The 121,881-nt window shown below is 38.7% G+C and overlaps 1 protein-coding gene across 10 annotated transcripts; it reads right to left on the bottom strand.

Annotated features, from left to right (window-relative positions):
• Positions 1-7,696: 7,696 nt before the first annotated feature.
• On the bottom strand, positions 7,697-98,251 carry OSBPL3 (oxysterol binding protein like 3). 10 transcript variants are annotated; one of them, XM_048950547.1, is made up of 25 exons: positions 97,993-98,251; positions 80,041-80,163; positions 59,035-59,218; positions 56,274-56,516; positions 45,973-46,092; positions 45,671-45,724; positions 45,353-45,466; positions 44,628-44,798; positions 40,940-41,066; positions 40,126-40,229; positions 39,892-39,984; positions 39,123-39,279; positions 36,861-36,991; positions 32,143-32,250; positions 29,230-29,364; positions 28,485-28,578; positions 26,103-26,353; positions 23,902-24,039; positions 21,176-21,239; positions 18,831-18,909; positions 17,463-17,607; positions 15,762-15,906; positions 15,034-15,160; positions 14,356-14,478; positions 7,697-12,934 (listed from the first exon to the last, which is right to left on the bottom strand). In XM_048950547.1, exons 4-25 carry the CDS (start codon positions 56,364-56,366, stop codon positions 12,838-12,840), a joined length of 2,670 nt encoding a protein of 889 aa, XP_048806504.1. In that variant the 5' UTR covers positions 56,367-56,516; positions 59,035-59,218; positions 80,041-80,163; positions 97,993-98,251; the 3' UTR covers positions 7,697-12,837. The 10 variants fall into 10 exon arrangements, with proteins under 10 accessions (XP_048806504.1, XP_048806502.1, XP_048806505.1 ...); XM_048950545.1 differs by lacking the exon at positions 59,035-59,218; XM_048950548.1 differs by lacking the exon at positions 59,035-59,218 and having other exon boundaries at positions 97,976-98,251.
• Between the last annotated feature and the right edge of the window lie 23,630 nt (positions 98,252-121,881).

The raw sequence follows: 121,881 nt of genomic DNA on the forward strand, positions 1-121,881 counted from the left end.
CACAGCCAAAACTCACAGCATATGGCTTTGTCCTGACTGACTGGGGAGCCAGCAGTGAGAACACAGTATGGGAAATGTAGGTGGTGAGTTTGTTCTGTGTTAAGATCTGTCATGTGCTGAATCTCTGGAGCTGAGACATGATGTGCATCAGTTTCATGTTGGAAGATTCTTTTGCATTGGCACGGTATTAGAAGATCTTCATGTAGAATGGACAGAAGGAGAAAAACAGGAAGTTTTGTTTGTGTGACAAACTGCCTTTGGCACTGCACAAGATTTGGCTATCTTATTTAAGTAGAGTGGGACAGGCAATTGACACACAAACTTCACAGCCTCAATTTAAAAAAGGAGTAATACACATCACCTGTGAGTAATTACCCATGTAGAATGGCTTAGATTGAAAAGATTTTGTTGTACTAAGGGACGTGGTTTAGTGGGATAGGTGAATGGTTGGACTGGGTCATCTTGGAGGTCTTTTCCAACCTTGGCGATTCTATGATGCTATGATATCATATAGTTTTTACCCCCCTGCTGTGGTGTCAGGTTTTCCACTCTCTAGATCAGGCTGCCAAAGGCCCCATCCAACCAGGCCTTGAATGCCTCCAGGGACAGTGCTGCCATAACCTATCTTAGCAACATCTTTTGATGCTGTTGCTCCTATACAGAATGCCACCAGATTGATCAGGCACATTCCATATTTTGGAAACTGTGCAGAAAATTGCCTGCCTTTGGTTAATGCACAACAATCTACTAATGCAATATGTTGCAGACCCAGAAAGGTTACGTGATTTAATTAGGGGATTGTCGTGCACTCTCTGACCAAGACAGAGGGGAGCTCCTCTTGATACAAGATGGGGAGAAGTAGTGCAAGAGTTAGTTAATTATGGGAGACTCATGGGATTTGCTAGCCAGGAGGAAACAAAATCTAGGATGGAGGCCAGAGGGAAATGGGAAGATGAAAATAATAATTCTGAATAGTTTTTTACGACCTCACCTCTAGGGGAAGCCAGCATGACCTCCTGATAATAAGAGAGAGAGAGACTATAAGTGGAAGGCATTTGTGAAAAAATTCCTTGGAAGGTTAATGGATGGTTTACTCTTTACCACACTAGAAAAACTGATAACTAGCTGGGGCAAGATAAAAGGGGATTATCTCCCCAAAATGCAGCTTAGTTTGAAAAGAAACAAACTAACAAACAAAAAAAGCAAACAGTAGTTGTGTGCTCTTACTATACTTCTGTGAAATTCCTGTCATTATATTAAGAAATCATTGAGCACCACCAGATGTCAGCATTGCAGAATGGTTATTTCTACCCAGTACAGAAGAGGTCTTTGTATCCTATGAATATTATATATTAGATTTTTTTTTCTATGATAGCATAATCTGTCATATATTTTCCAGTCATTAATATTAGGATAGAGTGTAAAACCAAAATTGTCCACAAAGGGGAATTTCCTAATGGTTATTTTTTGTCTTATATCTTCAAAATTTTTTAAAATGCTTTCATGAGGGCAGCATCAACAACTGTACTAATGGTATATAATGCCTCATAGCAGTCACAGTGTTGTTTCAGGCTGCAGGCAGCCCAGCTAGAGAGTGCTCACTTAAGTCAAGCCTGTACATCAGAATATCAGAAGTGGTTCAGAGCTCTCTGTTGCTGTATGCTAGGCTTTATTTAAACCCTCATGCTGGCTGCAGAAGGGTCTGCTGGCTTCAGTTCTGTGGAGGAAATGCAGAGAAGTAAGTGTGAAACTATTTTGGGCTTCCATTTAGGGAAGAAAAAAAAAAAAGGACAGCTGGTGAAGCAAATTCTTTTGAAGGTGTCCAGCAGCGTAAGCCAAATCACCATTGAAAGGGTGAAAGTCTTCCCCCCGTTTCCTGTCGCAAGAATACAAGATCTGAACAGATTTTTTGTTTCTTTGAAATCAACCAACCAGCCTCATTTATATCGTACGTTAAGATCCATTTCATTTTTTGTTGGGATGTTATACAGTCTTCATTGGTGCCAGTCGGTCCCGAGAAACATTTCCTGCTGCAAACAACAGCTTTCTCACTCTCCTGCTGGCACAGCTGTCACCAGCCCCTTGGCAAAGCACCAGCAGCCAGGGATAGGCTTCACAAACAGCAAGTTATTTAGGATCCTGCTTAATGGAGGTCAGTTTGCACAGTCAGTCGGAAGGGACTGTGTCAATCTGGAGTAGCCACAAAGCCATTTTGCTGCATTTCTCCACGTGTTTCTGTGAGCTGCTGCCCATGAAGCTCTTGAAGAAGGAAACAGGAAGGCACTAACGTTAAGCATTGGAGATTTTCCCCATGAGATGAGTTTGGCCACTGTTTAGAGGTGATCTGTTCTATTGTCAGGTTATCTCCATTGCTTTTGTGTATCAGAGTGAAGAAAAAAAAGGTGTCCAGTAATGGATCTTTTAGTCCCATGAAAGGAAACTGAGGAGTACCATGCTGACAGCTGCAGAAATGTGACAGACAGACATGTTCAGTGTAACTCAGTGTATCGCCCGTGCTGAAACTCAGGTCATGGTGTCAGTGTTGATGTGCATGGGAGATGGGAGACACGACACTGTTTACCCTCCTGTAGAGAATATCCTCTGGCAATAGGGCTCACCTTTCTTGCTGTAAAAGCTTTCTCGTCTCTGCCATGACTGTGTTTTAAAGCAGCTGTAACTTTAAACATCTTCCTATGAAGAATTTGTGATTATTTGATGATTTTCCCATGATTTTAAGAAAAATGGCAGAAAAGGTAGGCTATGATTGTTGTGGTTACCTGAAAAATCATCTAGTGACGTCTGTAACAATAATAGGGAAGGCAGTTTGCATGAAGATGCACAAAGTGGTTCTAACTTTAAAATGTAGATTAGATGACGGCCACAGAACGTTGCTTCTTTTACAGTAATGGTAAATGAAGATATAGGGATAGGTGATGTTTCTTGCGTGCCTCAAAATTCTTTTTCCATAATAGTTTATTATGAACCATCTGGCCTCATTAAGGTTTTATCAAAGACCATCTGGCCGTTGCATTGTTCAGACTGCTCAGCAGCAGAACTTGATTGTAAACTAACCAAATGAAATGACTACCAAATTTTTGCAAGAGCCCTAAACATTTATGCAGGTCCTACATACACACAGTACTTTTAAAAGCACATTATTTTACATTAATCCTAAGAAAGACATGAAAAAATCAAATCTGAAATGATTTTATCATTAATTAATTTTATAAATCTTAAAAATATTTCTGAGTTTCTTTTCTTTCCATTTTTTTTTAATCTGCTTTTTGAGCAGCTGGAACACAAGCTATACTGTCGAATGACTGTATTAAAGTAAGAAATACTAGGATTTCTTCTAAAAATGTTGCGCATAGAGGATAGATTTTGTCGAGCTTCAAAAAGATGAAGCTTTTTACCTTTGCACATTGATCTTTCAGAGCACAAGCACTCTCAGATCCAGCTGTGAGAGCAAATTATTCGGGCGGAATTTTCCACAGAACCCACAGAAGTTGGCAATTTCTCACGAGGCAGCAGGCTGGATGGTGTTTGTATCACCATGAACACTACTGGAGCACAGTCGCAGTCAAACCTTGCAAAATGTTCAGAAGCTAACATTAATATTTCATTGAATAACACCAGATGGATGTTTTCATCCATTGCAACATTTGTAGCTATAGCTTTATTATCATTTAAAGCAAATTTTGTGTCTTTTAGTTTTTGTGGCTCCTTTGTTGTATTTCCCAATTATTATGCAATTCCTTAACCTTCATTCTTATTATTTGTTAACTGTCAGCTCAGTCGCTCTTTCAGAACTGAATTATGACTAGCATTTCTTTTGCAGGGTGAATTGAAGAGAGTCTTTCCAGAAGAATAAAGTAAATGCGTTTTTTGTACCTACAGAGCTGAAAATGGAGAAATTGGTTTTGAGAGCTTTGAAGCAGGCCATGGCTCATATAAGAAGTGGATGTGCTGAGGAAATGACTGCAAATGGCAAAAAAAAACAGGGTTTTGAGGAGCTGTGAGGCTGTGTTGCCACAGTGGGTGAGATGGGGCTCCTGGGGTTTTTCAGGGTCGCTGCAGCAGGAGCTGCCAGTGGCCATCTTCATCATCTGCTGCAGGAAGGCACATGGCAAGGAGGGACTAAAGGTAGAAACAGACCCCACTTTATACAGCTGTGATCATTCAGACTGTGATAGGAACATGCTTAATTTCCCCAGTCTAATATGAAGCAGGGTGAGAAAAGCACACTTCATGTCAAAACAAGGAGTAAGAGCTGGCAAGCAGCTCAAAAATGCGTGGGCTGCTAAGTGTGGATATTTATGCTATTTGTTATATAACAATTACATTGTAGACCAGGTATTGGTTGCACTGCAAAAAAAAAAAAAAAAATCAGCTATGAAATAGTGTTGGTCTGTTCTCACGCTATTAAAAATACAATTTTCTGTGCTCTGTCACAGGAAAAACTGGTGTCCTTGCTCCTTGTACTGCCCTTGTTTGTCTGAATGACACACTGATTTGGGTGAGCAGCTTCTGAAAGGGCCGATGCAAGTGACCTTGGGTGGATGACTTTCTTATTTCCAGATCCACTTTCTTAGCAACTGGGAGACAAGGATGTGCTTCCCTTCTACAGAATTGGTTGTTGTCAGCTTGAGCCTTTTTTGGTTTTACTTGGTTTTTATGTGGCTGCAGTCCAGCTCCACCAGTACAAATATACTACAGTGTCAGCAATGCAACTTGAAAGAGAAGGAAGACCAACCTGAAAGGAAATGGTAATGCAAAAGGAAGCAATGAGCAACCAGCACTGTGAACACATGAACTGCATTCTTTCAGCAAGGACCTCGTGACTGCACACCTCAGTACCGAGAATCTTATTTCAACAATATATACTCTTTCCCCTCATCCCTTCTCCCATCGTTTCAAACAGAGTCGTTCCTGTTGGTATCTATATTGGAGCCAGTGTCAGAGAACAAAGCATTCATATGAGCAGTTTTCTGAAACTTTGTGACTAGATAAAATACAATGGAGCTCCTACCATGGCCTTTCATGCAATGTAGCACATCTTTTCCAATTTCTGATATCCACAGAAGGTAAGAATATAATATCCATGAGTTAAGGATAAGCTAGGCTTGCAATCTCTTAGTACCTAGAGAACTCAGACAGAAGAAATCAAGTTTGCCCTCACTGACCTATTGCAGGGCTCTGTTTTGGGCAAACTTCTCAGCCTAAGTTTTCCCACAAAAGGACTTAAGAATGTGGTGCACTATTTTTGAACTTTATAAGAAAACTGATTTTCTCATCCCAAATACCTGTTCAGCTATTATGTAACTGTTTTCACAAGATTGGATTCAGTGACCAAAATGCAAGCAGCAAACAACTAATATAAGTAGGATGATCTCTTGATTTCACTCCATCTTCAGTTTGACAGTGGCAGAGGTGACAATGAACAGTAAACAAAACAGTAAATCTTTCAGTTATTGGACTTGTTCTTATCCACTGATAAATCTACGTAATCTCCCTTGCTCTAGGCAGCAATCAGTGCATTTCAGACATACTCTTACAAAATCTCAGAAGGAAAAGATTTTTCAAGGCTTGTACTGCAATAACTCAAAGTGGTTTTACTGCAGCCTTTATCATTAGCGAGAAGCTTGTAATTTAGGAGTTATAGTTCATTAAATAAATTCTTCATAAAGAAAAGCAATGTTAAATATGCAAAACAAAACAAAAAACCCACATATTTTCCAATTCTGACATCTGATCTTGTTAAACAGAAACTGAACTATCTGCTCAAACAAAATCCTTAAAGAGAGATGGTACCCTAGTGGAGAAAGCCAAGTGATTCCCCAAGTCAGTGACATTACAAGCAGTAACTGCAGCTGATGTATTTGTATGTGACGTCTTAGCTTCCAGGAATTTATTGTTGTTCCAAGAGCCTAAAAACATATACATCAATGAATCCAAAGACTCAAGTTCTCAGTTAAATTAAGTCTCCACTATATCCCACTCAGTAGAGGAACTTTGATTTGTTTCAGATGAAGGTTTACACATAGCAATTATTTCCTTTGGAGCAGACTAAGCAAGGATAGAAATTCATAACTACACAGTAGAAGTTGGTATCTGGCTAGCTTTTAATATCCTTAAAAACCTGGACTGACCCTATGAGTTTCTATGTATCTTGCACTATAGGTGGGGAAAAGGGGCCGAGTTAAATATCAACAAATTGAGCATGGAAAGCAATGTATCCAAGAAATGTAATGGAGGCATTGTAAAAAAAGAAAGAAAGAAGCAGGCAATATGTGACAGTTACTGTGCAGAGCAAACTTTGCTCAGCTGTCATTGTTTTTCCTCACGCTATGGTGCTTTAAATCATTTTGCAGTAAGCACTGACTTTAAGTAGAGATTACTGTAAATGAACAGGCAGCTGAGGTGAGACACCAATTGGATGCAGGGCCTGCATAAGCCACGTTCACCTTACACTTGTATAGGGTAAAAAGCACACTCTGGGAAGCACTGATCAGAAAGAGGAAACTTGGCAACCATGAGGAATTCACCCATATCCATTTCTCTAAGAGAAATTTCTATTGCCTGAGGTCTTCATGATCCAGAGCATAAGTAATAGGGATTCCCTTGCCATCTTCCTCTCCTTTTTATAATTACGGGAAAAAAAACCCATCACTAATTCTGTAAAGTTGTTGTTTTTTGTTTTTTTTTTTCCCCATTGATTTGCTCTAAATGCCAGCTGTTTCAGGTACAATTAAAGCAGATTAGATCTCTCTGAAATTAATTGGCAATGAAGTGACTCCACTGATAACATGACTAAGTCCTAACCAGAAACTCGAAACACAATCAGAATGGATGGATTTCACAAAACAGAAGGTGATCGTTGCACTCTATGAAAGCTGCATTTCTTGTGGCTTTTCTCCTTTTTCTGCTTCATAACACAGCTGAGGATGTTTTGTGAGGTAACAGACTCATTGATCCAATTTTCCCAGCTCTTCCTGAAACATCCATTTTCCTCCTACCAAACTTTTTTTGCACTTTGAAACTGGAAAGCACTACAGAACTGCAATCTGGAATAAGAGCTTTGTCAAGTACCACGCTTACTTTATTTCCACCTTCTTCAAGACCCTAATCCATCTGTATTGCATCTTACACGCACATGGTGGGCCTGTCAGATGTCAGTGACTAGCAGAGTTGTACGAAACCACTATTCTCTGGGGAGAAAACATCACATTGATAGTTTCCTTCCAGCCATTTATTTTAAATAGTAAACAATATGTTTCCTTGTATTAAAAGTTGTTTTCTGGAGAATGTGCAGTTTGTGGTCTGCACTTTCATGCTAATACACAACATTTGTGTTGCACATCTGTCTACTCAAAACTGCTTACAACTTAGTGCTGTAATTGAATTTTTCCTGCTCCACTGTCTGGTATAACAGCCATGCAACTGTACCATGCATGCAGGTAACTGGCAAACAACTGGAAAACTACTGAAGATAACTACTAGACAGATTGTAAGAGCGATAAATAAGACTTCCAGCAGATGCAATTGCTTTTGTACTTGCCATTTTAGAAGGTATAAAAACCACAGCTAAAAAGCAGTAAAAAAAAAAATACAGCAGCTAGCCTGGGTTCAGCTGTCACTAACAGCCTCTGAAGAAAGATGCTTACAACTCCTGGCAAAAAGTGAGGGTGCTCTGTGGCCTTTTTCAAGTATGATTTATTAACATCCAACTAAATTGGTTACAGAGACAAAAATGTAAATGAAATTGTGCATCAAGGTGCTCCAACGTTATTACAAATTTTTGCGTTAAGTGAAGCAGAAAACAGGAACTATGATGACTACAGAACATTTTCTCAAAAATCTGAAAGCTGGTGGTCATCCTAACACAGAAGATAACTTTCTTCATCCCAAAATCATTAACGCTCTATCAAAACACACAACAAAGTCAGTATTTAGCAGCATTGCATCTGTAATACCTCATACATGTGGCATGTTTTTCCAGTACTGGAACAAGTAAAACACTCAACATAAATACAGTTCTCAAGAATACCAAATATTTTCACCATCACCCCAGACATGTGAAGGTGAAAGAGCTCAGAATTTCTAGTGGATCAATCTCCAAAGCTTTCCCATAAGTTGTAATACAGTTTTGTTTCATACAGCAGTAACACCTAATTGACGACTTGTATATATAAGAAAAAGAATCACTTAAAATATTTTTTTAACATACAGCAATATTTATGTGGGAACTTTCTCTTATTGCTTTCAAAAACTACAGCAAGAACAGCGTCAAAGAACCGAGCAGCACAATACTGTGTTTGGTGGTAAGTTACAGCATTTAGTAAGTTTTAATAGATAAGCCAGATAAGATTTGCAAATCCTTAACAACTCCAGCTGATGGACTGAGTTGCACCCACCAGCAGCTAGAAGATAGAAAAGATGAGTTTATTTATAGTATGCAGAATCCATGAATGAAAACATACCTAATCTAAAGAGCCTTCCATTTGAGCATCACTCCCTTGAATAGCACCTCCCACTCCAGCACATACAGGCTGTACTCAGTTATGTGAAGAAGATGGATTTCACCCTTCACTCTTATGTAGGTGTGGCAGTCCAGGTTTTGTATTCCTCTTCAGCATGCCCCCACTTCCTAGGAGTTACATACAAAATCTGAACAAAACAAAATTTTCAGCTCTGAAAAGTTGATCATCCAGAGACGTAATAGAACAGATTTACACAACAGCAGATGCAAGCACGTTAACTAGGAGTACGCTGAGCAGATGTAGCTGCACCGTTACCAGGCTGTGGTCTGACACCAGAGTGCCAGCCTGCGAAAGTCCTGTTTGCAGCCAAGGGAAAAGTACAGAAATAGGCCACAATGTTTATAGGAAAAAAAGTAACTGTTTTGTCATTTAAAAGCTTGTCAGAATGGGATGTTCTACTACTTTCCAGGATTTTCTTTTTAATAAAGAGAAAATAGGACATTGAATAAGGACCTTTAGATGTGAGGGACCTAAAAGCAGTGTCAACAGCTGAGGGAAATTGAAGGGCAGATATTTCATTTTTTAATTCAAGAACAGCCCTAGCCCCATAGCTGCCTCTGGTTGTATATTCCTTTGTGTTCCTTTCTGTCCAATGACCTCATCTCAACAGCCTGGAACTCTTGCAGGGACACTAACCAGTAAGCTGCCAAATAATAAGGTGACTGTGTCTGCAACCACCACCTCCCCCAAGAGCCAGCTTCAGATCCTTCAAAGGAGTACAAGTCATGCATAAATGTAGATTATCCAAGCTCTGTATGAAGAACCTAAGTACTTGACTGGATCTGTACTTCAAAAGCACCCAAAAAATAGATTAATACAGGCAAATAAACACAAAGCATATATCAGAGAGGAAAGATTAAAAAAGAATGCAATGATGAATGGCACACACTACATCCACTCAGTCTATGCAGCACTTTGTACTACCAAGAGTAGTGACCTAAACAAGTTAAACTGTTGTTTTTTAATACCAAACTTTGCACAAAATGTTCAAGCCTATAAATCTGGAAGTACAGCTGTGGGTTTCTGTCTCTCTAAACACTATTTCCCTATGACCTTTTCTCTCTTTGCTGTGCAATTTGAAAACTGAGTCAGTGTCGTAACACTTGAAGGCATGAGCTGTTCCATTACCTTGATGTAAATTTGTAGTAAGCTTTTTGCTCTGTGAAGGGGTGCACAGAGAAGGAGAGAGCTAGATGAGTAGTGCTCAAACTGTCCCCCCACAGTATCTTAAGCAATGCTTACAAAGTCATCAAGAAAGTGTTAAAACAGGAGGCAATGGTCCTCAGGAAATTTTAAGATTGATGCACTGAGCGGTACAGTTTGGGAATCACTGCTGTGCAGGAAAGAAAGCAGTCAGTCACCTAATACTTTATTTCTACCACTCAGGGTAGAAATGTCAGTTACTAAACACAACAGATCTCCTAGTGCATTGCTGAAAGAAAATGGAAGTTATCTGGGGAAAACCAAATTTCATATTTCACCAAGAATAACTATAGAGTATATTAAAGTTTGTGAATGATTAATATATTTTTGAACAGAAATACACAGAAATAACATCAAGACAATTTCTTTTCAATTCTTAATATATAGTTGACAGAAGCTCAGCAATTAAACCCAACTCTTTCATACAAACATAGGCAGGGACAACTATACTGCAGCTGGAAATATTGGCCAGAGGATCATTCACCATTGGTTACACCAGATAAAAGCCTAGCATAATCTTGGGTATTATTTTACTGAAGAAAATAGTGAAATTCTGATGTTTGCCTTCTTGATAAGGGAATTTTGCTAAGATTTTCTGTAAGGCACTTCCCAGTTCACTGCTCCTTGTCTTTAACTAAGTGTCTTTTAAACATTTCAGACTGTAAGATACAGGAAAACAATGCCAGTTGGGTTTCTCAAAAACTGTGACTCAAACATCAAAATGAGATGAGTTTTGTTTAACACCCACATACTTTAATGCATTACAGTTCGTTAACTTTGTCCCTAGCCCCTTTATTTGAATGCTATTAACTATTAGTTCATATGACAAAGTATGGGGAAATCCACTCCATTCACAGAAAATGCAAACCAGCAATCAGATCAGACAATAATCACAACAGCTGCCAAATATGACAATGAGAAGTTCAATGCATCCATCACAAATGTTACTCCTTTTCTCAAAAGCATTTTTACACTCCTTTCTCTTACCATCCTTTGTTGTTAAATGCATACAATTATTAGTTATAGATGGTAATTGCAAACAACAAGGATAATTACAAATATCCACTCACTTCTGTGTCAAGTTTTGATAATACAAGAATAAAACAAGAAAGATTCAAGTCATGAAGAGATCTTCACTTTCCTTGAAAAGCCAAACAGCTCCCAAAGGTTAAGATTCCCTTCTGAATAAAAGCCCAGATTTTGTTTTCATGCTGACTTGAAACATGCCTTGTTGCAAGCTGCTGGAGTGCTAGCTGAGTTTTTAAAAGACACATAAAGTATAAGAAAATATACTAACCTTTTTGGTGATAAATTACAGAAATGATAGTGAGCCCAGAGTTCCTGGGCAAAGTGACTAACAGTGAGAAAACATTTATCTGCCTGGTACACAGTGAAGCTTCAAGGTAGCAGAAAGCAAAACTTAAATATACATCTAAATTGATACCACAGATTTGGTTTAAAATGGAAGTTTTCATAGTATTTACTTCATGTTACAAGTATTATATTGATCAATTTTGATGGGTTTTCTTTAGAACTAAGCAGCACACAGTAAGCTGTAAGCTTTTCTAAGCTACTTGTCCTTCTAAGAATCACTCTTACCCATGCACTGTCTGTATGTTCCAGTCATAGTTCACGTTAACAATGTTTATCACAGACAGGGTTTATTTTTTTGAAATGGTATGTAAGAAAAGAGTGGTGGTGGACATTGATCTGCACCTGAAATCCGTGTTGATAACAGAGAGTCACAGATACACAGAACAGATTTGAAGAATCATGAGTCAGGCTTGAACTGCAGATAGGTTGGAATGCAAATTATTCTGTTAATGAACAAAGCATTGTGATTTCATGGAAAAGAAGATACTGCCCATTACTATAATCTTGACTCAAAGCAAGACTTCTGCTACATTTTTTTCCTGTTATATTTTAATCAGTGACTTAGTGCTTTCGCAAATCTATCCGAATGTATAAAATTATAGGAAAGAGATGCAACTGATTTAGTGCAAGACACTTGAACGTTTATCTGAATATAACAAACAAACAGAGGAAGATCAAAGATTCCATACATTTCTCCATAAGGCAGATGGTCATTTTTTAAATATAAGATCTTAAATATGTCATTTATTTCTTAAGAGGTAGAAAATATCAAAATACTAAGAAAAAATTTCCAGCTTAAAACAATCAGTTAGTTTGCTTACTTTTTAAAAAGTTTTACTGTTGCAGTTTTTAGGTTAATAAAAACAAACGAAGCTACGGAAGCACACGATTTCGTGCTCTGTATACATACTACTTCCTGCAGAAAGAGAGCTGCTTCATTTAGACAGTGCTCAAACATTATATACAAAAGATCTCCTCGTGCCCTGTTGGCAACTATAAATCTGAAGATTCTCAGTGGAAAATTTTGGCGATTCCTGATTTTCTAGAACTACTTTTAGCCAGGTACAGCTTATATTTATGACTTGATTCACTGATGTAACTGCAGAACTCCCCCTTCCAATAATGCTAGTAAGAAAGCTAATAGAAAGAAAAGCTTATTTAAATCTTTTCCACAAGCAGCAAAAGATTGTACTCAGATTTCAGCACCAGCTGATAATCTGTTTTAGCAATTTAGACCAGTCCATAGACAGCTGAATTACTCACTGAACTGTAGAAGCCTACTTACAGTTGGAGTCATAAGGCTTAACGCTCGTTTCTCAGCACAGCTAGGAGACGCTGATGCTACTGTCTTCAATGCAACTCGATAAGGCATAAGTTAACTCTTAACTGACATTACTACACATTGGGAAAGTAGTGTAAAAGCTCCTCTTTTCCCTCTACTTGTTCATTCAGTGCTATTTATTAAATATTTTACAAAAAGAAGTTAGGGTATTTGTACATTCAAACAATCATTGAAACAGAGTAGAGAAAACAAATGAATTATCAGATTCTAAATTAAGCACAGTTCTGAAGATATGCACACTTGCACACATACACACTCCACACACATATAATATATGTGTGTATATATATATACACATACAAAAGTATATATATATATATACTTTTTAAAAATCAGATCCAGGAATACAGCATGGAATATCTTCACTTGGCTCCTCTTTCACCAGAGGACAGGATTGTCCAGTTTGGAAAAACCCGGTTCTTTTCTAAGGTCCATGTAGGTTCCATTGCTCACCCAGGAGTCATCTTTGGATTTCCTATCAAAGATTAAACAGTTCTTTTTTAAACGTAAAGCTTATCTTTTCTATGTGTTTGGTGTGTGATGCAATGTAGCATGCACTACATACAGATACCTAATCCAGCCCATAAACCATTTGCAATGAAGCTCAGTACAACATTCAAACAAGGCGATATAGCTTGGTGAAGCTAATTGGTAGGTTTGGGTCTTGGGGAAATACAAAACACCCTTGTTTTGCTCTCCTGTGTCAGTCCTTAGCACTGAAAACTACGCTCCAGGTTTACTTCATGGTCTCAAATGCCATCAGGCAGCTTTGCATAAGCTTCTGTAAGAATATGGCTTTTTAAAACCTGAACTGTCATTGACTCTGTCCTGACTGAAATGGCATCTGAAAGTTTCCTTTTTCCTCTCTGAAGGTGGCTCACCACAGCTGTTACACAAGGAGAGACACAGCTCTCAACCAAGAAGCAAGGCTCATCATTCTATGTGCTGTAACCCTGGATGCTCCAATCTTTTTAATGTAGTGTGCAGCATTTTTGAAAAAAACAACAAATTAATCTATTAAGTAAACCAGAACTTGTGATTTATTGAAGGAATAAATCACTACTGAAAAGCAAAATGCCTAATTCACATCTACTCTAATACTTGCTCATATTTTTGCTATACAGTAATAATATTTTTTTATTCTGTTATTTAAACATATAGCACAAATCTCAGCTTTCAAATCCTCATCCTTATTTACATTCCTCATTGTGAATGTACAATAACATAGTACTAGACCTTGCTTCTCTTCTGTCTGTTTAGCCTCCTGGAAGGAAAGCGTGCCTCCATTTCATTAGCTCACCAGCTCTTCTGACAGGCAGAGGTCTAAGCCATTTTCTTTTTGCATCTATTGTAAACATTTCTGTGTTTCTCCAAGTCTTACTCCTCATTAGTACTGTGTCTATCTAGAAAAACAATTAGTATCCCAGATCTGTTAATTATGACACATTCGCCCATACAGCACTCATCTTGGGTCTAACTCTTTCACTGCATCCTGAACAGAGAAGCTGGAGGGCATAAGGCTGTGTTGTCACTAGCATTCATTCTTGTCTTTCAACAGCTGAAGTCCCCTATTAATTGATTTAGAACTGGAAGAAATAAAATGACCTCTAAATCACAATTCTCTTGCCATTAGATAGGGGAAATGTTCAAAACCAGCCCTGCTGCACAAGGCAGTCCCACTGAATTCAAGGTTCAGCAGAGCTAATTAAGCTAAAACCACCCACACTTCACCTTGCTTGAAAGAATCAAAGATGCTACATTCACTCCTCAGGCAAACCCAGACTGAGACCAAATACCAATTCCCTTTGGAGCAAAAATTTAAAACAAAAAAATCAGAACCAGATCGATAGTAAACATTTCAATAAATGATGTTATATACAAATTATTATATAATACCTGAAAAATCTAGGCTGATGCTCTAGATTGTTTTCTTCCAGCACCTTTCGTCGTTCTCTCTGTAGCTGCTCAATTCTCTGTTTTTGCATTTCAGCTGCTTCAATATTCCCTTCTTCTAGAAGCCTGTACCACCAGCAGTGATAAAAAACATAATTAGTGCTTCGGTCCATTATTTTTGTTAGGTCCTCTAGAACTCCAGAATCTAATATTTACAGAAGACAGCTTGGTGTTTAAAAGATAAACTGTATCTATAGACAATAATTACATTACCAAAAAGCACTTATGGAAAGGCAACTGACAACAAGCTTGAAATAATATTTGTATTAGATTCTTTTCCCTAGAAATTAGCAATGGTAGAATTCCTCCACAGAAAGAAGTTTCAAGAGTCTCAGGTTTCAGTTCTTCAAACACAATATGCTCAACAAAGAATCCCTGAAAAGCTGTAACATCTTTGTAAAGACAGTTATCTAGAAACTGGAGCATCCGAAACCAGTTCCAGAAAACACTGGTCTATAATGACTAGACATCTCTTGATTAGTGATTAAAATTCTGTTTCAGATACAGAATTAATGTAAAAATGGGAACGTTCTGCAGGTATCTAAACAAAGTAGCCTAAGCTTAGGGATAAAGTGAATGGACAGATTTTGAGGAAGATACTTAAGAGGAAAAACTTCTTACCTTTGGTCTGGTCTAAAGCGTGTGTCAGTGGATGGGAGCAATGACCTTGTTTGCAGGTCCAGTTCATTTAACTCCAATGCAAACTGAGTAAATCCATACCACTGTTCATAGTCTTTAGGCATTGGATCTACAACAGAAAAAAGAACATTTAGAATTCCAATTAAATGTTACTGTCTTCAGAAGGACAACACCAAACTCCCCTCAGTCTTTTTCAAAACCTCTGAATCATGGCCTCAATTTAGGGGGAATAAGTTGAGTCAAAGCATAACAGTGATGAAACACATTCTACAATCATAGTGATTTTTCAAACTTCAGTAGGTAAAACCCCACAAGGTTTTGCAGAAACTTCAGATATGGTTCTCATTATGGAACTGAGCTATGTGTACAATCTTCCAAAGTTTAATATACATGAAAACCACCATAGTTCACACAAAATAAAGTGGTTTTTTTGTTTGTTGTTTCTTCTTTGCTTTTAGAGTCCTCAATACTTTCTTCATAGCCAGATATGAAAAGGAGGGAGAATGAGGAAAATATGGGAAGCCATGGGATTAAGTTCCCAATATAATTTGAATGATTTATTTTTCTGGTCTAAATTTTAAATCCTTGAAAAAATTCTAATATTCTTTGCAATAAGAAGTTGAGGTCTACTAGGTAGATTAAAATAGATAGAAAATAGATATTCTCAAGCATATTCTAAGTTCTGTACGTTAGCCATTCTGGTCACTAACTTGCTCTCCATATGCAATTTGGAGATGAAGTTGTCCCACAGTACAGACTTTCATGCCACTTCCCAAAGAGTCGATGCACAACATTCCCAGTTTTATCCATGACGCTGCCTTCGATCTCATGTGCATTTGGATTCCAATACTTTGCCTAGAATCAAAAAGCACACAAGAGATCAAGTGAGAGTGATATTGCCATGCTGTATGGTATTTTTTCTGAATTGAAAACTATTCATTTAGGTGCACATTACAATATCATACATAAAGAACAACTGTTATTACAACTATAAATTAGCCTACTAAAATGGGCTGTTGAGAATTGTATCTATTCTTCCTTTGTTAGGGGCAGCACTAGGTGAAGCACAGCTGACCTTAAACATTGTCCAATGACACATAACACTGATTCCTGATTTGGTTACCTAAATCCTCCCCAGATTTGCAGAAAAGGAAGAGAAGGAACTGTTACAGTGACCTCCATTTTAGCCAGTTTATAATATCGAATATATAAACTTGCAGTCTCTCCATCTCCAAAATCTACTACAACTCTGAAAATACATTACTGTACTTTGAATAAAATACCTAAAAAGATTACTCTAATGCTTCTTAGAAAGCATACAGTATTCAGAAAAAAAAAAGTAAGAACAGGAAAATGATGATGCTCACTTTCTTTCTGCTGCTGAGTGCACCATGGTGCACGGGCATGCTGAAGTACTTACAGATAGACCATGCAGCCATGCAGATACAAGCTACGAAAAGCAGAGCCTTGCTCCAGCAAACAGATACAGAAAACTCAGGTTTAGGTAAGTTTCTTACAATGCTGAGCAAAACTGTTTCTCAGGTTAGAAATTCTGGCATTATTTTAGGCTTTCAATTAATTTTTCTTTTCTTGAAGAAGTTATCTACTGCCAAAAGTTAATTTCAATTTCAGTGATGAGGGCATTTCTTGAGGTAGTTATATATCAATGCTTTATCACAGAATCACAGAATTGTAGGGGTTGGAAGGGACCTCCAGAGATCATCGAGTCCAACCCCCCTGCCAAAGCAGGTTTCCTACAGCAGATCACACAGGTAGGCATCCAGGCAGGTCTTGAACATCTCCAGAGAAGATATATTATCTTTATCTATTTATCTTTATTATCTTTATCTTTATTTTATCTTTATTATCTTTATCTATTTATCTTTATTATATTGAGGAAAAAGCTTTGAACAATACAATCCCTCACTTAGGCTCCTCCAAGCACCTGCAGAGGGGCTAGAAAAATGCACTGCAAGTGTAAGCACTGTAAGCTTACACCCTGTGTAAGCACTGTTTCCATAGCTGCTGGATGAATGCAACATGGCACATACCAATGGATTAGTAGAAGATGTATGGTAAATCTCTTTCAGTGGACACCTTGTGTCTACTTCTCTTGTCAAACATAGACTAGGTTTTTGATCATATTTCTTCCTTTCCCTCCCTCTTAATTTTTTTTTCCTGCGTCTCATCTAGAATCACCTGTGAAGGGTGTGCTTTTCTTTCTTGCCTGGCTCCACCTAGTAAGCTGCAGTTCATTTATAGTTCACAATTCTCAAAGAATCACAGGTAATTTCAGAACTGTCTGAAAACACAGTTTGTAAGCAGTTGAACTGAGTTTCAGCAGACAGCATCCACCCCCTGCTGCGTTTGCTGGATAGGACACTGCCAAAATTACTGTTACTGAAAGTCACCTTTATGAAAGTCAATTTGCAGTAACAAGTGTCGTCATTAAGATTTTTGATGATGATCTCTCCATAGTGTTCAATCCATCTTTGCCCACTTAAGATGTTATGGATGCAAGATGTCACCTTGTTCCATGCAAAATGGTCTCTAAAACTGTAACAAAATAGATACACGAGAAGTCTTATGCCATATTTAAGCTAGCTTATAAACTTCTGAAAAAAATTCAAAGAGAACTCAAAAGAAAAAAAATATATCAAAAACAAATTTTTTAAATAAAGCCTTAATATTCTTGAATACCTGTTTATTATTAGTAAAGCCTATGGCAACAATTCAGGTATTTTTTTCCACAGGGATACAAACGACACATGAAAACCACACGTGAATCAGAAAATTTTCCAGTTCATCAGCCCTAATGGGGATAATGGGTGCTAATCCATAGGTTACTTTACCTCTGAACCTTCACTCATATTCTAAAGACCTTGGAATGCACAGCTTAGTCTAGCTACTACGAACAAGAGAACACAATATCTTTTATACACACTGCCTTTCGGATACTTTATTGGGTTGTTTTTCTTCTTTCTTAAATTTGGCAGAATAATTAAATTTGTAGACTCTTTGGAAAACAAATTTAATTAGAACAATACTTATCCTTAGACCTGTGTTTCTGTTACTATGCTGGATACAGGGTAGTTTTTGAGTGATTCTATTTGTGATCTATAGCAGACACTTTGACAAGCCAGCATAGGAGCACTGTAGATTTTTATTTTTAAAAATCAACCTAAACTGCAGTGGTTGTGAGTGCTTACTTCCTTGAATAATAAATACCAGGTATGCTACTGGTGCTATTTGTCACGATAATTATTTAAGCAGTGAGGAAAGCTGTCAGCCTCAGCTACAGACCTAGACCCCATAGTGGTAGGGTCTGTACAAATGTAGACACAAAAGAGCAACAACCTCCCAACCTCAAATTCATATTCAAGCAAAAAACAAAACAAAACAAAAAAAAACCAAACACCTGCAGCTTCCTTTACCACACAGCTTTTCCATGTAACTAAAAAATGCACTAAGCTTGAAATTGAACCTAAGTATGAAAATACAAACTTTGCTTTTTCACCAAAGCATATGAAATTGATGGCTTTTATCTCATCATTTATAACATTTGAAAGATGTAGAGCTTGATCTTTGAAAGATTTAGAGCTTCCATTTTGTTATTTTTTTTTCTCCCCTCTTTATTTTTAAACTAAATCTTAATCACCAATTCTTCCAAAGGTCTCATCTGCACAGTACAGGTTCTCATCTGCAAAAATGGAGCTTCAGTGCAGGTGAACCTCTATGTTGTCTGTGTGTGAACAGCAATGCGTGATCGCAGCACTTACGCTGGAAGAGTTACATGTGTTGTACCAATGGGAACAATTTCCATGGACTTTCCCCAGAATTTGTTTTTCCATCTTACATCTGAAAAAGGATGAGGGAAAAAGAAATAAAAAATAAAAGGCAGGTTTAGTCATCGGCATGCATGAATCTATAGACATCTTGGCTCTACTTTAAGAAACACAAAATAACGAAGTGTAACATAATAAGGAGTGTTCAAAATAATGCTACAAACAATTCAGTGTTTATTCAAAATATTACTGGTTAATTAAATAGAAAAGCACCAGAGTTTTAAGAGTCGTCTCTTAAAAACATTTTCAAAAGAGATGAATTTAAATAAGCTATAGGCAGTGTACATTTATCTGTAATGCTTCATTCACTAATGCTAGTGAATGAATGCAGACATTTTCAAAAACCAAAAAGAAAATTTCAAATACAAAAATATAACAACTACCAACATCCACAGGGCAGAAAATCAAGTAGGGATTTAGTCTGACTTCCCCTGGAAGTTCAATTGGCCTTTTAAAATCTGGTCTGAATCAGAAGAACTGCCCAAGTCTCACATCATTTCCTCCAAAAAAAGAAGATGATAAATCTCAATGAAAACTTATGAAAATATCTTGAGGAAGCTGTTAAATTAGCAATTCACTTCAAAGTGAAATAAACATGGACAGAGAAGCACAGCATAAGGGGTATGGAGTTAAATTAGGCTAGACAATCAGACAGTAACTTTCACAGTGACTTTAGTGCTTGCAAGGTGGTATCCTTGCTGTACTAGACACCAGCATCTCCAATTCTATTCACAGACTCATCTGACAATAAAGGAAAAAATCATCTCCAGTCTCAAAAAGATGCTAAGACGGAACGAAAACCAAACTACAGCTTCCAATGCAATTGTCCTTTGCAAACAGGTCCTACAAAAGTAGCGTTAGTTTCCTAAGTAAGGGAGAAGAGTTTCCGAAATAACTGTCCCTATGTTGAAACAGGAGCTAAGGTCACTCAGTATCTGGTGGAATGACAGCACTATTCTAGCAATGTAGCTGAGGGCTGTCTCCTTTCAGCAGAGGAGACGATATGATAAGTGGCAGATGTTTGCACAGACAGAACTTATCTTGTTGACAAGATACCTTTATGATTAACTTAATGTTGATCTTTCCACATAAGTTAATATAGCCCTGTAACAAGAGGCCACAGCATTTACAGATTACATTTACATTAGAAAAAAATCATTGTCTAGATCTCCAATAAGCTCAGCTAGACACATTTAGAAACACAACAAAAAACAAACAAAAACAAACCCTGCTGCACCCTGACTGAGTCTTCTGGGTCACTGGGACCAGACCTCAGTCTCTCTCTAATCGACCAGACTCTCAGTGCTTGTTTTAACAGAACAAATTTGTTCTCTAAGTGCATGTTACAATAGTTAAGTGACATTAGCTTTCCAAGATCTGTTAAAGAAATGTGTCTTCAGTTTTTGAGATAGGCTGTTATCTAGTCTTGTATATACAAGCAAATGGATACATTTTTGGTCATCTTTGCTTTTCAGCTAAGAACAGGATTCTTGCTCTGTATCTGTTTACAAAGCAAAGAGTTAGACTAATGACAAAGCTGCAATTTCTGTTCAATACAATTCCACCTGTAATAGCTCTAATCAAGTCAGCAAAGCCGATCCTAATAGAATTAAAGGCTATAATATGCTACACAGCGAATTGACAAAAGTCTGGGCAAAGGATTTTAACTGAGTTAAAAGGCATAGTAATGTCCTGTGTCCACTCCAAAAATATTGGATTGTTCAGGTACTGTAACTGGCTGACATCTTCACTAGACTTGTACAGCAAACAAAGCTCCATTGCACCATTTATTGGAAGACAATGTTAGTAGTGAAACAGCATGAAATTTTATGCACTATAATAATACTACAAGAGACAGACACGGTGAATGTGCTGTCCCTGCTGTTATACATATTTCTGGAAATTATTTTCAGAACAGAACTGCAAGATCTATCATGGCTCAGGATTCAATGCACAGTTTTCCAAGTTCTATTCTAGATTGTCTTCATAAATATCCTGAGGTACAACTCTCCTTTTGTAAACAAACCTCTCACCAAAAATAAACAAATGAACAAAAAACCCAAGAAAATTATTTAACAGATTTTGAATACATGCACATAGTTGTAATGGCAGAAGATCCAAGTAAAAAAAAAATACCTGTAAGCCAAGATTTTCTTATAGCCATTCTGTTATGATTTAAGCAGAAAAATTCATCTTTTCACTATTTCTGGATATTTCATGTTAAACATACAGTGCAATTATTATGAAGGCTGTGAAAGTAAATGATACTGAATATTTACCTTGCCAAAAAGCAAAATTCACAGATTCAGCATGGCATGCAGAAATAGGTGGATGGTGACTGACCTAATAGCAAGACATGAAAGAAAGAAAAAAAAAACAAAGATAAAAATGTTAACCCCTGAAGAGTAGTTTTGTTTTGTTCTACCCCTTTCTTTTCCCCTTTATTTTTCATTCATTTATTCATATAATTCGTTCATTTACAATTTGAACATTTACTTTCCTTTTGCAGTTGTTTCCTTAAGGGGGAGCCAGTGGGATTTGTAATGTACTGAGACCTAGGAAGCCTTGAAAGAAAAGGCAAGCACTGTTTAAAAGGCCTGTAAATTTGTTTGTTGAAAGAAATCTAACCACAGATTTTGTACATTGTCTCTAACGTAATATTTACACTTCATCTGAAAGCCTCATTCATATTTTAACAGAAGATGTGCTTTGAGAAGACAGCAAAAATGTAGAAATTACCAATCAAACAAACAAAAACCAAAAGGCCAAATGCTTCTATATAGTAGATCCTTACTAAACCCTGACTATGGGGTGGGACAGCAATCAGCATCACTGAAGGGGACAAATGCTAGAGAAATAAAACCATGAAATTCCATCTAGCAACTTTTAAGACTGCATAAGTGACACATCCAGTTTTTCTTGTGTGAAGCTCTAATCACACACACTCCATTTTATCAGCTTTGGGTAATAACAGCACATACATAACAATGCAAGGACTGAAACAACAAAGTGAGCATTGTAAGTAAATAAATAAATATGTTATGCATACTGTTCAAATAAAATAGTGAATAATAAAGTGACTGCACAAAGCAAAAGCTCTCTACATTCACCCTTCTGGGTGAACAAGACTAAAATCTGACCAGGACCAACGCCTTGATGTCTAACGACTACTGTTCTTTTGACAAAGACACCTTTATTTTCAAATCAAGTTGCTAATTCCAACTATGAATTTCATTTCTTAATCACCCATATGACTTGAATACAGTTTTACTTTCTTCTTTGTTTCATTTTGCAAATTTGTTATTTTATGCAGTTCTCCCTGACCAACCTTCACATGGTTAAAAAAGAAATAAAGTAGTACTGATTACTCTCAGCTACACCCTAATCCACTGAGAGCAACACTGTCTCTCTCTTACATACTGTGTTCAGATTAACCCCAGATGTCACTATAATTCCCAGGTTAAACTTGGCTCTCACTTAAACTGTGATAATTCCAGAGTAAGGTCATGGAGCTAAGTAGAGCTATTCTGAACATATCCTAACAATAGAACAGATCTCTATAATTTTATGCATTCTACTTTATTTCACACGTTACATGGTACCTGCACTAACAAGTTATCTAGAGTAAGCATCAAAATGCTTGCTCAAACAAGCAATAAATAAGAGCTCCTGATGCAAAAAGAAATATTTAATGCTTGCAAGTTGTATGAAATTTCTTTCCTCCTATACCACCCTCCCTTCCAAATATTCCTCCACCCCATAATAATACAGTAAAACTTTATCACTCATGTTACATACTGCACATATTTGAACAACAGTTATTAACAAAACAAGAATACTCATATTTTAAAAATCTCCTTTAGGAAAAGTAACCTTTGTAGTGATTTGTCTAATATTTAGGGGAAAATCTTCTCCTTTAATTCAAACTTACATTAAACTAAGTTCCAAACTTTATTATCTGCTTTGCTACTCCAATTTGACGTTACACTGGTGACTTAGAACTAAACACAATAAAGATTCAGACACATTGCTTGAACTTTAGACTTGATTCTTGCTTTGACTGTTCTGCTTTTTTTTCCTTATTTTTTCACTTGTCTGTGATACTTCCTAGACTAAGGAAAGATCACATAGTGCAGCTTCTTGTCCTCTGTAAAACATGATGTACAAAGTGCATCAAAAACACTTTTCATTTAATAATAGAAGTCTCTTATGAGGCTTTCACTGACCAAATTTCTAGGCTGCACAGCCTTGCCTACTTTAATTTTCTAACTTTTGTTGCAATGTCTAGACAGAATAAGACAGCTTTCAATCCTTCTTACATTCTGACAGGAACCAGATTCTTCAAATTCTACCTCATTTTAACTTACGTCTCAAGCTTAGCAATTTTGTTATCTGGACTGGTTCAAATATTATATATTTTTTACCCACGCTTAATAACCATACTACAGGAAGGCTATTTTCAGCAACACTCAGACCTTGATGTGCTGTATACATCCTTCAGCTACTAAGCCGTGGTACCAGATTTGACAGGCTTAGCCCACAAAGTATTTGGACAGGGAGGATAAATATTCATGGTGCATAGAAAATACCGGTGGTTGATCAACTCATGTGAATGAAATATTTGCTGTAAAAAAGACAATTTGTTATGAAAATTTTAAACGATTGCACACAAAAGAACATGACAAGAACATAAAGCCTTTTGTAGTGATCAGATTTCAGAATGAGAAACTTAAACAAGTTACCTAGTTACTGGAGTAACAGCCTGCCAAGCCTTTGCTTCTGACTGTCAGTGACTGATTGTCACATTCCATCCTAGCGTTAGCTGCCTTTCCTCAATAAACAAAGCCATTTCCTTCATTTATAATTCTAGAGCATCCCTTGAGTTTTGCTGGGCTAAGGTGATGCAGAGTAATGTATTTTGCTATAGCTCTGGGGGATACCAGCCATGCATTCAGAATTAAGTAGTCTATCAAATAGCAAAAGTAAATGTTGCAGCATACAGTACCTGTTCTGCAAAGAACTGGAAACCCTTATCTTCACGAATACATTCATAGGTTTCTCCAAGAACAGGATTAAATGGCTTGCTTCCAGCTCGGTAGTAACTGGATGCATACGCAGATACTGCAAACGCAGCTATATATACCTGGAAATAACACACAGAGAATTCTGATTACTTTATCACAATCATGCACTTTTTTTTTCAATAGATTCGGACTTAACAGAAAATATAAGCAAAGGCCTTATCCTGACATCACCTGTTTCTTTTTTCCATTATTTGCAGACTACAAATGTGTATGCCTCCTCCTGGGAGTTAAGCATTAGTTCATACATTATAGAGTTTTTCAGTTTTCAATGAATCATTCAAGAGACCAGTGATGGAGTTAATAGGATCAAACTTCACAAATTATTTGACTGAAAACAGTGTCTGAAAACAGTTTGAAACAATTCAGTTTCAGAAACAATTCAGAACACACAGAATTGAAAGCAGTAAACTTAAAAACCACTGACAGATTTTGTATTGTAATTGGCTTTTACAGTTATGGTCTGTTATTCTATGGATCTACTCGCTATCCTTTCCCTAAATATGGCACAGGAAACACTGTGAGAGTTTTCACAAAATTTGCTACGTTCAATGCAACTTGTACCATTTTTCTTCCTTTTCATTTCCTTTTCCACATTTTGTGAAAGAGTAGTGTGTTCCTTTCACAAGTTCAGAAACTGACTTAATAAATGAGCTATTCTGAAGCAAAATGTTGCAATTACTATACAACAGTTAACAATAATTTTACTTCAAGAGTTTTTCAGAGTCAAAGAATACTACATTCCAATTCAATTTCCAGATGCTTAGGTGTGGGAAGGAGTGAAGAGACTTATTTGCATTCCTATGCAAAGACCTACTGCTCATTTTCTTTTAACGCTTATTCTTAACAAAAACAAAAAAGAGTTCTATACTAAGAACAAATTAACAGCCACACTCTGCAGCAGAAATGCTAAGTCATGGCTCCAAGCAGTAATTGAGCACTTGGTAGGAAAGCAGAACCAACCCAAGGGAACTCAGGTGCAAGCAATGCACCTAAGTGACTGGAAGGATACACCCCTTCCCAGATCTTATTTAAAGGTTGGCAGTGGAGGTAAGGGTATCTTGCTAGAGACCCCTGCATAGTTGAGACCTTCTAAAGGTAAGTGTGGTTTTCCTTTATCTCTATGATGCTGACTATTGCATTTGAGTAAGCCCTCACCTGCTGCAACCTAGGACCTTGCTATTTTGCTGTCATTACTATGCTCTCCATTGTATTACACTCTCTAAATCCCAAGGACAGACACAAAGTTATGATCCTTGTAGAGTTGGAGCAAGTTATTTTTGAGCAGTATTTATAATGTAATTAATTACATTCATTAATAGTCTCATTTTAAAGTAAGAAATATTGATCAGAAGACTTAATTTAGTGTATGGTACAATCCATCTCTTCTATTTAAGAGAACGTAGTGAGCTTTAAAATCTTTTATTTATAGGCATACACATTAAGTAACTCTTGTGAATCTAGAAGCAAACAACTGAAATAAATTTTCTCTTGTTATCTATCAAATTCTCAATTCAGGATTCTATGGTAGTGGAAGATGACATCAATATAGTAATCAACATATATAAGCAGTGCCTAGTTTTGAGTTCCTGACCACTTTGTAGCATCTTCAGAATTACAAAAAATCAGCTGATAAAACAAATGGAGCTCGCTTAATTGACACAAAGCTATCACAGTAGGGTAGGGCTGGAAGACCCACTATCTGCCATGGAGAACTGCTTCCAGATTAGGCAACTTCACATTATAAAGATATATAGTATTGTAATTTCCATACTCATGAGAGAAGCATAATAGTTCACTCCTCTTTGCTCCAAGTTTTTCTTCTTGGAAAACTAGAAGAGGAAGGAGGAAGAAAAGATACAAACCAGATTTCAACTTGTACTTCACTTAACCTTCAGGATAAGGCACTTCAGGAGATACGCTTCCTTAACAAAGCAAAAGGAATTAGGCAGAATAAAAATTAGTGGGTACAGAAACAAACAGAGACATGTTGGAGCCTGCCTTTCTCAGCTGGATGGAAAGAAAAATGGAGTAGAATGCCTTCATGTATTTGACAGATTTTTTTTTTTAACATTGTACTCTCTTCTGGTTGTACTGATTATTATTAAGAATCTTAAGTGTTTACCATCCGTTCAAATGGGTTAGGTGTATGAGCTGCTTTATCTAGTAGCTCACTGTATTCCAGCTCCTCGCAGAGACGCTGAAGGGTGTTAAGTGGCTCATTCAATTCTACAGGCATGGCCACTTTGGAGAGATCCTTTCCTATGTTGTTTCTTAAGATATTCCATAGGCTGATGTTACTAGTATTGGGACATGGAGCTGGTAAACATGTTCTCCTTTTAGAATGACATCCAATTCCACTTTCAGAAATACAGTCTGAAAATAAATAAGCAGAACGAGTTAATATGTCATTTACTTACTTTTTATCCCTCTTACAAATATACATTAAGATGTAACTTTTTTTTTTGCCAAAACCACCTTTCACTCTCACATTTCATTCAAATAACTTCACCTGTGGTTTAAAGATAGCCTGCTACAAAGGGGTAAAGAATAAACATCACTTTAATATCTCTAAGTTAACTGAAGGTAGAAAAGCAGCGTGAAAAACTACCTCCTTTCTCTTAAAGGCTAGAAGAGAGACTCAGGCTTTCTGCTGAATTTGAATGAGTAAATATTATTGCTGTCTTAGTCGTAACAGAGATAGATTCCTATCTGTTTAAGTGACAAAAAACCTCCCTCCCTGACAGAGCTTCAATTAAGTTGCCACTTCTCAGAAGACAAGGAATAAATTACAGATCCAAGCACCAAAGTAACTCCTATCTATCTTTTTTTTTTTTTTTTTTTAATACTGCTTCCAAGGAAATCTACTGTGGCACAGATTTACATGAAGGCTTTCCTACTGTGCTTGCCATAGCACAGAGCATTTTAAAAATGTTAAACCACATTGACTTTTAGATACACCCATGCATTGCTTATTTAATTGCATATATTGCTTTCTACCTGCTTAACAGGTAGAAAAACTAAAGCAATTCTGGAACTTAGGGCTTGCTAATATTTAAAAAAAAGAAAAAAAAAAAAAAAGACTCAACCACAAGAATACCTGAGGTGGCCAGAGTTGTCAAAGCAGTCAGACCAGAATAAATAGTTGAAGGTGTGCAATGAAATTACATCTACTGAATTAAAATAGAGCTATGAGCTTCTGCAACAGGTACATTGCTTAGTTATATATCAGTTTTGATTCAGACGAATGAGATTTTTGTCAGATTGATGAGATTTCTCTCTACAGTGTAGTTTGCCCACTCCTAATGAAAAGAAATCCCCTCTGGTTTGCAAGACCTGTGGAAAAACAGCCACAACAACACTGAAGGAGACTAAGACACCTGACCTTCTGCTTGGATCAGTGACTTTTCAAGTCAGATTGGACCACTGCTATCATCTGGTCTGACTTTTGACAGTGCAGTGGTCAAAAGATTTTTATCAAAACCCCACAATTCATAACTCAGTGAAAGCCCGTGTAGGAAAAAAGGTATCCAGTTTGCAATGGGCGAGGTAGACTGACCAAGGCACAGAAAAAGGTACCAGAAGTACACAGAGGTGCTGCTCACACAGCATAGTTTCAGTGGTGGTGTCTTTGTTACAAGACGAATACTGCTACTTTCTTAGTTTTCTAAGATTCAGATTATGAGGAAAAGAAAACCAATCCTGTATTTCAAAACATCTTCATTTTTTAAACAACTACAGAACAGATCTCCAAACATGTTAACTACCCAAATATAAAGGGATCCACTCATCCTTGGAGATGATCAGGTTACACTTGCAAGTAAGAAACAACTGGTCAGTATTATTGAATGTAACACAGATGAAGCGGGAAGAAGATTGTGATTAGATGAAATGCTCTCAAAGCACAAAGCTAATTAGTTTATTATACCAATTCTTTTGCCTCTATTTTTTTTTTTTATTCTCTCTAATTAGCAAGACTGTTAAATAAGTGCACCCAGTAACAAGCCTGTCATAATTAAAACAGGCAGAGAAGAAACTTGTATGGTCAGGCATGAGGTGTGACAGTAAATAATTGACATGTTCTTTTAAACAATAAAATCTACTAAAAATGACAAATTTGAACATGGTTGTTATATTGAAGCAAATTCATTTCTAGAGAAAAATGAAATGAAAAAGCAACCAAAAGCAGCAAGCCTTGCTAGTTTGAAAAATCCTGTGGCTATGAAAGATCTGAAAAGGAGCTGAAATTGAGAGGACAAGCACATTGGTGTTTCTCTGCTGATACTGAACCACCATCCTGTTTAAACAATGGTGCCTTGGCCCTTTTAATCAGATTAATCAGAATGTGCTGCTCTAAAGCAGTCTGAGGTGATAAGAGGGGGAAAAGACCACACAAGCTGTCTATATCACAATCTGTAATATCAAATGTTTTCTAACAAAACACAAAAAAATACCTCAAACAAGAAACAAATTCCCAAAACATGATATCATAAGACCCTCAACTTACCTAAAGTTTGTCTTTCATTCTCTATGTCATTGCTTAGGTTATCTTCTGAGACATTGTCACTGATATCACTTACGTATGAATCATCATCTGATACCTATGTGCAGGATAAGATATGTTACTCACTAACATACCCATTAAAGTAATTCCACGTGCACACAAATTGTTACTTTTTGCTGCAATTAATATTTCTTGTAGATCTGAACTTTTTAAGCTGTATTTCAGTATCGGAGAAAAGTACTAAGTGGACCTCAGAATTAAATACTTTGGGAATTATTACCACCAGCGATAATTCAGTTTTTTATCTTAGTGAAAATGTGCTTTATCCTCTTGGTCTCAGAGCTAGAAGGGCTTTCACCACATCAAACACCAAGAATTTAGGGAGTCCTGGAGAAGTGAGCTATTAAGTTTTAGTATCTGTAGTCTTGGCCCCAAGGTATACCTACAGGGCAGATATATATTTCTATTTCTGTGATAGAATTTCTTTAGCTCTTGCACGATGACTCAAGGCAGATCATACAATATATGCAGTGTCTGCATATGAGCTACCTGTTTGCCATTTTCCTCAATGTGCATAGAAGACTTTTCCACAATAATTTTTTACATTCAACTGTAAAGAGATAACAAACACAAGCAGCATAATAACTTATTTTTGTCAAATCATCTGATGTGCAATTAGCACACTGAAAGACATGCTGAGTAGCAGATAATAACTAGATAAGAAAAGTTTCAACCTTAAAGCTCAGACCTCATTTTCTGAAGAACTAGCGGACAGTAGGACTTCCTGTGCATCAAAAAATTCTGTAAGAGAATCAGCAATAGACAGTCTGCTTTCATTGGAGATCTGGTGAACCAGACCTCTGTTTTCTTCTCTTGAATTCTCCTGTTTAAAAGAAATACAAAGTGTTGAGAGGAAGAATACTACAAATAGCATTCACGCATATAAATCCAGTCACATAAGTTAAAGGGTTGTAGAACACCTGGGAGAAGACTGCACATGCTCCTTTTCCAACTTAGTGAAAGGTAGCATGTTCTGAGGAGGGTATTTAAAACCAAATGAAAATAGACTAAAAAAGACAAAATCTACAATTCAGTAGACCAGTTCATACTGTGCCATGTACTATTTCCTCTGACCAAAAAAAAAATGTGAAAATGCATTGATATTTGAGAGGTTCAGCCAGATACATATGCAAGTATATCACTAAGAAATCCCCACAGAGGAGAAAGTTCCAACTTTTTTTACTACATGCTGGATTCTCATTCTTTGCTGATCTTAATAAACATACTAGTTTTCTCTTTTCCCTGGCCTCGCTTAATGCAAGTCTGGTCAAGCAGTAGCATACAAATTCAGAGGGGTGAAGTTATTTTCTATGCAACAGCAATGTTTTCCTGACTATCTCCACTTGGTTGTCTTCCTTGCTATGCTTCAGAAAGCTTCATATTCACACCCAAGAACTGTGTATCAACTCAAGCCAGCATATTATCAAAGCTGCATCAATGATATTGCTTTTGCTGCTGAAGTTCTGTTTGTACAAAATGTACAGATTTCATGACCTCCACCTGCAGAAACCCCAAGTTCTCTCTATAGGTAGTTGGTATAAGCAGAGTTGCCAAATGTAGTATAGCAAAGGTGGGACTACCAGTGAGTATTGGTAGTTCCCTCATAGCTGCATCCCTACTAAGGAATAAGGCTGGCTGGTCCAAATTAGCATATTAGCTGCTCTCAAGCTTCTTTCTGTACGTGATGCGTTCTTAACTTGTAACCATGGCTGCCTTTGCTATCATAATTTTGTAGGAATTGCAAAATTAAAAAATTTTTAGAGCTTTACTTTCAGAACTCACTTAATGAATTATCTGGGAAGTCTGTAATCAAACTGACAAATCTTTTGAGGCTTCTCTGTTGGTTTTACTACAATATAGAATGTTATTCACTGTGTGCTGATAATGGTGACATTGATAACAGTTTGGTTTGTTACTTACAGAAGATTTCTGCTTTTTTTTTTTTTTTTTTAATTGCATAATCCCAGTAAAGCCACAAGAAAGAAGTAACCTCAAAATTGACTCTTCTGGGGGAAGGCAGTTACATTGGCCTGCAAGTCAAAAAAAAAAACTTCCTATGTGCATGAGCAGTGCTATTGGGATTGTTTCCAACTCTATTTTGAATCTCAGAAGCAAAATGAGCAGAAGAGGCTCATAAAAGAACACTTTGTTTTTATATTTAATCACATGAGAGCTTCACTTTGTCTTTGTTCATGTTTCAATTGTGGCATGATGAACTGCACCATAAATGACTCAAAATATAAAGTAAATGTTTATTTTATGCAAAGGCTTGAAAAACTAGTTAATACCGCTTCAATTTCCACAGGCCTATCATAGCAGCAGATATATCATCTAGAGCCAAGCTTTGTGCAGTGACCTCACAGCAACAGTACTGTATTGCAGTCCTCAGACAATCTAATATGAAAATTTTCCAGTATAAATGATTTTTGTCTGTAAGTTCCAGAGGGATTTCATCAACAAATGCCCTAAAGGACATTTTAAAAGCTAATTTCGTCACTATATATGCAGTGCATACAGCATGGACTTGATGAGCTATAAGGTCTTTTCCAATCTAAGCAATTCTATGATTCTGTGTGTGAGAAATAACCCAATATCTTTTACAAGGTCTTCCACTAAACAGGATGATTGCTCTTGAAATTAAAAACCAATGTACTCATTCATTAATGCCTCTCTGTATAGCAGTGCTATTCAAAAACTTTATGGGATTAAAAACAAAAGACACTGAAATGATCAATTACCTTAAAAGAAAAGAGAGGCAAAATATGACTAAAATCTGTACTTCTAAAATGGAACTAAAATAGAAATGAACAGACTGAATGACTAAACTGCCTTTAAAAATGAAAGGAAATAGTATGTTATATAAAACCCAACACTACATCCATTCAAGTTCTAATGCAGGATTTATTATACAAGCACAGCAGAAGTTTCTGTATCAGTTAGCACGTAGGAAAATTCATCAGAAATAAGTTCTTGCTTCCCTTATTGGAATCTTAAACATCTAGGTCCTATGATCTATAAATACACCACATTCATATGCATTCTGAAGTGAGCCAAAAAACTGCCAGTACTTCAGTGAATCTCAAACTGGCTAACTGGATATGCAGAAGACTCCCTGTTCTCAAACACACACAACTAAATGGCTGAAGATCCCATACATTTCATTTCTTTGATTCTTTCATGAAAAGTCTATTAATGGCTCTGAACATTAAGTCAGTCACACCAGTAGTTAGTGTTCTGGGCTAACAGTATTCAGACAGGCATGAAAGTTAACAGGGGAATGCAAGGAGAGAGAACCACTGGCAGCAGGTGACAAGGCAGCTTTGTTCATGCTGAATGGGAAGTGGGCAGGAGGTAAGGGAGAATACCAGGAGCCAGTAGCAAAAGCAATGGTGGTATGCTCAGGAAAACTGCTCACAAGGGAAATCTTTGAAATTAAATATAACACAATGCATCAACAGAAATGATTCATAATCACAAAAGCGGACTCATTTTGCTAACACAATACACTGCAGGGAAAACATGAAGAACAGGACAAAATGTAACACCATCTAGATGTAGGAGCTTGAGGAAAAGATCACTGAAAGAGGAAATCCATACCCACCTTCACCAAATCTGGACTTGATTTTGCATTAGATGCTGAATCAAGGATCATAGATTCGGCATGTATTCTGCGTAACCGGTCTTTTAGATCTGTGTTTTGTGCTATTGCCTGGAATATTTAACAAAAATATTGGGGATATAAAGTTCTCTCAACTAATTTAACAGTGGTTTCATTGTGTAAAAAGAAAGGGAAGGAGTATTTTTAAATGCAGTATTAAACACATAATTGGTTACTGGTAGCAAATTATTTGTTATAAATGGTTAAAATCTTGTACCTTGTCTCTAAAATTATTTTTATTCAGTGTGAGGGAGAAGACAAGTGGAGAACAAGAGCCAGGGATGGCACTTTCAAGTTACTAGATTGTGCAAGGTGATATAATTAAGAATGAATGAATTTTGTGCATTTTTTTTTTAAGCTCCTTTCCCTCACCTCTATCTTGTCTCTAAATGTTCTCATTCTTGCCACACTGAAAAGTGACTTTTTTTCATCAAGCTGATATACTGTTCCCTTTGTCTTCCACTAACAGAGATGTAAGGCTTCAGACTAATTAGTAAGACAAAGCTATCTTCCACTTTTGTTGCTGCACCTCAACTGAAGTGCACTACTGCACTAGGCAAGAACAGAAAATATTCTGAATGAATATAAGACAACCACTGTACGTGACATTGTTTTCCCAGAGACAATTGCAGAAATGGCAGGGGGCAAGCTTCACTGGATGTAATGAGGCCCTAGGGGAGAAAGACTCCTCCAAACTATACAGAAAAACTATGAACAAACAACATACTTAAGAACCAACCAAACAAAAAAACCAACAACTTAGCTTTTTTTTTTTATTTTTGCTGAGAAAAACATGTATTTGTATTTACTACAGTTGTACTATGTATTTTTTAATATTCCGTACTATTTTATATTCTACTGCTTTATAATTATGTATAAGCATAATGAGCATTGTTTTAAATTTACTCCATTTAAAAAATAAGCCTCTACAGATATTGATAGTGAAACAGCTCTTTCTTTGCTTCATTTCAGAAACTGGGATGCTTACGCATAAAGAGGAATCCAATTCCTCAGTGTTACAATTACATGTAGCATTGTAAGACCAACTGTACTTATGGTAATATACTCTATGCTCCATGCACTTGCAAAAAAGTTACACAGAAGCAGTTACTGTCTCCCAGCTGTACAGAATAATTCAAACAACACACACTCTATGGACTAGCTAGCACTCCTCCAGCCACTGCCCCCACTGCAATCCTTTAGACAATACTACTTCTGAGATAGGTGGGTTTTCCCCCATACTCTGTTGGAACTACTGAAGGGGGAGAAGCTCTAGGAGCCTGTTTGTTGCTTGAGGATTAGCCTGAACCCAGAGTCTGACAAGACTTCACTCTGCTGGGGTGCTTGGATGGCCCTATGAGCTTATTTATTCCCTGAAACCAGGGATTTATTTTTTTGTGTATTTTTTTTTTTTCAGATGCTTCCCTGCTGCTTTGACTATGTCTGTAATTCCTGGATGTTTACTTGACCACTGAAAGGCATGCCTGGGGGACAGCTGTTATCTCCTCTTGGTGACTGTCAACCATGAAATCATAAAATGGCATGGGATTTTAAAGACTAGATGGTTTCAACCACTTTGTCACAGGAACTTTCCACTAGATCAGGCCACCCAGGGTCGCATCCAACCTTCAATGCATCCAGTGACTGAGCATTCACAGCTTCTCTAGGCGACCTGTTCTAGAGCCTTATTCATCCTCATGGTAGAGGATTTCTTCCTTATCTTACCTAAAATCTACCTTTTCATTTAAAACCATTACTCTTTTTATTATCAAGACATACCCCAGTAAAGAGTCTCTCCTCATCTCTTGTGGCCCTCCCTCTCAAGTATCAGAAGGCTGCAATAAGGTCTCCCCAGAGATTTAATCCCAGCTCAGTCAACCTTTCTTCCTAGAAGAGATGTTCCAGCCCCAGCCCTTTGATCATCCATAAGGATTTCAAGTTTGATTTAACCACACAGGGAAGCAAATATAGGAATAAGTAAACATAAAACAGTAATTTTTTTTTGTCTCATCTTCTTCAAGAGAACCAAGAAGCATACTTAAGTTTCTGGTGGGGCTACGTAGATTACTGTTTATCTCAACATGTTCTCCTTTAAAAACTGCTACAAAAGAGGCCTCTTCCACCTAACCATCTTCACATTTCTCCTGTCATACAGAAACACAGCAGTGAATCTTCTTGCTAAGATACATCTGAAATATGATCCACCACAGAATATGAATGGTTTGATGTAGAGCTGAAGGAAAGGGGTGACTTTGGATAGGAATCTGAGGATTTAGTGCTTCTTTATCCTGCAAAGTCTCAAATCTGTGCAAATCCTTAGATTGTTAGAAGTACCAAGAGCATGAGATGTATTTGGTCTCAGCTTTGTATCAAAGTAAAAGTGAGAATGAAGAAAAGATTTTCCTGTAACATTATTTTCCTAGGATTTGTTCTTTACATACCAAATCTCTTCTATGGCAGTCTGCTTTAAGCTGTATTCTAAATTAATTAGATTTTACTATTTTGAAATATTTCTTCTGGCAAAAGTAGACAGGATAATCTGTCCATTCCAAGTCATTCTCTACAGCTAGCAGAGTTGCAGAACTCTTTCTAACACTGAATCAAAAAACAGTTTACAATGTGTGTCCTGACAGCCTTTTAATGGGAACATTTAGGAAAAAAAACAACCTTCTGTAGCAGAAACTCTGATAGACACAAAAATTAAAAGAAACAATCCAGCCATTAGGATGGAACAAAACTGAACATTTACTGCCTACTTCTGCAATGTGAATCAATACAAGAGCATTGCAATTTATGCATTTACTTTGTCCAATTCTGATTCTGACAGTAGTTTTTGTTGGAAGTAGGAAAGACAGTAGGTCTGAAGTAATGGTGAATGGGAGAAGAAATGTTCTCTTGCTTTACATTTGTGTGGTCTAGCTTCAACATACTAGCATTTAGCACTCGTCTCTCAAGTGGACAATCTTACACCTTATACCCACATCAAACTAATACAATAAAGAATTTATATAGCCTTCCTGTATATCATGCTAAAATTACTTCCTTCTCTTGTGCTTTCTTCCGTTCACTTTTGTCTATTTGCTGTGTGGAGGTCAAGAATAGCATGTTGACAAGGGAAAAGCAAAGGCAGAGATGCTTATTCTGAAAAATGTGTTTTATGCACTTCAACTTTGTTTTGATTTCTTCCCCTGCCAGATCATTAAGCCTAACAGTTGATAGCTTTCAATCTGTATGAGTTTTGGTCCTTATTAACTGAATAAAAATTTTAATAAAAAACAAATACTGAAGTCATGATTACAAGACTCTCTTGAAAGGAACAGTCTTAGAGTTTATCGTATCTGTGTTTCCAGAACACTTCAAAGGAAGCTCATTCTTTTCTCCTACAGGATTGTCTGCTGTGCATGGTGAGAAAGTTTCTGTTGGCATCACAGCTTTACAGAGCTAAAGGCTAAGAACAGCTTTCACATAGATGTTACTTCTGCTGGAACTGCCAGAGTTCAGAAATCGCATCTGGATGGGTTACAGAAGGGTTATTAAATAACAAATAAGAACAAAGAGCACGATTTTTAAAAGACATAGGATGAACAGAATTTTATCACTTAAAAAAGAATCTAGGTTTAGCTGAGTGTTCACTCAGTTCACAAACCTTAGAACCGATTTTTTTAAATGTAAAATTTTAAGCAAATAACATTGGAAAAAGTGAAGACACCCAATTAGATGTCCCAAGTGGAACAGCTGAAAGCCAAAAACAAATGAGTGAATGTAGTTTTATGCAACAAGCTCCACTGTTCTCCAAATTCTATGAAGACATCACAACATCTACACATCCAGGGAAAGAAACATTTTAAAAACGCTATAACCACACACAACTTTTGTAATACAAAGCAAGCTCTTATATTGAACTAATTTTAAGATCTACACCACATTTAACCAAAGTCACTCCTGCCTCTGATTAGCAATTTGAAACACAGACTGAAATTTTAAGATCATGGTAATGATGGCCCTCATTGTTCTGAAATCAGGTTACTGTTGATGTATTGAAACTGTTTGAGACCAGTTCATGTTGAAAAAAGTGTACCAACCAAATCCAACCAACTTTTTAAAGAGCATAATCTTTTGTCATTTAGGATTTTGTTCTAACTAATCCATTGCTGCTTTCAGATGACTAACAGATGAAGGTGGAAGCCAATATAAACAAGCTGTACTTGAGTTTGTTTTTCAGTATTTTGGTGCAGAGCAGCAAAGCTCTGGTGCAATAGAAAGGACAGCCGAGTGCCTTCAGCTGCTCCTTTCTTTATTTTGTGCCAAGTTATAGCAAATGTTTGGTGCTGTTTAGGAAAAGCCACAGCATATCAGAATGGAATGATTGATCCAGACAAAGTAGACTCAGTTACAAAGCAACTCTCATACATAGCATCAAGTAACACAGATTTATTTAGGGGCACAGTGTGATCTATCAAGTCTTCATGATTTCACAGTACCTTTACCATTTAGGAAAGACAGTCTTTGTAAAATACCATGTATAATCATGATTCATTATTCTTCAATATTGTAAATTTTAGCACAGAGCAGACACTAACAAAATGGAAATTAACTACTATAAAATTTAAAAGTAATAACTGATGATAATGAAGCTTGCTGAACTTCAGCATATCACTTACAGACGTTAAGGCATTCTTCAAGCCAACTATTTGTGCAGATGGAGATGATGATGCCTCATGCTCTAGCATCTGCTTCAGCTTTTCCCTCTCTGTAGATATGCTGCTGAAAGCTGACTTCAAGGTGAAGTACACTAGAACCATTTTGTAAAAAAAATGAGGTTAAAAGCAGCTACACATAACACAGCAGTTACGTCAAATTTCAACGAAACATCATTTATGGCGATAGAAACAAGAATCTAGTTTGAGAGATCCAGGATATTATATTATTCAATATTATCAGATTTTATTTTTTTTAACCAGGAGAAATGTTTATGGTAAGTGCTAACACGATGACTATATTAGCCACAGTCAAAACTGCTTTGATTAATTTGTGACAGATGGCAACAAAGCTAACTAACCACGTCTGCTCTTCATTTGCTTTTGTTTCCCAATTAGCTTGAATCTTCAGATGGTCATGATTCTACTCCACATTCCTTTATGAATTCCAGTGGGGGAGGGGAGAGAAGGAGAAAAATAAATCAATCAAGAAGGCAGCTATAACACATACAGTGTCACAGCTATAGAGTTAGTATTTTCACCACAAGTTAACAGTGGTGATTCATTTTGGGTACAACGATATTTCAGCTTGTTAGATGATTTATTGACTCAACAGCTGAGATCCTGAACGCAATGATGCTCCCACTTCTTTCTGAGTCCTTTTCACTAGCCCGAAACAGGCAAATTAGATAATAGATCACACAAGGTTTTTTTGAGACATCTTTTACATAGCCACGAGGAATAAAAATTTAATCTGGTAATGTTTATGTAGTATCTCAACATTCATCATTCTGCAGAACTAGCAGATTTTTGAGGGACTGTTCAAGTCTTACAATAAAATCACAAGAATAGGAAATGCAAAAAATTTATCAGGGAATTTACCAGTGAAATGGAGATTAAAAAAAAACACAAAAAAACCCTGAGTGTAGATGCATGGGAAGAGTAAAGAACAAGGCATGTTTTATATCTCCCAGATTTAATCTGAATAATTATTACCTTATTGAGTATTTCACGTAAGATAACTTAATCTTAAAAAGAAAATAATCCTTAAGTGTATTTCATCATCAGAAACCATTATCAAAACTAATTTTCACAGTTTAATCTATGTGAAGAAATCTAACAACTTCCTTGGGGGTGAAGAGGAAGATGTGTCCATTACAATCTATTTTACATTAGCCTTTCACATGTAGGAGACATGACCAGAACCCTCAGTGACCTTACATCTCATTTAATAGCTGGTATACTAACATAAATTTTCAAGAACTTTTATAGAATAAAGTACTAACGATACATTTCAGCTGTATCAAATGTTAAAGTTCTCTTTTTTTCCAGAAAGGTGGTGGTATAAAGTAGCTTTTGCATTCTTAATAAAATGTATCGTATTAAATAGCATGTAGTCCTTTGTCCCCTTAGTGCATAGTTCAGTCTAACCAAAACTTGTGACACAGACATTTTAGTTAACATCATCTTGAACAGGAAAATTCAAGTGCTCCTGTAGATAGCAACTTTTCCAGCTGTGCTCCCACCCTCTTTTCTAGTTTCAGAAAACATGCATCAGTTTTGATTACAATTTACTTTATAAAGTTTACTGCTGAGATAGATATCTTCTTTCCATAACAGAATCAAGATACATCAGCACCAGAGGGCAAAAACAATGAAAGAATGCATACTGGTAACATCAAACAACTCATCTTATACAAAAAGGAGCAACACCTATCCTTCCAAAAGTCTTTCAGACATAAATGCACTTAAACAATAAAAATGTTTCTGGTCTGAGGGTGACAGGGCTAAGTATTTCTATGAAGAATGACTTAAAGAGACAAAACATTTACAGTCAAGCTGCCCCTCCTGCAGCTTCACATGATTTTACTCTTATGTATTCACTAAAAATAGGTTACTACCATAGCAACCTTTCCATCACCAGCAAATGGTGAACTCTCAAATACTGTGAGCCAACGTTAGTATACAAACATACTTGTGCTCATCTACACTTGGGCAACAAACAGAATCTTGATCTAACATATTAAACAAAGGGAGGCCCTTCATAAAAAATAAAAACGGGACAAGTCATTTTGTTCAAAAGACTCAAGACATCAACATTCACAGTTCCACAAGGGAATTAAAGGGAGGGCGTTTTGTGCTTTTTCTAAATATTAAAAAGGACCTGTTTTCAGAAATCACATTAAATTGAGATGATATAAAATATGAAAAACAGACTTTATTCACCTTTATGTGCAATATGAAATAAGTCCTCCTGCATTTTAGTAAATTCTGATGATGTTTCAGAGCCATCAGAGTAGTTTTTCTCTTCTACAAAATCTATTGTAGATAAGTTAGGATTGGAAGCATGCAGTCTCATAGGGGCAGAAAATACTGAAGGCACCTGTAAGGATAACAGTAAATTTGTGATCGTCTCTGTCTTGTTTTTTAGACAAACTGTAAAGAATTTTTTTTTTAATTGTTCATATCTGGGACACCAAGGCTAACTGAACGTTAGCAAAAGGCTTGGAATAGATGAAAATACTGACAAAATTTTGCCCAAGATTTCACAGTTGGAGATTTGACAAAACTCCAAGAAAGAAGTCCATTGAGAGTTGTAACATATGCAATAGTATTTTTTTTTTCCCTCTGCTTATAAGTATCTAATAACAAGCACACTGGATGTAAATACAAGAAAAACTGCCTGGAGAATTTGCAAAAATAGGTACTGCTAAAAAGAGAAAATATACCAGATACAACTCCCATGCCTCCAGTTGGAGACAAACTAGAAAAAATGAGTGAAAACCAGGTTTATCTCCTGAACAAATTAGTATAGATCCTACTGCAGATTTTAACAAGGACATGTCAGTGTTTTGTACATTATACCACTGCATAAAATGAGTCAGAGTCAAACCGTACTTCAAAAGGATCCTTATTTCCTAAACTGGTTATGCCAAGAAATTATCAATAAGTAAGAATTGAAGAAAAGATGGGCTACTGAAAGGATTGAAGTCACCTGTAATGTTCCCTTAGCCTCTTTCCCAACAACTCTAGATCGCCACCTCCTATGTGTTCTCTTTTCCTTCTTTGGGCTTTCAAAAGGTCCAACCTTTTAATAACAAGCAAGACAAAATATGGATTGTCATAAAAGTAGCAAAGTTAAGAGTAAATAATTTGATCATTTAGAATTTGGGATTGCTTTTTGGAATAGCAAGGGAAAAGAGGTTTTTTTGGTTTTTAAACAACAAACCTGCATAGCATTTATAGCAGGCGCTGAATAGGTCCTGTGAAGGACATCCATGCTCTGTAACAGCTGGTTCATTTCCAGTAAATATGCATGACAAGTGGAGAGATCTGTTTTGAACAGAAGAATATTTTCAGTTGCTCTGAAGTAACAAATATAATGAAAGTTTTTTGTTTATAGGCTAGCTTTATTTTCATTGTTGCTGGCTTAAGTTATTATTTGACAAAAAAACAGAGTATTAGACAACTGGGTAAAACAGCTTGCATCCTTCTGTCTTCATAATATTAAAATGCCTCTATAGAGCCTGTATTGTGACATATGGTGTTTTGTCATAGTTGGTTGTAAAAATACAAGATAAAATGAGTTACTGCCATATAGGACTAGTCACCCAAACTAGTGACCGTGGAGATGGTAAAAATGCCATAGACTTTGAGACTGAACAGTTCATGCAGAGCTAGAGATGAAACACCTCCTAGTAGGTAAAAAACATGCATCATGCAGACGCTTTTACCAACATACAAGAGATCGTTATTATTTCAGGAAAGCATGAGCAGAAGGTGATTTGGAACCCAGTTTAAGACACTTCAAGTTTTACCAACAAGTGTAACGGTCGTAAAAGAAAATACATTGGAATACATAGGTTCCTTTAAGAGATCCTCCAAACTGGTACCCTCTTCATTCACTAGCTCTCTTGAAAACAAGCAAGTAGGCAGGAAATCAACAACTACCTGTAATGACTACTTATGCTACTGTAGTGTCATTGTCAAGGATTAGTAAAGGAAATATCAGTTTATTTTCTTCTTCCTTCAAATATCATTACCTCTTGAACATTTTTCCATGTCTTCAGAAGACTGCAGCCAAGATGGAATCCTGGACTCATTACTCGAAAAGGAGAATGACAAGTTACCACCAGCTGACAGCGAGTTTTGTTTGGTCAAGCTTCCTGCCTGTTACAGAGAAAAACAAGAAAATAAACAAGTAATGTTATAAACTCATAAGGACAGATTTTGACAAGCCACAATTGAGGTCCACAATCAGTGACAAGGACTGAAGGCATCAACAGCACGGCAGTAAAAAAGTATACAAACTGGATTATGCATTATAGTCATCGAGTGCACTGTTAGGACATAACATACAAAAGCAGATACAAAAGGCATAATAAAATTTTGCTGAAAACTGAAGTTTGAAGAAAGGTAGAACTCTGCATCAATTAAATCAATTTAATACATTTAAAGTGCCACATGAGGCACAGAACCAAAACAGCACATTCTCTTCCTTTCATATGATTCCTGAAGAAGCCCAAAGGTAACTGAGATGTAACATGCATATAGTTGTTTAGAGCTTAGAGTTGTTTTTCAATGAAGAAAGCATGATCCTAGATGCTTTCTAAAAATTTTACTCTAGGTCATATGACTTCAGTATGGATTTAGCTTGATAGACCTTAATGCATGTATGACCTCCATCTTACTTTGGTAAAGACTATCACTTTGCAGTGTCTCAGTAATCCTTTTCAAACTTTCAGGAGTGCTCACTATCACATGCTACAAGAAATGCTGAAAGTGATGAGTAAGAGTTAATTGAGCAGCACAGTGAAATAGTTCCCAGTGGAAAGAAATTTCCACCCAATACTGGTTATACCAGTGCACAGTGGCTTATAAAGCTGCTTTCTTTCTAATGTAACAACAAATAGTACCCATACAAACGTGTAACTATTTTTTAGACTTTATTAAATCTTTTGCCTTTTACTAATATATGTATCAGGAAGTTGCACAAAGCAATTAATACTTTGTCAATATTTTCTTTAAAATTTCACCTTATCTGCCATTACATGGCCACTTCACTGATGATAAGAAGAGCTAAGTTCTTTGGCTCTTCTCTAAAACACAGATTTTACAAAACGTGCCCATCTTTTACCAAGACTTAGGAGTACTTGTTTTAAAATTATTCATATGAAACATCATCTCTCTCTCATTCTATTGCTGTTCTCATAGTTAGCCTTCTAAAGTTTATAATTCATGCTTCAGTTTGAGTTGCAAAGTACTGTGTCGGCGATGTCATTCATCAATTTATATATCATGTAATAGCAGGAAGAATTAATAAACATAATAGTTTTTAAATTAACCTATGCAGCTCAGCTGTTTTATTCCTACATAAAACAGTATGAGTTGCAGTCATCTACATACATAAACACAAATGATTCCAGTACCTTTCAAAGCTGAAGTGCACTGAACTTAAAGATAAGGAATGTGTTGACGCTGGGAGAAAAATCCCACGTTTATCTAATGCAAAATAACCAATTCTCTTCCAGAACATATATACGTGAAGGGCATAATTAAGAGCAAAGAAACAAGACGACATTGCTAAGAAACAGTCAAGAGAGAGTTTGTGAAGCTCCAGTTAGCATAATTTTGATTGTAATCAGTATGGTTGAACATTAGAATCCAAGAATTTCACATAAATATACATAGATACATACATTCATTCCCTAAGAGCTATTTAAAAAGTGTGAAAATTGACCAGGTGTCTCTAAAGGCAAACAGAATGCAATGCAAAGTTCACTAGTTATGTTTTTCCCAAAATATTTATCCACTGGATTGATATCAATGAACATTAGCCTAGGGCTGGTGTAAATTGGCAAACCTCCATTTAGCTTCAGCAGAGCTAAGGTGATTAACTTCAGCTTAAGAACTATCCCCTTCTATTTTTCACATGAAAATAAGCAGGGCTTCTTGGCAGTGCAAATCTGGATTAATAAATTAAAAGTGAATTAGAGTCTCTCACGCTAAAGAAGAAATAGTTAATAACCTGACAGCAAGCACAGATTTTACATATGCTGGTCACGTAGATCCTTTTTATATATTTTCTATTATTCTTTGAGAGCAAAGGCATAGCGATAAATAGACATTGTTATGTTCTATTTTTGCTCTCAACATCGTACTCCCCTTCTATCCAAGTTGTCTTCTAGGAGAAAAGAACTCGAGTGCCCCAGAAGGTTTTCCATTTCCTCGCAGACTGGCTGTCAGAGTCACAGAGGTGCTGGCTGCACAAAGCCACACACACTGCTCTTTGCTGAACACTGCTGTTACCAGAGGGCAAGTCTGCTCTTTCAGTTGCCATTCTGCACAGATCCCCTCCCTCTCAGCCAATAGCAATAAGCAGTTCTGGCACATGTTTGTGCTTGGTGAAAAAAAAAATAAATTGTCATTCAGCTACAGCATTGTCCTGCCACAGTAGCAAATATTCTCTCATATCGGGACCTTTTAGACAGACCCTAAGCTCCACACAGCTACAGTCAAACTTCAGAACGACATTGTTCCAAATGATACTATAGCTATTCAACCCCCATTGTAATGCAGCACAGAATTAGTCTTACGCAGCTATTATACTTTTATCAAGCCAGAGACACACACGTAGCTAAATAAGAGATGCTGTCTCATCTTTAACAGTCTTTCAGGGTCAGAAGGGGAAGTATAAACACTCCACATTTATTTCCTACATTTTTTTTTCTCCTGTTAGCAGCAGAAGATGCACTGTGCTGTGCATCTTTGAAGGCAAAAAAGATGTGTGAGAAAAAATACTGGATAAGTTGACAAAGCACTCCTAAACATCCACCTAAAATTTGACAGATGGAGACTCCTCAGTACACAATGATAAATGTGCTGCTGACTGCTCAGGGGGAGTTCCATCAAATCAGTAAAAAGAAAATCCTCAAACTACAGGTAGTGTGAAATGAACCTGCTCAGACTGTACAGCAATACAGCCAGGAAAAAGAATACCTTAGGCAGTAGGATAACAAAGAAGTGACTGCTGCATAAGATATATTTGTAGAGTTGACAGAAAACAGTTACAGTAAGTACAGCACAATATTGCTAAAAAAAATATTTTCTCAAAAGAGGTCTGGTTCTACACTACAGCAGAAGCATTTCTTTTGTGAACGTCAGCCAGTCAATATGCAAAGTGCTGGAGACAGACTGTGTTCAGGTGCTGAATAAAATCACTGCTTTGTGAGGCTACCTCACAAGATGTAAATAGTACTCTTAGGTTACAGCTGTTCAGTAATCCCTATCTACTAGTTAACCACAGTCAGATGTATTACTGTATAAGGGAGAGGTTTTATTAGCTAAAGCAAGAATGGAAATCTGAGAAGAGGAAATGTATATAGATATAACTGAGTGCTCTTCTGTGACTCACATTAACATTCACCAGCACGTATCAGACAAATAATAGTATACAGTCAAAAATCATGAGGATTCCAACTTAATATCCAGTTTTAAAAGTCATTGTGAAAATATAATTTACTTCATTAAAACACTGGGACAACATTAAAAACTTTACCAGCATCACAGAGAAAAGTACTTGCTGGAGTAAATTTATAGATAATAATATTTTGCTCTTTATAGACCACAAATTAAACCCATACAAATTTTCATTATGCTTTTTACTTCAAAACAAATCAGGCTAATTTAATCACTGATAAAAGCTCATTGTTTGTAAATCATCACTATTACCTTTCTACTTGGAGTCAAATCACACAGACCAGGGCCAGAATCCACAGTAGTAGATACTGGGAAGAAAAGATTATTGACGTCATGAGGAAACATGGAGATTTCATTCTGACGATACATCCTGTGATGACGAAGCTTTGCCACCCACTCATCAAACAGCTCCTGAGATTTCACCTATACAAAATTTCAGATGTTATAACACCCACATTCAAAATTGTTAGCAAAGAAACTAAGATATCTTGTACTCATCAGATAGCTAGCCTGGTTGATTTCTACTGGCAAAATACCAGGAAAGTTTTTCTAAAAGTTTTGCTCCTACTAGAAGATACTACGCATGAGCTTAAGCATAACAAAATTAGTCACTGGATAAAATAAAAACAAAAAAGAAACTCCAGTTATCAGAGCTATGATTGCAATGCAAAACCCACTGCTTAGCAATTTCTAGAGAGAAAAAAATGCAAACAAAATTTGTCACTTCTTAGCTGCAAGTTTTGAGGTTTCATCAAGGTTCAACTACCACCAAATGTAGTGGAGTACTGAGTCTGGAACAGCAAAGCTTCTCATGTTATGAAATGTAAAACTAGTCCATTGAGACTAAAAGTTAAGCTATAAGTGAAATTAATAGATCTCCTGCTGTTAAAAATAGACGTGATCTTCACCACACAGACTTCATGTTGTTATACTCCTACGGTACGGGGAGCAAATTTTGAACAATGTTAAAGACTTACCTTCAGATGATATATCTGCTCTTCCGTATCTAAGTCTATACATTTTGTTGATTTCTTTACAGACATGACAGAAAGTCCAACATCAATACAGCCATGAAGTTTCCCTCTCTCTATCTGCAGAAAATAGAAAAGAATACAATAACCCTAGAATACTTCAAGATGGACATTCCCTGCTTTGATCATCCTTCTTCTGCATTCAATCTGCTGTTAAGAGCTGCTGAAACTCTACTTCTCTTTACTAGCAATATGAAATTATTATTTCAGATAAAATAAAATACTGTTGTTACCTTATACTGGCTTTAAAGTATAATCACTTACATCAGCTTGGCATTTAGAATACTTCAAAATCCCTCTGTCCAAAAAGAAGTATCTCTGCAACAAAGAAGAGAATTAAAAGAAAAGTCACATGAACAGCCAAAAAAAAAAAAAAAAAAAAAACCAACCAAAGGAAACAAAACCAAAAAAATACCACTGAAACACGCCCGCACATTTATTCAGAGAACATCTTTCCTGTCCTTAGTTTTTTTTTTTGTTGTTTTTTTTTTCCCCCCAGTAACAACACATTCAGTATGCCACCATTTACATGGCACCAGGCTTTCATACAGATGTTCCTTTATTACCTTGTGCCAGCCCTTCAAAGGCCATTTTCTTTTTTTCAGCAAGCAGCCTTCCTGTTTCTGTGGTTCCTGGGTACAATTCATTGCTCCCCGGAGTCCTTCTACAATTTCCCAGCTGTCCTGCTTAAACAGAAAATACAAATCTAGATCTTGTTTCTTCCAACTAACAGAACTGCTAAGACAGATCCAAGATGAGTAAAAAGTCAAACTACAGGGTTTCCATCATTAATAACTTCCTCAGCACCTCATTACCTGGATATCTATAGTAATAAAGGTAAGAAACTGTAAATAATAACAACGCAATAGTAAAATAAACATGTGATGATAAAATAGAAAAGGCTTATTTAATAAATCATCTACTATCAACATTTTTCTATTACGTAAGAAATTAAAAGACTGAAAAATCCTGAATAAAAGTTACACTGTGAAGAAGCACACATAGCATCAATGACCTGGATGAAAGGATAGAGAGCACCCTCAGCAAGTTTGCCAATGATGCAAAGGCAGAAGTGGCTGACACACCAGAAAGCTGTGCTGTCATTCAGCAAGGCCTGGATGGGTTGGAGAGTTAGATGGAGAGGAGACTTATGAGGTTCAAAAAGGGCAAATATGGAGTCCTACACTGAGGACGAATAATTGCACGCATCAGTACAGGTTTAAAGGCTGATTTGCTAGAAAGGAGCTCTGTGGAGAAGAATCTGGGTGTTCTGATGGCACAGGTTGACCAAGAACCAGCAGCATGCTCCTGTGAGCAGTACAGTTGATACAACAAAAGGAAGAGAACCTCCAAAAGGATCTGAACAGGCTTGAAAAGTAGGTCCATGTGAACTTAACAGGTTTCACAAGGCCAAGAGAAAGGGTTGTGTTCAGGCCAGAGCTATCCCAGACACATACAGACCTGGAGAAGAATTCATTGAGAGGAATCCTGCAGAGAAAGACTTGGAGATTCTGGAACAAAAAGCTGGACATGACCCAGCAGTGTGCTCTTGTAGACAGGAAGACCAACTGTATTCTGTGCTGCATCAAAACGGTTAGGGTTAGTGGAGAGAGGGAATTGATTGTTCCAATCTGCTCTGCCCTTGCAAGGTCCTGTCTAGAGTACTGTGTGCAGGCCTAGGGTCCCCAGCACAGGAAATAAGGGGAGCTGCTGCAGTGGGTTCAGAGGAAGATAATAAAAGAGCCAGGCTGGGTGGGGCCCTGGACAGTCTGATTTAGTGGGTGGCAACCCTACCCACAGGCAGGGGGTTGGAAGTAGGTGACCTTTAAGGTTCCCTCCAACATAAGTCATCCTATGATTTACCTGTACATACCTATACACACAGCCTGGTCACAATTTACCATAAAAAGATTTCTGCTGTCACGTGTAGAAACAGCCTATACTAAAAAAGATGTATTTGCAGATTATGAAAAAGAAATAAAAGACTCTGAAGACTATAGCACATTTTTGTCTATACTAGATAGCACAAGGATCTGTATTTTCTTATGAACTGCAGCCTTCCTAGAAAAATAAAAAAGAAACAAAAAGCTAAGAACCTATTTATCTGAAATATTATGAGGAACATGGGGAGGAGAGCATAAGAAAAATATTCCCCCAGTTTAATCATGTACATCTCTAGTTAAAAGAGTCTCTTGCCATCAGCAAGTCTTGTATGAAATATTCTGCAACCACCCAGCAGAAAAGAGTATTTTTTACAATTCTTTTTTGTTGAACAACAGCTAATGACCACATAACACAAATTTCAAGATTTCTGATCAGAAACCTCATGAATGACTTATCACCAGCTATCATGGGATTTCACAGATCCATAATTAGTAAAAACTGTCAGAAAATTTCATGTGCTTGTATCATTGCTATATACATATGTACATGAAAAAGAGAAAAGCCGTAATCTGTAGAATTTAACAATACGAAAGAGCACTGTGAAACACTTAGGTGAAAACAGAATACTACACGAGTATTTGTAGTCATTTTCATTTAAGCTAAAATGAAGTATTCTCTTTTCCCCTTCCCAGATTTTACTGACTCAAAAACTTTAAAACAAAAATTAACAAAGGCATTAGATGTGCTCCCATCTCCAGGATCATTCAAATTCAGCCAAAAAAACAAACAAACAAAAAACAACAGAAGTTACATCAGGTTATGTATGCCTATTACCAGAGTAAAAAGACAAAATGGCAAATCATCTTCAAAAAGACATACATTAAACAGCTTAATCAACACAACCTCTTATTCCAAGATGTAACTGGCAGCACTCCACTATTTTGCTATTATCTTCCTTGCACTGCATTTTATGGAACAAACTACAAAGCTGGTCAGCTTCTCTGACTTGTGTTCACTCTGCCAATCCTACAGAAAAAAATGCAAGCATCAGAAATGGGGTTGACCAGCTCTCATCATTCAACACTCTACAGATCACATAGTTATTACAGAACCACAGAATCACCAAGGTTGGAAAAGACATCCAAGATCAACTGTTCACCTACCATCAATATCTCCCACTAAATGATGTCTCCCAGTACAACATATAAACACCTCTGGGGTTGGTGACTCTACCACCTCACTGGGCAGCTTGCTCCAGCATCTGACCACTCCTTCAGAGAAATAGCATTGCTAACAACCAATCCAAATCTCCCCAGCACAACTTGAGACCATTTCCTCTAGTCCTACCACTAGTTACACAGGAGAAGCAGCTGATTCCCATCTCATCACAACCTCCCTTTTGGTAGCTGTAGAGAGCAAGAAGATCTCCCCAAGCCCCCTCTTCTCCAGATCTGCCACCTGAAGGTAAGTCAAAACTGCAGTCACGCTAAATGAAGTTATTATAGCATGCATTTTATGCTTCTTTAATTCCTCCAATCTAGAATATTTTGACAGCTACTTAAATATCATGATTTCATGTCTACTATATATAGAAATATAAATTTCTATACAGAATTACTATTTTTCCTAGGAAAACAAGAAGTTATGCTCCATATTCTTTATTCATTTTTGTCTATTTGGGATTCACATAGGAGTCTGAATAATCATGGATTCTCCCCTGCTTAGGGATGAATTATTCTCATCAGGTTAGGGAAGAGAGAAGCTACTCAGACACAAGGAGTTAATGTGCTGAAGGCAGGCAGAAGGCTCCCTGGGTTGTTGCCAGCTTATCAGCTCATCATGAACCACAGCAGTGCACACTCTGCTGCAAGACACCAGGGTGAGCCTTTTGTGGGGTGAAGCCATCAGAGAATGAAGCGGAGCCAGCTTGTGCCCTTGTAGTGACAGTTAGCTGCAGCTTGCTAGCTGCAGCTTGACAGCTATAAGCTTCCACAATTAAGGTGGTTTTTTTTCTTTTTTGACAGAGCCTTTCAACCTCGAAAGCAAAAAAGAAATGATATTCCACCAACTCTTTTACCATAAATGGAAATGCTTGGCCACCAAATGCTTTCTACAGTGAGTTTGGAATTCTTTTTCTAGTTGAAGATTATTTAATTAACACTTTTATAATTACTAGCATTAGGAGTCTATGATGCCTGAGCAGCCTCTTAAAATATCAAGTACAGTGTAATGCTACAATTTATATTAAGTCAGTAACTACTGTACTTAATGCTACTCGCTATCCACAGGTGGATAAAATCACCCCTCCTTGGGAAATATGTTCTGTAAATGAACCAATAAAAAACTAATACTGACATGAGACTTTTCAAACTGGGGACTTGAAAAGAGGTAAACATCAAAAAGTAATGAAACTTGATGGAACAAGTGAAAGATGATTCTAATTAAGAACTAATAGGAACATTTTGAACATTAAGAATAACGTCATGTTCATGGCTGGTTTTTTCCTTCTTGAAATTAGCCATAAGAGTTTAAAAATTGTATTACACGATTACCAAGCAAGTTATTTCCATTGCCTTATTCAAAATATATTACACTGCAGTATACAAACAATTTTTTCCATTGAAAACCAACTTGATAGCAGTCAAGGCTAGCAAGCAGTATGACCTTTTCAGTATTCTTATTGTTCTGCCTAATGAATCACATTTCTTGAACTTTGAATCCAGTTCTCAAAGTCTTTGCTTAAGATTAAACACAGCATATTGTTAACAGAGCAGTCTACTTGTAGGAGACAAGAACAAATTTGAGCACAGTCAAAAAAGCAAGAATCCAGATTCACTTTTTTAATAGGGATAAATTTGGGAAAAAAAGAGACTGCTGAAATTAGATCCATTCTACATTGGGCATATGAGGTAAAGACAAAGAAAGCAGCTGAGAAATAGTAGAGCTGTAGTACTCCCACCTGGAATACACGCTGTGTCAATAGTTTGGGTAAAACTTTTAAATATAGAGCATATTCCTGGCTTGTATTTCAAATAAGGTTTACTTTGGGCAGCTTCTGCAATCCAGGCATAAGAGGTTTCCCCTGTTCCTGAACAAAATCCGCATTTCTCACTGTTTCTACTAGTCAGCAAGCTGGTCAAAAAGCGCCTTTACAATGAAAAAGTGTGAAAACAGAAAGAAAAGCAGAAGTAGGAGCACCCTTTGACTAGGACCAACAGCTGGCCAAATCTCAGGTGATGGCAAGGCTCCTACTCACATTTCTGTTAATCTGCGAACCTCACAATTCAATTGCAAACTTTACATTAAAAGTTCATAAAATGAACTGGATATAGGTTCAGAACTTTTAAAAGCACAGGACTATTTAATCAACTTTATTAACCAAGGAAATGCAATGAATATTTCAGAGAACAGCTTGGAAAACCACTGGATAACTACTAGACTCAACACCGCAATAACAGCAAGCATTTGGTTCTGTTGGCACCTTCTGGCTAGAACCTTTCCCATCTGAGCCTCTAACTCCCACAGTTTCCAAAACATTGCACTGTGACCTTTTTTTTTTTTTTTTTTTTAAAAGATCTGTTCAGATTTTAAATGCTACCAGGATTTTCATCAGTATTTAATTCTTCAAGATATCTGACACTGCATTTAATGAGTAAAAAGCATCAGCTGCTGCAGAAGCAAAAAACCCCAAACAACTGCTTACTCTAAAATGAAGACAAATTAATCAAACTGGTTGGTTAATTATCTGTTCTCATCTGTCTGAAATATCTGAGGAGCAAATTGGAAATACAGGATTTCCTGAAAGGTACTGGAAGCATTCAGATTATGGTTTATTTTATTGATTCTTATCACAAATAGAGAACTGGAAAAGATACCCCAAAACCATCATGCTAAATTGAGGGCAAATACCCACAAAACGTTACTGCTTTGCAACACCCACCTCCTCCTGAAATGAAAAAACAAAAACAAAACAACAGCTGAATTGCATTAACAATGCCCAGTTCCAGACTAGTAATGTTTAAAGATTACAACCCTACCAAAGATTCTGCATTATTATGGACCAGTATGTGCACAAAATGATCAACTCTGCATTTGCCGCCTGAGGCAGACACTTCACTCAAGGTTGTGGGAGGAAGCTGTATTGTTACATATCACAGGTTCAAAGATGCTCATTTTAGATCAGCAGAGGAATTCACACTATAGTTGAAGGGTTCCTATGGATAAGGAAAAAATACACGCATGCACTTCAGTCTCTAGAGATAAGTCTGCTATTAAGTAACTGCAGTCATTTTCTATATTTAATAAAAACCTTCTTGTTTTCTGCAATATTGCATACATACAGCTCCTCAAGGTGAATTATTTCAGGAGAAAGAATGAAGTAACAAATTTGAACGGCTCTCAGACTGATGCTTGCACTTACTGCTTCCCAAATGAAAGAGATGACAGTGCCAGACTCTCTTCCAGTATAAAATGCAGTCAGTTGTACCGAATATTTTAAAGTGCCAAAAATAGAAGCTTGCTTTGTGGAGGATAAGGGCTGGCATCAGCTGCAACTAAAGCATTTGTTACGGTTCATAAAATTGGCAGAAATTATTCAATTTTCTTTTTTAGAACATGGAGTATTTTTAAGCAGCTCTCCTCTCATAAGGCTTTTCCCTACTGTATTTATTTAAAAAGTTCATTAGCATATTAGACTTAGAAATTATTATCACAACATATCTTTTTTTGCATGTAGGTCAGTTCAAATGTAATGACCAATACCAGTTTTCCTTGTTCACAAAACAGTCTGAGCTGCAACTTTGTAGAAGACAGGCCCTCCTGTGACTGACAGAGAAAGGCAGAGAGATAGGACGTGGCAGCAGCCTCTAACCTATTACGAGGCTTCAAGGTGAGGTGCACAGAGTGGAACAGCGTTAACTGTTAGCATCTTCAGTTCACGCTGCAAATGCATTGCATCTGACAGAAAAGGGACACCAAGCAAAAGGCAGGAGCAGGCCTCTCAAAGTCCTGCAGGTCTGTTTCAATCAACACACTGCAGCCACAGTATCACAGGTCTCCATTTATGCTCCACAATGCTGACGCATGTCGCTCTGTGAGGAGCAACAACTACATTTTAGCAACCACTGGGACCCCAGGGACAGCCTTACACATCCGTGGTTTCACATCCCAATCTCACATTGCTTACTGCTCGATGCCAGTGTACTTTCAATGGGCTTTAGGACTAGGGGAAGCTTAGATCCCACTACTATGGCAAAAAAAAAAAAACAAACAAAAAGGAGCCCTCCTGATTTTTCCAGGGTTCACTTTCACTTAACTAGATTAAAAGAACTACCATGTCCACGTCAAATCAGCAGCACAGAAAAAAGCACCCAGGCAGATCTGTCATTAACTTGCAAGTAATGAGCCTAGCTTTGACGGTGCTTGAAAGGAACACAGAGGTTTAACAAAGCCTTCCATCAAACTAGTAGATAAAGGAAAGAAAATGAAAATCAACTATTCACTCCACATTCCACAGAGCACATGGCAAAATTACTTAAACTTTCAAAACACTGTTAATACAGGAGTTAACAGTATCATACTGATCTTCTAATAGGGCTTTGGAAAAAAACAAACTAACAAACAAAGCCTATATGTTGTACATGTGATGCTTTCTATATTTCATACAGCAGATGCTTTAGAAGTTCTATAGAACTTCAGATTGCTGCTGTTTTCTACACAGTACACCTCTGCTTCTATTTAAACTAACATGCAGAGGAGAAGCACAAGTAACTCTAGTTGGCAAACTTATTCATCCCAGTCTTGTTAGGCACCTGGTTGACAACACCTACTAGGAGGTGGTTATTATGGACAGTTGACAAAGCTCCAACTTGTACTAGTACAAGAAGCTGAGAAGAAAAAGGAGCAATTAATGATAAAAACAATAGTATTCAATGAAACGTGACAAGAACTCCTCTGCGAGAAAGGAGAGAAGAGACTGAAAACAACTGAACTCTACATTGTCATGGAAAGATTCTGGCAATTCTGTGTTATTATATTACAAGCTACACTAGTAAAGAGAAGGTCCCTTTAAGAAGGTGCAGGTCTTAATAAATTGCAAGACTAGAGACTCTCTCAAAGCACTAGTGAGTCCAGGCTAGTAAGTACTGCAGTAGATTGACTTTGTTAGACCTAAAGGACCATCTTTCTGCACACAGCAGAGATTAACATTCATCAAAATTTTCACTGAAACCTTCTATCAAAGCAAATTATAATTAACAAATGAATTTTAAAATCATACGGGAAAAAAGACCCACATAAGTTATTTTCAAGTAAACATCCAGAGTGCGTACTGCACAGGTTATTTAAATCTTTGCTTTCCTCAGCAAAGCAGTTTGTTCTGTAAGCTGCATGACTACTTCAATGTTAAAAAAAAAAAAAAGTCACATGAAAAATATAAAAAAACATCAGGCAATAAAATAAAGAACAACAGTACACTGCTACACACATAAGCCTGTACAGAGAAACACAAGGGGAGATAACCAGGACTAAATTACCCAAAAAAGGATGATAGCCACAATCCAGTTAAAGAAAGAAAGGTTTGCTTACCCATCCCAAGGATCAGGGCTCACTGAATTCTCCACCAGGAGGGATCTCCTGGAAGAGATCCCTGCCTTATGGCAACCAGCCCTTACATGAGGCTTAAGGAGGGGTGGAGCCAGGTTCCAGGCCTTCTGGTTGCACAGATGAACTGCTTTCACCTGTGCTCCCAGGGCTGGCTGTGTCCTTTCACCAGGTGCTCAATCACTGTTTCAGGCTGTGATTTAACAATTCCCATACAACACTGACAATCCTGAAAAAAACTGTAATGTAGATTTGTTTGTTTGTTTTAGCATTGTAGACTATTTTAAGACCTCATGATCACTTCAGCAGATGCAAACAAAGCTATAGGATGAGGTTGGAAGTTATTATATTTAATAAGAAAAGGGGTAGATAAGTATTAAAGACTTCCATACAAAGAAGTCTTTATTAAAAAACAGAAATCATAAAGACACTAAAAATTTCATGTTATTTCTAAAAACAAATATTTCTAAATTTTCAGGGTATATATGAAAAGCAAGCAAGCAAAAATTTTAGCCTTGCTTAGCTATTATTTCTCAGCATACAAGTCCCATGAGCTGCCCCAACTCATGCAAGCTGGCTTATCATTAACACTTCCTGAAAACATAGACAAGTCATTGGACTCGTTTAGGTTGCCTAGATGCAAAAGAATCCAGTTACTTACTTGGTACTGCAGTGACTGACCATAAAAATTGTAATACTGAAACTTTAATCAAAGTGGAGATATTTATCACCATGCCTGGTATGAAGAAAGATGAACTGTACTGCCTTCAAAATAGACTGGGAAACAACCTACTTTACACCTTCATTCAGCTTGACCTGATAGGTGCATGAAGCAACTTAGCCATCTGCCTGACAAGGAGCACAGATGCACCTGGAATACAAATAAAACAGTAAATTCTATCTGCCACACCTGTCAGGCATACCTTGCATTTTTGTACAGATGATGAAGGTTCAAAACACTGGGGACAGACAAGATGATAATAAACCTTACTGATTTATTCCTTTCCTCCAAAGGGTACAGGTGAGAACAAAATGGGTAAGAAATGGGATCCACCAACAATAGTATCAAAAGCCTCAGCTTTTCTACAGATTCTAACATGTTAAATGGCAGTAAGTGATTTTCTTGTATAAATTGCTCCTGCATAAGTACAGTGATTGTACTGGCTTTGTAATGCACCAAGGGATTTAGACACGCTCATATAAATCTTATTATTTAAATACTATGTGATAGCTCATGATTGACTGGAGCTGTTGGAACAGACAATACCAAATGTTTTAAATTATGCCTTTAAAGGTAATCTCATACTGAGGATATAAAAAATAATGTTGAAGGAAAAAGTGTCATGAAAGCAAGGATTTACTTGCTTAGTGTATGAGAAGAGCACAGCAATTCTCACAAGCACAGCACTTTAAAATGCAAGAATTGCAGACTGTAGGTGTAGGGTCAGAAGGCCCAGAAAAGCAGGTGCTCTTTCAACATGCAGCTGCATTCTCCAAAGCTGTAAGGGGATTTGGATGCTCAATTCCAATTAACATTTCAACCTGAAGCAGCTCCAAGAGCTCCACTATAGTAGCATCTGTACAAATAAAAGTTTATGTACATTGGGTGTATTGCTCATCATTTTGCAAGCATGGTTTGAGTGTATTTAAGCTTGATTTTCAGCAGTGCTACAGGTCAATAATTCTTGCCCACATGCAAAAGCTGCTGTCTTCAGCAGTCTCACTTATCGAGTACAAATGCTTACAATCAGCTTTTCACTATAAGGTTGAAAGAATAGCATAAATGATCACTTTTGCAGAAGACAATGTATGGCTTCATTTTTCATACAGAATCAGGCATCTAGATGCATTATGTTATACAAATATGTATTTTCTTAACTACGTTTCTACTACAACAACCAGCATACAGGCACTCACATGAACATTTTCAATGTCAAGTTTCAGAAAAATGCATTCTCCTTCATGCAAACCTTTCCCTGAAAACTTGAAATAAGCAGAGCTGTTACCCAGTATTCTACCACAGAAATGTTATCTTGCAGGGAGGACTTGGGATTTCAGGATCAAGCCTCCACAGCAGTAATATTTCATTACAAAGATTTGCTGTTAGCATTCCAGTTTGACAAGAGCCTGCTATTCAGGCAGGTTATATACGCTATTTTAAAAGTAATATTTGTAAAACAGGTTCAGTGCATTTCACTAAAAGCAAGATGCTACTATGGAACTTAAAAAAAAACCAACAAAACACTACACACAAAAAACAGAGAAACCAAAGAAGTGATCAAATAAAACAAGAAATAGGAAAACAGAATTTAAAAAATTCACCAATATTCAGAAGCAAAAGTAACAGCCAATCTTGTAAATGAGTTCAGTTTGCTTGCATTACCTGTCGACTTCCCTGCTTAGAGGAGCAGCTGCTAGTGCTTCTTGAAGGAGACAACATTTTCTGGGATACACCAAAGTTTTTTTCTTCACTCATGATTCAAGGTCATTTATTTCACATCAGCTCACTTAGAATGTCATTAAAAGGTAATTAAGCAAATGTATTGGAAGACTCCTGAGAGAAATGCAGAACACATCCTTTACCCAAATGCATTCCAGTAGCATGATCTGCATCCCATAGAAATTCCTAAAATGAAAAAGAAAAAAACAGAATGCCAAATTTATACAACACAATCTTTTACTGCCGTCCCATAGAACAAATCATGAAATCATAATATAGCCTTTGGTAATGCAAGCTGACAACATTACTGTACACTACTAGAAATTAACAGAAAAATTACTTCACAATAAATTTTCTATTATCTAACAGGACTAGCAAGAATTACTTAGTATTTATGCAGAAGACAAAGTGCAGCATCAAGCATCATTTTTAAGACTTAAATTCATAATCCAATGACAAAAAGAAGTCTAATAAAGACACAGAATACATCAAATATACAAAAAAAAGATCAAAACATTATTGAAATGAGGAGAAAGCATCTAATCAAATGTCTCACAAAAAGGATGTTAAGTAAATAAAAAAAACCAAACATTTTTCCAAGTTATTTGATAATTTAAACAAGTAAGCATGGCTTCAGATTGTAAAGAAAAACTAACATACAATGCAAGCAATACACAGAAGTAAAGAGGCTATGCAGAGCTGTTCATGACTACTCTTACCTGCAATCAAAAAGTTGTAGCTATTGTCACATCACCCACCTAACTCAGTGACTGGAAGAACAACCAGCAGTCTGTTTAACAACAGTGCTGTTTGCAGCATGTGCAAATAAAACCCAAGCCAGAAACTCCTAATAATGGATTTCCAGTGTGGGCAAGAGTTGTCATGGTAACAGCACTTTTTCAAAATGGAACAGAGGACATAACAAAAGGGTAATGCTTTACAAAACTTGGGGTGGCGGAGGAGCTTTATGAATTGTCTCTCACTTCAGATTTTATTGTCTTGGGCAAGGAATTCGCACAGGAGAAACAGTGCAAAACCATCACTGAGGAACGTAAGACACTTCCACAGGTAAAAAAAAACTAATTTCCAAAACAGGGAGGCATTACTTCACAACCCACCTGCTTGCTTGCACTGTGAGAAAAGCCCTGAACTAAGCTCACTGGTTGTTGAGTTATCCATTCTTTTTTTCTTGAAGGGTCACAAACTCCTATTCAGAGAGAAGCACTATTTGAAGACCTCTAGCAAAATATTTTGTTTTAAAAATTCTAGTTTGTCTTAAGAACAAACAAGCAAAAAAGCCCATGACAAACTGGTGCTGCATTTAAGACAGCAACAACACTATGTTGGAGTTAACCATGCTCCTAAGTGTTGTAGTCTGTGGTGTCCAACTTCTGAACAAAGACATTTTTCAGCCTACACTGCCTCTTCTGCAATACAGCTTGCTGTCACAGTTCAGCCAAGTTACTCTCTTTTTAGCTGGTCTCTCAGCATTTATTTTATCTATTTAGAAATACTCAATTACCCCTAGAGTAGATCTATGCAAAGTAACAAACCATAGAATCATAAAGGTTGGAAAAGACCAGTATGATCATTTAGTCTAACTGTCAACCCACTCAACCATGCCCACTAACCATGTACCTTAGTGCCACATCTGCATGGTTCCTGAACACCTCCAGTGACAGTGACTTCACCTCCTCCCTGGGCAGCCTGTGCCACTGCAGCACTGCTTTTTCTGAGAAGAAATTTTTTCTATATCTAAACTGAACCCTCCCCCACCAGTACAACTTAAGGTCATTACCTCTCATCCTATCTCTGCTACCTGTGAGAAGAGGCTGACACCCACCTCACCACAACCTCCTTTCAGGTCTGCTATACTGCTATATGGTCTCCCCTGAGCCTTCCCTTCTCCAGACTTGAAGTGTGACCTCTAGTACTGTAGAAATAATCTCCAATTTCCAAAAATCAAGTGAGAAAGCAAGCTCTGCTAAGGCTGTTTCACAAAGCCAGTGATCACGATGCAAGAACCTAAAAGAAACAGAACAGCGCAGTGATGTGATAACAAGACCTGATTTAGGCCTTGCACACAAGTTTTGTACTGAAATTACTGCTGAGATTAGAAGCTTGTGCCTTGGAGAAGGTATGGACTTTTCCCATCTGAAAGATAAATTTCTGTGTGACATTTCACCAAGGACTAACTCTCCTAAAAGTTTTAAGCCATTGAGAAAACATAAAGCAGAACTTTATTAATTAGTTTCAAAGTGCATTTAGTAAAACAGTTTAATGGAATATCTCTATTTATGAGCAGAGATCAAACACTCATGATAGGAACGTAAAAAAGCTTTCTGTAAACTCATAGTTCAAATATCCCCTCAAAATTGCCACACAGCAAGAGTTTAACTAGTGTTCACTACTCATCCAGATGCTAACATGGTCCTCTTCACTGTTCCATGTCTAAAATGACTAAGGTAATCAATATAGCACCTGTTATTCATTGTTCACTACATGACATTTTGGCAGAGATTGGCACAGTTGATGAAAAACAGGCTCTAAATCGTAGCAAAACGCACTTCTTGTCATCAGTACCTCATGAGCATATGCCCAGATAAACTAGATTACAAGATCCCCTTTGTCCATCTGAACACACCAAAGTGGTTGTTACACCCTCAAAGCTGAAGATAATGGAAAAATAAAATGGAGGTCTCACCAGTGTTAATACAAAAACATAATCAGAAGAATCACAGAATCACAGAATTGTAGGGGATGGATGGGACCTCTAGAGATCATCTAGTTCAATTCCCCTGCCAAAGCAGGCTTCCTAGACCAGGTTGCACAGGTAGGTATCCAGGTGGGTTTAGAATATTTCTATAATCATTTATTTTCTGTAGAATCTAAAAAAAAAAAAAGAAAAAAGCGTGGCTACATTTGCATTTCAGAACAGATTGGAAGAACGCTTATTCTGCAAACCTCCTCATCACCACCTCTGATCATATTTTGGGTTAAACTTAGGACAGTCTTAGAGTATGGACACCAGATTCCTTTTGGAGAAAGGACAGCAGATGTGCTCCAGGAATGCATCCAGTGATCACAGCACTTTGTCCATGGCACCAGACTCAAGCTCATCCTGACCAGTCCTATCTCAGTGCCAATGTGTGCCAACTCACCACAAATGACTCACTTGAAAAGGCCCACTTTTATTGCACTGCTCTGCTCACTAACATTGATATGGTCTAGACACAGACTTTGGGCACTCAGCCAAGCACTTCAGATCTCCTTTGGCAAAGTCATTTGTCTTTTTGTAATCAACAAGAGAGGGGCACGTTTCTAGAATTCAAATGAGTTGACTCAGTTGCCTAACCTGGGGTCCCTAGGCAAAGGGTGGGAGACAGGTAGGATAAATCTGACAGAGAATGCCCAAAGTATTTTGAGAGTCTACTTCCAAAATAGGGCTTTCCAATTTTCTTGTATTCCTTTAAATTAATTTACTACATGGACAAAGGCTTGTTTTTTGTTTTTTTTTTTTTGTTTTTTTTTACTGGCCCCAAAGACGGCAAGAATGATGTGTGCCATTTGTCCAAAGTCTTATTAATATTTTATTAATGTTTCACACTAATTTAAATTATTACCTCGAGAATTCCAAATCTGAACATGAAATTATATATAAGTACTGAACATGACCCCAATCCATCTGTCAAAACTGCTGTGTCCTCCAGCAACTGTTTTATGTTCCTTTTTGAAATTCCTTTCCAGCTCAGAAAGAAAAAAAGAAGACATGGCTGCCCTTCTACAATAACCAACTCAGTGCTTCCAGAAAGGTGTAAAAAAACTGATCCTGCATCCCAAATAGACTCTCATATTCTGGCTGCCAGTAGCAATGACTGAGCCTTTCTAGGATGACTCATATTTTACATTACCTGGAAAACTGAAGTCTACAAAGGTACATGAGCTATTAAGACTTTAAAGCAGGCATAACAATCAGGATTATGCAAACTAAGCTAAAATTGCAGCAGACTCTCATGGTTTGAGGTCATTACGATCCATTTACTTCAGGTTCACTGCTTTCTGCTCCTCCCCATGCCACAAAATGACATTGGAACTAATGATGCTTGTTCCCACCTATCCTCTGAAGCATATAGCACCAGCTACTTTGTTCTGTTCCAAAGAGACAAATCAGAAGTGCAAGGCTGAGGCAAATTCAAATACATTTAGGACAGGAATTTTCACAAGTGCTAAGTATTGGCCTAATTCTTCTCTACTGAGTCAACTGCAGCAAAAGTAGGCCAAGACTGCTCCAGCAAATGACCTCAGCAGGTGCACTTTAAAGAACTAACAAAAGAGAGAGTCAAATATTATTTATAGCTACTGTATCTTAAACCCATAAACAGCACTTTCCTGAACTTATTATCTGTTTCTAGGAGACTTATCGTTCAAAATCCATTAAGGCAAATGTAGACATATGTACAACAGAAAGACTTGAAAAATATAAATGTACTGTCCTATGCTGTCCTGACTTGCACTGGTTCAAAATGACTTCTCAGCATCATAACTCACTTCCAGCAATTCTCAAAGCAATACGCTTACAACAAAATCCCATGTCTCACAAAAGAAGAAAGGCAGAAATTTAGAAAATTCTGGAAGTCTGCAGTACTAAATCAGCATTATGCAATTATTTTTGTTATGGCGTCAGAAGAAAAAGACAGCTGTTTCAGAGCTGAATCAACATCAAAAGTACATCTCATACTATCACTGTAGACAATAGAGATTTTGTGGATGGAAGAACAAGAACAACAGAAAGTCTGATGAAAGTCATGTAGACACAGCAAGTGCAAGACAGCAATCTAAGTCAGAGCTGCAAGCAACACAGTGACTTCCATTGAATTAAAAAAGAATCCACACTGAAACCTTTGCTCTGTATCTATTATTAAATTATTAGGTTACATTCACTCATGTCCACTTGGATAAAGAAAGCAATAATCTTTTCAAGTAACGTTTTCATGGCTTTCTCTGTCATACTTCAAACTGTCAGCTTTAATCTATCCAACAATCCCATTTGGCTCAAAAACAAAAAGAAAGAATTATATATAGGCAAACAGATAAACCATGTGCAGCTACTGCAAATGTCTTTTTTAGGAAGGTAGTTGCTATTCCTGAATTACTGTAACATTCATACTGTTGAAAGGGAGAGCACACAAATATATATAGATATATTTAGATATATATATAAATATATATAAGGCTATCTCCTTCAGAGAGAGAAAACTTGCACATATAAAGTAGTTAGAAAGAAAGAAAGAAGTTATTAAAACTATCTTTGAAAGCAACAATTTGAACAACTGAAGTAAAGTAGCAGTAACAGGAAGCTTTTGAGACCCTCCCTCAGTTACATGCTGTCCTACACACCATACAAATCACAGCACTTGAGCAGACACTTTCATTGGCCACAGATATATACTATCTTCTGAGGTATTCTGTGATGCAAAGGAACAGTTAGCTCCATCTTGCTTACTTCCTTAAGGAGGCTACTGTAGTAAGTAATTAAATCATACTACCTCAATGGCCCAAGAGAGGAAAATTTAGTTCAAACAAAATCATCCTACTTGTGTAATCAGAAGAGACACAGGGTGGGAAAAGGAGAAAACCAGTCAAAGAACAAACATACTACATTTAACATTGGATTACTTTTCATGTATAATATTCATCACCTAGTGAAAGAACATCCTGCATGTTCCAAGCATAAAGAAAACAAATAAAAACAACAGCAACAAAATCATCAAAAAACCCCAAACTCAACCACCTGGAAACAATCCACTACCATGTATTCCAGGTAAGACACCAAGAAGAACATGCTTCAATGTCAGGTCTAGTCAGACTTTCCCAAAGCAAAGCAAGTATCTGCATTTTCAATAACTCTGGGGGCAAATAATTCAGTACCTGGTATTAGAAAGACCTTAAATTTAGAAATAGGTTAATATGCATCCTAAAATGTAAGTATAAGTAAAAATATCACCTTTCCATCATATCTACTGTTGAAATTGACTTTAATACTGCTTGTGACATAATTAATTTTAAACATCTAATCTTGACACTGTTGCCCCTCTCCCTAAGGAGATGTGAGAGATTGCATTTGTGTGAAACATACTGTGTATATATTCTAGACAGATATGATAAAAAAATCTCTGTGATGAGTTACGCAAAATATGTATTAGCAATGGCAGCATTATTATGTTAATTGGTTAGCTGCCATACCACCTTTTCAACCCAGCTTCTAATCACAGTCGAGAATGTGACTGCATTTGCAAATACAACTGACCTAGCTCACAGCCATGTCCTAAGTAATTAATTCCTTATCTTCCCCAGCCCCTTTTGAAGGGATTCTTGCCCAGAGCCAGGCTGGCAGCTCTGTGCTCCTTTGCACAGGTTGCCAGAAGGAATGGGGTTCCACGTGCCCCCTTCCAGCTCCACGTACAACTCACACACATGACCAAGATGCCACAAGCCTGGGGACCGCAGGAGCCACTTTGTAATGCTGGAACAGACAGGTCCACAGTCTTCCTGTCAGGAAAGTAAAAGCTACTGAGCTGTGATCAAACGCTATGCTGCGAGCACACACACTGCACAGAGCAGTGCTAATGAGCGCTGGGAGGGCTGTCAACCTCAAGTAATAGAGAAGCAGCGAGACTCTTCACGATGGAAATGCTATTCATGCAGAGAAGGTTTCAGGAACCCAAAGACAAAGGATGATGAGGGAATGGGAGTGAGAAAAAAGCTTTCTGTTTTCAGTAAGAAAAAGAGCAGGCATTCAATAACATTTCACAGTCTGTACTAAATCTTTGGAAAAGATCATCTGCTAATGGTCTCAGGGCTGCTATGAGAGGAAACGCTTACCATCAGAGCTTTGGCACAAGCACGGATGCCTCTCATTTTACTGTTATCTACTGTAGGTATTTAAAACTTTGCTTTGCTCACCGAAACAAAGATATTCCACTATTTCTCCAGGCTTATTCAAAAACAAAATACAAAACTCAACACTCATTGTTAATAAAATGTTACTGAAATACACACTGTTTTCTTAGATTCAGTTCTGATAGGCAGTGTTCTGGAAGTCAGAGCCTTCTTGTCAGCCTGCCAGCATGCAGTAACTCACTATCTTAAGACAATGCTGTCTCTACATCAGGAAGAATACATTACTTTTCTGTGAAATCACTGAAGGCATCCATATAATTCTGCACCAGACTGTCTCTTTATGACCTGATAAGCTACATAATGCTGTCAGATGCATAAATCTACCAAGGCTGACATCATGTAATGTGTTTCATTAAACCAGCTGACTTAGTTGGTTTAACTTTGGAAAAGCAAACTCCAGTCACCCGTGGTTTAAACCGTGGTAGAACAGCAATTAGGATTACTGGAAGAAGAGCTTTTGCAGCCCAAGAACTATTCTAACAGAGGCCTGAAGGAAGATGTCACATTGTATGTATGAACAACAAACACAACCCAGAGATCCTCTAATCTTATGCAGAAAGTTAGATGTTTTCCTTAATGAGCAGAAGAGACTAACATGCCTCCTCTGTTGTTTGATGTGGTGTTTAAATTTTCATACTTCAGCATCACATACTTTCTAAAAAAGCTTTTAGTATTTCTCCCTTGCAGATACCTGTTTATTTCCCATGATGCTGTCACACGTTTATAGTGTACATCACAATTCCTAAGTGAAAGAAATTGCAAGGGAAACAACACTTCATTTTGAGAACCCTTAGTGTTTTTCTTTTCTAAGTAGGCCTATTAGCTCAAAAATTTAATCTCATTAACTTTAATGACCATGGCAACAAGACTCAGTTCTTGTCCAGATAAAGACACGTTTGTATGCACACTTTACCAAGTGTAATGACTGTGGACTACAGAAAAGTCAGGTTTCCTGATCAACTTAGCATAATTTTACAAATTGCTGCAGAGAGAGCTAGAGCTTTCTTCTAAAGCCTGTGCAGAAATTAGGTCTTTACAGGCTGTCTTTCATATTAAGGTTGCTTGAAACATCAAAGATGTGTAGTATTTTGACAAAAGAACAGGCTTGGTAAGTGCATCAGTGTTCACCTTCTCTAACATTTTATGTTGAGGGCCGCTTTTCTACACCGTGCTTCTGAACACAGCAATTTGTGAACAAACTTTGACACTTTAGAGAAGTGTTGCAAGAAACAATTAACATTTAGAAGGTATACTGAGGATAATTAGTTCTACAAGTGCAAGGATTGATGCTGTTAATGCCAAGAAGGAAGAGCTCGTTAACTCTGACCTTTTGATGAAAAAAAAGAAAAAAAAAAGCCAGTATAAAGCATACACAGAAATGTGTTTCTTTTAAATGAAAATTAAATATATTAAGGCTTGGGATGGAGCTCTTCCAGGACAGACTGAACGATGCCTGTGACTGTCCTTTTGCTTGGAAACACGTCATGTACACATATGCAGATACAAGAACAGTGAGAAGCAGCTGCTGACTGAATCATTCTCTTGGAAGACATGTGTATCACTGTTTGTCTTAATATATGAGTCATTATTATACAGTTGGTCATTCATATACATGACCGTAACAAACACCTTGACGGTGGGAGCCAGGAAAGAGGCTCCACAGATCAGGTTTTCTGCAATACTATCCTTGTGGCATAGAATAAAGATGAACTGAAAGAGACCTAGAGGGAGATGTGAGATACATGATTACGTGCAGTGTTTTGTGCCCAAACAAAGAAAACCAGGGGAAAGAATCAATTGCAACAGCTGAGTCAGCAGGAAATGATGCAGGCAAGAGATGAAGGTCTCCAACTAGGCTAAAAGGCTACATCAAACTCAAGAAAGGGACCATAAAATTTCTCTTTTCCCTGGCTAAAACAATATAAGCCCCTGCCACCACTGCTACCTCATCCTCCAGTTCACTGCTGTTGAAGATAGACCTGAATCTTCCTAGGATTACTTTAAAAGCTCTAGTCAAACAGAGCTGGTAGGAGAACTTTTAAACTTGATAAAGAAGAAAGTGAACCCAAAGCTTTAGAAGCAGAAGCCATGCCAGGGAAGAATACAAGTTCATTTCAGCAAGTGCTTTCATGTCAGTACTTGCACAGAGCTACAACAGAACAAAATCTAAGAGCAAGTTAGGAGACTGATCAAAAAGAGAGGCTTCAATTAAAAAAAAGAAATTTGTGAATAATTTAATGTTATTACAGACAATCCAGCAGGAAGATCTATGGAGTTCTAATGCATCAAGCTTTTTTATACCGTTCAACTACAGCATAGTATCTCAATGTAGAATATGACATCCCTCGAGCAACAATGCTACCAGTTAATATACCTCTGCTGAGAACTTTCATAGCTCTCAACAGTAGCTCAGTGCTCCCCCTCTGATATTTTAAAGTTTAAATTCTTACACACTATGAAAAAGACCAAGTCAGCTTAAGATATTCTTGCCCCCAAACAATTTGTTACTATCCTTTTCTTGGAGATAAGCAACTTCCCCTTTAGAAAAAAAAAAAAATATTAGTTAACAAACAAATAAAATCATAGGAGCCTTCCATAATGAACATCAGTGTAGAGTCAATCGTCACAGTGGGTACTGCACATACTTTGCTCATTTGGCTGAAACACAGGCATGGTAATCAGCAGCCTGTAGGCAGCAATGAGAAACTGGAAGCAGTATCATTTTCAACTGATTCAGACAGATCTGGAAAAGACATTGTGCCCCTAATCTTACATTTAGATTCAGGCTGCTGCAACCTACTGCCATCCCATTTGAATTTAATTAAAAATGAAGGAAATTCCACGCACAAAAAAGTTTCAGCTACAATCCCATTCTCAAGCATTTTCAGAGGTGTAAAAGATTGGAGTTTTTAATTAGGATGCCTCAGCAACATGAAAGAATGAATAACTTACAAGGAATTTGATATGAGCTTAGTGAAAGGGTGCTACAGCTTAACAATCCACATTTATTACTTCTAATGACCATAGTCATTTTTTTCACTTCAGTTCCAGCCACTAACCAGGATACAGAGACAGCAAATGTGAAGATTTTTATAATGTAGACTAGTGTCATGGTTGCTTCACAGCATTTTTGATGTTGGTTATACTTGAACTATGGCTGAACAACTAGGATTTTAATTACAGACTATAAGGAAAAGCAATGAACAGAAGTGTTTACAAACAAGGCAGACTCCCCTTAAACCTCCTCAGTGTAGAAAGGTGCCACTGGCACTGTTCTTCACCTCCTATCTCTCCATATTCTCTTCCCAAACTCTAATCCTTTTTGTGTTTGCTACTAAAATGCTGGCAGTTGCTATTGGCTTTTCTAATCATCATGGCTTACAGCACAAAAATAAGTGAAACCTGTGCTTAATTATGAGTAGTGCAGCATAAAGTGCATCCTGACACTTAAGACATTTTCCATAAGTTTTTGTATAATGTACTTAATAAACATTTGAACATGACAATAAAGAAGCAATTTCCTAAAGGAAGGAGCTGAAATATATTTTTTAAATTATGTTTCAAGTAGTAAAATAGGTAGTATAAAGAACATATTAATATAATATTGAATGTTGTTTTCTTAACAGACAGCAGTCATGCCCACTTTATTCAGGCTGACCTATATATTTTTTGCTTACCTGTGCTCAATATTCATCTTCCACGGATTATTTTCTACACTTTTTTCAGCAAGCAACACTTTTAGGTTAAAACATCTGAGAAACCTCATCCAAGTACATTTTCTTTCTATTACAAAATAGAGACTGCATAAAAGAGGAAAACACTTTTACAAAATCTATGCCATAACATACTTTTGACAAAGTTGTATTTTCAATGGCTCTTGTAATTGAAAGTATATGAAGTTTTTGTTGTCTTGACCACAGAAAAACTCTGCTGAGTCTAAAGCATCTTCATAACTCACTTTTATTTCTAGAAGAATATCTATGCCCTATACACAGTAACACACAGGGTCAACACAACACTTAAAAATGAATTATTTTGTTCAATACATTTCATTGTGAAAAGGTGAAAAAACTAAATGTGTTTCAGAAGTGAAGAGCTGGAAGAAGAATGTGAAAAAAATTACTGTGAATGGTTACCGAAGTAGAGAGAATTGTAACACTTCTTCCATAGGAAATGCATATGTTCATTTTTGAGACCACATCACAAACCTGCTCTCATAACAAAGCTCACACGGTCATTTTACATGAAACATAAAGAAAATTCCTGGCATTACTGATGGCAGTTGAAAGCATTACTTTAGGAGAAGTTACGTAAGCAGTAATTGTAGTTTTCCAGACTTCCATTCTGTTTAAAAAAAGAAAAAAGTCAATTGCTTGTTCCAGCTGCAATCAGGGAGGCAATTGGAACCCACAGTCCTGCGATCGCTGTTCCAGGGGTGTCATCCCCGGACACAAGGAGTCACCAGCCCCCTGATGCCCCTCATTGGAATGATCTTCCAGAATGGAAAACTTGAACTAATCTGGAGAACTACAAGACAGTTGTTGCTGAAACCATTTCTACGTTGTTCCCAGAGTGAGATGATTGAAAGACTGTTCTCAGTTCTCCATGATTTTACAATACCAATTAGGTATTACCATGCAATACCAATTAGGTATTACTATACTAGTTCAAATTAACAACCAAACTATAAAATAAAACAGTGACAAAGCAAGTAGGATCTCCTGTAACATTCCAGTATCATTTGCAAACCCTGGAGACAAGATTTTAAGAATAGCTCACTTAATAAGTTGAGTGGTTATCATACTTTTGTAGGATGACGAAAGTCAAGACAGAGTACAGCATAACATAATGTTTCTTAAGCACCTGATCTTGTATTCTGTCTCTTCATTTTGATAAACTGTATGAATATTCTCTCGGAATAGTATGCCAGTTTACTTAGGAAGCTTGCAAATCACATTTCAAGTAATTTTCTCTTGCATAAAGTATCCCAAAAGTTATTGAATTACTTGGATTTAAAAGATTCTTCTATCTCTCTTCTATGTTTCACTCCATTCAGCACCATTACATTTTCGAAGATTTTGAAAGCAGGACAAATGAGAGCCACACGCCAGGCTCTAAATAGCATCCAGAAAAGGCTGACTGCATCTTTGTGCTTCCCAAAACATCCACTCTGAAGTACAGCTCATTTAGATTGACTCAAAGCAGCATTAAATTTTCACACTCCACATTTTGCTTGCATCATGAATGATAATATTCCCACTCATACAATGTCCCATCTAGTACCAATCTACTCAAAAATTTAGTACTATTCCTGAAAACTGAATATAAATTTGCCTTTTCTGCCCGTGGTGCCCACCAGCTCATTTTGAAAAGCCTGTCATCTCTTCTTACAGTTCGTTCATACAATTCCGGTATACAGCGATTGGAATAATTAGAGCTTCCAGTAAATGTTGTGATGCATTGGTCTGGCTCCCTTGTGCAGACAGATCTTAGTAGATTTGCCTGGAGACTCAACAGACTGCTCGAACCAGAGCTTACATCTGCTGTGAATTTGTTCATGCAGCTCCATCTCTCTTCACCTTTCTCCTTGCCCTACTTCCTGCACCTGGAATACTTCTCTAGAGCTAGGCCAGGACATGGAAAAAGTGTGAGGTCGTTAGAAGTTAAAACCAGTAGCTTAACCACCTTACATGGCAAATTTAAGAGGCTTAAACTCACCAAGTGCAGGAGTTGTCAAGTTGGATGTTATGCATTAAGCATAGGAAACTAAATACATGTGACAAATGCATTTCTTTCCATGTGAATTTAATGATTCTCAGCTAATGTATCCAGATTATGTCATGCATCAGTTATGCCTGAGCACAGCAAAATGACAATTAACATTACGTACATAATCAACCACAGATGTTTTTTCTTTAAAACAAAACAAAACAAAAAAAAAGATCAGAACTGATTCCAGTGATGCTGCAGGCTCAATTTTTCTTCAGCTGAGCCAAGTGGTGATCTATTACTTGAGCATCACCCACTTAGAATAATCAGTCGGCACATCTATGTGCACGGAAACAAGATAATTTACAGGTAGCAATTTAAATAAACCAGTTCAAAATGAACAGCTCAAATTAGGTTGCCAGTTTATCCAGCACTATAAGCAGCCTTCCATTTGACCTTCCTGTAACATACAGGATCAGGACTTGATCACAACTGTAAACAGGAGAAAAAAAAGTCAGCAATGCTGTTTTCTACAATTATTTCAGGGTACTCTGAAACAAAACTGAAGAAATATTTGTGACAGAAGTAAAATATTATTTACAAAAGAAGGTCCGTCTTCTTTCCCCAGCACTTGGTAACAAGCTGTTCTATTTCACAGCAGCTAAACAAGTAAAAAACTTGCTGAGGATGCTTTGTGTGATCTCAGATATAGCTTCCCCAACTTAAAAGAATGTTGTTCTCAGACTGCAGCCCAGTGACAGGAATTTTACTGCCTAAAACTCGGTTGTGACAGTTCCAGCCTGCTCCTGGAAGGCTGAAGGGCAATTAAAGGTCACTGTCTGCAAGATTAAGCCAACCACACAGAGCATATCTGGATGTTGAGGCTGAGGGCATCCTGCTTTCAGTCACTGCAGTCTGAACAGTACTCATACTTCACTCCATGCACTCATCACTTGTGCTTTCACAGCTGGTCACACAATCCTAGGCCTAAGAGAATGGAGTGGGCCCCATCCTTCCTCACATGAATGCACCTATAACAGCTTTATTCCACTTGTAAGAACATTTCCAGCCATGGTACATTCCATAGCAGATCCCACAATTCTTTCTTCAGGCATAAATTTATTTCATTATTTTAGCTTTATTACCAGCTATATTAACATTTATATACATGCTTTCTAAACATGCCTGTACAGGAATACTATCATCTAGTTAAAGTGCCATTGATCTTTTTCTAAATTAAGTTTTCTTAGTGAGCAGATTTTTTCTGTGACAATGCCTTTCTTTCAAACACATACATTACACTGAGTATATTGAGGCCAGACTTCTGGGCTATAAGTTAAATACAAAGTGATGCATAGTTACACAGCTGTAAAAATAAAATTGATCTTCTCTCAGATAAAGAGCTGAATAGCACAAGTGGAGCAGAAGTTTCATCCCCACTCAAGCTGGCATCCTGCAGAAGGAAGTTGTCCTTATCCCCTGGGACCCATTGTTAGAAGGGCCTCCAACTGACCTCCATGGCTCACAAAGATCCCACTTCAAAACCTTCAGTCATTCCTCAGCTGGTTCTGTTGCCTGCCATAAGTCAAGGGTGCTAAGATAAAGCCCAAGATATTCAAACTTGTTCTGAACAGACGCACAGTAAGTCACTTTCACTCGAATTTATATTAGCTATAAATTAGGTATTTATATACTCCTGCATCAGGACTGCAGAGAAAAGACTATCAAGTACACTGTCAGAAGAAACGGACAGTCACTGACACTGAAACTGAGTTGCATTTCAGTCCTAATGGAGGGTTTTAACTCTAAGCAAATCCAAGACAAGATTAGCATAAATGAAATGCTCTTAGAAATAAGATTTCAGCTTAGTTATGTTTTACAAAAGCCTATTATCAGTTCCTAATTTGAATGTCTGTATAATATATTTTAAAGCAGAAATGGAAAAAGCACAATATATGGCTTTAAACGCAAAAACATGAAGCTGTAGGAATTTCTTACCACTCCTTTCTTTATTTCCCTATATTTCCCTAAGGCCTCCTGTCACCATCCTTCACATTTTCCAGCCAGGATGCCCTCCACATTTCCCATCAGCATGCAGAGATGACTCCTATCAAAGTATAGTGCTACTTTTGTTCCAAAGTACCCATTTCTGCTACAGCACACTTTATTCCAGTGACACTGTTTTGGTGCACTGACAATGAGAATGATACTTGGGATTTAGGTATGCTATGTGCCTCTTCTTTTGACAAATATTTCTGATACTGTTCAAAAGTCTTCCATCTGAAATATAACTCCAGAAAGAAATAAAAACTTATCTGAACACAACCAAAAAACAGTGAGAGATTGCAAGCATTTCGGTGGGCAAGAAGAGAGTGGCCTTGAGTAAAAAAATAGTTTCTTACAGCAAAAGCCCTGAACCAGACATCTCATCTTTATCAAGTGTGATTTAATGACACGGCGTAAAGCCAATTCACTGTGGGCTTGCTTTGTTTGCGTGTTTGTTTTTCCTTTCAATTCATTGGCTAACTTCATTATTGCAGTTGATACAGTTCATTAATTCCTCTTTTTTTTCCCCCGGTATTCCAGAATTTTCTTCCTTGTATTTTAATCATATTTTTATTTATTTATCTTTTAATTCAAAACAAATGACCTTAATTTTTCAAGCTGAACTTTTGCTGTGTAAACCACCCTTGAAAAGTAACTTATTTATAGCAAACATATGCAGCAAAGTCAGTCCCTATATTTGAAACATATTTAGGTTCAGGTATGCCAACAAGCAAGGTGTGTACTTGGAACAGAAAATGCAGTTTCTACAAACTTGGAAAAAAAAATTAAATGCAGCCTTTTTCACACCAGATCATAAGGCATCCTTTATCAGATAAAGACTAAAGAAAGCGTCCGAAACATAAGCAGATGCTTTGTAACTCTTCAGGATAAGGACTGATGCCCATTCCTCCACAGCATCTGCTACAGCCAGTGCCACAGATAAGCACAGAAAAACCCCAGGGCACATTCAGAGAGGCAGTTCCTGCCCTATTTGCCAACACTGCCTTCATCAAGGAGTTTGCAGATGCAGGGTAGGCAGAAATCTCATAAGAATACAAGTGTCTGCTGCAATGGGAGATGCTGAATCACGCCCTCAACAGCTGTTACTGAGCTGTAACCAGCTATTCTAAGTGTTCGGTTTAAACAAAAAACAAAACAAAACAAACAAAAAGAAAACCAACCACAAACCACATGTGATATTGTTACAGATGAAGTATAAACTGCACCTAAGCCAAGTAGAACAAATACCCATCTAAGGTAAAGCGTGAGTCATGCTTAGGGAAGCATAATTTCACATGTAGAAGATTTTCAAAAGATTTGGAATTTCTGGTCGTGGAGTCTACAAATTCTTGGATGCATCAAATTTGGGATAAGAAGCCTGCTTCTTTAGAAAAGCCCATGCAGAAAGATAAGAAGATAATTAATTAGAGTAATAAAATGATCAGCTGTATTTAGCCAGATAACAACAGCCCTGATTCATCACTGCTAGCATCCCCTTGCCTTCTCTTTAAGTTATCCTCCAATCACAATGGGTGAAATAAAAACAAGTACACATTTTGTCAAGGATTTATTTAAGAGAAAACCAAACAAAAAAAAAATCATAACCATTTAGAAATAGATGTTCACTTCTATGGCTGTACAGCAAAGATACAACATGAACAAAATCATTTAGTCGTCTGCTGAAGGAAAATCCCTCACCACTTTCTAACACTTTCGTTTATGTTTACTTTAACAGAATGGTAAGTGAGCAATTGAACTCACTAATACTGAAACAGAAGGATAAGTAAGCAATGGTACTCATTAATACCTTTTCCAAACTACAACACTACCAGATCATATATCCAGAGTTTGACCAGCTTGATTTAAAAGTGTTCAGTAGTTACTGCTTTTAAAACATATTACTGGAAGTAAATTACTGTCTCGCTGTTATTTAGACTGTGGCAGTCAGAGGTTTTGCATATTTTATGACCCTTTGTCATTCTCATTAAAAAAACAGGAAAGAAGAAGGCAGGCATCCTCTGCTTCTCAGAAGACTGGGGAAGGCTGTCACCCCCCGATGATGAGAAATATTAGAAATACTGAAATTCTAGTTGCTATGGACAGCCAGAAAGATTAAAACAAAAACAAAACAAAACAGAAAACAATCTTGTCAAAATGTTCTTTGACCCTGACATTTGATTTCTGAAGTAATGACACAGTGTTTGACGACAGTATTCTAAACATCATTTAAATTGAAATAAAGCAAAATAAAACAGCAAATTCCTAAAGGAAAGATTTTATAGGGACTCTAACCACAAGATTAGGAAGAGCTGGTAATCACAGAATCATAGCATATCCAAAATTAGAAGGGACACATAAGGATAACCAAGTCCAACTCACATACAGCAAGAAGATTTAAGCTCAGGCTTAAAGTAAGCACATTCTTAAGTATCTTCCCAAACAGGCCCTCTGTGGGATCCATTGCTTGCCTCTAAAATAGAACATTTTCTGGCATTTATAGATTTTTGCCATGACTCATTTTTAATCCGCTGAGATCCTAAGAGTTCATGCATTTGGCATCAGGAGCAGTCCGGAAAGTTAAAGAACTTTTATATAACATCTTCCTCAGGTAATATGTGATGCCTGGTCACACAGGCTGCATGTTGCTCACTGAAAACCGGAAAGCTGAATTGGAACAAAAACAACATGCTTGTTTTTCACCTAATAAGTCAATAAAATATCACCAACAAACCGAAGGGGGGCAAGTTCTACAACTTTTATGCTTCTGAAACAGAACTAGAAAAAATCCACACAACACAACTGGTTCTGCGAAGCAATTCTCTGCATACCGCAACTTTTTAATTGAATATAAAATTACTTTCAGGATTTATCCAATTTCCATGCCAATGCAGATCATCATAGATAATGCATAGGATACCATTTTCATCAACTTCTTTAAAAACAGAAATTAAAGTTAATAATCCAAGTGGACATGGACACACATTCTTTTTATGGGTAGAGAGGAACAATCGTATTAGTCTGCTCCACTGCACTTTTGCAGTCCCATTTGGTTAGAACGTGCTCAACACAGAAGTTTACTAGCTATGAAAAGTCATCTTACGGGTATGGAAAAGTTACAGATTTGTGCTACTCCCACGTCAAAAAAATCCATTGAACATCTCTGTTCTGAAATTCAGCAGCACATTTCCTTCATACAGTGAAGAACCAGTAGTTTCCTTAAGAGTCCTAATGCCTGAGCCAAACAAAGAATGCTTTTTTCCCCCCCACTTTTCCTGAATCAAACATTTTCACTCAAAGTCGTTGACAAAAAGCTGATTGTATTACAGGCAAAGCTGTCAACTACTGTGTCTTAGAGCATCTTTTACCTTGCAAAATACATTTGCTGTTTGGATTGTTTTTGTCCAATGACAACAACAATAAAAGCAACAAGTAGGGAACTACATGTCATTCATTAAAAGTTAAAAACTGTATTAACAATTTCAGCCTCTGGAGGCAAATGTAAAACCTGGAGTTATATCTGCATTCATAGGAACAGTGCACTTCTGAAGTCCTCCTTATCCTTACGAGCAACAATTCAATTTCTATTATGTATCTCAATTACACTGAGCTTTTTCACTCTAAACACAGCACTGCTGCCTTCTGACTATTGCTATAGCTGACAGCATCACTTTTTAGTTAACGTGACATTAAGGCCCACAAGAATTAAAATTATTTCATTTCATAGCACATCACAGTTTGCTAGCAGTTCAAAACACTTGTAGACTTATTGCACTATGGAAAGGCAATTTTCTAGTATCACCACTTTCATCAATCATGTAGCACAAGACTTTCAAAGCATAATTGAAATTTCTTTGATTTTTCTGAAAGGAAGGGACCTGCTTTGTAGAATACACTACTACTTGCACAGCCCTCAAACACACCTGCAGACAGTTGTCAAATTGTTCAGATTAGTTTTAATACTGGGAATAAAAACTCCTGGGAATAAATGCATGCTTGAACAAAATCTAGGAAAAAAAAAAAACAAAACAAACCACCACAAACAAATGAGAAGGGGCTTGTTCTTTTATAAGGCAAGGTCCCCTGTGAAACCTGCTCTTGGATAAAGAGCTTTTCCTTCAATAATGTGCCATCCTCCAAAAAAAGAGCAGCTGAGTCACGGAAGACTTTGTGGTCTAACGCCACAGGAAAAACAAGGTTTGCAGGTGAGCTATTACATGTGACACCAGTAATAACGTGGGTGGGGCATGGGAAGAGAACCTTTTTTTTCTTTCTTTTAAAGTTCTCTTTTGGAGTTGAAACAGAAGACTGACTTCAAAGGAAGGTGCAAAATAATATTCAAGTAAACCCTCTCTATTGTTATGTGTATTGTAATACACACACCTCTGTGTTTGTCAGTGCTTACATCGCTGTACACAGTTGCCAGCCCCAAACACTTCATATCCAGTCAACTTAGGGATGAGAGAGTGCCCTTCACATCAGGTCGTGCCCCACCAAGAGGGGTTTTCTCTCTCTAACCTCTGAATGGGCTGCCCCTCCTGCAATTCATCCTGTGTACCCACACAGCTGTCTTTGACCAGAGGGAATTTCCCTGGGCTTGTGCAGGGTCCACTTGGAACATTCCATGCAGCTATTTGCTTAGAAGCCTCAGCAATTAGCACCACTCTGGAATTTCTGTTTACACAACTGTAATACCTGCGTCTCCTCCAGGAGATAAGGCAACACAGAAATTACCTGGACAAAATACAGAGAAGGTGAAAGTTGAACTAAATCAGGCAGCTACACTGAAAACCTCCTAAAGCTTGTCAAAGTAATTTTATATTGGATTACTTTGATGCACTCTGTTCTGCCTACAAAGTTACCAGCCAGCTTGTTTTACTCCCAGATAAAATCTTGTTTGATTTTCTGCCAGAATCAGTGTTCTTTCAACACAGTTTCAGCTGCTGGTAGAAGGTATTTTTCTTCTCCAGTTTCATAACCAAACAGACTTGTCTCCATAGTAAACATGTTGTTTTATAGACATGCAGCACATGCATAGAGCCCACGTGTTTAACAAAGTCAAACAAACATTGCAAACATGTTATATTTTCATAAAAACACTTCTGTTTACTAATGACTACTAATAATTATCCTTGGTCAGATTTGAGCTTTTTTTTTTTCCTTCTCTCATTGCACATATGCTTTGATAAGATTTATAATTAAAAACAAAACAAAAAGACAACATCAAAAATAACAACAGATTACATTCCTGGATCAACATGATGATAAATAAAATAAGATTAAAGCAAACCACTGCAGAAGCACGTCGATGGTAAACTTCACACAGGTGGTTTATATATATATGTACATATAAACACACTGTTTGTTTCACTGTCTTTAAAATAATCTCCTTGGAAAGTATATACTGTAATAATCATGATTTGTTTGTTTGTTGTTTAGTCTGGGAAGCTTCTTCCAATCTAGGGAGTAACACAATTTTCATTTTTTCTTCAAATACCTACTGCCACAATAACAGTTCTTTCTAATTAAAACTAGGATATGACCTTTTCCCAAAAGCAAATGGGAGTATAAAACATTTAAACAAGAAGTCAGAGAATGAGCAAAGAAGTCAAAGGCCAAAAACATACCTAATTCACAACAATATATGCCAGGATCAAAATTCATTTCCACATCCCATTACCATTCTACTGAAGGAGTCCACAAAGGACTACAGCTCTCCTTCCCTCCCACACAATCAGTTTGTACGCAAAACCTCTGCACAACTGAAAAGCAAGGGGCCCTGGTCACATCTGATGGTTGCTCTTCATAAATAAATTTCCTTTTCAAGTTGTCTCTTAAAAAGTGACAAATCTTTTGCCTTACGATGTATCTGATATATCATTATTATTTTTTCTTCTACTGGAAAACAAGCAAACATTTTGCCACAAATTTACAATAGTCCAAACAGGAAAAACTTGGTTTCTACTAGAAAAATATGTAATCCTGATGGAAACATACATTCAAGCACACACTGAAAACAGAGATTCTGTGTTAGAACCACTTCTAAAAAGAGGGACACATTTTATGAGAAATGAGGGTTTCTGTAAGCACAAGACTGATTTACATCAAAGATTTGGCTTCATGGTGAACTCTGCTCAGGGTGAGAACATGGACTTTTCCATATCTCTTTCCAGAAACCAAAATACAGAACCTCATTTCGTTAAAATCCTCCTGGTAGCACCAACAAAAAGGTAATTTCTTCCTGTTCCTAAAATGCAGGAGAATCAACCCAATTGCTTCTAGAATTATGAGACACAGCAGACGCTACTTTTCTCTGTGCAGAATGGAAGCATGAGGAATCACAAGTTTGAGAAACAGGAGACAAGACTCGTAATCCTCTCTCACATGTTACTTTTGGCTATGCTAACTGCCTATATCAAGCACTTGAGTTCACGTCTCTCACAGTGTAGGAATTAGTAACTACAAGAAAGATCTGAATTTCAATGCTGAGACATGCTGTGTTTCTTTTGCAAGGGACCACAGGATCCCAGAGTTCACAGTGTCTTACCTCTTCAGGCCCAGTACCAGTCCAAGACACAGGTGCTGTTTTACAAATTCCCCTAAGAGGCATTTAAGCTACTTAAAAAATTGTGACTGCACATTTGATCTACATTTTGTAACTTCACAAACCTTTCACTTCTACTGAGGCAAATTCTACAAATGACATTATTCTGGGATCATACTAAATCAGCATCCCAGTTTTCCAAACAGTTCTTCTGCCTGATTGGACGTTATCTCTATTTATAACATAAGTGCCTATGAATAAAACAAAAACTACAAACTACACCCTTATGAGGTAGTCATCTTTCTCCTCCTCTTTTCCCTGCATAAAATGCCATCCAGTATGCTTAGATACATAGTTTATTTTAGTCTTCAACAACAACAAAATTAATTTGTTTCAGTAGCAACTACTGAGACAGTAAAGTTACAATTATTTTTTTCCTCTCCTCCAATCATTCCCTCCAGAACACGCTACTATACACTGAGCAAGTCAAGGAAAGTATTCCTAAGTAAATCCACAAGAAATGCTTCGACATTTATCTGAGACAAATAATGTGAAGGTACAGGAAAAACAAAGAACTAAGTTTGTGATCACTGGTTATTTCTGCATTTAGAAGCATGCGCACACTAGGATTTGAACTCTTTTTCTTTCAAAGGAAGCAAGAAACAATATATTTCAGCACAGAATTCATAGTTCTTCACAAAAGAGTTTCTTATATAAGAGTAAAGAGACAGCAGACACAGTTGAACTGCTAACGTTCATAAGCTGAATATTGACAGAAATTTTACAAAATAAATATTATGAAAAATATTTAATTTGACTGTGCAAGTGCTTCAAGTGAGAGAAAAACAAAAATCAACATACATAGTACATACAAGAACAGAACTGGGAATTTCAGGCTAGGAAAACTGAGACAAATTACCAGTGAATGCACAGGAGTTCCATGAAGATTGAGAAAACTTACTTCACAATATTTTCCTATGTTCAAGTGAGTAGCAAAGAATTCTTTACTCAGTAACACATATGAACTGTTTCTATAATAGCCACAGATTTTGTTTTCAACTTCATAAAATGAATTTAATTCACTTTAAGGTTTATCTACTTTGAGAACCAAGAAGTGTTTCCTTTCTTTTTCAAAAACAGAGCTATTCAGCAAAATTACACCACGAATTACTGTGAGACTTAACATCTCTTAAGAAAGAAGAGCAGCCTGGGCTAGTGGTTGGTGACCCTGCACATAGTGATGGGGTTGAAACTAAATGATCTTTGAGGTCCTTTTCAATCTAGGCCATTCTATGATTCTATGAAAAAAGGTTAAAGAATCTTCAAGGATTCCAGTAACATATTTCAGCAGGATAGTACTATGCCAGTAAGAAAACAAAAATATTTTTGAGCAGTAATGGTTATCACAGCAGCCTTCTTCCGTAGCTATAAGAGACACAAAGAATTTCCTCTCTGTAATTGTTCAAACTCTGTTAGTTTTCTGTCCCTGCAAATCTATCACCCTTCCTTCTAGCAACTGTCAGAATTGTTTTTCTTGCACCAGAAGTTAGAGATTAGGATACGCAAAGGAAAGATTTTCTGTGCTACTCCACAGCAGGTAATTAACATACCTTTGTGTCATAAATCCCTTCTGAAAATAAAATAGCCACATGTTGCACATTGGGGTGTGGCAGGGCTATAATCATTTCTGCCAAGTATGCAAGACTTTCTGCAAGTCTGTAGACAAGCACAAAACATTACTTCACTATTTAAACACACAGCATGCCAACATCACCAGCTACTGGTTTAGTTTCCGTGTTTGATAAACTCTGTTTTTTGCATAGGTAAAAAGATCCTATAGCTACTGGGCACCTCCCAGAACGAGACCATCATAGCAATATAGCAGTATCTACCAAAGCAAATAAACCAAGTAGTATTTTCCACTTGTTGCTCTCCTCTATTTTCCAGCCTCCCGTTTGTAGAGGCAAAAAATGCACATGGATGTTTATGTGATAAAGAGCAGCCACATCTTGCAAAGATCCAAACCCTGAGCCTGTTGCATATTTCAGTTTTCATGACTCAACTCTGACATTCCAAAGGAATACAAGTCCTTCCTGAACAATATGCACCTCACAATACTTAGTACATGCTCACAATAGAAACTGTGAGATATGAAGGTTGGAAGAATTTCTACATCCTTCAATTCTTCTAAATGCAGTTGAGCACAATCATCTCAAAAGGAGATGGAAGTGCTGCCTCTATGCAAGTAAAAATTATTTCAAGTAAAAGTTATCTCCCCCTGTATGAATCTACATAAATGGGATTCAATAAAAGGTGAATGTTCATAGCAAGAAGCTTCTTATATCCCACCTGTCATCACATCCTCTCTAGGTTGGAAAAGGCTCCATGTCAATTTAACTTCTGTTTTGCTACAGAAAGGGAACAGAATCCACAACATAAGGAAGGCTGACTTACAATGAGTGTGCAGTCCCTCAGAGCTGACCGTGTAGAATAAAAATCTCTTCTTTTAGAGTGGTAGAAGTCCAAGCAATTCCATTAGGCAACACCTGAGAAGCTCATGTGAGTCTGCTGCTGGATCTGAAAATAAACATACCAGATTTAAAATAAACTTCCTGCTACTTTGTCCTCCCATACCTGAAAAGTATGAGGGAGCTAGGGAGTATGATCTATGAATATCTGGAAACCTTTTTACTCTTCTGTTTCCCCCTATTGTTGTTAATTTAAACCTTTCCCTAAAACACAACACCTACAACCACATCTTCCTCTCCTGACAGGTATACACTAGAAGTTCAAGTTAGCAAAATTCTCCTACAACTAAGCAACCAAGTCTACTAATACACTACCTGACTAATATATTTGCAACAGAAATCTTTCTTGTCCAAAGGGCCCAGAATTCTGTACAACAGATGCAACTCTGCTTAGGGCCTGGTAAACTTGCTTTCATACATCTTGTCAGCACAAAGAAGAAAAAGAATCCTGCATGGGAGGAGATGCTGGGGGTTACTACCATCTTTGACAAAACCTCACCATTATTCAGCCACTGCTTTCTAGCAACCAACACACAGTTTTGTATTTAGATGCACTTCTTCTGAAGACGTTCCAATTTTGCAGTTTTCACTGTAACAATTCTCTGTACAAAATCAACACTGCCAATCAGAAAAGGCTTATGACAAAAGCTATGTATGTGCTCAATTTGAGCTAAAAAGATCAATATTTTAACCCGTTTCTACAATCATAGACTGTACGGGTCTTCATTCTGAGTATTTCAATTCCTGTTGAACAAAGTCAGCTCCCTAACAGTCTGATGATAATCTCCCCAGAACTTTATCATCAGCAGAAGGCAAACTCATGTCTGGGCACCACATAGCATTTACTGTTTACAAAAGCTAGTGTATCCTTAAGTTTCCTACAGCGCTTTGATGCTTTCCTGACCTTTCTTCAAGATCAACAGGAAAGAACAGAATTCTTCAAATTACATGTGCCCTTGATTCAAAACTGTTATCCACTATGTATGTTTGTTTTATATATACATATAGCTATAAAGCTATATATATATATATATATATATATATATATATATATAAAAAACTTTTAAACTTATAGTATAACATAAGTTAACATGCTATTTCTACATGCTGTGAATAGACTTCTTTTCAGCAGCAGAACTAAATCATTTTGCATTTGCTGAGTTAGTGGCATTACTGCCTTCATTTAGTGTTATTCTTAAAATATTGGCCTGTTTTCCAAAGAATAAGAAAATAAATCCTTTTTCCTGTTTTTAGCTCACTGAGCTTTGAGTAAAGCCGCTTACCATCTTTTACCAATTGTCTATATTTAATAACTCCTAATTTCATGTTTACACTGAATTCCTCACTTCTTCTGTTTGTTACACTCCTAGAAATGCCACCACCACCCCCAGCTGGTTTGAAATCTAAACATCTGCTATCTAATTTTAGGATTTGATCTTTTAATGTATGAGCTCGTGTATCAAAATATTAAGGCTGGAAAAACTGCGTTAACCATGATATTTCATATTAATTCAAAGTTATTTCATTTGTGCTGCCTTTTAAGATTGGTGACTTAAAATAGCTATTAATGCAATAGTCCATTGACATTTTTAGCTTGTAGGAGCCTGCAGTGGGCAGAGGCAGCTGAAATAATAACATATTTGAGCGATGAACCAGCTTTACGATTTTATTAGTCAGACTTTCCCAAATCTATGGCTGGCATCTTTCCCAGTATCTCAAAAATTAAGCCACTTCACATTAAAACTTCCAACCAGTCCCTCATTATAAACTTCTTATGTTCAAGGCAATAGAACAACTTCCATGATAAGCCCCTACATATAAACACAAATACCTAGCTTTGAAAAACAGGGCCTTTAACTTATTGAGTTGATGATATGAACAAAGTAAGAAAAATAGAAGGAATAATCTGATATAGATTAGTCTGAGAAAATGACGTTACTCATCAGGAATATAGTACACATCACACCGAAATAGCAGGACCCTAAAGTGGACCAACAAGGTCAGAATTACGCAGCAATCCCAAAAGGTCACAGAAAAAGAAAGCCAAGAGTTACGCAGAACATTACCTACAGCTCTCCACTTTCTTTTGTAGCCCCTTGTGCAAGAGTTTTGGCCTTGCCTTTACAACTGCAGAATTTGTGATCTACATGCCACATAGGACAAGCCCAGCATAGGGGCATTCACCTTGAACAATGTTCCCACAGGTACCTGAGAAGTCCATCAGGGAACAGAGGCATTTCAGAATGTCTGCAAATAAAATGCACTTCTTTGGGGGGGGGGGCAAGGAGGAGAACGTAGCATAGCATAAAACATCACCTCCTCTACTCCTAGGAGACAAAGCTCAGATTCTAAATCTAGAGGACAAAAGCAGTAGTTCTTTGATCATGCAGATATCTATATAACTCCAGTCATTTTATAATTCATCTAGTGAACAGGCCAACAGGTAATAAGTTATTCTCATTAAAAAAAAAATTGTTGCTGAGTATTTTGCAATATAGGTGCACACTTCCTAAAATCGTCTGGGAAATCCAGACCAGATAACCTGCAACACTTCACAGCCTGTTGGTCCATCTATGGTTTAAATTTTTTTGTAATTTTAAAAGAAAAAAAAACAATCCCCACTTGCAGAGACCCAACCTAGAACTTCTCACTATCACTTTCACAGACATTAGAACAAGTAGAGTGTGATACATTGGAATAGAATGACAAAAGGAAGACCAAACATGACTCTCAGAGGGGAGCTACAGCTCATGTGAGCATCATAGAAAGATGTTCATTTAATGCAGAACAAAGGAAATCAACTATCTGGCACCTAAGGAAATACAAAAAAAAAAAAAAAAAAAAAAAAAAAAAAAGAACATGTAGTAGTTGATTATTTCACAGCACCACAATTCATTCAGCTGTTTTATGTAGCTTATCTAGTATTGGTACAGTACATCTCTAAGTATTTCTGGAAAACAAACGAACACCAAACCTGGCAATTAGATATCAATTGGTAGAAGCGTGCAGCGGGCAGAACAAGGCCCTTCAGGAGTGATTGGCCAATTCTCTCACCTTCTCAATGTTTGCCATTTGCTCCTGCTGCAATTGCTGGTCAAGCCAGTAGCAACATGACTGGAATGAGATTGGGAAATAAATCCAAGTAACTCAAGTAATTGAGTTAATAATCTCAGACAGGAAAAAAGCCAGATTTCTAGCCACACTGTTAGTTGAACCAGCTCATTGCATGGATGCCAATATCCATGGAAGAAAAAGAACAAACCAAGCAGCTGCACAAAGGAACACAGAGAGCAGCTACCCCATTTTTGGAAGCAGCATGGAATTATGCTGATTGACACTGAAAATGGAACTGAGAACAAAGTAGCAGTAAGAAAGCAAGCATCTTGCCAGAATCAGCAATAAGCATGGCTTCTAAACTCAGTTCAATGCATGTGAGCAAAAGCCATCAGTAATGCCAGGTCTGACTGAAACCACACATTAACATCTTACAGTTTGCATAACAGATAAGCCAGTTACAAATGCCATTATGTGGTGCTAGCTTTAATTGCTCCAAGCTAAATACAATTTGGAATCTAATAGCTCCCCCTCAGCTCTTCTGTCTCTCAGGAAGAAGAAAAAATTCAAGTTAGTAAAAGCAAACAGGTATATCCAATTGCGCATCATCACAGAGAAAAAGGAAGCAAACCACTGAGACAATTAAGTTGTCTCAAATACTCATGCTACACTCCTGGTTGCAGTAGGCTGCCGTTTGCTCTCGTCTTCCACCAACCACCTTGGTTCCAATTACAGCCAGCGAGTGAAGCACACATACCTGCTCCTGTCCAAGCATTGCCATTTCTCTGCTCTATTAGCAGGCTGTACTGAGTCCCACTTGCCCGATGCTTCCAGTCAAGCTACTGCCCTGGTACCCACATGCTTTTCTCTGTGTACCTCCTGGCTCAGCAGCACAGGGGAAGAAGATGAGGGCAAGTGTCCTCCTGCACACGTGTGCAGCTTGATCCTCACCTGCTGCTTTTGTATTGGCATTACATATATGAGGAGTCCAAAGTCTGATACAGTCTCTCCAGACTACACCACCCTGATAAAGCCACGAAACAAGTTATTCTGCCTTCTTGCACCAAATCACCAAATCAGAATTTCGAAAAACTTAAATGCAAAGTTCCATGCAGTGGGCTTTAATTTCCCTCTCTGAGCTGATAAAGGCAGAAAATTCAGCTGACAACTAGAAATACATACTACAGATTCAGCATTTTTGTTAACCAGCATTGTAAGTCATTATGTAACTGAAGTTCCCCACTTTTTCTACTGTTCAAGGCTGGGGGGGGTGGGGAGGAAAGGGAGGGCGGACGGACATAAATCATTGCTGTAATGAGACAGCAGACTTCCCACTGATTGCAACACCCTTTCTACACCCCCCTCCTCACTGTGCCATCACCTGACTTTTCCTCTCCTCCATCTACTTTTCCTCTCTGGCTTTATCTATCCTCTGCCCATTTTACTGAGGTGAGGTCTTAATTTAAAAAAGCAAACAAACGAACAACCTTCCTCCCTTCCCTCCCCCCAAAAAACCAACCCTATTTTTAAGAATTCTTGTTGACTTCACCCCTTGTCTGTGGTGCACGCAGACAAGAATGTTGCTATTTATGGAAAAAACGTATTCATCAGACCGTAAGAATTACTGAATCTGGCATTAGAGATGAAAAGAGTGGCCAGTTGACTCCAGCCCTGCTTGCCTTGTAGAGCTGAGCACACACTGTAGGAGCACAGCTTGAGGTCTGCCAGGAGGAACCTCTTGCACTGAACAAGCCCAAAGCCAGTATCCCACACTTCCTGTCCCCTGCCCTACCACTTTCTGAGACAAGGAGCAGGCTGGATATACCAGGTTAAAGGAACTCTGTGTATTTGTTGTCTATTGTGAGAAATGTTAAAGCAAGCCTCCTGACATGTGCTGTTTTACATTAGAACATCCACGCTCTCCTGCTAGCAGAGCTGACACAGAGCAGGAGAAGGAAGGCTCCCTGCTGTCAGTGCAGAGACAGCCTTCTTCCATCCACTTCTGGTAAATGCAGTAACAGAGCCACTAAGGCTTTGCTTTCTGAAGTAGCAGACCAAGATACAGACAAACAATACCAAACACAGGCATGAATGTTCTAGAGACTTAATACAAAGACCTTCTGCCACTCATACAGGATTTTTGTTTCAAAACCTTGCCAATCACAACAGCCTATTCGGTAATTGAATTATTTAAAAAATACCTGCACACTCAACATCACGCACCTCTTGTGGATAAAAGCACTCCTAGTATTATATGGTAACTGCAGTGACCCAGGACTCAGTGTCCTGCTGGCTGGCGAGGGCAGCCAGGCACAGGCAGCATTGGGGCAGCCCGCCAAGGGTGGCTGCACAAGCCATCTCCCATCCATATTTAAAACCATTGTACAAAATGTAGAAGAGAAGAGATGCACCATGTGTTGCCTTTTAAAAGTGGTCCTGAAAAAAAAAAAAAACCAACACAAAAAGATGAAAAAACAGTGGACAACAGCCAAAGCAAACACAGGATTTGTCTGGGAAAGGAAGTATGCAACTGTAATAACCTGTAGCCATTCAGTAAATCTGGATCTGAAGATTAGAGAGAAAAGAAGGTGAAAAGGTGATTTGTTTTCTTGTCCTCAGTAATACTGGAGAGGTTTTACTTTCCTCTCCAAAATTAGAACATCTGTGTAAGTGTAAGCCCTTCTTCTGTTCCTCTTAGTCTCACACCTGCACACAGAAAACCAAAGAAGCAGAGCACATTCAGTTTCAAGTCAGGACAATTGAAACCTCAATGTTTACAAAACTTCCATGGAAACAGTAACATAACTGCTTTTCCATTAATTAAAACAACAAAACTCATGAGAATAACATTTCTGTCATTGTCCAGAAGCTGCAACCTACTCAAAGTTGGCTTATTCAAAGAATTTTTCCTGCACAAATAAATAGAACGGCCAATTACGTGTCTGCACATTCCAGAATGCATTCATTTACCAGATGCTTTTCTCTGCATCTTGTGACCTGCAAGATTGCTTCATTCAGCTGTAATAATAGCCGGGGAAAAATTGCAGCAACAGCTATTGCTATATATGTGACATTATGGGGAAACAAAAATATATATTTATATAGAGATATTTTCACTTCTATATGACTTGAGATATATGTTTTCTCTCATACAAACATTTACCTGTAGATAGATGCGCACTTAAGTGAATTTAGATAGACAGACATCTCAAGTTACATTTAGGTGAATGTTTTCACCGTCAGATCAAATAATTTGCAAATGAAGGCCTTTTGCCCTCCTCTTTGCACTTTAGGTACTTCCCTGCAGAACCAAGGCTGTAATTCTCCTGGCACTTCGAAGTTCCTCAAAATACAGTTGGAGAACAGGTTGGGAAGAAAAGCCCTGAAGGTTATTTATATAGCAAGACTTCAAACAGCAGCATCGCAGGTGATTTAAGAGAAATTAAAATAACAAAGAGAGAAAGGTGGGTGAAACTCTTGAGTACTCAAGAGTTACTTGTGGCAACTTTCCTCACAAATGGACTTTGTTCATGAGATAAAGATGCTGAACCTGGGGGACAAGGTGGCACACCCGAGAAGGGACCGACAGATGGAAGTGAGAAGTGAAAGTTATTGGGCACCCACACAGTGCTGGCATGCAGCCTCACTGCACCAGCAGAGGAGTATGAGGGTGTGGCCAAGAAGGATTCTTATCTCTGATCTTTTGATAGCAGACAAAGCCCTGACATGGATGACAACCAGGGGTCAGGCAGACAAGTAGACCGCCCAGTCAAATTTGCATGACCACAGCAAATGTTTTGAACGTACCAGTTTTTAAATAGTAATAACAAGAGGGGAAAAAAAAAAAGAAAAGAAAAGAAAAAAAAGGTCTGTTCTACAAAACGGAAGAACTTGAATTGGGTATTAAATATAAACCTAAAAATAACAGGGACAAGAGAGCCGTAGCAGCTGAAGCACATCTTGTTATTCAGAAAAAACAGAAGTGGATGTATGGGCGGTGCATATCTACACAACTTAAAACTGTGATAGACCAAAATAGATACATTATATAAAACTGAGACATTACAAAGTAAGAATAGGCTCTGTTTTGGTCCAGAAAGGCACTTCAAAGAAAAACTGTCCTGTATGGAGTGCTGCACATCTGAAACGTATCCCAAAAATCCAGCTTCATTACAGATTTCATCATAATCACAGGGAACTGTGCATTACAAGAGATTAACTTCTCCAACAAGAGAATAATAAGCAAAAGGAATTAGCTGAAAAAGTCAGGAGGGCTGAGGAATTCAGAAATCCAAACCAAAACTGCTGAGCTGCTGCAGAAACCAGCCTGGAAATCCCTCATGGGGTGCAGTGTGCAGTAGACAACTTCTAAGATGAAAGGGCCTGAATAGGTAGGCATCTTCAAGCCTCCCTAAAATGGAGGGAAAGAACTGATTAAAGATAAGTTGCACATAACACGTTAAAGTGCAGGAATCAAGTTAAAACTTCCCTCCAAAAACTGATTTATATATAAATTTAAAGTGAATCTCTTCACCAAAACATCAACATCTCAGCTTTACTCAAGAATCTTTTTTGTGAAGGTGCAAGAGGAAGGAAGGGGGTTAAGGATGTTTACAGAATATTAATTTCAAACAGTTGCAGATCAAAGAAATAATACTTTTTGGAATCCATGTTTAACCAACTGAGCACATGTAGCATTTCACATGAGATTTGTTGGTATTTTCTTACTGATTCAAGGACAGATTTTCAAAGATGAGAATACTTTGTGTGCTCCCATCTTCCGAATCACAGCCATTCCCAGTGTTCTGGAAGGCTGATATACACACCAACAGGCATTTTTAAGCCTCTGCGCAGGGGTCAGAACGCTTTCCTTCAACTCCCCAAAAGAGAGCAATCAGGATGAAAATTATAACTTGATTATGAATTACGTGAATCTTTTCATTTAATTTTTAAAATTTAAGCTGTTAAATGAATATACAGTATTTTCCTCTTTACTGCATAAGGCTCACATTACAGACACTGTCAGATGAAACTGACTTACATGTGTAAGTTTTACTTTTGGGAACTCACCCATATCCTTTCATCTCCTTCTTAACAAGTAGCCCAGTATACTTCCCTCCACAAAGACTTGACTGTTATTCAGCAAATTTCCTTAGGATCACTTCATGCTATCAAAAGCATGAGAAGAGATCATAGTTGTTTTGTTTTGTTTTTTTTTTTTACAGGAGAAAAAAGACTCCTGTGCTTCAGATTGTGAGCCTTTACAATCTAACTTGTAAATCCAATGCAAATCTAACATAAACAGCAAACCATTACAACTCAGTCAGCATGGACATGAGATGTGCTAGAGTTTCCCTTCCACCAAGCCTCTTTTTTTCTTTTTTTTTTCTTTTTAAATAAATATTTATTTATTCCACTTACCCAAGCTACAACTTGTATTTTGCTTGCATTTTTCCTACTTCCACAAAACTTTTTGCACACAAGTTTTTCAGAAGCATTCATTCAGTGGTTATAAAAAGTTTTATAAGATGACTTGGCTTTGCTCAGAGATGCCCATTATTTTCAAGGGTAAAGAAGGAACCACAGGGAAGTTAAAAAAACAAAAAAACAACAACAAACCAAAACAAACACAGTTTGGTCAATTAGAATAAGAAGCTATATGTATTCATATAAAAAAATCTGGATTCCCAGCCTTCATCTCTAGTTTCCTTAGATGGTTTTATCTACACCTCCTCTGTCCCAGTGTAACCCACTGGGCAGCTGACTGAGTGGCAATGCACTTCAGGATTGTTGGCAATGAAGTTAAGAATGAAATTCCATCGTTAATTCAAGTTCTGCAAGATGCAAATGCTGGAATCTGGAAGACAAGCTGTCCTGAGAGAGGTGTTATATCTTCCTCACATCCAACAGACATTTTATTTTCCAGAAGATAAAATTCACATAACAGCAAATAAAGGTGATCCTTAGGTAGTAGAGCTCTGCACACTAAAATTCTGCTTAATAGTTTCATTTGAAAACAGCACACAACTCCTGCTTTGCACTGAATATAGGATATTTCTATGTTTAATATGACCAGAGTACATGGTTACGTAAATAATGGAAGCTCATTCAGTAATTCAATGCAAACTGTCACTATGTCTGAATTACCAAGACTGATACATCATCCAGAGTCAGAAAAATGTGTTTTCGAGTAGTGACCCATGCTACAAAGGCAAAGTTTTGCTAGGCCTTTATAGCTCACAACAGCCACCATCACAGAAGCTCCACAAGTATCTCCTGAAGTGAGAGCACTCGGGCATTTGACAGCCTAATACAGTCACTGTATCACTGCCACGTACAATGGAATTGAGAAAGTCATATGCTTTAAAGTAAGAAGAGGGGCAAAGACATAGCCAGGAATAAATGGAAGATCTTCCCCGTCCAGCTTATCATAATAATCAGCCAGGACTAAAAGGAGATTGTAGAAGCTTGCCTGATAAAAACAATGACCTCGCATGCATTCAGAAACAATCAGTGGTGTCCCATTACTTGAAATTTGATCTTTTGAAATGTAAGATTATCACCAGTAAGGGATCCTCACTACACCAGCAATTCCACATATATGACGTAGCAGAAGAAAGTGACCTTGCATGCTTAAGTGCTCCTGCAGTAAGAGAGGAAAAAAAACATTTTGCTAGTCATTCTTATCAAACATTCTATTTTGTGAAAGTCAACCAGTATTTTCTTTTTCCAAGAAACAATTTCATTTGCCAGAGTAACGTCCTGGAAATGGCCCAGCTGTGAATTCACAAGAAGTGTTGATCTAGCTGAATTTCAAAGGATAAAATACAATAGATTATAATATAAGGGAAAAAAAGAAGCGTGTGGAAAAAAGCCTGTGATTCTGCTATTCTGTGGAAAATTCGAACATCTTATTTTTGAATCTGGCATGAATTTCCATATTTATTCAGTAAACTGAATGGGAAAAATAAGTTGTGCTTGTCAATTCTTAGTTTGTTTCAACTACACAGCTAATAGGCCATATAGTTGGACATCAGCTAAAAAGCAAGGACTTTATTCATAGCAGCAGTTCTCTACTTCATTAAGTTCCCTTTTCTCAGCCAGCTGTAACTCTAAGCTCTGGAAGACATTCAGTGAGCCTTCATTTTATAAGGTTCATAAGGTGAATGTGATACTAAATGCTTCTAGTTTTATTGCCTTGCAGACAAGATAAATGGAATAAATTCAGAGATTGTACCTTTCTTCTTAAAACACAAAACAAAACAAACAGTAAAAACTCAGAAAAGAATGAATGAATGGGTTTCATACTTCCTGAATGTCAGCAGCTGTGGCAGTGATGTAAGAACTTTTACCCAGCTAGCAAGCAATCTATAATGTAAGCTAAACCCAAACCGGTACTTTCGACTTACTGGTTTTGGAGTTGCTAAGCTGTCTATTGGGATTAACACACAGCAGTCATTCAGTATAAATTATTAGCATCATTCAGTTAAAAACGACAAGAAGCAATTGTAATATTTTGTCCCACTTTCTTACTCAACATGCCAATATTCTGTTTATTTTGCATTTCGCTTCCCCAGCAGGGTGCCCTCTCAACCTGGCAGTGGTACCAACACCACAGCCACCAACAGGTAGGCAAATGAGGGTCCACGATCAGTCTTAATCACCCAACACTTTATTCAGTAAACAGTATGTGTTGATGCTCCTAAGGGTACGTCTACCAAATTCACTTCCCAAAAGCTGGTAATGTTCTTGCTAGGACATGACAAAGTCCTGCAGACCAGCACCAAAAGTTCTCCTCCTTCAACTGTTGGGACTTCAAAAGGAAATAGCTCTTCTTTCCCAAAATGGCTGTTGCTAGACTTCAGTAACAGAAATAGATTTAGTCTGGATTCTCCCCTCTCCATATACAATTTCTTGTTGTTTCTTGTTTCCCATGTATCAGTTTGTGTCCATCTTCTCTTGTCCTGTTCTACACTTTAACAAGTGACAAAACCACTAACAGAATGCTATCTTTTAAGGAAACTAAAGATAACTGCTCTGAGTTATTCCACAAACCCAGTTAACCTTGTCTAATTGCAAGCAAAATCCATTTCTGAGAAGTTTCCAGGACACCACAACAGCAGCACAGACCACAGAGGCTTATTAATCACTCTTGCTTGTTAGCAAAAACATTAAGGAGATCTGTATAGTGTATTACTGTATAGTGTTGGGGGAAAAAAATAAACGCAATAGGGCATTCTTTTGTACCATTCTCACTTATTTAAAAAGCAAAGACCTGCAATTTGCTGGATCCAAACTGTGTGATACATGCTACCTCGCTCTCTGAACATCTGCTACCCAAATGATTGCACAAGTCACGTACCACTGAGCAGCAGACAGATACATCCCATTAGGAGAGGGAAAAAGAAGGAAAAAAAAGTTCCTAAATTGTAGAAAGGAATCTCTCAGCAAGTATCAACCTGTGTGCCTTTGACAAGCAGCAAGGTGTCAGGGAGGGAACCTGAGAAAGGCACCACAAACTCCAAGCACAGTCATCTCACCACATGAGCAAAGGCTCTCTGTAGCCCACATCCTTTGTGGTGAACTGCATCAGCTCCCCAGTAGGCAGATGGTAATGACCAGGAGGTGCTTGGGGATCCCCACTGCTACTGATAATTTACATAAAGTGCGCAAGCAGTACCACAGACAATTAAGAGACACTTCCTTTTTCTTTTAATTAAAAGACTTGGAAAGGGTAGTGACAACTTCAAAATGAAACTTCCCTTCTACCCTGCCACTACATTATAAGTTCACAGTTCATGCTGTCAGTGTTGTGTCTGGGGGATCTCAGCACTCCTATTTATCACACATGGGGGATACAGAAACTGTTCACTTTGACAGCAGGCAGTATTTTACAGGACTATTAAACAAGCTTCTTTGGTTGCAGCCAGAGCAGCTTCAGGCGCCAATATGTGCAAGACGTGTTCTGCATCTTGTTTAGCGGAGATGTTTCTGCTATTCTGTTAGTAGCAGAAGCCTTGTGATAACAAAGCTTATCAGGACTGGTTTCAAGCCATCTCTTGCAATTACAGGCAAGACAGCAAAAGCTCTCTTAGAACAGCACGTTTCACGTAGGGCATTGAGGCTATGAAGAAACTCTTTCCATTCTTTCTCAAGGCTTTCCTGGACACACTACAAAATAATTGCACTGAAAGGAACGGAGACAAAGCCTTCAATATTGTCTCCCACAGTATTCTCCTGGACAAGCTGGCAGCCCATGGCTTGGACACATATGCTTTTTGTTGGTTAAAGAACTGGCTGGATGGTCAGGCCCAGACAGTGGTGGAGAACAGAGTTAAAACCAGCTGGTGAACATCCATGAGTGGTGTTCCCCATAGGTTGGTACTGGGGCCTGTCCTATTCAATACCTTTATTGATGATGGATGAGTTTGCAGTGAGTTTGCAGATGACACCAAGTTGGAAGGAAGCATCCATTTGCCAGGGGATAATAACACCCTTCGGATGGACCTGGACAGGCTGACTGCTGGGCTGAGGCCAACTGGATGAAGTTCAACAATTCCAAGTGCTGGGTCCTGCACTTCAACCACAACACCAGCCAATGTTACAGGCTTGAGGGAGAGTGGCTAGAAGACTGTGGAGAGGAAGTGGACCTGGGGGTATTGGTCAACACTCAGCTGAACATGAGCCAGCAGTGTGCCCAGGTGGACAAGGAGGCCAATGGCATCATGGCTGTTGTCAGAAAGAGCAGGGAAATGATTATCTCTCTGTACTCAGCCCTGTTGAGGCTGCACCTCGAGTACTGTGTTCAGTTCTGGGTCCCTCATTGCAAGAAAGACATTGAGGCCCTAGAGTGTGTCCAGAGAAGGGCAACAAAGCCGGTTAAGGATCTGGAGCACAAGCCTTACAAGGAGCAGCTGAAGGAGATAGGATTATTTAGTCTGTAAGAGGCTCAGGGGAGACCTTACCGCTCTCCTGAAGGGAGACTGTGGTGAGGTGAGGTGGGGGTTGGCCTCTTCTCCTGTGTAACTACTGATAGGACAAGAGGGAATGGTCTCAAGTTGCACCAGGGGAAACTGAGGTTGGACGTTAGGAAAAGCTTCTCAGAAAGAGTGGTCAGGTGCTGGCACAGGCTGCCAGGAACAGGATGGTGGAATCGCCGAACTTGGAGGTGTCCAAGAATCATTTAGATGTTGTACTGAGGGACATGATTTAGTGGGAAATATTGGTGATAGGTGGATGGTTGGACTGGGTGATGTTGGAGGTCTTTTCCAACCTTGGTGATTTCACAGTTCTACTCCATGGATTCTATGATTTCAACAACAACAAAAAAATAGTATGAGTAAATGGTTATTAAGATTGAACAAAATTGTACCAGAGAGCAGTATCCTTCTCTGCTCATTTAAAAACTTGAAGGGCAAGACAACCTTCTGTAACAAGCAGAATTAAGAATGACACAGACGGGCTTGAGCACTGAGAAGGATAAAGTCTCCCACACACACCACTCTGCTGGGGACTGACAAGCCAGTCTGAATTTGTCGCTTCTGTGGTTTCAGCTACTGTCCAGGCAGAAAGAAGCAAACGCTTAGGGCAACTGTGTAAACCCACACAGTTGTTCTTTATTGGAACTGTTAAGACTGGAAGATTCATTCAGTTTCACCAACAATATATGAAAAATGGAACAGACAACAAACAGAACAACAGCGCATACACATTGCACAGGAAAAACCTTCAGAACGTGGGGGAAAAAAGTGGCATAAAAATGACAGTGTCAGAGAACGGTGACCTCAAAGTGAATGAGTGATGACGACCATAGATCACAGAAACACAGAATGGCCTGGGTTGAAAAGGACCATAATGCTCATCTAGTTTCAACCCCCTGCTATGTGCAGGGTTGCCAACCACCAGACCAGGTTGCCCACATCCAGCCTGGCCTTGAATGTCTCCAGGGATGGAGCATCCACAGCCTCCTTGGGCAACCTGTTCCAGTGCATCACCACCCTCTGTATAAAAACAGGTAAGAGACGACACCTGGTGAAAAGACTCATAGAGGTACTACCCTAAGTAGTGATAACAGAAATGGCACAAATTAAGATGAGGAAAGAGTAAGACTGCCTTCAGCCAGGGAACCGCTTCAGACTTCAATTCTAAAACCGTTAATGAGAAGATACACAGCCTGGACAGAAAGCCCAATGCTTCACATTCTTCTACTGGCAGCAAAGTCACTAAAGAAATTCAGCAATAAAGGGCAACAATAAAGTGCAACACATCACATCACCATAAACAAAGAATAGATCTAAAATTAATATGGGTGCAAACAAGGATTATTAGTTTCCCAGCTTCATTATTTTGGATTATTATTGCCTTTCTCCTAGGAGCCACAGTTAAATACAAGCACTGCTTGATGTTCATAGTGCAACATACTAACATTTTTGCTGATTTTTTTGGGGAGGGCAGAGGGGTTCAGTTTAACCACATGCAGGCAGAGTCTGAAGGTATCACTAAAATGCTGGTATTGTGAAGAGATAAATCAAAAGATTATCAATTCACACACTGCATTAGAAGAAAGAAGAAAGGTAATTTGTTTGTGCATGTATTAACACAAGTACCAAATAAAACATTCAGAACAAAATAAATCATTGAAATGGCAACATTTGTATTTACCAACCTAAACATGATTCAACCAACAAAACCCCCACAACTGAAAGATGAAGGAGTAAATTTTCAGGTCAGGTACTCATATCTTAACAACTGGACTTGGAAAGGAGAAATCTCAAGCCAAAAAATCCACGCACACCTCTTGGTCAGACAAGGGACACAGAGCTTGGCTAACGTTCTATATAGTGACTGCAAAGGACGAACTGTTCAAATTCAATTTAAGCCATAATAAAACTGCAGAACAATGCCAGAGGCATGTGAAGAAGCACATATGCTGCCTTCCTCCCGTGACTTACTAAGATACTATTAGGCAGCCACTGTATCAGGCTTTCTTGCAGTCAGACACACAATTAGTACACGCAGAGATCCCTCTGAGCTCATAGCCATTCTGAATGCTCCTAGTGTATTGAATGCACTGGCTCAACTCAAGGCCCAGAGGTCAGCAAAAATCAGTTCTCACTCATTTCCTCTCTTCTGTTGCACACAAGGATTCCTATCAAACCACACTTATTGGTATTTATCTTCCTCAGGAAAAAAAAAACACCTCAAGAACCACATGTAGGACAGCCTTCAGCCAAAGACAGAGAATTCTCAGCAAGCATGCATCGCAAAAATTGCTCAGCGCCTTCCATGTCAGAAGTCTATTTGTTTTTACTTCTGTGGTTAGCACCATGGAACACCCAGACACTGAAATAGGATTAAGCACTGTTATGCTCACTGCTAGATATGAACACGTGACTTGTACCCTAAGGAGCTTGCATTGAGTCAGCAGAGCTCTGCGCACCAGGCAGGCAGGGCCGTGTGGGCTGAGCTGCGCTGCACTGCACTGCCCGACCTCAGCCAGCACTGTGCTTTTACTGAGAACATGTATGCCACAACTGCCATTACATCTGTAATGATACAAAAGTTATCCAAGTGGTTGGCTCTTTGTTAGCAGTCATCACAGTTCAGACACTTCAAGTGAGAAGGAATTGGTGTGAGTTCTTTATTTTCTTCCTTCGCTCTGAGGCTGCCCTCAACTTTTGTTTTGTCTCAATCCATGTGAAACAATATGCCGTGGGCTTCACACTGAGAGCTCCAAAACTAGCACTAAAAATACTGCATTAATTCCTGTCATTACTTCATCTGTAACAATCTGGTGTTTCTGCACACATGATAAGCGCTACACAAATGCCACAAGCAGCAGGAAGAGGACTCTGCAGAAGGAGCAAGCTGAAGCAGACAGACAGTCGAATGAGTTATGGACACTGGTTCTGTCAGACCCCCAGCAGCGTGTTTCTTGACTGTTTTGTTTTCGGTCTTACTTACATTGTCAGATTATCACCAGCACCCACGTCTCTTAACCCTGATGGCAGGCAGCACAAATTATTCTAAGGCAATTAAAATACATTTGTCAGTGTTAATTTCTATGTCAGCAGAATATAGACAAGTACTCACAACGTTACATACACAACAGCTCCTCATCCTTCAGACAGACAAGGAACTAGAGCAATAATGCAATAATTCCATGCACAGTATAGGAAGATTCACATACTGGTACCACATGTGGCAGCTGCATGCAACTAAAGGCAATGCCTGTCCCCACTTTGTAAATTCAGTGGCAGAGGATAGGCATTAAAACCCCACATCTCAAAGAGCTGAGAAGCAAATCAAAGTTAATCCTAAAGTGCATCAGCTGCAAAAGGAGGGAAACCTTCCTGCTGGAAATAGAGTTCCTATATAAATTACTTAGAGTACTGTTTGTAACTGAAAATACATTTTTCTAAATACAAACCGTAAGATCCAAGACTATCACAATAACGGCACATTTCACCCTAGAGAGCATGCAACAAAACTTACAGTATGCAATAAGCAAAGGAAAGACTATTAGATACACATGCATAGGTGCTCTAATTAGACCCAATTCTTTAAGATGATATACACACTTTCAAAAGTAAGTGAGCTGGCTGCATGCACACTGTTACGACAAGCTAACCCCATTACAGCTCAGCATCACTTCCTGCCCTCAGTGACCATGCAGCAGTGTCAGCCTGACCACAGCTGCTCAGCAGCACCTCAGAGCACAGCGTGTACCTACACCTGCACAGAGAGCATTTCCCTTCCCTACAGTTCCCCTCCCAGCTTCCAGACCTGGGTCCTGTGCAAAGCAAACAGGATAGCTAGAGCCTAATGCAGAGTGTGGCTGTGTGGCTGGACATCAGAGCAAGGAGAAAGGTGATGTGGGATTGGGAACTCTGCTGGTTAGTCACTGCTAGGAATAAAAATAATAATTATTGTAATAATAAAGTGAAGCTCATGGAAATTACAGCTGTGGTTACCTATGCCTTCATGCAAAATACCAATGCTTTAAGCACATGAACCAGACTTAGAAAAGGAGAACGAGGCATCTGGAACTCTGTGAGAGTTCTCAATGAGAGCCAAGGTAAGAAGCCACAACAACCTGTGTCCCTTCTTGGGTTTGTTACAAGCATTAGAGCTCAGGAAAATCACGGGGCACACAAATCATCCCACGAGGAAGGAGTGCACTCGTTAAGTGCCCTCTCTCCAGCCATTCCACATCTCCTAGTAAAAACAAACCAGCAAGTGCTGGGGAATAATTCCAAACGGCTTCAAGTAACGGAGTATTTAAAGCTCAAACAGCTTAATTCGCCCTCAAACGGACATTTCATCAACTCAGCGCCATCCTGAAGCGCCTGGATTTAATTAACCTATTTTCTTGAGACGCGGGCAGGAAAGAAAATAAATAAATAACAGCGACAGCCCTTCTTCCTCGTGCCGAGCAGCGCACACAGCAGGGCAGAGCCGCCAACACGGGCGGACCCCGGCGGCAGCGGGACGGGCGCGGGGCCGCGTGCTGGGAACCGCGCTCGCTTCGGCGCCTCATCCGGAGTCAGCCCCAGCTCACAGCTAACGCGCACGGAGCGCGCCGGGAGCGAAACACAGAGCGAGAACCCTTCGGAGCGGGGAACAGATTTTTGTTTAAGCGGCACGCCGCCCAGAGAAGCACAGCCGGAGACGTCGGAGGACCGCGAGGTTATCCGCGGTGCGCGGCTCCCGCTGCCCTTCGGACGGTGCCCGACTCCTCAGCCCACGCAGCCCCGCCGCCAAGTCCGCCCGCCCGCCCGCGCCTCCCGCCCTGCCCCGGAGCCTACCTGAGCCCCACACCTACCGGCCCCAGGGAAGAAGGAGGACAGAAGGAGTCGGCGGGAGCAGCAACCCCGAGCGCAAAGCACGACCCTAACTGCGCCGGGAAGAGCAGGAGCGCGGAAAGCGCCACCGCACCTCAGCACGCCGGCTCGGCTCCGCGGAGCCGAACCCGAGCGGGGCCGGGGGCGGGACCGCCGCTCTGGATTGACAGCCGCCTCGGCCAACGGGAAGATCGCATTCGCCTTCCTCCTCCTGCCCGCGAGGGGCGTTATTACCGCCCGGCCGTTGAGGGTGAGGGTGTTTCCATGACGTCACGGGCGGCGCCTCGCGGCCAGGTGGGGCGGGCTGCACTGAGGGGATGCGGGGACGGCGAGCGGGATCGCCGTGCTAAGTCGGAGCTGAGCCCCGCGGCCGGGCGGGGCAGGGCAGGGCATACTGCGCGCCCCGGGGGTGAGGGACGGAGCTAATCCAACCGCGGCTTTAGGGCGGGCTCCGCGCTGAGGGATTGGCGGCGGCCTCAGCCGTCCTTCGCCCGCGGTGCGCTGAGGAGAAGCGTGGAGTGGGGAGCGCCGCCCCGGGGCGGACTTCACTCACACGCACTGCCGTCCTACCGTGAGTCCTGCACTGAAAAACCCCCTCGGAAAGAAACGTCTCCGACGAGCAACGAGCTCTGCTCCGCTAGGAGCGGACGTGCACGGCATTGGGCGTTCCTGTGTTCAGTGCAGCAAAAGGCATGGGCTAAACGTAGCTCTGGGATGCAGTTACACCAGGAGGCAATTTAATTTTTCTGTAGATTTGCTTCTTGCGAACAAAGTTCCGTTCTCCTGTTGGACAGAAACATGAAGCTGTATCGGATTAGCGTCTTTTCCCGGGCTAAGGGAAAGTTTAACAATGAATTAGTAGGCATGGGACGGTTTGGGACCGTGCTTCTTTCCGTTAGAGAAATCAAAGTGCAGAGAAATAGTGTCAGTGTTTCAGTATGGCAAAATACAAGACGGTTGCATGCATCAGGGTAAATGTACAGGCAGAAAGTCTCTGTGTGCATGTAGATCGGTGTTTTTCCCTTTCGATAGATCCATCAACACAAAGCCATCCGGTCTATAATAGTTTTCTTTTAAAAAGTGGTGAGGGTGTTCCCCAGCCCTGTGCACTTAACCTTCCATTTATCCTCGTGCTTTGGTTTTTCTGTTCTGATTGATACAGCTTCAGTCTTTCCAGCGCTTTTAAGAAGAGGAGCTTCACTCTCTGCAATCCAGCAGTTATTATTATTTTTTTTAATTCAGTTTCCCTTTGATCTAATGTAATGCATAATTAAATTGTGTGGTCTGAATTAAAACTCCACCATTACACCAAAACTCCACCAAGTGTGTTCTTTTAACTTGCTCTTTCCTGTGGTTTTGTAATGTCAATTCACAGTAGTGTTTCCAGTGAGTGCAACAAAAATAATTGCCTTTGCTTTCCACTTGTTTTCTTTAATTATTAGGTGAAAATAATTACTATATCTATATTGAACTCAATGACATGCAATGATTTTTCATGTTCAGGCAATCTTAGTCTCGTGTTAGTGAACAAGTACCCACACCATGTGTATAGACCAGAGAGAGGCTTGTTGTAAGAGACAAATTACATCCTAGAATTTGAATTGAACAACCGAGACAAATCTTTTGAAGACCTTCTACAGCAGAGGAATGTGTTTATCCTTGTGTCTGAGGTGTGAGCAGCAGTAGAATTGTGTGCATAGTCCTAGACAGGAGCTATCTGTCTTTCAATTTAGCAATATCTTTCCTTGTCTGCCAAAATAAATCTGTCCTTCTATCCTTGGTAGCTTTCCTTTTCCACCAGCCCCCTCCATCATGTCATTTTTGTTCTTAATCCTGTATTATTTTTTTTTTCCTTTCCCTCAAAGTCCACTCAAGAACCTTCTCTCCCTCTGACAATTTTTTTTGGCAAACACCACTGTTGTCCTGTTGCATATCCAGGCTGGTATTGTGCCAGAAGCTTGCACTAGGTTTTGTATGCCTTACTTATCTATCATGTCACTTGATGTCACATCACACACTGTATGTCACTTATCTATCATCTCCCTAATCTGCCTAGCCCTCTTTTAACATGTCTGTAGACATGGTTTCTATGGACATTCTCCTGGTTAAGCTACCTTTGGAATGCTTTTGAATACCTCTGAGGTGCAAAGTTTTCCTCTCAGGTGCCTGATGCTGCAGTGCTCATGTGAAAGCATCTCACCTCTGTTGCACATTTCATGAATTGCTGCAAATACTTGTAGAGATCTCAATTCTGCCTTTCATTTGTCTCATGGCAAGAGCTCAGGGAAAACAGACTCTTGTCCCATCAACTCTCTTTTTCACAAGAGGCTCAACTGGCTCCAGTTTACTCATTCAGAGCAGGAAGATTACAGACTTTGTATGTCGGTAAAGCAGATGTGTGGCCGGAAGTTAGTCGAAAAAGAAAGGAGAAAAACCAAAAAGGAATGAGTGTCCACCAGCCTGGCACACAACAAGGAATTATCCCATGAGACAGTGAAGAAAGTAAGCAGCCGTTCCTTCTACCATACCAAAACTGCTCTTCAAGAGAGTTCCTGTGCCAAATTGTCAGAAGATATCTGCTCTATCCCCAAAGTTACAAAGCAAGGGTAGGGTGAAACAGGCAGCACAGATTTGCTCGGGCTGCAGTGACCGTGCATGGGGTGTGCTTGCTGAGTAACGTGACCCATTGTAGCTATACAGCTTTTTTCCACAGCACTGCTAATCCACTCCTGGAAGGCATCGAAACGCACCAAATAAGTAAAGAAGGCTTGCATCTGAAGTCTTTGGGTTGCTTTTGTTTGTATAAACAAGTCAAAACTGCAGACTTTGGAGAACCCTGCCTTTGCGTATGTGTTTGTGTAGCTGCTGCCTCAGTAAGCATCCATAGATTTGGAAATAGTTGAATTCCAAATAGTAACATTCATCACGAGTACTAAATGTAAATTTCCTGCTGTTGATTTGTCAGTTCCATCCAGCTTCAGGGAAAATGAGAGGACCCAGCTGTGAGTCTAGCTCCCAGGCTTACTGTAGTTGAGGGCCAGCTTGTGAATGTCAGCTGGTTACGTGTGATGAATGCGTGAATCTAACACCCAAACCACTGGAGAAGCAGGGAGTTAAGAAATCACTAAGCTTCCACTTCACACAGACAAGGACATGTAACTTTGATATTGACTTGGAAATAGTTAAAGAGAACTCCAAGGTTTTCAAGACAGTGTTTTCCTTTAAGGATAGAAACTAAACAAATTTGCCATTTAAGATTCTGGATTTGACAGTCCAGTACTGGTTTAATACATGCTGGACAGTGTTTTATAACATTTATCTTCCTCCCCCTGATTGCTGACTATTACTCATTATTCCAAGTATTCTTGGATTTTAGTATTTATCTAAAATGCAATTGGATGGAAAAAATGTTGTATTTTTCCCATATTATTTAAGGCAGAAAATACCAAAGTACATGAAAGTTTACTGTTTTCAGCAAGTATATTTGCAGAGACGTGATACAGATCTCTGCAGAATCTAGCATCCAGATGCTATTCAGCTGGAAAAGAAGTCCATCCAGCTATTGAAAAACAATTTCAGTGCAAGCTGGGCTATAGTGTCCTTCCTACTGATGCAAGCTTATTTAGCTCAGGTTGCCAGCAAGTAGGAGAGACGGAAACCTCCTGTGGGGCAGAAGGGATTAGCAGAGAGATCCCAACACTCATTGCCCTTTTCCCTTTATAAGTTTTATGCTATTGCAGAGGGAAGACTTGATGTATTTGTCATTGCAGCCAGAGTTTCTACTTACTTCGCTGGGCTCTGGGTGAGGCCCAGGCACTCCTTGTGTTGTTCTTTCTCTTTAGCTTTTGCACACAGTATTGCACACTTCAAGGCCAGAGCCTGGATTGTCCTCTTTGTTATTCTCCTGTTGAGAATAGGATCCATATTCTCTTTCTACTTCGGTTCCATTTGCTTTTTGCTTTTAATACATATAACAGGGGAAAAAAAAGTCACAACTTGAAGGTCCAGTAATTGCTGATATTGAATACTTTGATTCTTTCAGGACCATGAAGGGCACTGAATATATCTGGAAGGCTGTGGACAGATGCCTATGTATGTCATTTAGAAGGGAAAATAAATGATGTTCAAACCTTGTAAAATGTACCTAGCCAGCTATGTTTCCTGCCAGCATAGGTGACATTTTCCATTGTGTAAACTCCTTGAAGATGCTAACACTTCATTTGAGTGCACATGATATTGGGAAAGGTTCCATTATGGCAGTAACAAGCACAACCCTAAAAACATGTACAAGTCCAGTTACAGACATTAAGCTTGTTAGCAAACAGTTATTGCCTACAGATGGATTGGAGGAACAGAGAGACAACGCTCCTCACAGACACTTGAAAGTCAGACTTCTGGCTTCCAGCCAAAGAGCTGCTCCAGAGCCTTTCTCCTCCCATGCTCAGGCAGTCTCCCAGTTGTCAGAACAGGCACTGGTTCCGCCAGCTTGTGCCTATTGGTGGTATGCATGCCTGCACCTCAGTAAATGGTTCATGTACCTATCTAATGTGGTAGCTCTTAGATATATGTAGGTAAGAATTTCACTAGAGAGTTGAAAGCATGCCTGTTGCTGGTGTGTGAATTGACTGCATTTTGCATCAGGCGTTTTCTAAACAGAAAAGCTATTCATTCTAGCTGCCAGGTTTCAGTGGGGAAAAGCTAAGCAGATTCAGTTCTGCTGATGTACACAATAGCAATACCTTCTTTTTCTGTATCACAGCCATTAGTGTCAGGGTCTGAATTTTAAAACAATTCAGGTGTGTGCAAATATGGGTTATTTCCCATTTTCCCCGCTGGCAGCAGACCTTACTTGACAGAAAAATACATCTTCACAGACATTGTACACCAGACTCAACACAAAAGCCAGTAAGTTCACACAGGTGTTTCTGTTATGTTTTACCTTGTATTATTTTGTGCCAAAGGCTAGTGCCTCTGCCAACAGGCAGAAGTGATGTCCAGGAAACAAAATCTTCACCTTAATATAGAATGGCTTTATAGTTCCAGGCAGCTGCCTCAGACCAGATGCAGAGCTGTTGAAATCAATGGAAAAAAATCATCCTTTGGGTTTAACAGACTGAGTCAGATGCCTCACCTAATGGCTCAAAATGTTGAGTAGCATGAATTTCCATTGGATCTCAAGGCATTCATAAGAATACAGGCAGAAGCTGTGAGGGCAACACCTGCCCCTACTATTTGTCCCAGTGATAACTGAGGCAAGAGAGGCTTCCTAGTCCAATGCTTGATGCATCATTTCATACATGCTGTTGTTTCCAAAGGTTTGCTGCTAAGGAATAGGTTTCTGTGAATAAAGAAGGTTTGACAACAATAAAGCAATGAAAGCTTTCATTTGAACTCAGAGGTGATTGCTGCAAAGGAGAATGAAAGTATTTATGGCATTATTGTCAATCTGACATGAATGACCGACGAAGTAAAATAGAGGAAAAACAAACCTCCCACACAGTGTGCCATGGGCAAACGCAAATATAGAGGTGACTAGGAAAAGGCAGGGAAGGAAATTTACCAGCCAGCAGCCCAGGTACAGCCAGTTCATCACTGCCACCTCAGTCCAGCCAGTTGCTGATCATACAGTAGCGGCTCTGCGTTAATTCAGTTAACAGTATCCTCAACTATGACAGAGATAGGCGGCTGCCTTCCCACTTTCTTGCCTCCAGAAGAGATCTGGAAAAGGGAATGGAACTGTTTATGTACATTCACTGTCACACTAGTTTGTGTAATAGAATGGGAACTCAGAGTTCTGTCTTGGCTGTTAGAAGTTATACAGGCAAAAGACTCCTTGAGACATGTTTGAAGAAGATGAAGTTAAATCATGTTACCTAATGGGGAGCAGGTGATATAAGAATGTGAGAACTAAAATAAGAAGTAGCTGAATTCAGGAAAACCCACCTCACTGAATGAAAAGCTCACAGTGAATTAAATGGGCTGTTTATCTAATCTCCAAGAGCTGGGGTAATGTGTTATGGTAAACATTCCCTTTGCAAGGAGAAAATGAAAAGAATAATATTTACTCTTCAAAGTGGATCTCATACAGGTTATGGAGTTATAGTTCAGTGTTGGGCTAAAGTATTAAAGGCTCACTTCTTAGGCATTTGGGGGACAGTTACAGGCTGGAATCAAACAGTTATAGTGATAGGGGAAGGAAAGCAAGCAAGCATATAGACCTCCCGTGCACTGGTTTTAGCAAGCCAAAATGAAGTCACTTCCTAGTGGTAGGAAAAGTGTTTGTTTTCTAAGGCATAAAATACTGCAGTATTAAAATAACGGGAGGATGTGGGGGTGCAATTAATTTAAAGCCTTGAAGCACTGTCAGTAAAATCTTTTTCAGTGAGGCTGCAAAGAAACTGGAGAATCAGAGGTGAAAGGTAAAGTTTTGTCATGAATTAAAAACTAGCCAAGAGAGCCTACAAAGAGACAGAATAAATTACAAGTCCTTAAAATGGAAAAAGGTTAATAGCAGGATGCTCCAAGGACCCCAGCTGGAGCCAGCGTTTGGTATATTATTCAGAGTCTGGGAGGATGAATGGTCTGCTAGTAAAATTTGCTTGTGCTACGCATTGTTTGGGTTTGGAACAGTTTGAGAATTATGATGGATACCAGATGGATCTAATAAAGCTACTATAAATGTTTGGAAGCAATATAACCGTAAAGGAAATGCCAACAGAGAAAGTTTAAGATATGGCTTTTTCGAAGAAAAATAGGCTGCAGCACATGTATGCAGTGGGCTCTGAGTGAATTTTCCAAGGAAAGCTGTAAGGAACAGGCAGCAAGGTTATACCAAAAACACCTGTAAAATTGCCAGTGTGACTGCTGTTATTTTGAAACGATTTGCCAGTGTTAATTGTCTGTGTCAAATTGTTTCCTCCAGAAAAAAAATACATATATGTATATTTGAAGGTCAAATTAAAAAAAAAAAAAAAAAAAAAAGTGAAACTGTAACTGGAGAGTTTGAAACGATGCAGGTGAACCGGTTCACTTTCCTTCCTGGGGAGGGAGGTGCATATCTTGTGGGACAATGTCAGGGCTACCACTGCATAAGTGGTGCCAAGGCAGGCGAGCGGAGGGCTTCATTTACTTACAGCAATAAATAAATATGTGGATAGATAGATAGATAGATAGATAGATAGATAGATAGATAGATAATCTGGCAATTATTCCTAAAATGACTTTACCTGATCCACACGTTTGTTTAGTTGTATGCCAAGAAAAGTTTGATTCCTTTCTGAGTGGTTAGGGCTCCCACATCACTGGTGAGTGTTTGCTCACAGAAGAAGCAGGGACAACAATGTTGGAGGGTTGCAGTATATTTTCTTCTACCTTCCTTCTAAGCAAAGACTATTTGAGGCTCAATGGAATATTTGTGCCAAATGAACCTATGCTTTTAGGATTTTAATTTGGTGAGCAGAAGGCAGGTTTCATTCTTCGTTGGAACCTATTTTTATTTAAATTATGCAGTTTAGCCGTCAAATCGATTTGTGGTGCCCAAGATGCAAATGCATTTGCTGACAGCTCATCCAAGACGTCTGCCAAGTGCTCAGCAGATGTCAAATACTAGGTAAAGCATTAAAATTTGTAACAACAGAATGAAAGGTACTGAAGAAAACAATATGATACCATGCAGCGTTCTTCTGGGGATTCCTCTGTCAGGTCACAAAAGGCTACTATAGAGAAAGTGATTTGCAAAAGCATCTCACTCTGCTTTGCTTTGCAGTATTTTGCACTCCCATTCCCTCTTTTTATCAACCTCTTTTCTTCAGTCCTTCACCCGACTCTTGTATACCACAAGCACAACCTCAGATATTCCCATTACTGTTTTCCCTCTATTTTTCCCTCTCACCTTCTCAGGTTGCCATCCTTCAGTTGTGTATGTATTTCAGATAGAGAAGATCTTAAATTTGAAAAGTACCTTGCTTAGCAGGTACTTGCTAAAATGTGTGCTTGCAAATCTTAATATCTTACAAGAGAAACAAACCAGGCATAGCCAGCTGGCTCTTTCACAAATCATGACTGTCACCATAAAAGTTCCCCTGTTCCAGTGAAAGATGTATATTCAGTGTTCATTCTCCCGAGGAAGAAAAGGATGAAAAGTGACACAGACAGTGTGTGAGTGAGGGGGGAGAATGATGTGTGCTTTTGGGATTCTGTGTTCCCAAGTAGTTGAGGGAGGAGATGCCCAGAAAGGTGGCTGTCATTTCCATCCAGCAAATGTAGGCTGAATGGCAGTGACATCTTCAAAGTGCCAGCTGAGAAGATCTGAGTCATTCAGGTGAGGTTTCTGAATATAAATGGCAAAAAAAGTTCAGAGTGAGATACTCCTGGGGGAAAGAGAAGACAGTATTTCATGAGTAGCAGAACTACTGAAGCTTAATCTCTTACAGATTTGTTTCTCTACCTGATTCCTACAAAGCCCCCTTCAATAACCCTAGTTTTCCCCTTATCTTTCCATATATCCTACATTCTCCTACAGTAATCTCACCTCACTCTGAGTGCTATAATTAGCTGGGAAGGGGCCAAATGTGCTGTAGCTGTATTAGATACACCTCTGCACCCGATCAATTGGTAGCACAGACTAATTGGCCAAGCTGCTCTCACCCAAAAGAGCAAAGAATGGCTGATTTTTTCTGCATGATGAAGGAAATAATAGACTCTTTCGATCTAACCACATGTGTTTAGATGATTTGCAGGAACACAGCAAATTTGCCAAATCTGGCTGAAATCAGTGTGCAGGTTCATAGTTATTAGAACCAAATTGATAGATGGGTGAACAAATTGGCTGAGTGGGCACGGTTTCCTTAAGAAAATGAACTAAAAATAGTTTTCTCTTTTGAATGCCCAAAATGTGGGGCTCTTTTCCCAGTGAATAGATGTAAATAATTTTCTGCCATTATAAGAGAAATAAAGCTTAGCTATCTGCTCCAGATGAAATAACTCTGTAAATGGAAATTAGCTCCTAGAAAAACAAAAGAATAAAGAGGCAAAATAGTTTCTAGGCTGGGTTGAAGCAATACGAGCACAGAACAGTATATTTCTGGTAAAATGCTGCCATGCTAGCCACCAGATCAAGTAATTCTCATCTGTTTTAGTTCGTACACAATGCAGGCAAGAGCGTTTTAGTTGTTTAACCCATCCAAAACCAAAGCAACAGCAATCTCTTCCTGGTTATCTAGGGCAGAGGTAACTGTGAGCATGGTAGCTGTGCTGTCACTGCAGAAACTGCCATGCAGGCTCCATGTGAGCCAGCCTGAATGGGAAGGCAATGTATCTGTGATCTCATGAGATACATTCCAGGCTTTATTGCATTAAGGTCACCTGGGTTTGCAGAACCTTGTACTGCCAAGTTGTTCGCTATATCTGTGTGAGCTGATGCCAAGTTTTGTAAGTTTCATGGTACTTCTGAAAGCCTAGAGGTTATTATCCTAATTCTTTTCACTTTGTAGTATCCCACCACTTTCTTGGAGTATCACAGAAATGTTGTTGCTGTTGCCTTTTGCTTTACAACTTCAGAAAATCTGAAGTCTTATAAAAACATAACACTGAACTATAAAAGGGCGACACAGTTACCTTGACAATAGAAACAGTATGGCAAATGCTATTCCTGGAAGTAGGTAACTGAACTAGATTTAATCTCTGGTTGATACTAACTCCTAATTAAGCATATTGCCAAGTGAAAAATACCTCCATTCACCAAGCAAGTGGGTAAGAACTTCATGGTGAACTGCGAGTGACTCTGACACAAGTGCTGTATGAGCATAGTCTGTTTTCTTGCATGACAGCAGCTCTTTCAAGGCCACAGGCTTGATAAAGACTATTCACATTTGCAGAACACCCACACTAGACAGATCAAAAGCCAAGAACAGGAGAAAGTGTTAAACACCACACTTTTGGTAAGCTTTCTGCTAAAAAGGGCTGGCTGTTACTGACTTCTGCTTTTAATTTGCACAGATCGCTGCACTAAGAGATCTGCTACTGAGATACATGCACACACACATATAGATGCATGCACACACACACTCTTCAGATCTGGGACTCCACCATTTGCTTACTGTAGCTGTCAGGGAGCTGTTCCCTTGCTAGGAAATGCTATTTTTTGCCAGCCTAAAATCTCAAGTGTCTGTGAAAGATTGTGTCTGTCTCTCAGGTGACTGCTGATGAGGGAACCAATACAATAAATAAATAAATAAATAAATAAATAAATAAATAAATAAAGCAACAGCAATTGGGACTAAAGGGAAAAATAACTTACTCCACTGGCAATAAAGCAAATTAAGCCTGATGCCACACAAATATATTTTCATTGTCCTGAGCACTAATCTGTACATGTAACCCAACTCTCAGCTGTTTCTTCTAATATTGCCATTATGCTCCCAATCTTTGCCCTAAATCCTTCACTCCTTAAACTCCTCTTACAGTCCTTTCATCTGTTCATGCAACATCCAAAGCTCTACTTATGTTCCCTGCTTACAGCCTGCAGGCTTCTGCCCCCATCCAGTCACCTGACAGACCTTCACACTTCTGAGATCTCTGCCCAAACATTGCTCTTGGCTGACACTGGCTAACAGATGCACAGCTCTAGAAGACTTTATTTCCTGAATATATGAAAGTGAAAAAACAACCAAACCAAACAAAAAACAACAAAACAAGCCAAACTACACAAACAAATAAACACCAGAAAGAAAAAAAAATTAAACACACTGTATTCTCCCTTCTTCTCTAATAGGAATAAACCATTGAGAAGAGCGTGCAAACTTAGCATCCTTAAACACTAGACAGTGAGAACCTATGGAAGTGAGAACCTGTAGAAGGGTTGGAGGGGCATGGTGCTCCAAATAAAAAAAAATATCACCCCAAATGTAGGGAAAATATTCTCAGGCTCAGCTCTTTTTTTCTTCTTAACAAGGCCATAGTGTCACTTATGCCAAGGGTTTGTCTGAGGCAGAACTGAGTGGGACAGTATTCCTGCTGCCACCCTGGAACCCAGAGTGTGACGGTGGCTCCTCTGCAGCAACAGCACCACTCCTCAGCAGGAGAGGTGCAGGGTGACATCCAAAGCATTACTCATTCCCTTCTGCCTGCAGATAAGTGATGCCAGCAGTCCCTAATGCACTCCCTGGGCACTGAGTCCAAATGGCCCCTTGTGGCTGAAGCACCATGCAAGTTCTCAGTCTCAATTCTGATTCTTCCCAACCCAGCCTCCCCCAAATTGCAGGTATTGTCTGAAATGTCACAGGCACATCAACCTTATCACCAATAAAAAATTTTAAGCAACTTCTTGTCCTTAGCAGTGTTCTCGTGGTCTCTGCATGAACAGCAGCAACACCAGTGGCTGATAGATTGCTCATTGTAGGGAACCTCAGCAAATAAATAATCATGTTAACATACTTCATTCAGTAGTAATAATAATAATAATGAGCTGTTTACATAAACACCTGGGTCACTTGTGTGGCTAAATATACAATGGATAGAAATTTCTTTCTTCACAACAATGTCCTAATAATAGTCCTTAATACTTTAGCAGAGTTCTGCACAAATATTTGTGTCCTGCAGATTCCAGGACAGGAGTCATGTAAGTGTGAAACTCAGCTGTCAGCTCCGAAAACCAAGTACTGGTCTCAGTCTCAGCTGTCAGACATATGTCAGGGAATGGAACAGCACACAAAACATCCTTGCTGGAAGAGATTGCTATCCCTACTGCTAACATCATGGAGGAAGAAAGGGCAATAAGGATGATTCTTGTTTCCCATGTAGGTATATGAGTACCTTTTAAACATAACCTAAATCAAACAACAACAACAACAACAAACCATGAAACAACAGTTTGTTTCCAATTCAACATCAGAAGCATACAGCATTTTAAATTAGCCTGAGAAATGAGAAAGGACATAGTAAGATGTACTTCTCTCCTTTGATGCTCTATAAGCTGCAAAGTCATGATATTTACATGCTGTATCAAGCAGATTGAAGAGCTGCTGTCAGCCAATAGCAGGAAATAAATGAAAGGGTGCAAGAATATTTTTGGAGAGTCACAAAGAGAAAAGGCTTTGGCAGACTTCTGACTGATAAACATCACAGCAGTTGTGAAGTCTTTCTAAGGATATGCTGGCTGTCATAAAATGTTTTGGCTTATAGGAAAATAAAAAAGACAAAATTCTCAAGTAAAGATCAGTACGAATAACTGGATTTAATGTCTTGGTTTCCTTAAGCAGCTCCAAACAAGTCAATAAGCTCTTGCTTCAAGACACATTTCTTGCACAGGTACTACACTAGAAATCTGGATCACAAAGATCTGCTTTTCTCCTCCTAGTGCTAACAAAATTATTACTGGAAAAGATTTTAGGTGCTTGGTTGTTTATTGAGCACTGTCCATGATCTGGAAGATGCCAAAGAAGGCCAACCAATTTACAAGAACTAGAAATCTATTTGTGAGAAACTAATCAGAAGCTGTGCCGTGGGAGGATGGTGATTTCAAGTTAGCGATGACTGGCAGGATGGGAATACAACTTCGAACAGCACCTTGAATCTGGAACTCACATCCCAGATTTTTTAAGGAAATGTAGGCATTTTTGAAGAGACTATTCCAGAATCTAACTGAGGATAAGAAACAGCTGTGCTAGTAAGAAGAGGAGAAAATCCAAGGATTTTTTACCATATTTTTCTCTCTTCACTACCCGGTGACATAAATTACAAGTCATGAATTGTCAATCTGAGTAATCATACCTCCATGTCACTCGGATCACTCCAATGGGGAAAAGTCTTTTCACTTACCTCCTGTATATATCCACACTCCAGCTGTCACCGAGGCCCTGGTTCTGTTCTGCTGTAAGCCCCTATGAGCTGCAGCCAGAAGTGCAACTGAAGAAACCTCAGTTTCTGAAACTGTTGTTGCCAGTAGAGCTCCACTGAAAGAACAGCTTAAAAGGATACATTTCTCCTTATTCTATGCATTTTTAATCATTCTATAGCCAACTGTGAGAGTTCAACCTATTGTAGCTCTTGCAAGCTAATGGAGATGAGCCAATTTTTGCCACTCAGAGTCCTGGCTCTGTTTTTGCATTCCTGTCCTCCCACTTGTTCTGTATTGTTCCACAAAAAAAACACCTCATGCTTAGGTTATTTATTTTCAGATGTGAAACTTTTCTCTCTAATTACAGTGAGAGAGTAGATGGATGTGACTGTTCTATGTGAAATAATCTAATTGCAACATCATCTGCATTATTTCTGAAAAAGTCATCGACTCTGAATAAAGAAGGCAGTGAACGAAAGAGTGAAGTATTGGCATGTGCAGTAATTTCAAGGCACAAAGTAGTCCTGATAAATCAGGAATGTGAGTCAAATGTTTCAGAAATTTTGAAGATTTGGGCAAATTGTTTTCTGATGCTGCATGGAAAAAAACAAAATAAAAAGAAAACAAAAAATCCCTCCAGGCTTCTTGCTAATACAGTTTAGCATTATTTGTTTCCTTATATAGCTTGCAGCCTACAAACTTTGCAAAGAGAGTCAAGAGTTGATGAGAGGGATGAGTCAGTGACTTAGGAAAGGAAAGAGGATTTTAGACACGTGGGGTAGCAGGTGTGATGCAGCAGTCCTTTGCTGTAGGACACTGCAAAAACGCAAAACAAAAGAGACTTAGGGTTTGTCTGCAAGGGGTTGCTCGGTAAGTTAAGACAATTCACCTGACCATGGGAAGCCAAGTGTAGTAGAGCCCCAAATGGATGTTTTCATTAAGGATTAAAGTGGTCCTGATGTGACTAAAGTGGTCCTTATCCTGAGGGTCTTAGTCCATGGTGAAAGAGTGCCCTAAATTGAACCAAACACATTTTGCAGGATGAAATTTTCAACATACAAGTTTCTCCCTTGTTAAGTTATGCTACCTGATTTCATGCTTCTGTTTGACTCACCATAGCACTGCTGATTTTCCCCATGAAACACAGCCTTAATTTAAGTAAAGATCATTTAGAGTGACAGGACAGAAGGAGTCTTGGGCAAATTACAGCCACATGCTGCACTGGAAGTACTGGAGGTCACATAATATCACTCAGAGAACAGGTAAAAGCAGAGCAGAAACGCTGACCAAATATGCCCTGAGATAAAAATTCCAAGGCAGAAGCCTAGAGCAGCACACAAACTACTGTTCTTAGGGTAAACTGCCTCTGCTGACATAGGGATCACCCTCTGTTTTAGCTGGGGTGACATTTTCCAGCCAGGGCAGATTTGCCTTCTTTCAAGAAATTGCCCCATGTTCTCTGGGGTGGAAAGTGGGGAATAGAAGGTAGGTAGGATTTTCCAGAGGCACTGTATATACACATCCATAGCTCTGGGTTAGTTATAAAGTGGTTATGAATATGGTGCTTTGGGAAGGAAATCAGTGTTATGATCACTTCCCTCTCTCATGATGCAAAATACACTATGGTACTTACAGATGGAGAGAATTACATTTCTCCTGACTTCCCCCGATAAATCCATCTCTGCAAGGCCTAAGAAGATAAACCCCAAAGAAGACAGGACAAACTGATCTTCAGGGCATATCCAGCTTTCAGGCTTCTGCACTTGGCTTCAGGACGGGATGTCAGCATCAGATGCATCAGCAGTGCAGAGCAGTACCCGTCTGCTGGAGCTTAGGCATGGCTGGAGTTCATTTTACATGGCTCCAGCAGCTGTTCCAGGCTACTAGCTTCCTTATGGACAGCCAGAAAATGAAAATTGACATAAATAAAGGAAGAAAATATCAAATCCATTGTGGCTTCCACACTGGCAGCAGGGAGAGTATGGAGATTGCTCCTGACACCTGCTTCACTCTTGTTTTAAACTTCACCATTGATGAAGATACAGAAACTTGTATTTCTAATGAGGAAAGCTGAAACTCAGACTCTTCTAGAAACCATACAGTTTGCATCAGTCTTTGAATATTTTGATATGCTTACCTAGTCTCATAACGTGTACTTACTTGCAGTTTGAGATTGAGTACAGTCTACTTCTGCTATCAGTTGCAGCAAACGTTTTCTCCGTTCTGGCTTCTGCATGACCTGAAGTGTGTGGGAGATATTTCCATCCCAGCTTCACTCATGCTGAAGAATTAGGCCCCAGGCTCTGCAGATCAGCTGCCTCCTCCAGCAGATACAGGCATAAGAATTCCAACAGTGTTCTCATCTGCCTACATAATGGCTTATAAGTGAAGAATGTTCCCATGGCCAGAGCTGGGCTAATGTCAGAGATGAATGTGTGGGGCTTGAGCAGTCAGCTTTCTGTGTGACAGTAAATAAGGGCAGTTTGGAGTGATGGGTCCAACCAGGTCTGCTCAGTGCTAGGACAGGAGCAGGTTGGTTACAGGTAGGGGAATGCAGCATCTGCTGATAGTCTCAGTGTATAGTGCAGCTCATCAGACACAAAAGCAGACTGCAGGGGCTGTTTTGGATCTTGACTCTCTTTCATGTTGTGGGATGTCGGTGGACAGATCTAAGCATACAGGAAAGGAGAACCTCCTTCCTCTGTGCTATAGTGTGTTGGTGTGGCAATCAGGCCCAGTACATTGGAAAGGACAGGTAAGAAATTTGTATAAGAATTTGAAATAAGAAACACGCACAATTGTGACTATAAGAAACAGAGGGGATACAAATCTGATTCTCCCTGCATTAAGATGGATCATGCTGGCCTGACAGCACTGAGACAGGAACCCTTCTTGTTGCACTTCTCTGATCAGGGAAGAGTTTTTTGAAGAGAAGAGCAGACAGCATGACCTTTCACTTTAGCTGTTGAGAAATCAGTTATCTTTCTGCAAAGACAAAGCAAAGTACATCCAGCAGAGAGAAAGCACCCTTGCAGCTAGGTTAAATCCACAGCCTGCAGAACTAAGTGAGATGGTATTAGCATTCAGCCTCTTTAAAGCTTTCTAATCCAGGTGTCATGGAGGAAACAGTCTTACCTGCTCAAGAAGAGGGAGAGGGAGAAGGAAGAATAACAGAAATGAAAATGGAATGTAAAGAAGGACAATGCAGAAAGGACAGGCTGGAGAAAGAACGGTAAGTTTCAGGTATAAACTAAATCCAGTGACATGATGTTGTCTCCTTTCTTTTTCTTAGCAGAATTAGGATGATAGAAGCTCATTACTCAGGAAAAAGTAGATGAGAGCCCAGTTATATTACAGTACATTTCAGGAAAAGGTAAAACTAGGGTAATGCTTGTCAGACTAAATTCTGAGTGCCAACTTGGACTTCTAGCGTCAGTACCAAACAGCAAACTCAAAGGGTGCTAGCTAGAATGGTTGATCCCCTCACTGATTTTCTTCAATATTAAGGCCTGATTCGGAATTTATAGCAGGAGTCAATTTGATATCTTGTTGGATTTGTTTGCCAAACATTATTTTAACATAGGCTGTAGGCAGCATATTCTTTACAGATTAAATTTTGTGGGCTTTTCTGCCCTTAGCTTTTTCTGACTTACATAAAAAAAGATCACAGAGTAAGCAGAGACTGACTTTTGCTGTATGAGACCCCTTGCAGTATAGTCCACAGACAGAACACCAGCTATGCCCTTGTCAAGAGCATCCTGCCCAGAGCACGGTGCAAAGCTGCCCTAAGGAGGGCTGAATCTTGGTCAGGATCTCGCAACAAACAACAGCAAGAATAAATCATGGCCATTTTCATTTTAGTTGTCCTTTAAGAAGCAAATGTCCAGAACATTTGCAATGTGTTCTTCAAAGGACATTATTGAAGGTTAAGCAGCACTATGTACATTCTGGTCATTGAGTTTAGGAGACACGGGGAAGAAGATATTGCTGTCTTCTCAACTGCCCATTATACCTCTGCATCTAGGCATTAATTACTGTTGTCTAGATAGAAGTGATTTACCTCAAAATAAATTACATGGTCTGTGATCAGCAAGATACTGTTCAGTTTTAGATTCGATTTTCGAGTTTATTTCTGCACTTCAATACTTGCAGTATCATTACCATACAGTGCCAAAAAGGATTTCTTGTCATTTGGCTAGAAGAAAGTGAGTGTTCCCGAGGAAACAGCTTCATTACTGCATTTATGGATAGCACATCCAACATGCAGCCCTTGTGTTGTGTAAATCATACCTCATGCATAGTTAGATATACACTATTGCTCATTTAGGCTATTCTTACTTGCCCATAGCTCTAATAAGCTAAGCATTAACAATGATTTATGGAGCTGCACTCAGGATGGAATTTGGCACAATACTCTTTTTCTCTCAGGACAGGCAAAGCCTGGCATAACAAAAAAGATTTTCAGCCATCACTGAGAAGGTTTATATTCTATCTCACCACATTAGGCCTATCTAATCCTGAAAGCTTTCTGAACAACATGTGGAGGTGCAGTGGATCTTCTACCAATGTCCTTCTAATGTAGCTTTTAGGAGAACTGAGACTTAATGCAGCATGGTGACAAGAGTGGAGCAAACTCAATAGCACAACATTGCAGCACAGACTATGATGCCTACAGAGTTCCCCAGGCATTCCCTGACAGACTGCTCTGCCCCAGACCTGCTCTGCTGCTTCACTTGGAATGAAGGAACAAAGTCCTGCTGTGCTCAGGATGGAGGAAGAACCGAATCAATACCATATTGGTGCTCCAGGGCAGCCACTGCCACCCACCAGCCTGGCCTCTCATGGAGAAGCCTGGTCGAGAAACAAAGGTGTGAAGATCTCCTGATCTCACTGTGAGTGATAAAGCCCTTTAGAGCTGCTGAGGCCACTGTGCATGAATTGCCAATTGGCAGACTTAGCTAGGAACATGCAGGCAAGGGGGCAGGCAAGGGGGCAGGAAGGAAAGAAGAGAATGGAGAAGGGAAGAAGGAAGAAAAACGAAAGAAGGAAGGAAAAGAAGTGAGGAAGGGAGGAAGCGAGGAGGGGAGGAAGGAAGGGAGGAAGGAAAAGGAAGGAAGAAAAAGGAAGGAACAAAGAAAGGAAGGAAGGGAGGGAAAAGGGGAAGGGGGAAAGGAGGGAAGGCAAAGGAGAAAGGGCAAAGGAAAACTTCTTTACTGATTTTGCATGAATCAGTCTAGAAGACTGTCCTAACCCAGCACACTTTCACCCAGGTCATCAACCTTGGCCTTACAAACACACTCATGCCACAAGAGGCTCATGAAGGTTAGAACAAACGTTACATAGAGTGGTGTTTGCAGATCATCTCCACTAAGTACAGCTTAACAACAGCATTGTCTAGTGTAACATGGATATTAAGTGCAAGAGTGACTCACTGAAAACTGCTGACTGTATTCAAACAAACAGTCTAGGGAAGGAAGCACACCATTACCCATTCACTCATGGGGCAATATGCTGGGTAGGCCAAATGTCCTACTCCTTCTATGATTCTTCCTTTCATCTTTGACTGTTTTATGTCTGGGTGAATTTTTTGTTGCCTTTCTCACACTTTTTCAAGAAGTCTGGTCTTTTCAAATTTCATTTGCTTTCCCCACTCCCCTTTCCTAAAATCTTCTGCTTTTGTTCTCGATATCCCTTCAGTTCTGTCTCTCAATAGATGTTGTCAGGTCTGCCTCTCAAATTTCTATATGATCACTTCAATATCTGTTCTTCCCTCTCACTACCTCATCCTTTTCTCCTTTTCTTCCTGAGGAACGGACTCTTGAGGACATTCTTTCTCCATGAAATCTCTTAGCCTTCCCTTCACCACTTTCTTGTTTCCCTTGCTCCTTTCCTCCCTTCAGTTTTCACCCTTTTATTCCAGTGCCTCTGCATTTCTCCATCAAGAAGGCACTGGATAAGCAGCTTACCCATAACCTTCCTGTTGCCCCCACAGTTTGTACTGACTCTTCCCCCCATGGTGTATACACATGGTATTGTTTAATGGCCATTATTATTGAAAGCACTGGTAGAAAATTAAATGTGAGTAACAAGGTGAATATTTGAGACACAAACATACATCTTCAGTTTCTGCTGTTAACTGATACAGTACTCTGTCCTCTGACTAGGTCTTGCTGATTTATTGTCTCCACTCCTTCACTGCAATAGCAGAAGGACAGGCTTGCTCTTATCTTGACTCGCGGCATTATTTATTCTCCTGTTTTCTTCTCATATTTCTTTAAACTTCATCTTTCATCCGTTTTAGTATGGCAGTGACAGTGCTCATCTCCCTTACAGATGAGACCTCTGCCTCTGTTAGGATGTGGTGGCAGCAAGTGACACTTGTGCAACTTCTCTAACTGCCTAGGAAAGGTCTGCTTTCCATCATCTGCTCCAGATCCAGGCATGGCAAAGGAAGCTCCTTGCAGATCTGCAGCGCCTTGGGCACCTCAGCTGCTGAGAGGTACTCCCAGGTTTCAGATCCTCTGGGTTCTCTATGTCACAGTGAGATGTGCTTGGTCTGTGGCCACTCAGCCCCAGGCAGGACACAGGGGCAGCCAATCGGCCCTCCCTCTCCTCTCACAGTCCCTAAAAGCGCAGGGAAGGCTTGTGCAGATGGTTATCTTCCCTTTCTGTCTGCAAGTGGCCTATCTGTACGTTTTCTTGTCCAAAGATCTGTTCCCAAAAATGTACAACTGAGGAGAGAGTTGGCAGGGACACCAAACCAGTTACCTCCAGTGCTTCTCTGCAGGATTTGAGTTCCAATTTCTGCACCACTTCAAGCTTAATGGACCTCCTGTCTTTGCCACCTCTGCTTCAAAGATGCACTTTATGCAGCCAAATTCTTTCCTCTCTGCTTTTACATCAGCATACATTTACATTATGCCTTACATTTATGCCTAGTATGTATCACTGTAGAAGATAAGAGAATCAAGTCTTACAACTGTAAGCATGAAGTCCCCACAGATGCAATAGCATTCTTACCCACTTTGATTTTTTTTTCTATAAGTAAAAGGTAATTGGAAAAGCCTAATTAAAATTGATCCTTATTTTCTGAAACACTGAATGATGCTGTCTTCAATAAAAGTTGTAGCAATTATTCATGTAACAATCACAAGGCTGAAGAGCAAAAAAATATCATCAACACAGCTAAGAAATATGATTGCTATTGTTTTGCTGTCTCAGAAAGCAATAATAGTCTTAGAGAGCAATGTTATTCAGTTAGTTAGTTCAGTAGTATTATTCACTTAGGTGGCTTGCATGAGATCTGTCTCACTGTTCCCGGAAAGGATAATGTCACAAAAGCTGAATCTCATGGTAAAAGCAGCTATGACAACTACTTAGGAGAGGACTCTGCTGTCCAGATGGAAATAAGAAATCTGCACTCAATCCAGTCTGTGGTATAAAGATGAGGATAGAGAAGAACCAGAAGGACACAATCCAATCCCATCGTTTCCAAACTGAGCCATTCCTAAGCAAAGCTATAAAAGCCACAAAGGAAGAAAATTTAGAATCTGTTTTTTTTTTCTACAGTGAAGTAAAAATAAGAGAACAAAAGACAATTTTTTTAGAAAGATGCTGGGCAACAAAATTAGCTCAGAGACTTGTGATCTTGGCTGTGGTTTTAATTATATATGAACATCAGTAAATACTAAATGTTCTGGAAAATTCCTTTTTCAAATTCAAAAAAATATGAATGCAATAACAATTCTTCATATTGTTTTAAAGAGCATTGCCGTAGTCTCAAATGCTTTTAGACCTGTGCCTTAAACGAGCTGTTGGTGCATGTTAGTTTAAATATTCAAAAAGTTGTTGTCATTTAATGAAATACAAGCCAAAGTAGAGCCTGCCTTCCCGTAAATGCTAACTTTTAATGCTGTTAATGAAGTCATGTTCTGCTAATGCATTCAATAATTCTCTTGGAGCAGAAACCATAGCTTTCTGGATTTCAGTCTATAGCTGTGGTGTCATCCTTTTTGATACTCATAGCTGCTCCTAAGTTGCAGAGTAGCCATTAAGCTTAACAGCAAAGACAGGAAAGACAGTAAAGCTGTATGCTGGAGATGATTACCAAAGCCTTTATTACTTGAATGCTTAGAAATGGGGAAGCGCTGCAAGCTCTAAATCCCACAAAAGCTGATTATTTTCCACTTGAGCTTCATCTACATTGATAAAATGATGCATATGAAAAGTAAAAATGGAGCTGCAAAAACAGGATTTCTGAATACAATAGTCCTGAGCTGGGTATCTTTATCCAACATCCTACTTATCAGTTCTGATCTACCAGGAGTCATTACTTTAAGGCATTACTTTAAAAATATATATTAAAAAAAAATCAGTGCAGCAAGCCTGAAGTTATTATCATAGCAACTTACATCATGCAGGTTTTTATTCACTAGTACAAACACTGAGGCAGCAATAGAATATAACTGTATTTGAGATAGCAATCAGTGAGCAAATAGCAGAGCCATACAAAGACAAGATTTCATCCAGAAGAAGTAGACAAACCACTGTTTCAGAAGGAGCTGGAAGAAGAAGTCTGTTACCCATTAGACAAGTTCTTTCTGAATTGACTGTTTAATGTTGGATAAAGGAAGGATGAAGCACTGATCTCTCTAGAACAGAAAGCTGGGATTCCAGGTAAAGAATGTCTTTCAACAAAGTTTAGTTATTAAATTAGATTTTCTGGCTATCAGAGACTCAAGACAACAGCAGTGAAATGTTAACTTCAATTAAAGTATTGCACTACCTCTGCTGTGTCTTCCCTAAAACAGAATTCAAACAAGTAATAGAAATACTGATGTCTGAATGTTTCCAGGGCAAACTTTGAAACTATAAGGAAAATAACCTTGAAAAGGCCGTACCAGGAAGTAGCTATAAAAGTTGAAAAACTAAATGCTAAGCCTTCAGGCCTGACATGCATACATCAGCTTTGCAAGCCCATACTGAGCACCCTGATGCCATGATCTACACCCAGCTTTCCCAGCCAATTCAATGCTTGGGAAGATAGCTCTCATTTTGGTCTTGGTAACAGGGAACTAACACTAACCAAGGTCAACTCAGAGTAAATCTTTACCACTGAAGTGTGAGTATAGCAGCCATGTTTGAGATATGTCTACATGAACACAAAAATTTCCAGTTGGCATCTAACATTTTTTAGGATTTCTTAAGACTGACAAGAAATAAACAGCTGAGAACACAACTTTAACATATTTTGTATAAACTTTGTGAAATTACTGACATTTGCATTTTCCATGATTAAACATATATTGGCAGGTTCACAGTTTCATATATCCAGTAAAGCATAAGGAAACACATAGTATTTTTTTTAATTGACCAAAATGCATTAAATACTTACAAATTACTTGTATTACTATGTAGTTGCTGCTAAGCCTGGGAAGATAGAACTCCACCCACTTCCAAATATGAAACAAACACATCATATTTGTCTGCAGTTAGAAAGTTAAAAGTATTTAATTTTACAGTTGAAAGTGGACACCATCCTGGGAGAAATGAAATCTCCTATTTATCAAATGAAATCCCTGCACCTCTTGAAAAGAAAACTTCACAGACTGGCACAAGACTGCACAGACTCAGCCTCATTCCATCTACTGAATAAGTATTACTGGAAAAGATGGGCTGAAGCAACAAAACACCAGGCTTTCCTTTAACAGGTGACTTCACAAAAAGGAAGAATGTTTCCTCCTCTGTGGATGGAAAGTAACTGCATGAACAAGTCATGGGAAACAGAAACTCCCACCATTTGTACTGTGAGCACAGTTATGGGAAAGTGCATTATACAGTGGTCAGAGTTCATGAGCACTTTTCCCGCTTCCACACTGGCGTGTGTGAGAGAGACAAGAGCCTTGGTTAAATCAAAATAATAATAATAAAAAAAGAACAAGCTATAGTGTTCATGCAGGAGCTCTGCTAAAAATAGCTTGAAACAAGCATTTGCTAGCTGCTAGCTAGGTTTAGCAATCAGTACAGCAATATATTTGTTTTTCTGTGGACATGTAGCCATAAAATGAAACTCTCATATAGAATTTCATTGTGCTAGAATAAAGCTTTTGCTTAGATTTCTGCATCTGCTTTACTGAAAGTTAGGAAAAATGTATTAGAAACCTTTTGATTTTGAATGCTGTCATAAATCACATGCTTGATATTTGCTACTATTTTCAGTGAACTTATAAGCTCTAGAATGACATGTCCAGAAATGAAGAGAAAGTGAGTCTTTGATATGTGCCAAGAAGCAGAACTTCCACAGTAAAGTAATAAGAATTTATTACCTAATAATTACCAATAGTTGAAGTCCCTGAGTCACTTTCCAGTAGGATAAATGGGAAGAAATACAAATTCCTTGTCATTATATTATTATATTTTTCTCCCACAATGAAGGGACTGCTGGAGACATGGAGACATTTGTTCTTACAAAAAGACAAAACAAAAAAAATTCACCCAATCTACCATAAAAACCACTCAAACCACTTCTCAAACTTGGATGATGTTACAGAATATAATGAGCCCAATTATTCCAGTAAAACAAACGAGTGATTGGATTGCCCAAGAGAGACCTGGAGAAATCAAAGACTAGGCAGGAGAAGTCATTGCTCCAGAGAACGTCCCATATTGCTCTCAAAAGTAACAACCAAAATCTGTAACCTAGAAACCTAAAACTAGATAGAAAGGAAATTGTAATGCAGTAGAAAGAAAATCGCGCCCAGCAGGAATATCAGTGGAGACTCCCTTCTTCCTTTTGGAAGGAGCCAAACATGCCCAAGAGCTGGTAGAATTCCTGCTCAGCCAAGCAGAAGAAGAGATGCAGTGAGAGGAGACAGAGGGGCAGTGGAGACGCTAATGCTAACGGGCAGTGGGAAGATCAAAATCAAAGATTGCTCTGGGTGGCAAAACATCTCCCAGCATACCAGCCCAAACTGGAAACGCTCCCAGGCGTAACCCTCACATCACAGTGCACCAATTGCTAACAGCTTCAGCTAAG

The sequence above is a fragment of the Lagopus muta genome, chromosome 7 (assembly GCF_023343835.1).
Source record: "Lagopus muta isolate bLagMut1 chromosome 7, bLagMut1 primary, whole genome shotgun sequence".
Classification (NCBI taxonomy): domain Eukaryota; kingdom Metazoa; phylum Chordata; class Aves; order Galliformes; family Phasianidae; genus Lagopus; species Lagopus muta.

Coding starts and splice junctions, on each gene's coding strand:
- OSBPL3 (XM_048950549.1), bottom strand. CDS start 56,366: ATGAGTGAAGAAAAAAACTTTGGTGTATCCCAGAAAATGTTGTCTCCT. Junction 44,799..45,352: donor AGCAGATATATCATCTGAAG/GTAAGTCTTTAA, acceptor AATTTTGTATAG/GTGAAATCTCAGGAGCTGTT. Junction 36,992..39,122: donor ATTTCATATTGCACATAAAG/GTGAATAAAGTC, acceptor AAATGGTTCTAG/TGTACTTCACCTTGAAGTCA.